At 56.0% G+C, this 140526-nt stretch overlaps 2 protein-coding genes, 2 long non-coding RNA genes and 1 other non-coding gene across 15 annotated transcripts; 1 reads left to right on the forward strand and 4 right to left on the reverse strand.

Annotated features, from left to right (window-relative positions):
* Positions 1-13764: 13764 nt before the first annotated feature.
* CYTH1 (cytohesin 1) lies at positions 13765-92277 on the reverse strand. Of its 3 annotated transcripts, none has more exons than XM_045490957.1 (13): positions 92154-92277; positions 34264-34346; positions 32913-32977; positions 31293-31359; positions 30903-31021; positions 30503-30583; positions 29983-30095; positions 28914-29062; positions 28426-28537; positions 23129-23205; positions 19719-19790; positions 18932-19086; positions 13765-15514 (listed from the first exon to the last, which is right to left on the reverse strand). In XM_045490957.1, exons 1-13 carry the CDS (start codon positions 92173-92175, stop codon positions 15436-15438), a joined length of 1194 nt encoding a protein of 397 aa, XP_045346913.1. In that variant the 5' UTR covers positions 92176-92277; the 3' UTR covers positions 13765-15435. The 3 variants fall into 3 exon arrangements, with proteins under 3 accessions (XP_045346913.1, XP_045346912.1, XP_045346914.1); XM_045490956.1 differs by lacking the exon at positions 92154-92277 and adding an exon at positions 53484-53588; XM_045490958.1 differs by lacking the exon at positions 92154-92277 and adding an exon at positions 43909-44255 and having other exon boundaries at positions 23129-23207; positions 28425-28537.
* LOC123604717 lies at positions 26912-27013 on the reverse strand. The gene has a single exon (XR_006715452.1). It is a non-coding gene; the product is annotated as a U6 spliceosomal RNA (small nuclear RNA).
* Positions 53883-55255, forward strand: LOC123604625. Its single transcript, XR_006715394.1, has 3 exons — positions 53883-53991; positions 54441-54498; positions 54870-55255. It is a non-coding gene; the product is annotated as an uncharacterized LOC123604625 (long non-coding RNA).
* LOC123604630 lies at positions 71132-78415 on the reverse strand. The gene is made up of 2 exons (XR_006715399.1): positions 72782-78415; positions 71132-71692 (listed from the first exon to the last, which is right to left on the reverse strand). It is a non-coding gene; the product is annotated as an uncharacterized LOC123604630 (long non-coding RNA).
* A 10894-nt stretch (positions 92278-103171) lies between the features above and the next one.
* USP36 (ubiquitin specific peptidase 36) lies at positions 103172-139978 on the reverse strand. Of its 9 annotated transcripts, none has more exons than XM_045490938.1 (21): positions 139779-139978; positions 136968-137118; positions 135206-135601; positions 134449-134670; positions 127766-127876; positions 127081-127183; positions 123020-123087; positions 122497-122567; positions 121752-121834; positions 120639-120750; positions 117327-117467; positions 116089-116189; positions 115346-115484; positions 112143-112802; positions 111390-111517; positions 108966-109517; positions 108300-108508; positions 106622-106723; positions 106058-106173; positions 105510-105661; positions 103172-105215 (listed from the first exon to the last, which is right to left on the reverse strand). In XM_045490938.1, the coding sequence occupies exons 3-20, from the start codon at positions 135456-135458 to the stop codon at positions 105530-105532; spliced, it is 3303 nt and encodes a 1100-aa protein (XP_045346894.1). In that variant the 5' UTR covers positions 135459-135601; positions 136968-137118; positions 139779-139978; the 3' UTR covers positions 103172-105215; positions 105510-105529. The 9 variants fall into 9 exon arrangements, with proteins under 9 accessions (XP_045346894.1, XP_045346891.1, XP_045346889.1 ...); XM_045490935.1 differs by having other exon boundaries at positions 108300-108511; XM_045490933.1 differs by having other exon boundaries at positions 108966-109538.
* Positions 139979-140526: the final 548 nt, after the last annotated feature.

The raw sequence follows: 140526 nt of genomic DNA on the forward strand, positions 1-140526 counted from the left end.
CCCCGGGGCCTCTTAGGAATGAAAACAAGACAAAAGTGGGCCTGGACAGCGGGGTTTACAGACAGTGCTGGAATCCGTCTTGGGATCTGGAGACTTTTCCTGATGTGTGTTCACGTGTGTGAGTTGTTTGGAGGGGCGGGAGAGCACGGGCGTTGGTGGAACAGCGTGGGAGAAAATCGTGCAAACGCAAGACAGGTTGGGCCTTCAGAATAAAAATAGGTTCTTTTTTACCCAGAACGTGGTCGCGCTTTGAGCTAAGGGATCGGGGGGGGGGGGACCTTGCGGGGACAGAAGTGTCATTTCTGCCATCGGGCTTTGTCTGGTCTTTCGTAAGGAGCCTGCGCCTTGAGGGTGGCTCCTGGGTGGCTCCCAAGCTCACCACTTGGTTGCGAAGGGACGTGATTATGGGAAAACTGAAGTAGGAGACACCTCCGTCCGTCCTTTCGCAACCAGGGCGGCAGGGGGCCTGGGGACTCCAGAGCGGTAAGTACCACACGGCCACAACAGCTTGCACGAGGGATCGGACCCCCGCGTGGAGCCGTGACGGGAACCACAGCATCCAAACCACAATGAGACACGACTTCACAGAAGGACCAGAGTCAAGACAGAGAATAACAGGCGTTCGCGAGGATGTGGAGAGACGAGCCCTCGCGCGCCCTGGCGGGCACGTAGAATGGCGCGGTCACCGTGGAAAGCAGCTTGGTGCTTCCTCAAAAAGCTAAACATAAAATTGCCCCGTGACCCGGAAATCCCACTCCTGAACACGTGCCCGGGAGAACTGAAGACAGATACGGAAACACATAAACGCACGAGCACGTTCGCACGAGCATTCGTCACGACGGCCGAGAGGTGAAAACGACCCAATGCCCGTCCGTGACGTGCAGTGAGTGGGTCAACAATCTGTGGTCTAGCCGCACCACGGAACGGTGTTCGGCCAGAGAAAGGCACGGAACTCTGACACCTGCCGTGACGCCAGCAGACCCTGCACACGTCGCTGAGACACCAAAGGCCTCAGATTTCTGGAATAGGTGAATCCATGGCGACAGAAAGCGGGTGGTTGCCAAAGGCTGGGGGAGGGCGCAACAGGAAGCCGCTGCTTAACGAGCCCGGGGTTGCCTTCCGGGTAACGAAAGCGTTCCGGAACCGGGGAGAGGCGCTGACTGCACGCCAGTGTGAATCACTAAGTGCCGCCGAATTCTCTAGAAACGAAACGGTTCGCTTCCGTACCGCGGTCTCGTGGTCTCCTTGAAAAGGGATCTGGGAAGCGGGTGAGGGGCCCCTTACTGATTTTCCACCGCGGACTGGGACCACAAAGCAGCAATCGAGGGAGAAAGTTCTGGAAGTCTCCCCTGAGGCAGGATGAGCGGGATTAGCAAGGCCCGTGAGACCACATTCTGGCCTCTGAAACACATGTTGCTGTGGCAGAGCTTCTGGCTCAGGTAGAGAGTACAGGTTAAGAAACGTGAGCGAGCCACAGATATTACACCTGCCCCCCGGACCCAGCCTGCTCGGCAGTAGAGGGCATACCGATCCTGAGATCGTGACGACGTCAGCATACGGGCCGTTCCCACCTGGTACCGGGTTGGAGAGCGTCCCCCAAAGACGTCCACCCCGGAGCCTGTGAGTGAGACCTTATCGGAAATAGGGTCTCTGCAGACGTGGTCAGTAAAGAGGAGATCCTCCTGGGTCAGGGTGGGCCCCAACCCCAACCCAGAGACGGTCCTTCTAAGAGGACAGAGCAGAGGCACAGGGAGGAAGGCCGTGTGACACGGGGGCAGAGACGGAGAGGCAGCTGTCGGCCTGGGGACACCAAGATTCACCGCCAGGAGCTGGGAGAGATGGGGAGGACCCCGCCCCAGGGTCGGCCCCGAGACACCCTGATTTCAGACGTGCAAGAATTTTGTTGTTTCAAGCCGTCCATCCAGCGTGTGGTCCTCTGCGGATGAAAGTGTGGAGCCAACAGTCTCAACAGCCGGGCTTTTTTGAGGGAACAGGAGTCTTGCCCCGACCGCCGTAACCCTGGACGGCCGCTCATCGAGCCCCGGTCCCGGGCAACCGGGTCGTAGGACGATTGCTCGGCGAGGACCAGAACAGGGGCAGGGGAAAGAAAAAGGCTCTGAGGTGGGAAGCCGCCCAAGGACGTCCCGACCTTTCCCCCGAAGCTTTCAGAGCTCTGCCCCGGAGGAGACGCAGAGGCCGGTGGGAGGACAGAAATCGTGGGAAAGAAAACACACTCACGTTCCACGAGGAAGGTGGTCCCGGCAGTGACTCCAGACAGTGTGCTGCCTGCTTTTCCTCCCAGGGACGGTCAAGTGTGACAAGGGACAGCAAGGGAGACGGTGTGTGCGTGTGTGTGTGTGTGTGTGTGTGTGTGAAGAAGCCCGCCCACCATTAGCTATGACGTCATCTTGCCCGAAGTCTGGAGAGGCCCTGGGCTTCCGCAGAGGCGTCTCCTCCTCGCGGTCAGTTGAGAAGCAGAAGCTGCGGGCGCATCCGTGCGGGGATTCCCGGGGACCCAGAGAGGCCACAGGCGTTACTGGAGGACCCGCTACGTCACCCTGCCCCCCCCCACCCCCGCCCAGTGGGCTGCCAGTGTCCCTCTTACAGGAACGGGAGGGTGCCGGGCAGCGCGCGTCCGTGGGGCCCCCAAACCCAAAGACCATCAGTTGTGCCACGGCCAGCGTCACCGTGCGAAGCCAAAACCGGATGAGAAGCCCCCCACGCCCCCTCCCCCCCAAACCTGCAGCCAGCCACGGACACGGACGTCTCGGAGCGCTACCCCAGCGGCCGGTTCCCAGGGCAGGTGCAGGGGCGCGTGCCGGGGCAGAGGGCTGCCACGGCCTGTCCCCTGCGGCTGGCTGCCGGCGTTTGGAGGGGAGCCGGGACCGGCCGGGGCCGGGTGTTTACCGGAGAAAGACAAAGCTTGAAACCAGGCGATGCTAGCAAAAAATGCCCGGCAGAGCTGTTTACCGGGTGAAGCTGAGTTAAATTTAGTTTTCTCGTTGCCAAGCGGGGACGGGCCTGTCAGAGGCGCGTCTGAGCAGGGACGGAAATAGAACCCCACGTCCGCACACAGCGGGTTGATAACAGTCGATTCGCACCTACCCCGAGACAGAGAGAGGCACTTTGGTGTACAATTGGGTACAACCGAGCTGAGCGCCGGACCCACGCTACGGGAAGAAGAAAGGACAAGGGGTTAAGAAAACGCACGAAGGTATCAGATCTTCCCGCCCCCGGGGGGAAAACCCGCTGCGGATCCGACGGGAGGAGAGCCGGTCTTTTGAAGAGACGCACGAGACCGGCCAACAGTCTGGCAAGACGAACCCACGCGAGGAATGAGAGCGTAGCTGTGATCGCAAATAGGAAGGTTAAAAGTTATAGACCTCCACGCACCATGTCAGGCCAGTAATTTGAAATTCTAGAACAACGGCCCTCAAGACACGGCCCCTGACCACACGGTGTTCACGTGCCGAAGGAGAGCACGCAGCGGGCAGGAAGCCCACGGTGGTCCACAAACACGCGGGTCCCACGCCCAGAGTTTCCACGCCCTCCAGAGGCACGGCGCTCCCTCGTTCCCGGTGACTTCCCGCCCTGGTCCTTCTCTGTAATTCCCCGTCCGACACCCCGATCGTTGCCCTTGCGCGAAGCTGTTCTCGTCCCGACACCTGACACCGGGAGGGCTCTGGCGGAGAGGAACGCGGGCGTGTCAGCCGTGCAGTGTGGCCCCCGCCCCGGCCCCCCGCACACGCCTGTCCCCACCCCAGGCATCAGATGTGCCTCTCAGCTCACTAACCTGACGTCGTACCGTTTCAGCTCACACGTCCTCGCACAAGAGACTCTCTTTTCTGACCAACACTGGCCAACGGACGATGATTTTATGATCTGTAATTCAGAAAAAAATTCATTCTCCCGTGGATTCTTAAAATTAGGTTCCTGGGGCGCCTGGGTGGCGCAGTCGGTTAAGCGTCCGACTTCAGCCAGGTCACGATCTCGCGGTCCGTGAGTTCGAGCCCCGCGTCAGGCTCTGGGCTGATGGCTCGGAGCCTGGAGCCTGTTTCCGATTCTGTGTCTCCCTCTCTCTCTGCCCCTCCCCCGTTCATGCTCTGTCTCTCTCTGTCCCAAAAATAAAAAATAAACGTTGAAAAAAAAAAAAAAAAAGAAAAAAAAAAAATTAGGTTCCTAATTAGAAAAAGGTCCATTCAAAACAGGTGCTGAGGGGAGCCTGGGTGGTTCAGTCACTCGATCATCCTGCTCTTGATCCGGGTCATGATCTCGCGGTTCATGGGTTTGAGCCTAGAGCTGGGCTCTGTGCTGCCAGCACAGAACCTGCTTGGGATTCTCTCTCTCTATTGTCTCTCTCTCTGCCCCTCCTCCACCCTCTCTCTCAAAAATAAAATAAACAAAAAACCCAGGAGCTGAACGTTGAGCGGGGAGGTGTGCGTGTGTGTGTTGGTGGATGGGGGGGGGGGGGGGGGCAGCTCATAGAATAAAAAGGAGAGAGAACAATCCATCCACAACTGATCTGACTCTGCTACGCGCCAGCTGGAGTCCTTGCTTTCCAAACGTACCCGGATCCTCCCTTCTTCTGAGCCGACCGTCCTGTGTGCGAGAACTTTGGAGCCCCTACGACCATACGGTGAACGCTGGTCTAAAGTGCAGGGGCCACTCGCGCAGGGCGCTCAGGCCGGAGAGGCCAGGAGCCCTGTGCGGGCAGCGGGCACCGGAACGCGCCCCGTGGATATGCAAACAGAGCTCTGCAGGCCCAGTGGGAACAGCACACTCACTGCGTCCTCCACCAAGGCCGTCTCCTGCCAGAACCAGCACAGACAAGACCAAAATCTGAATATCAAAACGTGGGGCTGAGCCCGGGCCCGACCCGGGCCCTGGCCCCCTCCCACACCTGTCACTGGTTCCAGGGGAGCCACCCTCAAGGGACGCCGGCAGCACGTCCGAGCCGGGAGAGCCTCGAACCGTCCAGCCCCTTGAGTGCGGCCGTATTCGGGCAGTTACAGGTGAGGGCGCTGTCCCCCAGGGCGGGAGGGCAGAGCTCTGTGTGTGGTAGTAAGGGTCAAGGGTCGAAGCTGGTGATGTCATGGTCCAGGGATGTGCGGGCCGAGGTTGGCCCTGACAAAAGGCAGGAAGGAGGCCAGGAGAAGCCCCCAGTGGGAGGGCGCACGGCCCAACTGCCAGCACGGCCCGAGGAAAAAGAGGTGAATTCACTCAGGTGAAGCCGCTGGCAGGCACGGATGATTCTTTCTGGAAAGTTTAGGAAGACATGAGCTTTCGGCTTCGTGGGCACATTCCAGGCCTAGCCGCCTAGCAGTCATCCCAGCTTCCAAGCACCAGTACCCTGCAGCTCCCAGGCCACCACCCTCGTTCCAGGAGGGGCAGCCTGGAGGGGAGTCCAGGCCCTGGTCGAGGCCCTGTGCACCTGGAGAGGGCATAGAAGCTCCCCACCCTTTCCCCACACCACACCTTCTTTCCTGTCTCTCCATCTGGCCGTTGACCTGCATCCCTTATCATACCCTTTAATAAACCGGTAAAGCTCAGCGTTTCCCTGAGTTCTGTGAGCTGCTCTAGCAAATTAATCGGACCTAAGGAGGGGGTCGTTGGAACCCCCAATCTGCAGCCCATCTGCAGGCTGTCAGCTGCCCTGGGGACTGGCATCTGAAGTGGGGGCTGGGGAATGGTCTTGTAGGACCAGACCCTTAGCCTTTGGAATCTGATGCTATCTTCGGGTAGACAGTGTCAGAATCGGGTTGAATTAAGTCGAATTCTTGCACCCCGGCAAGAACTAGATCCAGGAACATTCAAAGATCAGGGTGCTCTTAAACTAGGAACCCCTTCACCGAAAGATCTGAGAACAGAAAAACTCGAGAGAAACTCCATAGAAAGTTATTTAAGAAGAAAATAGAGGGGCGCCTGGGTGGCGCAGTCGGTTAAGCGTCCGACTTCAGCCAGGTCACGATCTCGCGGTCCGTGAGTTCGAGCCCCGCGTCGGGCTCTGGGCTGATGGCTCAGAGCCTGGAGCCTGTTTCCGATTCTGTGTCTCCCTCTTTCTCTGCCCCTCCCCCGTTCATGCTCTGTCTCTCTGTCCCAAAAATAAATAAACGTTGAAAAAAAAAAAAAAAAAAGAAGAAGAAAATAGAAAATCTGACACAAAGCATTTCTGCTGATGAAAATTCTCTCTCCCACATCACCCATGAGGCAGGAGAAAGCTGTAATTTAGCCCTCCAGACTGAATAACTATCCTCAAACACACACTCGGAGATATGCGAAAAAGAAAGACCTGCAATCAGAAAACCTAGGGCCGAAGAACGGAAAAAAACAAATGAAATGTAGAAAAATATCTAAAAATTGGAGGTGGGTAAGGTGTACGGGAATTCTCCGTTCTATGCTTGCAACTTTTCTACGAGTTTGAAAATACCTGAAAATAAAAAGTTGCAAGAGTGCTGAGGATATCCTCATGGATGTCTCCGTGCGCTGGCTGGGAAACCGCCCCGCCGACCCGTGATGGGGCGTCACAGCCCCCACGCTGCAGAGGGCAGTCAGGCGGCCCCACGGAAGACAGGTCATTGGAGGGCCCGGCGCAGGGCGACCACGGGAACGGGAGCCTTGAACGTGGTCTCTGGGGAGGTGGGGAAGGCCAAGGCTAGAATCACAGTCCACGGCCTCAGGGCTTGGCCACCCCGGAGAAGAGTCTGGTCCAGCAGCGACCAGAGAAATGGCTCCAGATCCCATCTATGCCGTGTGCTGGCCGGAGGCCTTCCATAGCAGAGTGACTTCCACGTGGTATTTACACAGTACACGGCCGGTGGTTATGATAACGGTGATGGTGTTAGCGTGGAAGGTGACGTTTACAGTTCCCCTGCACCCAGAGAGCAAGCTGCAGCCTTCAGTTTGTTCACAGCGTGTGCAGAGTTGATGCATTTGCACCCGGATCTGCCGGGTGTTTCAGGGAGAATTTGCAGCTGCCGAGAGGAAGAGTAGGGAGGAGAGTTCCGCGAGCAGGGAGCGTGCCCTCAGGTGGCAGCAGATGGGCCAGGATAAGGAGAGAGGGGTGGGGCCCCTCGCAACAGGCTCCTTTCCTCCTTCCTCTGCTGCTTCTCCCCCTACAACTTCGGAGCACCTCCAGCCTCACAAGTCTGGACCACCTTACGAGTCGGAGCACCTACCCCGAGACGTTCTTAACGCATCTGAATCACGTTCTGTTGGCTTGCGGAAAACGGGTTCTGACAAACTAGTCCCATGATCCTGCCGGGCATAAAGCAACCTGTGGCTTCTTGTCATGCATTTATTCATTCAACGGACCTGTCCCGAGGGCCCTCCCTGTGCCAGGTGCCGACTAGGAGCTGGGAACCCGGAGATGACCTGAACAGACAGAGTCCCCGTTGTCACAGAGCCGCCCATCTGGTGTGATGGCTCAAATGACCATATCACCATGTCCCTCAAGAGTGCAGACGCAAAAAGATCCTTAACAGAATATTAACAAACTGAATCCAGTAAAATATATATATTCTTACGTTTATTTATGATTTATTTTGAGAGAAGGAGAGTGAGTGAGCAGGGGAGGGGTAGAGAGAGAGAGGCAGAGAGAATCCCAAGCAGGCTCTGTACTGTCAGTGCAGAGCCTGATGCAGGGCTTGAACTCACGAACCATGAAATCATGACCTGAGCCAAAGTCGGACGCTTAACCGACTGAGCCTCAGACACCCCATCCTGTAACATATTTTTAAAAACTCATGAGGGGGGCGCCTGGGTGGCTCAGTCAGTTGAGTGTCTGTCTCTTGATCTTGGATCTCTCTCCTCCCCTCCCCGCTCACACACATGCTTTCTCTCTCTCCTCTCTCAAAATAAACTTAAAAAAAAAAGTAAATAAACAAAAACCCATGACCAAGAGGGTTTTACACCAAGAGATGCAAAGTTGATTTACCACTATTGCTTGGTGTAACCATCGTACTAATCTAACGAAAAGAGAAAAATCACATGAGCAACTGTATCTGTGCCCAAAAGCCATTTAATAAAATTCAGCCTTATTCATGATTAAAACTCTCAGCAAACGAGGAGAATATGGAAGCATCTCCAGCCCGATAAAGGGCATCTCTGAAAAACCCACGGCTGTCATCCCATCTAATGATGAAACCCAGAACGCTTTTCTCCTAAGATCAGGAACAGGACAAAGATGCTCACTTTAACCCTTACCTAATACGGCGCACAAAAATTAACTCAAAATGAGGGGCACATGGGTGGCTCAGTCGGTTAAGCATCCGACTTCGGCTCAGGTCATGATCTCACGGCTCGTGGGTTCGAGCCCTGCATCGGGCTCTGTGCTGATGGCTCAGAGCCTGGAGCCTGCTTGGGATTCTGTGTCTCCCTCTCTGTCTCTGCCCCTCTCCTGCTCATGCCCTGTCTCTCAAAAAATAAATAAATGTTAAATAAATTTTTTTTTAATTTAAAAATTAACTCAAAATGGGTCAGACCTAAATGTAAGAGGTGAACCTTCTCTGGCTTGGAGAGACCAAGCCATGACCAGAAGCTTAGAACTTTCGGCCCAGCCCCCATCCTCCAGGGAGAGTCGAGGGGGCTGGAAATGGATAAGTGATCGATCAAGCCCAAGTAAGGAAGCCTCCATAAAATCCCAAAGGATGGGGTTCAGGGAGCTTCCACATTAGTGACTGCATCCGTGTGTACGGAGAGGGTGACTCACCCCACCTTCCTGGGGACAGTGCTTGCATTCGAGATGTCCCCCTGGAACGCGCCCTGTGAATCTCTTCCCCTGGCTGTTCCTCTATGGCCTTTATCACATCTTTTAATAAATGAGTAAATATAATGGTTTCCCTGAGTTCTGTGAGCCCCTCTGGCAAATTAATCAAACCCGAGAAGGGGAATCATGGGAAACTGCAGCTTACCACCAAGTCTGACCGAGGCTGTGGGTTCCCTGGGGACCCCCTGCTTGGGGGAGGCACTCTCCAGGGACCGAGGCCTTCACCTGTGAGGCCGGCCGCTACCTCCAGTGGACGGTGCCCGAACGCAGCAAAACTGTGGGACACCCACCTGGTATCACTTCTGATTGTTTTTTTTTTTGGGGGGGGGGAGGATCCAGAAGCGTCAGAAGCAAAGTGTTCCATGTGAAGGTAAAGGAGAGACACACACAGGAGGTGGAAAACTGACTTTTCCTAACACACCTGTCCAAAGAACATTCTTCTGTCTGCGGACATTTCCAGACCCAGCCCTTGGATCCCAAGTTGAAGGTGAAGTCACAAGCGCTGGGAAGTTTAAACACATGTCCCAACAAACACCTACACCTGCACGTAGGCACGCCCTCGTCTGCACAGCACCTACACTTACCTCTGAACGTGCACAAGCTGCTCGTTTGCGGTCTGGGCCCTGCTCCCTGGAAACCTGACGGTCCGCCTCCGAGGAATGTCCAGTGACTTGTATTAACTCCTTGCTTGCTTCCGTTTCTTTTTAATTTTTTTTTTACATTTATTTATTTATTTTTTTTGAGAGACAGAGACAGAGCACAATTTGGGGAGGGCACAGAAAGGGAGACGCAGAATGCAAAGCAGGCTCCAGGCTCCGAGCTGTCAGCCCAGAGCCCGACGCGGGGCTCGAACTCACAAACTGTGAGATCATGACCCGAGCTGAAGCCGGACACCGAACCATCTGAGCCACCCAGGCGCCCCTGCTTGTCTCCATTTCAACCCGGGGTCAACGTAAAGTCACCTAGTCTCCTCGGCACACCCCCCTGTCCCCGACCTTGGGTTTCAATAGGCTCTCCAGACTCTGGGTCCACGGTGCACCTGACGTTGGGTGAGGTGCCCCCTCGAGTCTGCACTGATGCCCCGTGGGGCCAGCACGTGTTAAGGACTCCCCGATGCAGCCCACGCTTCCCTGCAGTCTCTAAGGGAGGGTGCCATCAGCACCCAGAAGGTGTCATGCCAAGCTCACAAACTTGGCGTCTGAGTCCCGGGGGTGTCGCGCTACTTTGCGGTGTTACCGGCCATCCGGGCGTTAGCAGAGTTGGCTGACGCGGTCAGTAGCGTCACACGACTGCCTGGGGAAGGTGAATGCCGTCTCGGGTGCCGAAAGAAGCTATGGTTCCAGCTCTCCGCCTACACGCTTGGCGAGAGTCATTTTGGCAGATGCCCCCCTCTCGGGGTGGCTTCTGACGTCTCCTCTGCCGACTGCACTGGTCTGGGTTCTCCAGACACACGGGAGAGCTTGCTCCCCCCCACCCCGACACCCTCCGTCCCCCTGGGCCATCCTGAGAGGACACAGCGAGAAGGCAGGAGGGCCTCCCCAGGAACTGCACTGGCCGGCACCTTGATCTTGGACTTCCCCGCCCTCAGAACCGCGAGGAGTACGTTTCCATGGGCTAGGCCGCCCCCGTCTGTGGTGTTCATGTTACCGTGGGGCGAGCGGACTGAGGTCCCTCAGGGAACAGACACGGAGCGAAAAGGCGAATCGTGTGTGGACTGAAATGCAGCTTCCCAGGTTCCCGTTACGTGAGGGCCCCCCCAAGCTATGGAAAGCGTGGGCAGGCTTAGACCAGGGCTACTCCGTCTGGAGCCCGCGGAGGGGCTCAGGAGGGGGGACTCTGCCGATCTGCACTTAGGGCTTTTTGGGCAGTGTCCCGTGGAGATGGTCCGTAGCTCACGTCGGCTTCACAGAGGGGCCTGGGGCCCACAAATAATTAGAACGGCTTCCATGGGGACTCCTGGGTGAGGCAGACACACAAGCTCTTGCCAGACGGTGCGTCCCCACCCGTCCCGAGAAGACAGTCTCATAACGGAGAGGTTACGACCGGGAGGGCTGGTTTGTCAAGATCAGAGCTCTGGTGAGGGAGTAGCGTCTCTGCGTCCCTCAGAAAACAAAAGGAGACCCCGCTGATTCCTAGGAGATATTAGCAAGTCTTCAAACAGGTGCCGTGGGAGCCCCGGGGACAGACTAGCTCAAGCACATTAGAGAAAGGATGATGTCAGGTGCCATGTGGCTCTGGGGGAGCCGGTGGCACCCCCCCCCACCCCGTGGCACCGCACACTCAAATGTGTCTCGTGATGCCGTTAGGTCCACGTGTCTGAAGAAAGAAGGGCTTCATCTCTACGGCCCCGTCTACGCGGGGCGGCCTCTGTCAGAGAGACACCTGCCTTGGTTGCGAACAGCCCGTTCCTGCTGACGGCTGGCGAGCCGGGCTGAGGCACGCGGGTTCTGGGGATGCGTCCCGCTTACCCTGCCGAGCGCACAGGCAGCCAGCCCCTTCGGCGAGGCGGAGACCCAGGCCGCATGGGGGCGCCCCGTGTTCGAAGCTGGGGTCCGCCCTGCCAGCGGCAGGCACCCAGGAGCAGCCCCAGGGCAGCTAGGACGTGCTACCCGGGAAGGCCAGGGGCCGCTCCAGCCCCAGCCACGTCGTCAGTTCTCGGAAAGCATTCTCTGCCTTAAGTTCTCAATCGCATCATCGTTTTTTGAAGTTTGTTTATTTTATGTGTGTGTGTGTGAGAGAGAGAGAGCACGAGCAGGGGAGGAGCAGAGAGAGAGAGAGAGAGAGAATCCTAAGCAGGCTCTGCACGGTTAGCACGGAGCCCGATGTGGGGCTCGATCTCAGGACAAGACCGTGACCTGAGATGCAATCAAGAGTCAACCAACTGAGCCACCCGGGCGCCCCCTTACATTTCTGCTTTAAAAAAAAAAAAAAAGATGGAGATTATAAATTCAGATTGGTGTTACGGTAAGAACAGAATAGGACAAAGGGTCAAAACGTGGCTGCTGGGGGCCAGCGGGGAGGGAGGGACGGGCGGGGGGAGCAGGAAACACGTCCAGGGCAGCGAATGTCTTCTGTACGATGCTGTAACGATGGCTACAGCTCATCATGTCTGTCCAAAGCCACAGAGGGAGCCCGAGTGCACACTGTGGGCTCTGCGGGATGCTGATGTGGCAGTGGAGGCCTGTCAGCTGTAACACCCGGACCCCCTGGCAGGATGCGGATGGGGGGGAGGGCAGCCGTGCCGATGCGGGGGCAGGAGGCCAACGGGAAATCTCTGTACCGCCCCCTCAGTATCACTGCAATCCTAAAACTGCTCTAAAAAATACCGTCTATTAATAAAAATAAAAGTTAAGAAGCAGGGTAAGTGAAAAAAGCAGGACCGGGTCGCATGACGGACTGCGCCCCTGACCCTGAGCTTCCTGGCAACCCAAGTAAAGAGCAAAACAGACCCCGCGTCCACTCTGCTCAGGCCCTCCTCCCCCGAACCCCACCGGGCAGAGGCAGGCACGGCAAAGCCCCCTGCGTTCATGGGGTCTGGGCGGCTTTTCAGAGAGGCTGGCCCAACACCCGGCCCCGCTGGGCTCAGCCAAGCGGTCGTGGGGGGCTGGGGGCTGGAATCGGGACGTTCTCGCTACCCCGGCAGAGTGTCGGGTCATGCCTCGCGCTCTCTGGCCCTCGGTCAGGCCAGGGCCCTTGGTGACGAAGGCCTAGAGAGCAGTGGCCCCCAAATCGGCCGGTGATGGAGCAGCCCCGTCCAGAAGGGCCTCTGGCGCGGACCCTGAAGCTCCTTGTGTGCAGGACCAAGTGGTTCCTGCTTCCCTGTGGTGTTTACAAGCACGGAGTGAGGAAGGCTCTGGGGGACCCTGCCTGGGCTGAGACAAACCACCGTACAATTTAAATGCAGCGTGGTTATGTAAAACTCAGCGAGCTGTGGGTGCCTGTGTGGCTCAGTCGGTTGAGCGTCCGACTCTTGATTTCGGCTCAGGTCACGATCCCACGGTTCGTGGGTTCGAGCCTGCGTTGGGCTGTGCGCGGACAGCACGGAGCCTGCTTGGGATTCTCTGTCTCCCCGCCCCCCTCTCAAAATAAATAAACTTAAAAAAAAACCAACCCAAGACTCAGCCAGCCGTACAACAAAGAGCGTTCCTTCCCCAACAGAAGAGAGTCAGTGTAGTGCAGGTGGTGATGGGGAGTCCGGGGACGTGGCAGGGACGTGGGGTGGGGTGGCTGGGCCGGGGTCACCGGGAGGAGGAGGACATCCCGGGAACAGACGGGGGAAGGGCTCCCGCGCGGAAGGGAGGGCGCCGGCAGGGGCGGCCAGGCGGGAGACAGCCGGTCCACGAGAAACACTGCAGGTGCCCAGCGAGGAAGGGGAGGCAGGGCTGGGCTGCGAGCAAGAGGTCTGGGATCGACGGAAAAGGGCAGTGCCGGCCCCAAGCGCGCAAAGGAACGCTGGTCTCTCCGAGACGCCCCTTGCAGAGGACCGCGGTGCACGGGTTTAGGAGACACTACCTGCTCCAGACGCGCGCAGAGATCGAGAAGGCCTGGAGGCGAAGCGCCCCAAACCCGCGAGAAGCAAGGACGGGGACGGGGACGGGAACGCGCTGCTGTTTCAGGGAAAGGACCGCCAGTGAGGGGCAGGCCCGGGCCCGTCCGTGTTCTGGGCGGTTCCGGCTCCCCGCGACTCTTCCCCGGTGCCGCGTGGGCACGTCTGCAAACTGAAACACGCGACGTATGTTCCACCAGCCGAAGGCGCATGTCTCGACCTTATTGGTCCCTTGTTTCTCTGAGACAAAAGGGGGCAAGCGGTGAGCGGTCTCCTGCAGAGCACAAGACAGCGCCTCGCCCGACTTCCCACGTGCGTTACTGCCGGACCGCGGACAGACGGACGGACGGCCGCGCGACCGAGGTCACTCGCCCCCCGCCTGGGTGCGCCCGCCGGCCACGGCCCTCCTGCTCACGGTCACCAGGGAACAAAGGAGGCCGCACACGACACAGCCGCTTTGGGCAGACGTGGAGTTTATTCGCTGCGGTTCCTTGGCGCTCGTTTCCAATGCCAAAACAGAACAGAACAAAGAAAACAAAAATACAAACGCAAGACAACTGGGATAATAATTATAAGTTTTTTGAAACCCTGTCGACAACTTTCAGTCATTTCTTTATATTTTATATTTTGACAAAACTTTTCTTTTTTTTTTTAAACAAATACAAAATAATCTAAAAGGAGAAAAACTATACACGGATTATGTACACCTCTGATAAATAGACGAATACTGACGCAGGGGCCTCTCTGCTATCTGCCAGAACCGGGACACGGGACCCGGCCGGCCGCGGGCATCCAGCCCAGACCCCCTTCCGCCGCCCTCACGAGCCCCGGTAGGACCTGTATGAAGTGGGGGGCCCCAGAGGGTACCCCGCCCAGCACCCCCTTCGTGCCCTTTTACGGAAGCGATTTCCAGCGAACGGTGCCGGCGGAGCTGGGGTGGCGCGGCCCGAGGAGACCGCCAGCTCCTCTTCCGTGAGGCAGCGCGTGCACCGCCTGGTCCCCGGCCGTTTGGGGGCGCCGGGATGGCCCGGGCCAGGCGCCATCCAGCCCGGACGAGCGGCAGGAGCGGCCCCGAGAGTCCCTGAGAGAACAGCAGGACGACTGCCTTTCGTGGCTCCCTTCACACCGTAAGTTAGGAGGGGCGAGGCCAGCTCCAGTTGAGGCCGGCCTCGTCACCCCTCGCCCCACCTGCCTCTCGGGCCCCCCTCCCCCCCCCAATATGCGCCCAGGGCGGGGCCGGCTTTGAGGCAGAGGAGCCGAAGACCTAAGGTGATCAGGGAAGACCCCCGTCCTCTAAAACGAGGAGGAAGGTCTGGGGGACGGGGAGCCACCAAGTCAGAAGCAGATCAGCCGGAACCTCGCTGGGGTCACCGTCCTCACAGTTTTGGTTACTGGGTATTTAGCTCAAGGAAGAGGCTGACCTTGCATCTTAAAGCCCAACAGGAAGGATTTGGAAAGAGAGAAGATGAGCGGCTGGGACCCTCTCCTCCCCTCGGCGCCCCCGGCACTTGGAAGGGAGACGCGGGCCGCCGCAGGCCGCGGGGCACGGAGTCCCGGCCGGGTCGGAGCCCCCGCGGCACCCGCCAGCTGCCCGGGGACCCTGCCGCCCCGGAGAGGCCACCACGCCGGGCAGAACGCCGTGCAAAGGCGCTACTCTAACTTTCTCTTTCTTTTAAAACACAAAAATATATCTTTATAGTACGTGGCTTGTCTTCCGTTCCACTTTTTTCTCAGCATATACTAATATATCGGCACGTGTATTTTCGGTGCAGGGTTGAAGGCTTCTTCACAGGGAGATAACCGAGAGGTAACCAGTTGGCTTTGAGCTCCGCTGTCAGACCTGCCGAGCGAGAGACCTGAAGGGGGCGGGTTTGCCGACGGGCTGGGCTCTCTTCTTTCCGGAGAGAAAGGCTCAAGACCCCCCCGCCCTCCCCGCCGGTGCCACCGCCTACCCTCTCCCACTTAAAAACAGACAGCGAGAGCTGAAGCCAGTGTCTAGGAATCCGGGGTGACTCCCAGCAGGTGACGCCCCTGCTCGGCAGCCCGGCCCCGCCCGTGGGGGGACGGGAGACAGAGCCCAGGGCCTCGCACGCCTCGCACGCCGGGGGCCGCTCGCTGCGCAGGCTCAGTGTCTTTTCGTGGAGGAGACCTTCTTCTTCCGCGCCGCCAGCATCTCATAGAAAGGGTCCCTGCTGATGGCTGCTCTGGACACAGAGAGGGGACAAAAGAGACAAGACTGAGAACAGGCCCGGAGACGAGCCCAGGCTGGGGCTCCTGCAGTAGCACGGGTGCCCCCTGCCCCGCTCGACGGCCACCGCAAAGGCCAAGGCAGTGGGGCCAACCTCCACGGGGTCCACACGACGACCGAAGGGACACGAGCTTCGAGAGAGACACACGGTGCGTGTGACGAGACGATTCCGGAGCGTTTCCTGCCTGTTTCTACCTAGACTTACGGGCAGCATGGAACCGCGTTCCAGCCCAGAAGGACGAGTGTGGCACCGGAGCTCCACGAAGACCGTGGGCGCCACACTACCCAACCCGTCCACGGCAGGCGGTCTGTCCCGGGCACACCGACTCGACAGCCGCGCAACTGGGCCGTCCACACCCTCGCTGGGCCCTCAGAGAGCGGCCGGCCAGGCCTGCTCCGCTCTGTGTGCACAGCCCGGTGAGGAGGGAGCCTGTGTCCCGGCCCTGCCCCGGAGACACCGCGCAGAATGGTGACGGCAGGGCCGGCCCTGCGTCACCGTCACTCCCGGCTCGCAAGCAGGTTGCGGCGCGGGCGTCCTGAGGCCTTCCGCGAGCAGACTTTCCACGCGAGCTCGCAAGCCCCGCCGACCAGGGTGGATGACCGCTCGGCCAACTGACTGCGACCTGTTCACCCGAGGTCACGTGTCCCTGAGGAGTGTCTCCACGGCTCCTTGGGGCAGCGAGAACCGACAGTCCCTGGCACGTGTCCCGAGGGCACTTGCCACGAAGGCATCAGTTAAAGTGTCGGGAGCCACGGCGCTGAGGCTGAGGGCCGCACGGCCGCCAGGAGCGCGGCTTCTGGAGTCACGGGCTCAGTCTGAGCACCAGCACCACCCCTGTGGCTCTGGACAGTGGGATGGGCCTTGCTGTGTGCCTCAGTGTCCTCATCTGGAAAACGGGATGCCTCTACTCCCCGGGCTGCGGTGAAGGGTAAGGAGACGGCGCCCAGAGAGCACGAACGGTGTGAACCCTACACCGGAGACGAGGCGGTGCTGGGCAGAGCGGCCCCGGGGAGGGCCTGTGTGCACGCTCCCTGAAGGACGGAACGGTGGACCTGACTTTGCACAACGCCCAGCTTCCCCGGCTGCAGTGCAGACCATCTGAAAGAGCGGCCACAGAACAAAACACGCTCTGATGCCCCCGTGATCACACAAGGGGTCCACAGCCCGTGGGCCACGCACACACGGGGACGTGGGAAAACTGCAGAGGGCGCCTCAGACTGGCCAATCAGCTATCAGGACGACCGTCCATTCGGCTGAGGGAGCGAGTTGTATCCCTCACCTCGAACCATATACTAAAAATAAGTTCCATAAGGATTGAAGAATTAAGTGCTTTTTATAAGATGTACGGTAAAAACAGAGCGTGGGATACGTGGACGGGGGCCACTCACTGCCCAGGACGCCCAGGGCACGGCGACTCCCCTGCCCAGACCTCAGCGGAGGGCTTTTAAGGGTTTCTTCAAATGCCGGCTAGCGAACACACCGTGTACGTCTCGTCTCAGGTGTACCATCTAGTGACCAGCCCTTCCCTGGGGCACCCCGTGCTCGCCACAAGCGGCGGGCTCTGTCTCGTTTCTGGTGGTGACGACCCAGCGTCCACAGGGACACTGGAGCCTCGTCTGCTGGGCGAGGGTCACACAGGGCCCCTGCAGATGCCACACATCGAGGGGCAGGGGGGAGAAGCTACCAGGGCCCGGGGCGCGCTGAGCATGCCCATCACGTGACCTGGTCTCACCCCCAGACGTCCCGGGAGCCTTCCCCATCACTCCGAAGGGGTGGGAGGCGTGCGTGCCCAGTAACCAGGGAGCCCGCCATTCACCGCCGTGCCGGGGGGAAGCCGAGGTCTGGCGGGAGGGCAGGCGGCGCGCCCAGGAAGGACTTCCGGGCTGACTCTGGGTGAGTCTGTCCTCTGCCCCGCCTTCACTCATCTGTTTGCTGTTTCACCCTGGCCCTGCCACCAAAGCAGACTCCAAGCTACAGTGCTCCCCCCTCAGGAGCAGGCTGTGGCCCGGGCGGGAGAGCGCCCGTCACAGGGGCCGTGCGGGGCTGTAGGGCCTCAGGTCACCCGGTCAGGGCCACCCCCCTGGACTCTGGGGGAGTCACAGAGCCCGGTAACGAGCAGACTAAGGAAGGGGCCGGTGACGCCTGGCGGACCAAGCACCCGACGGGGAGAGCAAGGACGCGCTCTCAGAGAGAGCAGCCACACCGCACACGCGGGCACGGTGGCCGTCTGGACAGGCCCCACAGAGGTCCCAAGGAGGGAGGAGGCGGCTCGCCACATGCGGACAGCCCTCGCCGCAGTCACCCCCGCACCGTGCCGCTCAGCCAGGCGGGCAGAGCCGAGCCCGGGGCCGCTGCTGTCTGTACATCCGTAACCCTGACAACCCTGTTCCCTCCCCACAGCGCAGCCGTGAGCGGTGCGAGTCTGTCTTGGGACCCTGGGTCACACCCATGTGACTCTGGGCAAATCACACGACCTCCACGGTCCTCAGTTTCCTCCCCTGTAAACGGGACAACGTACCACCAAGGGAGACTCACGAAACGTGATGATATTTTGTCTCCACTGAGCTGCCGTCCTGAAAACGAGACCTGCTTCCTACGACGTGGGAGACCAGCTGGACAAATGGCACCTGTGCCTGTCAGCCCGGTCACCCGCCCCCTCCTCGGGTCTACGAGGTGCGCTTTGGGAAGCCTCGGTTTGAGGTGCTCTCTTAAACACGCTGTCGTGGTCAAGCAGCTCAAGACCCACTGAGGGGCGCCTGGGTGGCTCAGTCGGTTAAGCGGCCGACTTCGGCTCAGGTCACGATCTCGAGGTTCGTGAGTTCGAGCCCCGCGTCAGGCTCTGTGCCGACAGCTCAGAGCCTGGAGCCTGTTTCGGATTCTGTGTCTCCCTCTCTCTCTGGCCCTCCCCCGTTCATGCTCTGTCTCTCTCTGTCTCAAAAATAAAATAAACGTTAAAAAAAAATAAAAAAATAAAAACAAAATAAAGACCCACTGAAAAGCAGCCTGGGAATTCCAGCTCTCACACAGGAGTCCAGGACAGAGGCGGGCGGCACTCAACAGCCGCAGCAACAAAGCATTTGAGAGGGGAACCTGGGTGACTCGGGAGCCCGAGCGTCCGACTCTTGACTTCGGCTCAGGTTATGATCCCAGGGTCATGGGATCGGGCCCCGTGTTGGTCTCCTCACTGAGCACGGGCCCTGCTTAGGATCCTCTCTCTCTGTGTCTCTCTCTCTTTCTCTCCCCACCCCCCCGCCCACCACTTGTACTCTTGTTCTAAAAAAAAAAAAAAATTAAAATTTGCAAAGTAAGTGCCTGAGACAGGTGAGAGCCCTTGTCAGGTGAAAGCAGGTCTGTTTTTCAGACGCCACCTACTTGATGCATTTAATCCACTCGTCCTTCTCCTCGGGCGTCGGGGCTGAGATGCGGTAGACGGTGTGGTTCCCTTCCACCACCCGCCCATCGGCCTCGGTCTTACAGGCCTTGATCACTTGGTCTTTGTTGTCGGGGATGTAGAGCTCGAAGCAGTTCTGAGAACCAGAAAAGAGAGGGACGGAGCGACAAAGATCTGAGAGAGCTGCCCACCGACACAGAAACAACGTTACTTTACTCCTCAAAAGGCTGTCCTGACCTCCGTCTTTCCCTGTCCTTCCCTACGGGGAAGAGGAGAATAGAGGTGGAAATCTGCAGAACGTAGGCTGCACGTCAACAAGGCTGATAGCGAAGGTACCAGCCAGATACACACACGTCTGTCCTGCTCCCAACAAACCGAAAGCAGGGAGAGCCGGACGTCACAGGGATGCGGTTTAGCCCCCGCCCCCGCCCCCAGACGCGTCGCCGGACTCCCAAGGAGAGGGATCTGTAAGGTACCCGAAGGGCCTCCCACGAGTGGCCCCATCGTGAGCGCCTGCCACTGCCTTTTAAGCAGGGACAATTCCATCCCTCGTGTGACACTCAACAGGTGACACTAAGCCACACGGACAGAACGAAGAGGTCACTTACTGCCTCATCTTTGGTTTGAACACGGAAGATAGTTTTAAAGGCAGGCCACGTTAGAGGAACGATGCTACTTTTCAGTTCTAAGTGGATCTTTGCAATTTCAGTCCTTGTCAAAGACCCGCTACACCCGTCCCTTTTGTCCCCCTGCCCCCCGAATACTCACTGGTTTTTTGGAGTCTTCCACCTCCCGGATACTCAGATTCTCTAACGGGATGATTCCCCGGGGCTCCTTATCCTGCAGGACAGAGACATGAAGGCCTTACTTCTGGCGTCACAAGCACGAGCACGCATCCTACCGCATTCCTCACCCACAACTCGCCCGGCTCCTCTGCTCCTCCCCCGTGGCCTCGAGCTCACAGATCTGATCTAGGGCCCACACCCTACGTTCTAGAATCAGAAAAGGGTCAGGAATGTACGGGTATGGGTTCCCCTGTAACCAGAGGCCTCTGCAAGGAGAACGCCCGGGGGAGGCTCCTGAAAGACTGAATGTGGCAAGAGCCCACGGGAGGCCCACGAGCGGGGAGCACGCTGGCCACTCCCACTCAGGAGACCACCCCGCTTCTCTGCCTGGCCCCCCGCCTCATCTCATCAGCCTGTGTTCCAGTGTCGGCAACCCCGGGAAGCCCTGGTCTCTCTCACTCCAGGTGCCCTGCTCGGTGCCCCAGATGCCAGGGGCCGAGCTGTGTGTATAGACTCACCCCCCGCCCCATCTTCCCCCTCGCCAGACTGCACCGTCTTCAAAGAGAAACCGCCTTCCTGGCAACCCCACGGACCTCTAAAAATGCACCTCAACTCCTGTCCGGAACAGAGCTACAACACCCCTGCCTGCCCTCGGCCCCAGTGGCCCCCCTCCAGCACTTCCCCTCTTGGCAAAGGCCCCTACACACACGCACACACACACACACACTCTCTCCGCCTGCCAGACATCTGATGTCCACCTTCACACCTCCCTCTCCTGGATATGCAGCCAACCGACAGCCAAAGACTTGGTTCCAAGTTCAACAGTGTAGCTGGGCACCAAGCTCCTGCGGCCAATGTCCCTGAGACTCTGTGCACTCTTGATTTGCAGATCGAGGTTCCTTTTCTTTTCCAGGGCGTGACCCCACATAACACAGGGTGTCCTTGCACATGCGGATGCCAGGATCTGGGTACTGGGATCACCTTTCTCTGTCCTCCAGAACTGGCTACCTTCTCTCGAACTGGTTTAACACTTGTTTTTTTCCAGATACTAGCTCCCTGACTGTCTCAACCGTTCCTCTACGACAGGGATTTTCTTCTCGGCTGATCTGTTCTCCTTCAAGTTTTAACTTGTTAATACGTAAGTTACAAGCCCATGATTACACAGCTATATTCTAAATACATCATTGCGATTCTCATTTGTTTTCCAGTCTGAACCTGGGGCGGGGGGGTGGGGGGGGGTCGGACAGTTAGTTTGTGTTCCGGCCCCTTCCACGGTCTCATGAGAGCACGGTGAGCCAAGGGCAGGGCCGCCTCAGACACCTGCCGAGCTGCAGCTCTCCTTGGGGACTGCGAACGTCCAACATCAGCTTGGGGTAGATATAATGCTTGTGGACGCACACCCCCAGTGGACAGTTTTCCCAACGGAGTTTACAGCCCAGAGCGTCTTCCCTGATGCTGCAGAGTGAGGCCCATCTTCTCACCCTTCCCACGTCACCACTCCTTCCCCAGCGTCAGACTTCACTGCTGGCCAATCACAAGAGGGACACAGTTCTACTGGGTTTGCTTCTCTCAGACTCAGGGCAATGGGGAGGCAGCGGGGGCTTCACAGAGATGCCCCCGCCCCTGCTGGTGAGCCGAACGGGTCGTCCCTCTTCCCTTCCCATCCCCGCCCACCCCCCCCCACCCCCCGCTGCTACTGGATCCCGTCACTGTTCTAGGTGATTCTGCGTGGAAGTTCTGCCCACCACGTTAACTGTGGGGCCCCCTCAGCGTCTGCAGAAACCTCCCTGCCTTCCGACGGCCTGACGCAGTGCTGGCACCGAGTGCAGGACTCCATGATGCCGCCGGTCAGCACCCCGAAGGACACAGGGTTCTAGAATCTCACTGCACCGCCACGGAGACTGAGCCAGTGCTCGGGCGTATCGTGTTCGCATGCCTGTATGTGTTTCGTTCTGACCCGGAGAACAATGAAAAAATCCAAACACGACTTTTAAGATGTCCTCGGTCTTGAGATCGCTGAGGAAAAAGGCAAAATCTGGGCTGGGCGGGGGATGGGAGGGGACAGAGAGGAAGGTACCACGCTGTTCTGAGTGGTACTTTGGGGGTGAAACAGGCAGAAAATGACTGTCGTAAGTGGTTCCCTCTCGGAACGAGTGCCTGAATCACAGGCTGATACACACTCGCCGCGTGAGAAGTTACACCCGTATGGCGTCCACGGTGAGGGAATGCCACCAAAGAAAGCCACCTGGCAGCGTGGCCAGGAACGTGCCGGGGCCGCGGCTCCTCCTAAGCTGTGCACCCGGGACTTCCGTTTTCCATTTAAGTAATGCTTGTTCCGCATCTGCTACAAAAGACACTTCCTCGTCCTCACTGCCGCGGGAGGGTCAGAACAGACACCGGCTGTCCCCAACTCAGCCGCCCTGATTCATCCAAGGCACAGGTCCCGCCAGAGACGTGAGAGGATGCAGGTGGGGAGCTGGGCTGGGCCCCAGCCGACCCGCCAGGCTTTCAGGGGGCTGCAGCAGAGGGAGCCTCAGAAAAGGTCTTATTTTATAATCTTCATTCTCACAGGCTCTTATCACAAGAGACCTGGGGTGCGTGGGTGGCTCAGTCAGCTGGGCGTCCGACTTCGGCTCAGGTCACGATCTCACAGTTTGGGAGTTCGAGCCCCGCGTCGGGCTCTGTGCTGACAGCCCAGGGAAGCTGCTTCGGATTCTGTGTCTCCCTCTCTCTCTGCCCCCTCCGCCCCGCCCCCCCCCACCACGCTCTGTGTCTCTGTCTCTCAAAAATAAATAAACGTTAAAAAAAATTTTTTTAAAAACTTACATGTAACACGTATTTACAGTTATTATTCCGTTCCCGCTGAAAACCAACAAAACTGGCACGCTTCAAGAAAACTTCAGTTTAAAATTGCAAGTGGTTTCCAGCCCCCCATCTCATTTCACTTTCTCCCCTCTTTGGCCTTTCACCCCTGGACCGCCTCTCCACAAACCAGAACATCTGAATTCTCCGCCACGCCATTTCCTTCACCTCCCTTTCCAGGAGGCCGCAAACTCTTCCTTGGCACCTGATCCAAGTTTACTCTTTCGGACCCGGCCCCGAACCCCGTTGCTAACGCCGTCTGTCCTGTCAGGCTGCCGCCTGCCCCTCCGGGCTTCTCCTGCCCCGGTCCCGGTGGGGGGGACGTGGGCTCCGAGCCACACCACCTTCGCCGAGACGCCCAAAGCATCTTCGGGGCCCCCGGCTCTGGGGTCCGTCCTGGCTCCCCCTCTTCGCCTCGGGTCCCCTCGCGCCCCCTCCCCACGGCCGCCTCCAACAGCATCGGACTAGGGCGGCAGCAGCCACGGAGGCCGGGCCCACCCCTGGTCCCACGGCCGACGGGCAGACGCTCACCGTTGTGTATTCAAAGTAGTAAAGGCAGTTGTCGGTCAGAATAAACCAGCGCCTTTTCCAAGTCTTGACCCTGCCACCTGCAGAGCAAAAAGAGACGCGTGTCCGACAGGAGGCCGGCAGGCCGGAGCGGGCTCCGAGACGCACACAGCTCTCCCCTCGAAGAGCGCGAGGGGGGAGGAAGCGGGGGCAGGCACCAGGAGAACACGGAGGCCATGGCAAAATTTACACCCGTGACAAGACACAGAGCCAGAACAGAAGCGCCTTCCACAGAGTGGAAGTCCGTGGGAGCAGGCAGAGCAAGCAGGTCGGGCGGCCCCCGGAGATGAGCTCGGGACGGTGGGATGAGAGCATGGCTTCGGGGAGGGATGCCCGGGCGAGGAGGACACGCAGGGCGAGCCTGACTGGGCCGGAGACGCGCCAGCAGAAGCCCACCGGCGTGGCGGGGACGGGCCCACAGAAGAGAAAGGGGGCAGAGGGGCAGCCCCGGCCCGAGCTACACTGCCGGGTCACCCGGCCCGGGGCACACGTGGAGGGGGCGGGAGGGAAGAAAGGGGGACTCGGACGTGTTAACCCCTCCAGGGGCAAATCTACAGGTTTCCTGGAATGTGGAACTCAGACTCCCGTGGTTTCGCCCTCTGCCCCGCCTTCCTGATTCGAGTGAGCTTCTACTCTGGCTTCCCAGCTTCTGAGGGCCGGTGTCCTACCAGTGGAACCTCCCCAGAGTCCTGGACCAGCCCAGGCGCAAAAAGCGCTCAAGGACCTCCCCAGCCCGGGCTCCCCACCTGGAGCTCCGGACACGACGGGCTGGAGGAGGGGCCGCGCGCCAGACGGGCGCTAAGAGCAGCGGCCGCGAGCGCCCAGGGGCCCCTTCACCCTCCGCGAGGTCTCAGTGGGACCGCAACGCGGGGGCCGCGATCCTACGCGGAGGGGGACACTCGGGAGCGAGGCTCAGCCGTGAGCGGTTTCAGTGAAGCCACGTGTGCGCCCCTCGCGGCCGTGAGCCGAGCCCGTCCCAGCCCCGCCCACGTCGGGCAAGGGGCGGCTTTCTGGATGCGAAGCCCACACGAGTTAGGCCAAGGCCTTCTCGTGCCGTGACATGCGTGCCGTTTTGGAAGCACTTCCTGCTACCCCCGCAGCACGTGCTCTTGTGGAGACTCTGCCTACAGAGAACATCGCTCCCCCGCGCCTTGCAAAGGCCTCTGGGGTGCAGAGCTCTCCTGCCCCTCGCCAGAGGCAGCTGAGAGCAGCGTGCCTGTAAGGCTGTGCCGCCAGGTGCGAGGATGCTTCCCGATGGGGCGTGAGCACTGCCCGTCGTGTGACGGGAATGACGCGCCCAGTGCTGGTCCCGGCATCAAGCGGGACTGTGGGGCTTCCCGGTCCCTCTTCCGGCTCTGTGTGGGGGCCCGAACCCCGGGGAGGTTAAGGGACCCATCGCAAGGCGCCACGGTTCTAAGCGGGCACAGACCCAGCTTATGAAGGGCTCTGCCGTCAGCACGCGCACGCTGCCCACCCGCCGGGGGCCCTGTGCCAGCGCCAAGCGAGGACGGACCCCCTGCGGCCCTTTGCCAGTTGAGGTGAGCCTGTGCCTCCGGTCCCTAAGGCCCTAGGGCATGAATCAGGAGAAAAACCACAGGTGGAAATAGGACATGCATGTGGAAAACGGGAAAGGCTGGGCAGCATCGAAACAAACGAGGATGGCAAAGAAAACAAGGAATATATTTAGAACTGGAGCCGATATGTTATAAAAAGGAAGCCCCCTCCCCCACTCGAGGGCCTGAGAAATCGGCTCTTCTGCCTCGTGGGCCGTCATGCCCACGCAGGGCTCTCTACACGGGACACCTCGACCATGCTGACTCCCATGCGCTCCCCCCACAGGACCACCCAGGGGCACTCGGGGCTTCGGAGGGCATGGAGGAGGGGTCAGATGCGGAAAGGAAGAAGGTGGAAGGAGATCTAGGAGGAAAAGCGAAGCCGGGAAGATTCCCTCCCTGATTATGAAAGCTTGATTTCCCCCCTGACAATCTGCTGCGTTACAGAGACCTCTGCCGTGAGGGATCACGGAGGTCGCGGGGGGACATTTCCATGTTGAAAGAAACAGACATGAAACAAGCAGACAGACCAATGCGCGCACCTAGGACAGTCCCTGTGGAACTCACAGGACCCCTCCCACCCCCGTAACGGCCAGGCGCCCTCTTCCCTAGAGCTGACAACCCCCCAGAAGGTTCTAGCGAATGTCACTGTCGGGGCTGTTCTTCCTACGTGCAGCTCTCCGCTCGAGTAACGCTGGAGCACACGCCTGAGGGGCTCCTCCTCTAGGAAAAACATACTCCCCAAATCAGCAAATGGAGAAGAGACACCAGCAACATGACTAAAGGGCCAATTTTGGGTTTTTAACAATAGTCATTGAAAAAGAGGAGGGAGAAAAACAGAACGTGAAATACGGAGCCGAGGGCGTAATGCGGTCCCCTCATCCCCAGGACTTCTGGGAGGGGCTTCTGGGTTTTGTCTTTTTTTTCCCCAAGTTGGCATCACTTTGAGTTTAGGAGATGCCATTTCCCTGTTTCACGCAAAGGCAAATGTCCCGAGCTGTGTCATTTACTTCCTGTCCCGGTGTGCCTTCTGCTCAGGACACACCAGAAGCACAAGGCACTGGGAGGGCAAACCTCCGTCCCCTTCCTCCTCTTCTCCGCCTGAGAAATTACCGTAATTCACAGGTGCCAGTTTGAATGCAACACACATAGGATTCGCCTGGCCAGTCATTCCAAGGCAAAATCCAGTGAATTCTGCCTCTGCTCTTATGAACCCACCCTTCGGAGGTTTTCCCGCATTACCGCCGTCAGTGAAGTTTCCGTTATTCCACGGCCTGGCACCTAGCTGTCTGATGCACCGTGTACTCGTCCCGAAAGGGAAACCGTGAACCCCTGATCCTGACCAGTTCCCTAGGGACTGTACAGTAAGTTAGAAGCAGCATTAACACTACCACCAGCGATTAAAAAACAAAATAACCAAAAGTGACAAAATAAGAAAACGCTGCAGCAAGTAGAATGGCCTTGGCAGAGCGAGCGAGCAGGTGGGGGGGGGGGGGGTTACATACCTCCTGGAGTTTGGGGCAAGGAAAAGGAGAGCCAAAATCATGGAAACATACAAATGAGGGAGAAAAGAAAATTAAAACAAAGAAATTAAACCCGACTCCTTAACCTTTAAGTGCAACGTATCAGTCATTCATGTCTGCCTGGGGGAGTCAAAATCGAAAATCCCTAGCGGGACACCCGCCACTGCCTGGTGCGTGAAGGGGGCAGCCGGTTCGAACCGCCACACGCCAGCCGGGGAAGGCAATGGCTGCGGCGCTACCGAAAACCGGGCCCCCAAAATGCTACAGGTCGGTCCTCACAAAGCTAACGTGTATCAGCACATCCAGAGTCTAGAGCTGAGAGAGTCTGACGACTACTCTGGGGAAAGTTTACTGTCTTTCTTCAGATGCCGACCACTTTGTGAAGCGTGGGCAAGAACGCGCACACACGTTCCCATGAATACATACGTACATGTGTGTGCACACGAGAACACGCGTTCTGACGGCTATCTGCAAACACAGACACACACACACACCGCTGCAGGCGGCCGGAGGCCCTGCCTTCCGCAGCCTGTGAGCACACGGGGGTGAGTCTAAGTGGCCACAATGAAAACACGATGCGAACGGTCGGTTCCTGGCTTGGAGGAGGTTTAGAAAAGGTAATTCGAGGACCTGAAAACAAGCCCCACATTTCGTTCATGTTTTTTCCTTTTAAAAATACAGGATGCCTCATGAATTTACATGCCATCCTGGTGCAAGAGGCAAGATCTTCTCTGCACTGTTCTAATTTTAGCACCTGGGCTGTCAAAGCTACCACTCAGCATCAGCCCCGAAACAAATTCCACTGGAGGGGAAGTAAATCCAAGCTTGGGTGTACCTTCCCATTTCCAGTGGGTGTCCTCTTAGCTCGACCCGCCGGGCAGTAAAGACACAGAGCGGGACGGCAGTGAGCTCTGGGGCGAGCGACTTTAGAGCCTTATCTTCAAGGGTTCTACTGGCTTTTGAACACAGGAGAAATGCTGACTCACTCGAGAGATGGTCAAGCCTCTGACCAGTGCTTTGAGGAGAATTTATAAATTAAGTCATTAGACCGAAACACAAGGACTTGGGACATGCTCTTTAAAGGAAATAGAAATCCTACCGCTGCCTGGACTAGTCAGAAATGAAAGATTCCGTTTCAGCGGCTCCCAGAGGTGTCAGAGCAAGAGAGAAACAGCTTCCGACTTCACCGGGACTAGCGGCTGAAATGGTAGAGGGGGATCATTCTAGCAAACGCCTCCTGACGACGAGGGAACCGTGCGTCGAAAGGCGGAGGCACAAGAAAACAGGAACGTACGTGTCCTCTCAGGGCCAAAACACCGCTGTGACTACGTCCAGGGGCTCTCCCCATGTTCTGGAACAATTAACGAAATAGTCACGTGTGGGCATGAATGTCACGAAAACCCTACTGCGTCTCCTTTTGGTTACTCTGTCACCTGCACACGAGGCAGGACCACAGGCCTCAGCAACATGGCCTCACTTCTGGCAGAGGGAAGATGAATACTTTTTTTTGTTCTTTTCGGGAATGGGAAAAAAAAAAACCATTAGGGGGGCTGATTTGGCTGGAGAGGAGGCGGGGGCGGGGGGACCACTGCCCGAGGAGGAGGAAGACCGCTGTGGGTGGCGCTGCAGCCAAGGGCTCAGTTTTGCCATGCACACTGCCTGTGGGAGCCGGATGCAGGGGGAGGTGATGATGCGCTGGGGGGGGGAGGGGGAGGCGGGAGCACCAGATACGCTTGGTGTGACGGCAAGTAAAGAGACGGACGCCGCTGGCCACCCTCCCGGGGACCGAGAGGGCAGAGAGGGGAAGAGGGCCAGGTCCTCTGGGAAGTGCCTCGCAACAAAACCTGGTCGATCACCTCCGGAGTGAAACCGTGGAGCGCGCGCCCACGGGAGCCGTGTTCACGCAGAGTGAGTCTGTCCCCGGCGGTATCTACATATCCCACGGGGGCACTGCGCTGACCGTGCGTTCGCTTCCCTTCTGGAGACAGAGCTTGCTGGGAGAGTACGAGTTCACAGCAACTCGTCTGCGCTCTCCATAGCGCCTCCTGTCACCAACCCCCACCACCCCACAGCGCACGTGTGTGTGTGTGTGTGTGTGTGTGTGTGTGTGTGTGTGTGTGAGCGCACGCGTGCGGCCATCCTAAGACTCCGCGTTGGGAGTCCTGACCCAGAGTGCGTTACTTACCGAGTTTCAACAGCCAGCCTTCTCGGTCTGGATTGAAGAAAGTGTGGGTGAGGTCATTCCCGTCGTCTTCTGGGATTTTAAAGGGTTCGTTTTTTATGCTCTCATACAGATTCTGGGATAAAAGAGGACACTGCATGTCTCTGGTTCTAGAAGGATCTTCCCCCTCCCCTTTCTCTTCATTCACACAATAAGCACGTGTTACGGGCCACACGCCTGTTAGGCACCAAGAACAGCAGAGTGTGACCAGTGCTGCCTTCAGGCGGCTCCCAGGGACAAAATAAATAAGGTGCCTAGTGGATAATTAAGAAAGAAAGGAAAGTGGCCGGACTTGCACTCGCGCTTTGAGATTCAGACTCCTAAACCACTGCCCTGTCCCCCAGCGAGCCCCCCGGCCGGCCACACTGCCCGCGCCTTCACGGAATTCACACACTTAAGCGACAGGCCTTTCTCCTGTCCCCGTCCCTGTCTCCCGGTCAGAGCGCGCTCACCCGGAGCAGCTCCTCGGGCAGATCTCCTCCGTCGTTGATGCCGCGATTCATGGCGATGAACCTCTCCACGGTGGGCTTGTCTTTGACGTTGGGGTTGTGCAGGCTGGTGTTCAACATGATGATGGCGAACGAGAGGACGTAACAAGTGTCTAAAGAGAAAAGCAAACAAACGATCAGAAACATCCCACCTGAGGGAACAAGAAATACCCAACGAGATCAAGAACACAAGACGTGCTCTCGAAAGAACGAGACCAATCCACACGCCCGGACGCCCTCTAACTGAAAGTTACATACCACCAACCAAAGAGGGCGGGACACAAAACGGCGCGGCGACTGTTCAGGCCTTACAGGGGATTATTTTTCAGATCGCTAAAGGAGAGCGGGTACTCCGCAGACAACCCGAAAAACAGCACAACGTAGAAGAAAGAAAACACAGAACACCTATGATGCCACCACCCGGTAACAACTTATTTCCTCCATCACACGAACGAACGGACGTGCCCACCGGCAGCACGTGACTAACGTACCTCAGGACGCACCCTCCTGACGGAACTGGAATCGGAACAGACACGCGGTTTTGAATCCTGCCATCTTGCTAACCTTTAGCATTCTCTCGGGGCAATAAAACCTCTTTTTGTACACATAATTTTTTTTAATTCTTTTTTTCACACCGAAGCAGGGCGGACACACAGCGTTCCAGTAGTTTCGGGCGCACGGCACACTGCATGTTACTCCCGCCTGTCACCACGGCGGGATCACGGTGGTATCGACTGGAGTTCCTATGCTGCGCTTTTCGAACTTCTAGTTACAAGATAAGCCAGCCACGGAGATGAAGAACGTGATTTTTAGTGGTTGCAGCACGTGGCCTCACTCACAGACACTACGACGTAGATTCCCACCCCCTCATCCCTCCTCCCTGGACTTCTGGATCCTTCCCAACTTCTCACTATCGTAGCCAACGTCTAAATCCATGTTCCGGGCGTGAACCTTTTGTTTTGGGACCTGTCCGGAGCCGAGGAAGGATCTCGTGCAAAATGGCGGTCAGCACCGGGGAGCGGGACTGCCCTACCTGTGGACTGGAACACGCCGTTATTGCACCGGCAGTATCGCTGGGCGAACGCCTCCATCATGCGGTCGATCTTCTGGGCCTCTCCTGGCAGCCGGAAGCTCCACAGGAACTGCCTGAGTGGTGAGGACGGGCTGTGTCACTGGGCTGGGGCCCGGGGAGGCCCCCGCCTTCCGCAGGTACGGCTGTTAACACTCCCCGTGGATTTGAATCCCAAGGGACGAAGGGAAACCTGCTGGCTGCTGGCTTCTGAAGTGCGCCAACTACTGACTTCCTACTCTAAGACGGGGAATCAAAGGGTTTTCCAAGCCGAAAATTAGAAAAAAATTCACGGGGCGCCTGGGTGGCTCAGTTGCGTAAGCGTCCGACTCCGGCTCTGGTCACGATCTCACGGTTCGTGGGTTCGAGCCCCGCGCTGGGCTCTGTGATGACAGCTCAGAGCCTGGAATCTGCTTCCGATTCTGTGTCTCCCTCTCTCTGTGCCCCTCCCACCTTCTGGGGCGCCCTCCTCAAACTCACTCACCGTAACGCTTGGACAAGGTTAAGGTCAGTGAACTCATGTAACTCCACAAACGCATGAAGAACCTGGATATTAAACTCGTCTCTATCAAGAGAAACAAAAGATGCGGGGTGGGGGTGGGGGGAGCGGAAGTCAGGCACCGACTCTGAGAATCAGGCCGTCCCCAGCCAGGCAGTTTTCCATGCTGAGTGCCACGGTCCCGTGGGCTCCGCACACACGGCAAGGAAGGAGCCACGTCCCTCTGTCCCCACGCCTCCGCGACGCCAGCCACTATTCCCCAGAAGAACCCTCTCAGTGCCAGTGTGGCTACCGCTGCCGTAGGACAAGACTCTCTTCAAGGGCTCAGAGCCTCCCGGAACTCCTGACCAACCCACTCTGCCACAGGTGTCTCTCCAGGCCTTACCTCTCCCCCAGGTAGTCACCGATGGCTGTTTTGTTGAGGCCTTCCCCTTTGTACAAGAACTGGGCGAGGTCCTCGCAAGCATTCTTCAGCAGGTCGTTCTCTATCAAGAACTGGATCCCCTAGAAAAGGCAGCACAGACGCCAACGACGCTCACCCAGGAAACATCCAGAAAGGAGGCGGAAGGGCAGACAAGAGCGGGTGTGGGCGCTCTGGACACACGGGAAGTGTCTGATAAGTACGCGGCGGCTGACACGCGGGGTCGGGGGAGCCCCCTGAGGAGCCACGGCTTAGCGCGGACCACGTGACGCGTGCTCTACAGAAGGGCAGGGAGCTGGGACGGGCGCCGCAGAGACCCCGTCGTAGAGCCCGAGGGCTCCAGCAGCACCTTACCTTTTTAGGGTCCATGTTAAACTTCTTCCTGCCCATGGCCACCTGCTTGTTCCTCTGCATGTTCTTCCTGAAAAACAACCAGCATGGCCGTGTTGGCACGCCAGGCGGTCGGGAAGTCCTGAGAGACCGCCATCGTCCCCAGCTGCATCCATCCGCCGGCTCACAGGGATTTCTGAAAACCCTACCCAGGGAAGCACGGGCCTACGTAGGTCTCAGCGTGGCAGGTCGGCTGGAATCCTGACCCTGACGCCACGTTCGTTTGCTCCTTCTACCCCACCCGTTTCCTTTTTCTTTAACGTGACTTTTAAAGAAACTTTATTAAGGTCGCATGTCCACATCATACGATAAACCCACCTTAACTGTACATTCGAACGACTTCTCGTAAGCTTACGAGGCCGTGCAACCATCACCATAACCAGCTGTAGAGCATTTTCACCACCAGCAAGGGTGTGCTGTGTGAGCTCATCGTGCGTTACCTCCCTCCGCCCGTCCCTTTGCCCACGGGACAAAGGTCCGTGGCCTGCAGCCGCCTCCCGTTGGCACCGTGTGACGTCAGAGCGCAGGAAGCACTCCCACACACGCCTTTTTCGCACACGCGTTCATCTCCCTCGAATGAACAGCGGGGTGCTGACCTGCCGGCCATGGCACGGGCGTCAGCCTCACGTTACAAGAAAGTGCCACGCCGTCTCCCCACGGCCACGCGACTCTATCCCCAGCACTCGCCGACACCAGGGACCCCCGGCCCACTCTCATCTGGGCCGTCTTCTCGTTACTGATTAGCACGTGTTCCACATACACATTCTAGAGGCAAATCCTATTTCAGACACGCGTATTGCAAATGTTTCTCCTGGTCTGTGGCTTACCTAGTCCTTTCTTTTCACAGCATCTTTAAGAGCACAAGCTTTAAATTTTGATGAACCCTAATTTATCCGCTGCTTTAAAGCTACAAATTTTTGTAATGGCAAGTAAGAAGGTTATAATCCCAAAGTGACAACATGGGGCCTGAAAGTGATGAGCTGGCCACTTTCTGCAGAACGTGGGTTACACTAATCTCTAATGGCACCTCCCACACCCGCTTAAAATAACAAAATCAGATGGTCTTAGGAAGCCAGACAGGGGACTTAGGCTTAGAAAAATACAGACGTGTAGTGAGTTAGAAACAGCCCCGTTATCGCATTAAGTACTTAGAAAACGGTCTGGGAACCCCATTCAAAATTAAACTCTGGAGTCACTGACGCTTCACGTGGTTAACCTGCAAACGCTCCTTGTGTGGCGCTATAATGTCCTGCCTACGCGCTCTCCTCCTTGGAAATGGTGCGGGCAGCGTTAAGCTTTTCCTTGGCACAAAGGGAAAACAGAAACTCTAAAATGCAAACACCACGGACAACGAGGGAAGAAACGGCAGTGACCACAGTCCTTTAAGGGCTATTTCAGGCTTTGGGGGCCTTCGGGGTTCCCTGGCTCCACCCCTGCACCCTGCAATGATGTGGAAAGCCCCCATGGTCAGAGCCCCCGCACTGAAGGACCCCAGGGGGTGCGTGTGCTTGCTGGGGACCGAGGACAGAAAGCGCACTTTCTCCGTCCGTGTGCCACACGCAAGCAGGGGCCGGACAGACTCACCTTTCTTCTGTGGACCCCAGGGTTTCGATTTCATTAGCCACGTCTGCTATCTCATCCTTCAGCCTCTACAAAACAGACAGCCCGGAATTACCAGGAGGGCCTGGCGTATGTCCTAGAACTCCCCCCAACCAAAACAAGAGCAAATAAGCCAAAACGAAATAAAGACAACCAGAACAACAAACAAACAAAAAAAAACCTTAACGTGGAAACAGACAGTGGGAAGTTCATCTATTCGACAAATATTTATGGCGCTCTCGCCAGGAAGGAAGCGTTCCAGGGAACCAAAGGTGAGCAAGACGGCCCCTGACCTCGAGGAGCTTACGGTCTAGGACAGAACCTCTAGTCGTGTGCACTGTGCAAAACACAGCCTTCCCACTGAGACACGGCAGCCCGGAGACAGCCTCTCGGAGCCCAGCAGGTGTCGGGAGACTCGGGAAGAGCTGCCCCAACGCCCAGGCTGCGGGGCCGGGGGTGCTTGGCCCGGGGCCGACACTGCCGCCAAGCGGCCGGCAGGGGGATCGTCCGTCCCACGCTCCGGCCTTTGCAAGGCAGGCAAGCAGACCCTCGGACTGGACGGGCTGGACGGGCGCAGCGAAGGAGGCTCTGAGTGAACGTCTGCTCAGGCTTCCCGGCATTTATCAGTGAAACAGGAATCTGAGAATTTGCACAGATGATCAAAGATACTGAAACTGACACCGTGAGCAAGTCTTTCCTCTCCATACTGGGCAGCTCTGGGGTCACAGGGTGTGTCCCCTCCCCGCCCTCCCCTCTCCCAAGCTCCCTGCCCCGAGGGCTAAAAGAGCCCAGCCAATGGCTTCTACGACTTACTTCTACAAAGCGTGGCGGTTACACCAAGGAGCTTGGAAAAACTCTGGTGAAGCAGCCATGGCTGCCTAGGTGTCTCCTAGGGACCCGCAGCCACGCTAAGTCCCGGGTGAGCAGGACCTCATTCAACCCTCACGGCAACCTATCAACCGTGTCTTCGTTGTCAAGTTCAAAGAGCCCAGATCCTTGTGTCTGAAATCACTCCTCCAGAAAGAGGCAGCGCCAGAACCAGACGCGGGTCCGGGCCTGACCTGAGGTCGGTGTTCCAAGCACCTGAGCCTCCCCCACACCCCACGCGGCAGCGCGGGCTCCACTTGGGGGTCACCTAGGACGGCGGACCGGCCGGGCGGGGCCTTCCCAACCCCTCGAAGAGTCCACTTTCTCACGGGCGGAGCCAAAGTGACCGTCAGTAACGAGGCTCGGCCCCGGGCCGTTGGGGGGGGGGGGGTCAACTCCTGACACCTGGTGAGGAGGCTCTGGGAAGGACACCTGTCACACCGCACGTGTCACTGCTGGCACCGCCTACCTGAATGTCGGCCAGCAGCTCCTGCTTTCTCCGCCGGATGTTCTCCAGCTCCTGACGCTCCTCTGCTGTCAGGTCACTGGGAACTACGAGAAAGGAGGGAAATGTTACTAAGAAAGCTTTGTCACCAAAAATAAACAGACTCCAGAGACCACAAAAGGACAAGGACACCACGGCAGCAGCGAGAAGCCCGTTTTGGAAACGGGGACAGCTCTGGCTCCCGTTCGTTCGTTCACCGGCTTCACCAAAGGAAGAGAGCACCCCGAGGAGAGAGCCGCTCTGCTCCACGAGCACTTGCCATGGAAACGAGAGGGAAAAGGCGGCCTGAGGTCAGATGAGGTTGGCCAGGGGTGAAAGGACTGTCAGCCGAGCCCTGGCCATCTTCAGCCCTTACAGCGGGGGCACGTCAGGCCCCGGTGAGCCAGCCTCTCGAGGCCTCGGCCCCTTCGCCGGGCCCACCCCGAACCCCGAACCACTTTTGTGACACCCTTAAGTGGGGGGGAGGGGGGCAGCGGCTGCGAAACCACGTGAACGCTTCGGTGCCATTGCTGGAGGGGGAGGGGACGGATTACACACATACAGAGGAAAAAAAATCTCGAAGGATGTACCCCCCACGGAGTGCTTAACTCTGAGGACTGGGTCACGGAGACTTTTCTCGCTGCTTTATGCCCTTCCGGTTGAGTATGGTGTTTTTAGACTTATTCGGAGAGAGAAAAGGAGAGAGAGAATCCCAAGCAGGCTCTGTGCTGTCAGCGCAGGGACCAATGTGGGGCTCGATCCCAAGAACCGTGAGATCATGACCTGGGATGAAACCAAGAGTCAGAGGCTCCACCGACGGAGCCACCCAGGCGCTCCTGTTTGAACATGTTTCGATAAGCTCTCATCCTGAGAACAAAGTACCGAATTCACAGGCACAGTTCTCCCCACGAAGCACCTCTTCCTCTGAGCCCGCCTCTCCTCGCCCGTAAGCACAGGGACGCGGGATGGAAGCCCGCAGGTGACCCTTCTGAACGTGCTGCGGAAAGCCACGCCGTCCGCGGGGAAAACGAGCACTGGCAGCGGGAAAACCTGGGCTCAGATCCCGGCGCCAGCCCACCACACGCCAATTAGGGTCGCTTTACACAAGTCACGTGGCCTGTTCGGGCCACACGCTGTCACCAGCAAAGCAGGCGCACACGGGCTGCCGCACGCACGGAGTCCAACAGAGAGAGTGCCTCGCACCCCGCCTGGCGTTTAGTGGGAGCTGGAAGGTGGTGGCTTCTGCTTCCTTTGGGACAAGAGCGAAAGGCACCCCTGTGGCCTGACGCAGGCGCCAGCGCTCGGATGCCTGCACGCTCACGCAGGCGCCGAAACGCGTCAGAGCCACACCACGTGGTACAGAAGCCACGGGCCACACGCGGCTACGAAGCACCTGAGATGTGACTGGACCAGTCTGAGATGGACGGTGGGCATAGACTTTACACGGAAAGGGAAATATCTCTCTGATAACGGCTGATGTCGATTACACCCTGAACTCGTAACCTGATAAATGAAAGACGATTCTCAGTGGCTCTCACGTGGGCTACTAGAAAGTAACGCTGCACACGCAGCTCACGTTACGTTTCTTTTTTTGTTTAATGTTCATTTATTTATTTTGACAGAGAGAAAGAGAGCAGGAGTGAGTCAAGCATAAGCCGGGAAGGGGCAGAAAGAGAGGGAGAGAGAGACTCCCCAGCAGGCTCCACACAGCGCGCCCGTGACCTGAGCCAAAACCGAGAGTCGGAGCTTAACCGACCGAGCCACCCAGGTGCCCCTACGGCGGATGTGTTTCTCCCGGACAGCACGCAGCTGGAACAGCAGCCCTGCTTGAAAGCGTAGGACCCACGACTCTCTTTCAAACTGTGACACCGAAACTTTACGGCACGCAGGGGCCAGTTCCCTTCCCCAAACGTTTCATGAAAATCACGGAAGACAACACAAGAGGGTAGAAGCAACACACACAACGACGATACCCACAGCACAGGTAACTCAGCTCCATTAGGTAAGCTGGCCTTTCGTTTTTCTACCCAGCTTTCCCCCTCCCTTGTCCAGAAGTGCCCAAATTTTAAACTTCCCCAAGACGCACTGAAAACTGCACTTGCCATCACGACCCGATCTTCTCCACACATGACGGTATCAAAACCATGCCTTCCCCATGCGAAGCCCACTGACGCCATCATTTTACCCTTCGTTTTCTTAACGGTGGCCTTGAGGTCACAGCAGAACTAATGCATGGGGTCCCACTAACGCTAGAGGCTGCAGGATTCCAGCGGACCCCCGCAATCCAGGCTGGGTCACCTTCCAGCAGTGGCCTCGCTGTGTCCCTGAGAGCCCCGAGGGAGTGCTCCCCTGTGAGTCACAGATCAGCTCTAGTCAGAGCCAACCCTACTTTGAGAGACCACACAAAAGGCGAAACACAGATCCTCCCTTCTAGAGAAAAGCAGGCTTTAAAGGAGTTCACATGCTAACGTTTCTGGATTTCACAGAGCAGATTTTCTAATCCACGAGGACCGGAAGGTCCCTTTAAGAAACAATTTCCGGAGGTCCTGGAACACAAACATTCGTTCTAACATAACAGGTTTTGAAAATTTGAGGCAACAGTTCGTTTTTAATAGCCGTTCCATGGGGGAGAATCATCAGGCTTTGATTTTGAAGCCAGAGACGGCTTAATCAGATCAGCGAGTCCCTGCCCAGGCAGAGGCAAGACTAAGGTCCTCAGAATGAGGCTGACGAAAACCAGAACCATCGTGTAGAAAATTTATATCTCAAGAGCGCTGTGCGCCCCGAGAAACCGATTTTTCTCGTTCCACATGGAAACTCTCTGTGGCTGCTCTGTTGTCAGAACCTCAGCACCCAGCTGTTCTGGGTGAGCGCTCACACACGACCGTTTCTCTAGAAGGCCACCGTCTAGTTTCTGTGCTCTAAATTCAGAATGTGCTGCCGGCCCTCCCCCTTCCGAGGTACTATTTTAGAAACAGTAAAGGCATTTTTACAAAGCTATAAACCTACAACATCAAAGACTACGGGGAGAGGGGCCACTGGCAGAAGAGATTTCAACAAACTTCTGGAACAGAGCAAGCAGAGTGCCGACCCCTTCTGGAAGGCCTACTCCACGTGCCCACCACTGCCACATCCACAGCACCCCGCACACCGGAGATCTTGCACACGTATCCGCCCGAGGCAAAACAGGAGAACTGGGCCAGCAGCTAGGCTGGGGGACCTGGGTGCTGTCCTACAGCAAAGTAGGGCCGCGCCCAGCCGGCCTGAAGCAGCACCCCCCCCCCCCCCCCCGCTGCACACGAGGCCCACCCCGCACGCGGAGCTCCCATCGAACCTGCCCCGTGTCTTTCCTGCACCCACGGAGGCAGCGGAGCCCACAGCCCGAACAAGAAACAGCAAAAGCCCACCCTGGAGCAGAACAAAAGAAAACTTGAAAGAACAGAAAACCCTGGAAGAGGGACAACGAAAGAACACACTCCTAGATACTAAACGTATTTTTGTCCCCCTGCCAGAAACGGATCTCAAGATAAAGGTGAGCTACTCCCGCAGAATAAAGAGTCAAAGCACTTGAAAAGAGCAGAAACGGACTCAGTGTCCTGAGGTCCTTGCAAATCCCACAGAGAAACATACGTTGTAAACGTTCGGAAGTTGGAAAACAAATTCAAGAATTGGAGGATTAAAGAGGGTCCTAGAACCTCCGTGAGCAGGAAGGGAAAGGAGGGTGTGGCTGGTTCGTGCTGGACCCTGGGGGCTTTCAAGGGTCCACATGGGAACCACTTTGACCCTGGAATTCTCAGTCAACTGGGAGGGCAAAATAGAATCATTTCAGACACAGGAGGACTCCACGTTTGTCCCCCCGTGCTCCCTCAGGAGGAGGAAGACGTGTTCACAAGGATGGGGCTCCCTCGGGAGCACACACCCCCACACGCATGGACAGAATGACCGGATCAGAACAGGAGACCGATGACGGGCTGCGAGAGCCGCACCCCAGAGAAGCAATGGGAAGGCAAGGGAGGGGTCCTGGGCCTTCCCTCCGCAGCACCAGGACGATCACTGGAAACAGAGAAAACGACACGGAAGGGGAATCACGAGGCAGCCACGGCTGGCGGCAGGCAGCGGAAGGTAAGGGGAGTCCACTGGACCTGGGCGCTGGGACCGGCTCCCGAGGGGGGAGCCCAGCAGAGCACACGCGGGCCCCGGGCCGAGCCGCAGGAACATCCTCGCGACGGCGCGGCGTATCCGCCGTCACCTTGCGGAGCCGGCCCGCACACACAGCACAAAGGCTAATGGAAATCACGCGGTACCTGCCGCGAAGGCCGGGGGAGGGGCGAACGGAAAGGCAAGGAGGGCGCCAGGCACCTGCTTACAAAAAGCAGCGACAGACCTACAAAGTCGGGAACAAGAAAATGACGTCGGAAACGTGTGAAGGGAAGTTCCAAAGGTGAAAATAAAGGAACCAACAAATGGGACAGGGGGACAGTGAAGAGGAAGAGGACACACGGTGAGAGAGGTCAAGAGACCATCTCTGACGCTGACAAAATAGTCAGCGGGATGAGAGTATTAATATGCATGTGGCAGCACCTACCGGTCGCTGAAAGCCAGAAAAAGTTAATTACTAGCGGCTGCTTCTGGGGAATGGGTCTGGGAAGAGAGGGGGGGGCCAAGGGCTCCCGAATACTCGCTTAAAAAAAAAAAAATACACGTAGGTGCTACTGCATTTTTAAGATGAAAAAACGTTAATCTACGTTACCAGGAACGACGGGCCTTCCATGTCCTGGTGGTCGCAAGGAAGCAGCTCCTGGCTAATTTGCAGTGAGAATGAACAAGACGTTTGTTCACATGTACTCCGATGCCGTCTCCTGACATTAACCACAGGCTCTCTGAGCCCCCCTGCATCCCACACTCAGCCACCTTAAATCACAGCACTGCTTCCCTTCTGGTTCAGCAAATCTTCCAAGAACTTTTCTTTCTAAAGGGGGGCAGCTTTAGATCTCATCGTTCTCGTGCAATTGTTCCCGAGGCAAGGAAAACCCCAGCACTTAAGAACACGGACCACCTGCACTTAGCCTCTCATCAAGGTAACATGCCCCGTTCAGTACCAGCCTTCACCCCCACATTGCCCACGAGGAAAACAGATGCCACGGGGAAAATGCTTCGTGTCACTTAATAGCAAGAAGAATAGAAACCGTGGCTGGGGAGCCCAAGGGGTGAGTGACCCAGCCCACCCCACCCCCGCCCCCGGGTCCGGCAGGGCAGGCCGCTTACAGCCACGTGCACCCCGAACCCAGCGTTGCCGGACAAGCAGCATGGGCCCCACGAAGGGCATGTATCCACGCCGTGGCTTTCCCTCGAAGCCATGAGGGTTAAACTGTAAAAGATGGGCTGATGGGCCAGATGGCAGAGCAACAAACAACTCCTCCCTCCCCCGACTGACACGTGCTGCAGCCACGCTTCTGTGCCAGGAAGGCGGCTGAGCCCCCTTCTCTTGAAAAGAAGGGCAACCGGGGAGGCAGCGGCCTGAGCACAAAAGGCGGGGAGCAGAGCGCCTGGGGGTCTGGGGGCCTCGGGAATGATTCCCGCAAAGGTTAATTTACAAGGTGTCCCCCTTACAGCAGGGGGACCGGTCCAGGATGGGCCCTCCCCAGTCCCTCGCAGGGTTCCAATTGAACCAAGGGGATTAAAGTGCCCACAACAACAAGGGGCCATTGTGCTCAGCTGTGAACAGAAAAGCCACACAAGGGAAGCTTCCATTTATTTCTTTATTTCAACGTTGCTCTGCAGATTTTACCAGCAGGCAGAGCCCCTGAGCTGAAATGTGCTCCAACCAGCATACACAAAGGAGGACTGTCTTAAAGGGACAGCTCCCATCGATACGCACATGGCGCAGCCACTGCTCCCCGCTCCGCAGCCGCGGCCGCGAGCAGGTGCCCGGCCATCCGCCATGAAGTTCAACAGAAAAGGCAGCTCTTCAGGCGGCAGTCCCTGCTCAGCAGGAGTGCCGGCAGCCGCCCACCCAAGTGGAGGACCCTGTCCTACATCCCCGGGGTGCTAAAGATGTGCGTCCACAGGCCCTCCGGCTACGCCCGCTCCCTCTGCCAGCCTGTAAAGCACAGCACTTGTCTTCTTTTTCCAATCCTAATCTTCACCCATCTTATATACAGCCCCTGCCTTTCGGTGGCTAAGAAGGGTCCAAATTTAAACCAGCACAGCAGGGAAATGTTTTCGGCAAAGCCAAGAGTCTAGAAAGGCGCTTCCCTTCCCCCCAAGTGTGGAGAAGGTAAACAGACAGGAGAAAACACCCTGGTCCAATCCGCCCCCACCCCGCCCCCCAGCCAGGGGAGCGCAACCCCGCCCTCCAGAGAGCACCAGCACCTGAGGAACCCCAGCTAACCGAAGCCAAACCCTTTACCGACCTGCACGTTTTATGAAACACAAAAAACACACAGCCTCAGAAACCTACGTAAGCCCCACCTAAAGCAGCAGCAGCAGCAGCAGCAGCAGCAGCAGCAGCAGCAAAGTGAAGCTTCACGCTTCCTTACACCCTCTGGAAGCTGCTGCCAGCTCCACAGAGAACACAGCTATCTACTAACAGCTTTGGGGTTCACGAGTGCCAATCCGGGGAACTGTCCGTGGGAGGGAGGCAGGTTCTCTCCCCGCCACAGACCCAAGGCCAGAGGGCCGGGGCTCACAGCCCCCACACCTGTGCAGACCGTCCCGGCCGGACGCCTCACGCGGCCCCACCCGACGGGGGTGAGTCACCCGGTCTCCCCGGAAATCCCCGAGACTCGCAGTGTGAAGAGTTCAAAAGACGAGAAGGAACTCAGGCATCGGAGACGGACGTGTAGCCAACTTTCTCAAAACTCTCCATTCCGAGCTGACACAAGAAACCCCTGGGATCAGATCTAAGACGGGGAGAACACAAGCCGAAACGGCAGCACGACCCAGGGACCGGGCACCACGCGGAGATACGGACCACAGACAGCTGGAATGATGAAGGGGTCTCACGGAGAGCCGCAACTTTACAGACAGGCCTCAGAGCGCAAGGGGCGGGGACGGACGGAGCACACGGGCGTGACTGAAGCCGGGAGCCCGTGGGCACCCGCGAGCCAACAGCACACGTGATCACGTCACACCTTCACAGGAAGTCTGCCAACTTGAGAAAACCGAGGGCTTTCCTCCCTGCAAGTCGAAACCACGGCAATCCTTTGTAAAAGCGAACACTGCATTGTTACCTCCAAAAGCAAGGGAATTCTGACACCTGCCCCAACGCGGATGGACCTTGAGGGCAGCACGCTCGGTGAGGTCAGCCAGTCGTGAAAGGCCGTGTGCTGGAGGACCCCACTTCTGTCAGGTCCCTAGAGCAGCCAAATCCACAGAGACAGACAGGAGAAGGCAGGGGGCAGGGGGCAGGGGGCAGGGGGACGTGGTGCTGCTGGGGACAGAGTTTCAGTTTTACGAGACGGAAAACTTCTGAACACTGCTCACACAACGATGCGAGCTGGACCATACACTTACAACGATAGATTTTATTTTGTGTGCATCGTACCGTGATTAAAAATAAACACACAAAAAGTTAGCAGCAATATCCCGACTCCCTCGTTTCTGCTTACTGTGCTCGTCTGCCACGACGGACTCATGACTTCACTTTTGTGTAGAGTGATTTAAAAGTGTCTCACTGCCAACTCACGGCCTAGGAGATTTTGAAGGAATGTGCACCCACAACGTGGACGGAAAAGAGTTAAACTAGCGTGTGGTTAACATAACTGATACTCAGCACAGAGAGGCCCGAGGCACCTGCTAACAGACTAGGAGAAGAGCAGATACGTTAATGATTTTATAACCATATTCTGCATCTTTATAACAGAGTTTGGGTTTTTTTTTTAATGTTTGTTTATTTTTGACAGAGAGAGGGACAGAGCATGAGCAGGGGAGGGGCAGAGAGAGAGGGAGACACAGAATCCGAAGCAGGCTCCAGGCTCCGAGCTGTCAGCACAGAGCCTGACGCGGGACTCGAACTCACAGACCGCGAAATCATGACCCGAGCCGAAGTCGGACGCTCAACCGACTGAGCCACCCAGGCGCCCCCATATTCGCATCTTTAAGAAAAACTCTGCTCCCGCCCCGGTCGGCTCATCTAACCACTGCCCTAATGACTCAAGCCTCCTTAGTTCCGAAGAGAAGCTATCTGGGCTTGGGGTGTGAGGGGACACTTGCTGGGAGTTTTCCTCACCTAATTAGTTCTGTGACCTTGGGCAAGCCACCACCTCACCCTGCCCCACGAATGGGCCTGTCATCATCACCGCCCTTCTCCAACGACAGAACATGTACTGAACAGCCCCACAGACACCTGGCTGGTTCAGTCGGAGGAGCGTGCCACTCCAGGTGCTGGCGTTGTGAGTTTGAGCCCCACACTGGGTGTGGAGATGACTTAAAAATAAAATCTTAAAAAACAAAACAAAACACATACAGCCCCATAAACTGTCCTGGGAAAAAACAAGCTATTCCACCATCGTACCTTACACACTGAAGGGAATGGACGCATGTTATCTAATAAATCCTAGAACTCCAAGACTAGCCAGCCAACCAAAGGGAAAGGAGGTCAAATTTCCAGGTAGTAAGAGGGACGAAGTCCTAAAATTGAACCCTAAAAGTTTGCTTGCGAAAAACAAAGTTAACATCTGCTTTCAATAAATGCTAAGAGCTAGAAAGCAACCGTTTTAAAACCCTCCCCCTTGTCTAAAGCCCGGCAGCTAACACGGGATCCAGCTGGAAGTCTGCAGCAAGGTTCTCGCCTGCATTCAGACGTCCAACCTCCGTGTGCAACCTCCGTGTGCAAGGCCGGGCGTGATCACAGAGCAGGGAGCAGAGCCGCACCAGCTCAGCGGGAGAACCATTTTCTCACACTGGCCTCCTTGACACAGAGGCAGAGCGCTCAGCTCTGGGGGAGCCCCCCAGACACCCCGAGTCACCCGGGCTTGCCCCCCCATCTCCTGAGGAAGGGGACCGGCCGCAGGCGACCTCCGGCTTGCCCAGCTGCGCTGCCACACCCCTTTAGTCCAAAACAGGGGCTCCGTGCAGGTTTTAGGAAGCCGGTTCTCTCTCACTTTACCTGTTCCTAAAACCTATTTGCATGCCGCCTCTTTGTAAAGCCCTTAATTTTTGCACACTCAAACATTCTCAGCCGGTCTAACAGCTGCAATGGACCCCGAGGACCAAAGTGAACGTGCAATTCCAACTCCTGGAAGGAGGGCTACCCGGACCCAGGAATGGCTCCACTGGACTCAAGGAATAAAACAGAAACTCACGGGGTGGGTCCAGAGGGGACAGAATCGCCCTGAATCCATCCCTCTGCTTCCCGCTGTCCTAGCATTTCTCACCTCACCCCGGAGGGCCACCGACATCGGTGATGAGCTTCTTCCTGAATCTCAGGCCGAGGGTTTGGACACCTGCCCCCACGGAGCTAGTGGAAAACCCTAGGTCGGGGGAGCAGAACGCGAGACCACAGGCAGACGTGCGGAGACAGCGGCACAAGCCAGCCCGGCTGCAAAGCGTGACCGAGCGGGGCCCGGGGTCCGCACACTGGGCGCGACCCCCGCGACGCGCTCACGCACCCCCCGCCCGGCCTCTTACCCGAGGCAAGCCCCTCTCCGGCAGCCCCAGCGTCCTGGCAGCGCCCCCGTCAGAGCCTGGGCAGCTCGCAGCTTTCCGCTTCAGAGGCCGCGGAGGGCCGGCACCGCGACCCCATCGTCCCGGGCCCCCGGGAGCTCCCGCAGCCCCGGGCGGACAGAGGGACGGAGCGAGCACGGCATGTGTGACAGCAGCGGAGAGGAGGCGGCGAGGAGACAAAAGCCAAGAAGCAAGCGGAGACCGAGGGCGGAGAGGGAGCGGGTCCCGGCGGGGAAGGCCGGCCTGGACAGAGATGGCCGCACGGAGCTGCCGCCTGGCTGCCACTCGGCGCGTGTGCCGGGGGCTCCTCGCGGGCGTATTTCCATGAATGTGATTACAGCCGGCCCCTCCTACTACCCCCCACGCGGCCTCCTGGGGGAGGGGTGCGCCGCCAGCTCGCAGGCAGGCTGCGCGTGCTCCCCCCCCCCCCCCCCACCCCCCAGGAGCAGAAGGCTGATGGCTGCTTCCCTGGGAGGACGCAGCGCTGCCGTCAGGTGCCCTCTCATCACCGAGCGGACAAACAGAGGGCACCCCCTGAGCAGGCAGTGACGCCGACCAGACCGGGTCCACACGGGCGCGCCGGCCTTCCTGGAGGAGGGGTCGCCTCCCACTCGGTCACCAGAGGCTGTAATCTCACATTCCAGCACGTTCTGGATAGGAGGCGTTCGGCAGGTTGAATTCGGGGACAGTGGCTGGGACAGGACACATCACTGCGGCCCGAGAGCTCTCAAACTTCGGACAGCCCGAGGACAGCCCAGGAGCACCATGAAACACACACACTCGGACCCCCGGACCCCAAGACGCGGGCTCCACGTTAGACCACAACACAGGATGACCCCGGGGCAGCTGTGCACAGGCCACCCGGGGAGAAAATGCTGCCTTTGACTCACAGGGGCAGACACAGAAGGTCTCAAAAGCAAGTGCCAAACAAGCAAGGAGAAAAGACGCCAGAGGAACCGTTAAGCACAGATCAGGGCTCTCTGACCCCGGCGGCACTGCTGACCTCCTGGCGGGTCACTCCCCGTCCTGGGGTGTCCAGGGCGACGCAGGGCTGTACCCCTGGCCTGCCCCCACTGGACGTCAGAGCACCCCCCCCCCCGCCCCCTCCAGATGTGACAACAAAACAGGTCTCCAGACGCTGCCCAATGTCCCCCTGAAGGCAAAACCACTGCTCCAGGTAAACAACAAGGGAGGGAAAAAAAAAACCCAAAAACATCCCCACACCCTCCCCTGACTTCTGCTAGGAGGTGCCCCCACCCCCACCCCAGCCCTCGCCACACTAACGTGGGTTCCCTTCTCTGTGGATTCCTCGTCACCATGACAGGGTCACCAGACCCGACCCAAATATCCCAACTCTGCAGCCCAGCAGAGTCTTTTAAGAAACAGCCATATGAACAGTTTTATTTTTGTGTCAAAATGGCAGTTCTCATCTACAAGAATCATACCAAGTCTATGAGAAATAAACACGAAAACTATTTATAAACTCTTCGTTTTAGACTGCAAAAGGAAACAAGCTTTCTGCAAAGGCGAAGACGGACCGCCACCCCTCCCCCACACACTCCGGCCACCCCTCCCCCCCACCCCCGCCCGCGGAGGGTCCGCCCAGGGGTTTCATCTGCGCAGATGGACCTCATACTGTAAATGTACAACCACAGCTACGTCCCCTTGTTTGCAGCATTACTGATGTTTACAAAAATACACACACACAGCAGGTGGCTCCTGACCTCTCCCCTCCCGTGCAAGGCTCACTGCCACCCACCGCCCACTCCTCCTGCTGTGCAGGCAGAGGTCCTACAGCCCGCTTCACCGGCAGCGCGTGAACCTGGACAAAGTTCGGCCTGAATGTGGGCCACGGGCGGCTGGGAGCAGAGGCCACCAGAGTCCATTCCGGCACAAACAAAATGACCCACAAAGTGAGCGGACCGGAAGTCAGACGAAAAAGCCGCCGAGAAAGGCTGCAGCATGGCCCTCCTCAGAAATGAAGAAGACAGATGCTAAAATAAATAGCCCCATGATCAAGGTCATGAAATCACAGTGATCAAAGAAAAAGACCGTTCAAAGGCCAGTAATCTCAGGAAATCTACAAGCAGAGAAAATTTAAAAAAAAAAAAAAAAGGTTTTCTCAGACTGTTAATTCAACAATCTTAAAAAAAAAAAAAAAAAGGCCCATACCACCCATAAACAAGGCGCCCTACTAGTTACTGTAGAAGATACAGAGACGCTCAGAGATGGTTTCAGCCCCCCAAGAGCCCCCTTCCTTCTGGAGGAAAAAGAAGCGAGTACGTGCAAACACACACTAGCAACAGGTGCCGTGGGGCCGGGCCCGTGAACGCAGCGGCCAGGCAGCCGGAAGGCTCCGCAAAGGGCCGAGGCCAGAGCCGGGCAGCAGAGGGCACTCCAGGCTGGGCAGCGTGACAGTCGCACGGGGAAAGGGGAGAAAGAACACTCTGGAAACGTGTGGAGAAGCTGGAGTCCCACCGTGTCCTCTGAATGTGACACCAGGACATCTGGACTCTGCTGTTGTTGAGCCGGAGAGAAGCACTTCAGGTGCGGTGAGAAGTGGCGGGGAGGGGCGTCAGAAAGAAAGAGCGGGCTTCTCAGCGGTCACGGTCGCGAAGGGACAGGGACAGGGACACAGGGCGTTTGTCCAGTGCAGTAAAAACCTGGGTTCCGAAGCGGGAGCAAAGAACTGAGTGTCCTCTGCCGCCCCCTAGCGGCTCAGGGCTGCAACTGCAGGCTGACACAGGGCTCCCCCGCGCAGCGCTCACGGCTTGGCTGGCCCTCCGTCCTGCCCTCCCTCCTGCTCTCCCTCGGCCAGCGCGGCCCGGGGCCCATGGAACCGGCCAGTGACCCTTTACCACGCGTGCGGGGGAAGGCGGCGGCACTCACTTTACTTGAGCCACAGCTTCTGAGGTGGAGATGAATCACCATCTTTCAATTCATCCAGGCCCCACACGGGTTCATCCCAGGTGTCGAGGCGTAAGGCACGGCAAGTCCCAGCTGACCTGGGCAGCGGCCCCGGGCCCAGCACGCGGAGCACCTGATTCTCCGTACCCCCCCCCCCCCCCCCCGTCCGTGTGACACGGCAGCTGAGGCGTGGAGCTCTTCAACACTTCCGCTCCATTCCTGACCCTTAAAAGTGCTTGACTTTCCTTTAGTAAAAGGGAGAAGCATACATACTTCCTGCCACACATCTGTTCGCACCGGGCAGGGCCTGAAGGTCTCTTAAGAGAGCAGCGCTTTCTACCGTAACCCCAAAGGAGAAAAAACCCAGCTCCCAGAACCACACCCTGACCCTGATCAGAGTCGCCGGGGATCCAGAGAGGGTTTTCTGATTTCTCAGAGAAGCTTCCGAGGGGCTGGAGGCCCGGGCCGGGCGGGCGCAGCTGGGACAGGCACGGAGGGCCCAGCCGCGGGGCCGGGCCGAGGGCGTATCCGTCCCGTCCTGAGAGGCTGCTCTCAGCGCCCTCCACCTCCGGCGGCTCTTTGCAGAGCGCACGGCCGAGCCACCGGGAGCCGCGCTGCGGGGAGGAGGGCCACGAGAGGGCCGCAGTGGGTGGGCAAAGCTTAGTTCCGTGTTCTTTGCGCTCCGGGACCCTCCAAAATGAACTGGAGAGGCGATGTGATCCATGAGAGGGTGGGGGGTCTGGCTGTGAATTCCCGACACCAGGGAGGTTTCTGGCGGCCTCCCCTCCAGGACAAACGGATCCTCCCTCTCCTCTTGGCCTTTAGCCTGGATGGTCTGCTGTGACGGGTTTCTCTGGACAGATTCCTTCCCATCCCCAAGGCCCACAAGGCCACCGCGGCAGGGCCGGCCTCTCACAGCGGCAGGAGAGTCGCCAGGAAAACCCCTACAGGAGAAGGTCTCCCCTCAGTATGCAGGTCACGGTTCCTAAAAGTACCTTTGCATCAGGGCACCTGGAGTGGGTTGGGCGTCCGACTCTTGATTTCACCTGAGGTCATGACCTCACAGTTCGTGAGTTCGAGCCCCACGTTGGGCTCTGTGCTTGGGATCCTCTCTCTCCCTCTCTGCCTCTCCCCTGCTCATGCTCTCTCAAAACAAAGAAAGGGGAAAAAAAGACTGTATCAGCAAGATTTTTACGGAAACGGTATAAATGAAATAATATCAAAGTCCTTACGAAAATATTTACATACGGACAGTCCAGAAAAGTACAAAGGAGAAAAAAGATGAAGTTAGAGAGCCGCTCCTGGTGACTGACGCTCACGAGGCTCGGTGACGGGAAGCGGCCCGGGGGACACTCGAGAGATGCCGACACACCTGGCCGCATTTCAAGTCACAGGGTCTCGGGGAGAAAAGACACACAAATATAAAGAAGAGTGGAATTATTCGGACAGCGGTGGTGTGGCAATGAGCCAGCCAGCCATTCGGGGGGAGGCTAAGCTGAATGCCTACCTCATTTATGTCAAAGTAAATTCTAGCCGAACCAAAGGTTTTAACGTAGAAAAAGAAACCATAAAAATTCTAGAATAAAGCACGGATTACTATGGCCATAGTCCCGGAGAGTGTGTTTCCTGCACTGAGACGAAAAGCCTGGGTGCAGACGTAAGCAGCCAGGACCGCAAACACGCAAGCACGTGCGAGGGTGAACTTCTGTCAGTCCCAAGGACAGGAGCACGAAGACCAGAAAGTCACCGACAAACACAGCTGGCCGAGGACACACAGGCAGACACGAGGAGAAACACACACGTGGCCAACGTGGAGAGATGCCCGAACGCTCTAAAAATTAAAAATTCAAAACACGACAATCCAAACACGAATACCATACTGCTCTCCGCCATTCCGGCAGAAATTAAAATGTCTGACGACACAGGAGACCCCAGCGAGGACGTGGGGGCACACAGGCCAGGGGCGTGTAACCTGGCCCAACCTTTCCACAGGACCGAATCTTAGAAGCCACGTGCTTTTCGATTCAGCGAATTCCATTTAGGAATTTACCCAACACGCATCCTCCCCAAGACTGCAAAAATGAAAGACTACTTAAACACGATGTGGTCACTCACCAAGAGGAATGAGATAATCCGGGAGTGCTAATCTAGAAAAATCTCTGAGACACACTCCGTGCAACAGGAAACCACAGAACACTAGGTGTGTGAGCGCACAGAAGACTCTGAGAAGGACGCGCCTGAAGGTGCCGACGGGGACCGTCTTCGGAGACCGCGTGGAAAGGCTGCGAGCAAGTGTGGGTGTGGACGCGTCACTTGCAACCTCACCGCGTGTTTGGGTCCACAGCTCAGGCAACACGGTATGCTGAAGTTTCTATTCAGAGAAAATCCGGAAATGCCACCAGCCACTTACCTACACCACAAAATACTTGCCCAGATTGACGCCTAAATATTTCTTTTGTGGAAAAAAGTACACCTGACTTCTGTTCTAATGTCTGTAAAACGCCTGCTGTAGCCACACCATTCTGCTGTGGTTTCGTACGTGGGGCTCTGCCTGAAGTCTCTGCACCAGAATCCTGAACTCTAACAGAAGACACCGAAGAAAGGAGACTCTAAACACCAGAAAGAAAGGAGACGCAGAAACAGCCACTGGCTCAGAAAAGAAATTCACCGGATCCTTCTTCGGTCAGAAGCTGAGCCTTCGGGAGCCCTCTGTGCAGTAAGGAAGTTCTTTCCTTAAGGAAGGAGGGCGTGCTGGGGTGAGTGCTGACCGCTGGCGGAGCGGAGCGGAGGGAAGTGGGGCCTGACCTGCCCCTCGGTTTCCTCCAGTGTGTCACCCACATCTACGTGGGCAGACACAGCATGTACTCGGGGGACACGCACAGGAAGTCACGAGATCGCCAGGCCGTAGCCACGGTGCTCGTGAATGTGGGTTCCTGGCGGAGCCGGCCGTCCCTCGGGGAGCCCTGGTGATCACAGCGGCCAGCCAGGCAGGACTGACCGGGCCACTGCTGAGGCTGCACGGCTCTGAGGCCACACTGGGGTCGGTGACTGTCCCCGCTGCAAGACGAAACCCCCGCCAGCCGCCGCTCTTCAGACAGGAGAGGCCTTTAGCAGCTACAAGTCTACTTGTCACAAGGAAATCTCAGCCCAGTGGACAAGCAGTTAGAGGAGCAGAGGCGACAACAACGTATAGCCAGTCAGGCTGCCTCTGGAGGGCTGTCAAAATGCAAGGGAAAAGGGAGAGCCCGGCACCGTCCAACACTCCCAGAAGGCCTAGCCCTTCAACCCGCAGCAAGCCGCATGCAGGTGCTACCGCCCCCACCACAAACACACCTCAGCGGCCCTTCCGGAAGCAGAGAGGGTTGAGGGCAACAACAGGAAGGTCTCCTGTTCCCGAGGCCCTGTCCGCTGCCCACTTTGTAGGCAGATACACGCTCTGAAGGCCCAGACCTGGGCCTGCCTAGACCCACGATACCTGCCCTTCCTTTCTACCTACGCTGGCTCCTGAGACAATTCCACCTGCTGCCTTCCACACCCCGCCTGTGTGAGTGTCGGACCCCGGGCCCTGACCGCCGGCGGCCGGGCCCGTGCTTTCATATTCCATAACCAAGGGAACCCGGGAGGCCGCAGAAAGCCTCAGACAACGGGTAAAGGTTCGCTCTTCTAGAGGGGCAGACCCAAGCCTCGTTTCCGCTCGCCTTCCTCACCAGAAAGAAAGGGCGGTTCTGTGCGCTGGGAGCGACGTCTCTGGTGCGCTCGCAGAAGGGCCTAGAAGATTCCGACCAGAGCCAGTCCCCTTCGAGACCTGCCACAGCAGACGGTGAAGCTGGTCTGCTGGGAGGTGCTCTTGCTTAAAAGTAAGGATGCAACCATTTTGATCTGCAAATCACCAACTCAACCCCCAAGGAAGGGAGCAAAACCTATCTTAATTTCTAGTTGCGGCGCTTGGGCCACCCCTCTCCCTGTGCACCGCGCCCTAAGCGGTTTGCCCAACGCAAGGCCGGCACAATCACGAGGATCGCGCGAAGACGAGGGGATCGGGTGGGACGCTATTCCAGGCGCCACCTGAGAAGACACTACCCTGGTGGGGAGGCACTCTACCTCATTCCATCCCACCCCTCCCTAGACTCACGTGGACTCTCACAGCTTAAGATTTTTCTCTGCCGTTTCCGCTTTTACTTGGACGAGATAAGGAAGTCCACCTGTGAACTCTGCGTATTTCCTGACAATGAAACGCGCACGGTCACGTCCAGTTTTACAGACGAGGGAAGACTCGCTCAGTACAAGTAACCTACTAAGAGAGGCCAATTCGAACTCACTGGCCGAGTCCTTAGCACTTTATTGTCTCTTACTGGAATAATCACATGCACTTCCACTTACTGAGCACCTGCACAGGCCCGGCCTGCGCTCGGAGCTCAGATTTAAACGGCTCCGGCCCCTGCCCCGCACAGAACAGCAAGGCCAGACGGGGAGGCCTGTGAACCTGTAGCCACGGCCCACGCTGCCACAGGGGCCACGCACACCCGGCACTCGGAGGACGCCTGGGGACACCAAGAGGCCTCAGGGAGGTCAAGCCTCTGAGCCAGGACTCGAAGGGCGAATGGACTCAAGTGGGGAAGCAGAGACTACTGTGGACGCACATACCACGCAAGGCGAGGAGGCCGGGAGGCGGCTGGTGGCCGGGGACAGCGAGCACCCCTGGGGTCAGGGCCCAGGGCGCGTCAGGACTGGGCTGGCACCCGGACGACAGCCTCGCCTCCGCCTGCCGGGGCCTCGTGTTCCACATACGGGGGAGCCTGGGTTCCGGCCCAAAGGCAAGGTTCGAGGGCAAATCAAGGGGGTAGACTACGCACCGAAAGGCCAGGCTTGTGAAGACACTGCCCCATTCGGTGCACCGCGTCCGCGCTGGCTCCCACGCCTACAGGACACGGGAACGGGTGCCGACGAGCCGACGAGTGCAGGCACCAGGGAAGGACAGCGGCCAAGAGCACGTTTAATTTACGGATTACGGGTCTGAGATTCGTGCGGCAGGAAAGGTCTCACTTCCCTCGAGACATTTTCAAACCCCGACTTGCCCTTCATCCGGGGCGTCCTCGGCGTCCTGGGCACTAGGAGAGGCAGCTGCTCTGTGAGGAGCGTAACGCGGACAGGACACTCCCCTCCCCCAGGGACCCCGGGGACCCGCCGGAGGGAGGCCCGTTTGCTCCCTTCCCGTTCACGTTTGCCCGAATGCCATTTCTGTGTCTCCTCATAATCCCTCGGGCGTTTATTTTAGCGGCAGTTAGAAGGGCAACGCCGTCCTCCCTCACGTCCCCAACACACAACAGGCCAAAGCGCTCCTGGGAGGCGATGAGGGACGTGGAGAGTGGCCGGCTCTTGACGGTGACCCGCTCAAAGCAAAGCTGCCCATTAACCCTGTCTCTCAAATCTGAGCCCGAGAGTCCTCAGTCCCCAGATGGTGCCCGCTGTCACCACTGGGCCAAGCGCACACAACACGCAACTCAGGCTGGATCAGCAGGCCCTCCGGGACAGCCAGAGGCCGATGACACGGGGCCCTCCGAGTCAGCCTCGAAGTGACTGTTCAGCAGGACCCCTCCTGGGTCTGAGGCCAAGCTCACCTGGAGGACCAGCGGCGTGTCACAGTGACCAGCGGTCACTGCCCAGGCCAGGCTCACACCTGCTGTCCCGAATCATCGGTAAAGTCCCCTTTCCAACGAGAGACCCTGGCTACGGCCAGATACAGCACCTCCCATGTGGGCTGTTCAACGCTAACCCGGAACTGCCTCTCTTTACGCCCCGTCTTCAAAAGTATCATCACGAACACCTGTATGTCCCTCCCTCCCAGAGTCTTTCCCACACGGTACAGCTTTCCCAGTCACCCGCGGATACGGGCCAAGATAATCTGCACTCAGAGGTGAAGCTTTCCAATGTATCTTATAGTGAACCAGACAAGGAAAAGCATAAAAATGACCCCCAAAACTCGTTACAACTTTCACAAAATCTACTGTGAAATCTTCAAACTCATCCACGTAATTCATTACTAACTACAAACCGGTACACGTTTGTGCTGTGTCTTCCAGCATTGAAACACTGCCATCTGGTGACGACATCACAAAACAGACACACGCCCACACGCGAGCTTCAGAACAACAGAAGGGGCTTTCGCGCACCTCCTCCCCAGGGTCCTCGGGGGCGTACGGGCCACGTGACTTGTTGCCCCTTTACTTAAAAGGTCACGGTTTACAGTGTGGGTGCGGAGAGGACCAAGGAAGTTTACAGACCCCTCAGGGCCTCTGGCGGCCAGTAGCAATACCGAAAGAGGAAGATCAACTTAACCCCGAACGGCCCCTCCGTCACACCTCATTTAGTGCCAACGGACGCCTCCGTGGGGCTCTCCCTGGTCGCTCCGATCCGCACTTCTCACCATCACTCTCAGTCTGGACACGGGCCAGCCCCGGCCTCCTCCCCGCCACCGCACTCTCCGGTCGTGCTCCCGAAAACAGCGAGAGCGGGCCCACAGCCTGGGCTGCGCTCCCCCCGAAAGGCAGCACAACTGTCATCCTGGCGTCACCCACACGGATCGAGAGAGACCTCACCCCCACTCCAGACGCCCGGGCGGGGCTGGGACTCACCATCCTCCTCTTGGGTTTTAAGGACCATCTTTCCCCACCAGAGCAGGGCCCCGAAGGTTGCTAGGCTGTGTTTCTCAGAGGCCAGCTGGCAGGGCCGAGCTCCCCTGGGCGGCGGGGCCGGGCGGGGCGGGAGCACCTGCGGGGCCGCCGGGTGCCGGGACAGCTCAGAGCGCCTTCCTGAACGCCGGGGACCAATGGGCCTCCCGCGGCAGAGGCGTCACGGCCACCACCCAGTTCCCGGAGCCGAGCTCAAGAAGCTTCGGAGGAAGTTCACCAGTTAACCGTCTCCTCCTCCCCGGGAGCAGCCCGAGGCCGGAGCCCAGGAGCCCGGCAGCCGCCCTCCCGGACTCTCCTCCGACTCAACCACAGCGACGGACGGGGCGAGCCCCCGTGTCCCTGCACCTGGCGAGCACTTTCTCAGAAGAGAGTCCCATAAAGCCCCGGTGCTCTCACACCGAGAGGGCGGCACACTTCCGAAGAGAATGACTAAGACACCGTCATCGTTACGGTATGCTCTGAGGTCACAGGCTAAAAGGAGAAGGCAGATTTTAAGAGAGAGAGAGAGAGAGAGAGAGAGAGGGCAAGCTAGGGGAGGGGCAGAGGGAGGGGAGGAAGAAGAGAGAGAGAGCTAGGGAGAGGGGCAGAGGGAGGGGGGAAGAGAGAGAGAGAGAGAGAGAGAGAGAGAACGAACCTTAAGCAGGCTCCACACTCAGCACAGAGCCCGACACAGGGCTCGATCCCATGACCCCCAGGATCATAACCTAAGCTGAATCAAGAGTTGGGACACTCAACCGACTGAGCCACCCAGGCAAGAAAGCAGATTTTGAGAGGGAAAAAAAAAAATTCCAAGGACATTTCCAACACAAGTTCAGTTTTATCCCCTTTCTATTTTCTCCTGTGGGTCCGTTTCCACATACTGTTATTATAGTCACGATACGTGTTTACTGTTGAAATCAGACGAACGGTAATGAGGAAAAAAGCCTATCACTCAGGAATAACCACTGGTGACACTTTGGTATGTATTATTTTTTATTCTTCCAGGTTTTTGTTCTGTGTATTATATTCTCACTGTGTCTCTTTGTACACACACATGTACAACTATATCTTTCACCTCTATAGATACCTTGGATCCTATATATGACATGTATAATAACCATATGTTACACAAACACGTATCTCTTGAAATGTGTGTATATCATCTCTAGAGATGACACATCTAGAGTATATACATCCAGAGAGAAATACAGATCTATAAAGAAATAAACACATATACAGAAAGACAAAAATTCGATGTTTTACATGCTCTTTTATAATCGGCCATTTTTTACTTAGGACATTTTCCCATGGTAACGGACGCAAACTGATCACATCTTTTGTCATTCACAGCACAGACCGCATTTAACCAATCCCCTACTGTGAGACTTCTACGTGGCTTCCACTCTTCCTGCCCATCTCAACACCCACGGGCACACATGCTGGCAGGCCCTTTATCATCCCCTGAGCAAACGTTCTCAGGCGCAACTGCTCGATCTAGGTACCGGGTCCCCTCCTCAGTTACTTCACTGACGAGGGACCAACGAAACCACGTGTGCCTCGGGCGTCATCACTGAAGGTCCCGTGGCCCGGCCTGGCACGGCGAACTCATCGCCCTGTGAGGGGCTCGCCTGACACCGAGGCCCAGGGGCGTCACCCGACTCGCCCGAAGCCTGAAACCCGGCACCGAGCTCCGCCGCTGGACCCCGACCCCCTCCTCCCGGTAGCCTTGGGAGGGACGCGGGGCCAGCCGTCCTGAGGCCGGGCCCTGACCGCGGGCAGAAAGGCACACGTCAACGGCCAGACACCAGAGCATCGCTTCCAGGCACGCTCGGAACGTGGCCCCAGTTGTCTCAGGGCAGCGGCCCCGGCCCACCGTTTCCCTTCTTTGTCTGATAATAAATAAACACACAAACATATACTTTTGGAAACCACTCGGTTTTGTAGAGGCAACTAACATAAACCAACTTCTTACCTTCGGTTCAGTACGTCAAAGTTATGCTTTCTCCGGCGCGTCCCTTTCTGGAACGAGTCACAGGCCAAGTCCCCTCCAGCCCCATTTCAAAACCTAAGTTACTCATTCCCAAATCAGTATTTGTACCCTCTGGGGCCAGGGCCGGTCTCTGATGTGGATCCCAACTTTTCAGAGGACGGGTCATTTCTACTTCATGCCTGTCAAGCGGTAGAGCGTTTCTCTGGAAAAGAGGCCCAAAGGCGGGCCTGCACCCCCCCCCCCCACGCCCACCCCCTTCCCGGCGTGAGCACCTGCCACCTTCGCAGACCCTGCCCGAGCCTGCCTCCTCCCTGGCAGGACAAACTTCACGTCTGCTAGTCTGAGAAGTGAAAAACGGCTTCTCGGCGGTTACTGTCTACACTGACCTGATGACCGGTGGTGCTGATGACCTTTTCAACAGTCTGAGGTATTTCCTCTTTTCTGAACGGCTTATTCATACTGTTTGCCCATTTTCTTATTGATTTGTAGATTATGAATTCTTTGTATTAAACGTTGCAAACTTTGGGGCGCCTGGGTGGCTCAGTCGGTTAAGCGTCCGACTTCAGCCCGAGTCATGGTCTCTCGTTTCGTGGGTTCGAGCCCCGCGTCGGGCTCTGTGTTGACAACTCAGAGCCTGGAGCCCGCTTCCGATTCTGCGTCTCCCTCCCTCTCTGCCCTCTCCTGGCTCATGTGCGCACTCTCTCTCTCTCTCTCTCTCTCTCAAAAAATAAATAAACGTCAAAAAAAAACACATTTATTTTAACGTCGCAAATCTTTTCTCACAACCGGTCGCTTGTTTTTAATAGCAGTTGTGGTATCTTTTCCCTTCATAGAAGTTTCTGTGTGTTACAATCAAATATGTCATCTCTTCCTCCACTGGCTTCGTTCCGGGCACGTGGAGTGCTGGGTACCCCACGGCGTGCCGGGCACCGGCCTCCGTGGCACGTAGGGCTGCAGGGGGCTGGGGAGGGAGGGCAGCGGGGAGGACAATGCACGTACGTGGGCAGGTAAGCGCCCAGCGGGTCAGGGCTGGCTGCCCCTGGCCCGGGCCTGGAGCGGGGCAGACAGCGGCGGAAGGGGAAGGCTAGGCCGGAGGGCGGGGAAGGCAGGGGAGAGCTGCGGAGGGCCTTGGGGGCTGTTTTCGGGACTTGTTTCCGCGGAGGGTGAGACGGGGAGGCGCTGCCAGGGGTGGGCACGAAGTGAAGGAGCGGACTTCCGCTGTCATGACTCCGGCCGCGGGGCAGCAGGGGCACAAGCAGGGAGACGGGCAGGGAGGCCGCCGCCGCCACCCAGGCGAGGGGCGACGGGACCGTGATCAAAGTCCTGCTCTATTCACTTGGAAGGCAGCGCCAGGGACTTGCTGACGGACTCCCTGTGGGTGTGAGAGGTCGAGGGTGGCCCAAGCCCGCTGGCCTGGGCGGGCGGGAGAAGACACATGCCGTCTCTGGGCGGCAGCTGTCACCAGGGTCCCCGCCCCAGGGCGCAGGGCGCGCCTCAGCCTCTGCCCGGACCTCCCGGACTTCCAGCCCCGCCCTGCGCGGCACCGCTGGCCAGTTCACTTCCCAGGAGGGATTCGAAGGCTCATCCCCATGTGGGGACGGCGGCCCCTTCACGACCGGCTCCTGTCCCGGTTGTGTAAGTTGTTGGCAGGAGAACTGCCGCTCAGGCCTTAAACCGGGAGCACGGCAGGCGCGCCTGGCGGGCCACCACGCTGCCTGCCGCGCGGTCACCGCTGTTCCAAAGCTAGTGCAACAGATGACATTATTTAAAAAGCGAAGTTGTGAATGAAGGGCAACTTCGGTTCCTAAAAATAGAAGTTTAACTACCAAAGCACCAAACTCTACGTCTGACTCACTCCTAAGTGACTGCATTACTTACCCCAGATCTTGGGACATTTTTCAGATTGCAGGTGGGTGCTGTTTATAAGCACGTCAGCCAACAGGCAGACACCTGGCCTTCCCGGGCAAACGGAAACAAAGTGCCACCCTTCTCGCCAGGCACAGCTCCAGCATCAGTCCCAAATACGGCACCCAAGATTATACGCGGCTCCTTCAACGGAGCTGTGCACAAGTTCAAAGCACACTCTGAAACCACTGGGAAAACGAGGAAAATACAAAAGCGCAACAGTTACCCAGGCCTCAGAGCCGTGTGCGGAATGAGATGGGCGGCCCAGCCCCTGGCCCAGCCCCACAGCAAGTACGAAACCAACAAAGGGAAAGGCAGCGCTTTGTAGCTACTCGTATCCACCTCACACAGGAGGGCGCTTGGATTACAGGTGTTTTGACTCGAGACGTGTTATGTTTTCAATTAATAAAACACCTTCAATAGCCTGAGTCCTTTACCCCCGTCTCGTCTTCTCTGGGGACAGGCAGGCGGGAACGTGCAACCTCGTAACGGTTTGAAATGACGCTGGGAGGAAACGTACATGAATATTCATGTCACGTCCCGGGGAAACTTTTCTCTCTGCGTGATACCTACGTCAGTCATGATTCCAAGGAGCGGGAGTCTGGAGGGTGAACGGAGACACTGTCTACAGAAGTAAGGGTGGGGGGTCTGGGGAGACTCACAAGTGGCGGGGAAGCACCCTAGGGTCAGCAGGAAGGAGCACCCTATCAGGGCCAGGCCCGCAGGTGGCGGTGGCTGGCTGCCTTGGGGACAGGACTCGGCTAACCCTCAGCCGCCTGGCAGGGAGAAGATACCCGGACCTCGTTCTCCTCTGACCAACCGCCTGGACGAGTCCGGCGGGGGCCAAGGGCAGGGGAGCCCGTGGGCACAGTGCACCCAGGCAGCCTCCAGCAGAGCAGGACGGAGAAGGGCGGACCCCAACCGCAGGCTGCCGGGCACCTCTCCTTAGGTCTGCCTCGGCCCCATCAGCTGCCCAGAAGTCGCAGCTCTCCTCCTCATGGTTTTAAGACCCTTCTTGACGCGACCCTGCTAGCAGCCCCTCCGGATCTTTCTCTGACCCTTCATGCCTGGTTCATCTTCTTCAACCAAAGGAACATGCACACATCGTGCAAAAAACAAACAGTACCTACGGCTTAAAACAGAAACCCACAGTTTCCTGCCCAACCGTCTCCCCCACCCTTGCATCCTGCTCCACAGAGGTAGCCCTTTTAGCTAGGCCTTCTGCTAATCACCTCCCTGTTTCCAAGTAACACACCTACACTCTCTGCTCCCGAGTTTTCAATTCTGGACACCAACTGCCTGCCACGATGGACGAAGGCTTGGCTTCTACCTCTCCCCTCCCCCCCAACACACACACACACACACACACACACTGGCACGCACGCGGTAGAGTCACACGTAAATTCTGGGTTCAACCAACACTTACTATTTCCATAAATACTGCTCACGACTTAGCTATAGAACCTACTGTGCTTAAAATTAGCATAGACGGGCGCTAAGTGTCTCTTTTCTTCCGTTTGCTGAGTTCTCTGAGTTACGGTCCGAATGCCAAACTCTCTACACTCAGGCAGGAAACTGTCCACAGGGTCAAACATTCGGAGCAGCCTGTGTTTGGCGACGGCCCTCCAAAAGCCTCCACGCGCCTCCGCGGCCTGGCCTTGCGGCTTCCCCCCGTCCCCCTGGCGCTTGCCGGCTCCGGTTCCTCCGACTCCGTGCGTTTTCTCTCCTGAATTACCCTCTGATAACAGAACAAGGACGCGCAGGGGCGGGTCTTCATCGCTGCGTGGATTCCGCGTGTCCACAAATACCCCTCTTCTTCTCTGACACTCGACCGGCATGTTGTCTGGGTACAGAACCGTAAGTTAAAATCATTTCCTCGCAACGGTGAAGGCACTCCCTCGTCGTCCCCTGTCCCCACGGTGCTGTTGGCTACAGTGCCCTTCTGACTCCCAGAATTTTCCGTGGGACCTTCTTCCCCTCTCCAAAAGCTTTCGGGGCCCTTGCCCTCAGTGCTGTGCAGCTTCGTCACAAGGTGCCCGGGTGCGAGTTCGTTTCCACGCACCATGCTGGCCCCTAGGTAGACCCCAATTCTGAAGTCTTAGGATCTCTAACGATGTCCTACCCTTTTCCTCAGCTGCTCTCAGTGTTTCTGTTAGACGCTGGCCCTCTGCCGTGGATCCTCTGGTTTTTATCTTTCACCCTGCTTTTCATCTCCTTGTCGAGCCACTTTCCAGGAAGGGTTCTGGCAACGGAGCGAAGGCCTGTGTCCACCCAAATCTGTGTGTTGAAACCCTACCGCGATGGAGTCTGGAGGTGAGGCCTCTGGGAGGCAATCGGCTTGTGAGTCCCTGCTCACGTGGGACCGGCGGCCACACGGGGAGAGGCCAGAGGGCAGCTGGCTGTCCCCGTAGCTGGTGGGCACACGGGACAGCCCTCTGGGAGCCAGGAGGAGAGAGTTCAGCAAGAGGCGCTGACGCGGGCCGGCTCTCTGACCCCAGCCTCACACCGAGAGAGAGAGACATGTGTGCTGCAGAGGCCACCCAGTCAGGGGTACCGTGTCACGGCCACCTGCACCGGCCGGCTCTCTGCTTCGTCCTCCACGCTTGGCCCTCGGTGTTTCCTTTCTGCTATTTTCAGGGTGCACGCACTCACTCTTAATTCCGAATATTCCTTCTGGATAGCATCCTGTTCTTGTTTCATTAATACCACCCCTAAGACTCTGAAGTCCGTGGCTTTTAAGACGTTCTGCTATGGTGTGGTTCCTCAAGTATCTTTTCTTCCACTTGCGTTGTTCTCCTGTTTAACGCGGAGGCTTTTCCCTAAACGTCTAGTAAACACAGGCTGTTTCTCCTTGTCTAAGAGCCCGGCACCAACAACCTGCTCGGAAGCGGTGTGTGGTGGGCTGGGTCTCCCTGTAAAATAAAAAAGGGGTGCCGCGCGGAGCCCGGGAGCGACTCTGTGGGTTCTCTGTCCTACTAACCCCAAGAGCCACCCTCCGACCTCCCACCTGGGCTGTGCGGGCTGTAACCCTGGCCAGCAGTACCGGGGCCGGGGGGCAGGTGGAGGAGAGACTGGGCGCGCACGCTCGAGGCCACGCACCTCCACATCCTCCTTCGGGAGTCAAACCTTCGTGTTTTACCGAAAGTGGAAGAGACATCGCCTTGCGGCAAGACACAGGAGAGGAGACTAGAGCCTACCTGCCCGCCATGAACACCTTCCAACCAGCCTCCCGTTTCCAGCCTCCCTCAGCTCCGTTCTCAGAGGCCCATGGAGCCCTGCAGCCTTTCTGGGCTGTGAGGGTAAATCATTCCCCTTCCTGATGGCCTCCTCCCCTGCAGCTTAGATCCTTCCTGGCCAGCTGCCAGCAGGAGGGCGGCACGGGGCACACCGTCACCAGAAGAGCTGCTGTACATGGGGGGTGGGGACACAAACACAGCAGTTCTCTGCAGCAAAACACACACACACACACACACACACACCCTACACATATTGCAAACTCTTTGGAAGGTTACCACTGCTTGGGCACCTAAAAAACACGGATTTAGGGACATCTGGGTGGCTCAGTGAGCTGAGTGTCTGACTTCAGCTCAGGTCATGATCTCACAGTTTGTGGGTTCAAGCCCCGCGTCGGGCGCCATGCCGATAGCTCGGAGCCTGGAGCCTGCTTCGGATTCTGTGTCTCCCTCTGTCTGTCTGCCCATTCCCTGCTCGTGCTCTGTCTCTCTCTCTCTCAAAAATAAACACACAAAAATAATAATAATGAAATAAAATAAACAAACGACACACATTTGTACTGTTTTCCTCACAGATATGAATAGATCTTGCCCAAAATGGGGGGGGAGGGGTGGTGCTGAGGACAAAGGAAATATGTGTGTGTTGCAAAGAAGTCAAACGAAGAATTCAAAGAGCATGGCCATTCCATGACAACCGCGAACCTTGCACCTGGAAGAGAGTGTACTGGGGTTCCTGACTATCTGCCAATATGGACTGCCGTGAGGCAGTTTCTAGCACTTTTTTTTTTTTTTTTAAAGCACTCTTATCATCAAAAGAAAAAGTCAAGGGGCGCCTGGGTGGCTCAGTCAGTTGAGCCTCTGACTCCTGATCTCAGCTCTGGTCATGATGCTGGTCATGAGATCGAGCCCCACGTCGGGCTCTGTGCTGAGTGTGGAGCCTGCCTAAGATTCTCTCTCACTCTGGTCCCCTCCCCACCGGGGGGGGGGGGGGGGTCTTGCATTCTCTAAAATAAAATAAAATAAATTTTTTTAAATAAAAATTTTTTAAATAAAATGGTTACAAAGGTAAACTTTAAAAAAGTCAGAATCAATTAGGTATATATTAAAAAACAACAATCTAAACCATGCCCTTCTGCCCTTTCCTTTTCACACACAATCTGAATTTCAATTTTTTTCCAAGAAGAGTCATTAACTCTCGTAAGGAAAGAATAGAAAGGTACAATTCTTCACAAACTCTGGTCTTATTTTCTGTGTGAAGAAAATCCATTATCAATGGCATAAAATGCCATAAAACTGAGAAGCCATATGTTTCTGAGTTTACACGCATTTTTTCCTGAGAAGGGGGTGGATCCATTTATCAGATGCTCACGCAGAGCCCTGGTGCTCGAGAACCCGCGTCTGGGGTCACACTCCTCCCGGGGGGGTCCAGGTGGCACCAGTCCCGGGACCCTGGCTAAACGACTCCCCACTTTCTGGTGACGGTGGACCAATGTCCCTACGTACTGCACTCGGCAGCCACCATCACCAGCCTCACCAGTCCGGGGAGACTTTCGCAAACAGGTCACAAATACTTTAGAAAATAAGAATGTAACAGTATTTGTGAGGCTAAACATAAACATCAAAACGTCGTCCTCCACAAAGACGGGGAAGCAACAATACTAATTCTCAGATGAGAAAGAAGAAAAAATTCAAACTGTGCTAGAAATTAGTTGGAACAGCAGTTTTAAATGCCTTTTAAAGTAAAAAAAAAAACAAAAAAAAATACTGGATGTGGTAAAGTCAATCTGTGCTGCCCTCTGCTGGCTAAATAAAGACACAGTTAAAAGGTTGACAACTAGCCAAGTTGGCCGATAAATTAAATGACCTTTAGAACATGTACGGGGAGAAAAAGAGGATCTTCATGTTTTACCTAGGACGGGCCATGCCCTGCTGATATTCACCAGTACTTCTGTCTTATTTTCTGAAATGGTTTTCTTAATAATTAAAATTGGTTTGCCCTTTGTCCGCACACTGGCTCAGCTGCGGGAACAGGTTACCAGCTGGTAGGAACTTGTATCGTACACGTGATAAATAATATATTAACTAGAGTGGGTTACAGAAGGAAACCAGGAGTGCGTGTGTGGGGAGCAGGCTTACGAAAGCACCGAATACGGTGGGGAGCACAGGATCGCCGAGGTGAAACCCGGGCCACAGTCACAACGCCCCCAAGACAGAAACACCACGCAGGCCCTCCCTCTTCTACGATTCTGTGACATACGAGACGCATTTATGTTCTTCTCTCAATGTCCTGCTTCCCATTCCTCTCCGTGAAGACCAGTAAAACTACACAGCCCCGGCAGGATTTGATGACCACGGCCACCTCTCTGTTTAGAGGCCCGAGCTTGGGGACCCAGGCTGAGGGCCCCCTCTCCCCCCATTGCCTGTGTCTCCTTAGGAGAAGGTCTCACCAACCTGGGAACCTTAGGTTAGAGAGCCTAACACACTTGGAAAACCTGTTCTCCCATTTTCTAGCTACTGGTCACACACACATGGCTCATTATTTTAAGAAGGTTATTTGCTGGGGCCCCCGGGTGGCTCAGTCAGTTAAACGTCCAACTCCAGATTTCGGCTCAGGTCATGATCTCGCGGTTCATGGGTCTGAGCCCCACATCAGACTCCACGCTGGCCGTGTGGAGCCTGCCTGGGATTCTCTCTCTCTCTCTCTCTCTCTCTCTGCCCCTCCCCAGCTTGTTCTCTTTTTCGAAGTAAAGAAATAATAACAACAAAAAAATAAAACAAGGTATTTGCTGAGGACTCTGCATTCATTCAAAAAGGGCTTGAGTTTTCACTGTGTGTTCAGCCTAAACAATGCCTGTTGAACGGTGCTGCCGACCCTCCAGCTGTGCACTGGGGCCACAGAGATGGGGACACTGTCCTCCCCGGCACATGACAGGGATGGGAGGACCCAGGGGTGGCAGCAGTCACAGATGCCAGCACGCGGTGTGCTAAGGACTAATCCGGGAGGCCAGGCGCTTCTAGCTCTCAGTGGAAGGATGCCCCCAATCAGTCCCTGGGAGAGCAGGGGGGCAGTCCACAAAAGCGGAGTGACTTCTGGGAAAAATCCTAGTGGCGTTCCCTGGTGTTAAGGAGGAGATCTGGGCAAGGTCCGATACCACCCTGGGCTACAATCCTGAAGGATGCAGACACTGGCCATCAGGGTGAGGAGGTGCTGTCCGGGAGAGGAAGGGCACCTTCAGACGGCAGACCGGGCGAGAGGCCCTTGGAGGCCTGGCTCTTCCTGCCACGTGCACGGGGCACAGGGGCATCTCTGTGCCCACACAGCACTGTCTCATCCTTCCCGGGATGTGGCCCCCAGCCGAACTCCCCTCCCCCAAACAAATCCTCAGTCCAGACACTCTACTCTTTTTCCAAGCTAATTTTATATCCAAAGTCACCCCGGTTGCTGGAGTGTATATACTTTTCCCAGCCAGGAAACCTACCTGAAAAGAAGTCTGCATGGAAGAGGGACCCATTAAATGCAAGTTCAGAGATAAAAAGACGGGAAGGTTGGGGCGCTTGGGTGGCTCAGTTGGTTGATTTTGGCTCAGGTCATGACCTCACGGTTTGTGGGATCGAGCCCCACGTCAGGCTTCGTGTTGACAGCATGGAGCCTGCTTGGGATTCTCTCTCTCCCCCTCTCTGCCCCTCCCCTGCTCATGTTCTCTCTCTCAAAATAAACAAACAAACAAATAAACAAACAAACAAAGACAGGAAGGTCCAAGCAGGTAACAGGCTCACGGAGCCGTCAGAGTCTCGTGAGGTCTGCCACGTTAACTAAAGGCGTACACACTAACGCACGACAGTCAATCGGGTAATTTTTAAAAGCACCTTATCAGTTTGCAAAGACACACAGATACTGTCCCAGAAATACAGAATCGCTCTTGGCACACAAACAGCCACGGAGCAGAGCAGGGGACCCTCCTACCATCACCACCCATCATCGTCATTTCGCGACGAGGCAGGCTCAGGACACAGGAAGGGTGTCAGGAGCCACGCCCACCCTGGCCTGCCGAGAGCGGGCCCAGCGGGGTTCTTCCCGCGGCTGATCTGCTCTCCATGCTCCCTCCTCCTGCGGGACGCACGCTCTGCCCACGGCAACCAGACGGCAACACGCGGCGTGGGGTCCGGCATGACTCCCCAGAACTCTGGCGTGGCCTAAATGAGAGCACCTCTACTGAAACAAGTCTAAGAGCCACAAAAGGTGGGCCAGTAAGAGAGTCTCCCTGAAGGTTAAATTCCAGTCTTCATGTTTGTTTTTATCAAAGTAAACTGCTTATGAAATAAAGCATGGAAACTAAATGATCACCCAGAGTACTTTTAACCAAAGAAAGGATCACCTCATTGAAGGCAAAACACACCAAACTTACTTTCTTCTTGTTTTCAATTTTTTAAATATTTTACTTTAATTTCCTTTTCTTTCTTTTCTCTTTTCTTTTCTTTTTTTTTTAAAGTACGCCCATGCCTGGTATGGAGCCCAGTGTGGGACTTGAGCTCACGACCCTGAGATCAAGACCTGAGCTAAAATCAAGTCAGACACTTACCCGAATGAGCCATCCCGGCACCCCTGAAGATTTTATTTTTAAATAATCTCTACACCCAACATGGGGTTTGAACTCACAACCCTGAGATCTAGAGTCACATGCTCCATCGACTGAGCCAGCCAGAGGCCCCTCTTCTTGTTTCTAAATTAGAGAAGAAATACAGGATTACTGTGTTCCCGGGAGAGGCCCAGGGGACAGGATATAAAACACAAAACATACAAGTCCCTTCTTACGGCCTGCATAACACAGGTTAAATGGTATGTGCTTTTCTACAGGTTACTTTTCTCATTTAATAGGCCTTGGACATTTCCCTGTGTTGGAGCGTATGGATCTCAACTTTTGGAAACCGGTACACCGCACGGCAAAGTGTGTGCCGCACTCCCGTTTCCGACTGATGACCTTGAAGTTGCTGCCACAGGCTGAGCTAGATCAGCGTCTCCACCAGGCTTTGCGTGCTTGCGCAAGGGTGTCTGGGGAAGACAGTGGGGAGGGCTGAACTACAGAGCGCTGGTGTGGGCACTGAACTCTGTGTCTTGAATCCCTGTAGACTTGCAGAGAAGTGGCAACAACATGGAGTGCCTGAGTCCCCATCTCCCCGTCCCCACCCCCCCCACCCCCCACCCCCCGCTTCCCCCGCTTCCCCCAGCACCACCTTCTTTCTCCGCCTTACGTAACCCCAGCAGTTACTGCAACCAGGAAGTTAACGCTGGCTGGGCGCGGACAGGCAGCCACACTCCCAGGGACGCCTCCAGCTCTCTCACTACCGTCCTTTCTCCTGGATCTAATCCAGGAGTCCCCCTGCCTGTGGTCGTCCTGTGTCCTCAGTCCCCGGTCTGTGACAGCTCCCTGGTCCTTGTGTCTCGTGGACTTGAGCCCTGGCAGAGGACCGGCCCCTTAATTTGTAGAAGGTTCCCCAGTTTGGATTTGTTGGAGGTTTTCTGATTTCCCTGAGGTCGGGCACTTTGGCCAAAACGACACAAGAGGCAAGGTCGTGTTCTCAGCGCGTCATGTCGGAGGCCCGTGACCTGGCTGAGTCCATTTACTAGTGACGCCAACCTTGAACGTGTGGTAAAGGTGAGCAGTGGGTTTCTGTAAAGTGATGTCCCTGTGTAACTGGTGAGTGCGCGTGGGAGACGCTCTAGAGGGGGCGGCCACCCAGCAGTCCGTCGTCCTTCCCTGCCCGTTCACCTTGGCGCCAACGGCCCGCTGCTTCACGTTGGCTCCTGTGGCTTGCAACCCGTTCCCAGCACTTTCTGAGCACTTCTAGACTTTCTGCCATCAGAAGAGTTTCGAGGCGGGTTCACTGTGTACTTTTCCCTGCCCCAGCCCCGCGATCGACCATTTCGCCAACGATCCCCGGCTTTTAGTGGACCGTGGTGCTGATGGGAAACCAAGGTCTGGGCAGTACAACCACGGGCCGTGGTACTAAACTGCCCCCTCAAATTCCACACCACACACTACGAGGATGTCCGCGTCCCCCAACTCCACCAACGCTCCTTTGCACTTTGGTAATCTGACGGCTATTATAATTTGTATTCCCCCGTTTACTAGGAATAGCCAACACTTATTGTTATTGGCTATCTATGCTTCTCCCGTGAACTGTTCCTATCTTTGGTCCTCTTTTCTGTTCGTCTTTTTATTAATTTGCAGGTACTCTTAGTATGTTTTGGATAGTAATCCTTTGCTTGTAAGCGTTGCAAATATTTTTTCCAACTGCACTGTCTTAACTTCTATGAGACATCTTAACTTTTTGACTTGTCACACAAAACATAAACAATAGAAATTTATATGTTAAGTTCATTCATATGAAGTCTGTAAATTATTTTTTCTTTTATGATCTGGGTTTTTGTGATCTTATTAGGAAATGGTGTTCCTTCCCAATGAAGTTGTAAAAATATTCACTTTAAAATTTACATATACACATGTATATATGTGTATATATGATATGTACTATATATGTTTACATATCTTTGTCATTCTATACTTAAAACAAAAACCTTCAAGTCAATTACCAAAGTATATACGATACATATGTACACATACACAAACATGTATATAAAGTATATATACTTTTTTTAATGTTTGTTTATTTATTTGGGGGGGAGAGGGGAGAGGGAGAGGGGCAGAGAGAGAGGGAGACAGAGGATCCGCACTGACAGCAGAGAGCCTGATGTGGGGCTCGAACTCACGAACCGTGAGAGCATGACCTGAGCTGAAGTTGGACGCTTAACTGACTGAGCCACCCAGGTGCCCCTGAAGTATACATGCTTTGATCTATACTCCATCTGGAGTTTTTTGGTTCCTTTAAGTACAGAATGACAAAGGAAATCTGAATTTTTAAGCTTTTTTCTGACTGGATAGTCAAGTGCCATCGCCATTTGTCAAGAAGCACATCCTTTTCCCGCTGATGGGAGACGTCACCACGGTCAGGACAGGCAGTGACTAAAAGCACAGGCCCAGGAGACAAGTGCCCACAGGGCGGTCCTGGACGTCCCACCTTCTAGGCTCTGTGTGTGGAAGCTGCTTCCTCTTTCCATGCCTCTTAGTTTGCTCCTCTAGGAGATGGAGAAAACCCTCCCACTCCACAAGGTTATCGTGAAAGTCCTTGGAACAGTGCAGCCGTCCAGGAAGCCCTGAATACATGACAGCGATTATCGTCACAAACCAAATTTGTACGACAAGCACTGGTCTGTCTAGCCAGTGTTATCCACAGCAATACTAAAACGTGAGGCATATACGTCATTTTAAATCTAGCAGCTATGTCAAAAAACTAAAAGAACGGGTAAAATGATCTTTAATAATAAATTTTTAACCCAACATAATCTGTGACACTTCAGCATACAACCAATTTAATGAATAATTAATAGGACATTCTGCATGATTTTCTTTGTACTAAGGTGTCAAAGTGCAGTGCACGTTTTATACCAGGGCACACTTCACGTTTCCAACCACGGCTGGTCAGCGCTGGGGCCGGGGCAGGGGTGGCCCGGACCTCTGATGCGGTAGGATCACATGCGTGTGCCTGTGCACACGTGTGTGTGGAGGAAAAGTGCCCAAATGACGGAACATCCATTCACGACTGCAAAAAAATCTCTTGGAAAACTAGAGGCAGAGGAATGTTCTTGTCACAGGATGAAGGGTACGTACAATTTGTACTGCACGTTATATACTCTGTAGGGAAAAGGTGAAAGCTTCTCCATTAAGACGAAGAAGAAATCTGCCTTTGAACTCAGCTAGAGGATTTTCCAGCCCAATCTTTCTCAACCAGGGAGCCCGGGAGAATCGTAATGCCCTAGCTAGTTACACAGGGCAAGAGAAGACATAAGGAATGGAAAGAGGTTAGGAAAAGAAAGAAAGAAAGAAAGAAAGAAAGAAAGAGAGAGAGAGAGAGAGAGAGAGAGAGAGAGAGAAAGAAAGAAAGAAAGAAAGAAAGAAAGAAAGAAAGAAAGAAAGAAAGAAAGAAAGAAAGAAAGAGAAACCATCATTATATCACAGTTGGTTTGACCACACAGAAAAGGTAAAAAACCTTAAAGATAAACTCCTACAATCACTGACGGGGTTGAACAAGGCTGCTGGTCACAACAAAATCGCTACACAAAGCACAAATGCATTTCAGTAGATTAGCGCCCCACAGGAAGCAGACACTACGGAACAGCAGACAGAACTGATCTGTCAACAGTGTGCAAGAGTTTTACCAAAAGAAATCCTAACACGTACTTGGAAGACTTTAAAGAGGCCATAATAAACGAAGGGAGAAGCTGTATTCGTGACTCCTACACGAGAGACGTCAGTTTCTTTCCAGAAGCTCTCGGATTTGCCGCTGCTGCAAACTACAACGCCTGCAGGTTTCACCGGTTTGTTTCAGGGATTAGAAGGCAGTGCGGTCCCGCGTGGGAAGAACGAGAAGAGCCAAGGCAGAGCCCCACACAGACGTAAGTGCACGACCGAGGGGCCACACAGATCATGGGGGCGCGCTGGGGGGACCCGCAAACTGAGTTTTCTACAAGAGCTGCCTGCTGGGGATGTGCCCTTCCCACAAATACCAGGAAATGTGAATATGAAAGGTCAGAGCCGCGTCTGTAGCAATAACCCAACACTGGAAACCACCTAAATACCCATCAAGAGTGGAGATTTGTAAACACTGATACATTCAAACAATGAAACATCACACACACGCAAAAATGAACAAACCAGCTCCCTGAAACACAGTGGGGCAACCTCATGAACATAATGCAAGTGAAACAGCCTTCAAAGTCACAAGAAAACTTTACTGAACGAATTTTACATCAAACCCAAAGATAAGAAGGGTTAAGGACACGTCAAGGCACTCTCTAATGGGCAAACTCAGAACACAAACTTCCCACATAGCCTTTCTTAGGAAACTTCTAGAAAATATGCTTCCGCAGACTTAAGGTAAACCCAAAACAGAAAAGGCAAGGACCTACTAAGAAAAGGTGCTCCAACCAAGAGGGAAGCCCAGAACGACGGGTAGCGAAGTCAAAACAGAGGCCACGCCGTAGACAAAGAGAAACCTCTCTGGATTTGAGCAGGACGGGGGGCACTGTCCAGGCACAGACAAGGGACTGATGTGTCCAGGCAGGCAGAAAACATGCGAGAGGAGCTGAGGGCAGAGGGGGAGTATGTTAGAAAGCAACTGGTGATTTCAAAGAAACCCAGGCAAAGGACAAACTGGGGCAAAGAACAGCTCCGGGAAAAGCAGACTTGTACAAGAAAGGCAGTGTGGTCGGGGAGACCCGTGGCCCAGCAGAGAATACCGTGGTCAACGCCAAGTCAACAGATCGTGTCTGAAACAGGCAGTCGCAAAGCTGTCGGAGAATTGTGTCTTAAATTGGAAATACCTGGTGTGACAAATAAACAGCTGATCAAATTTCAGAACGGCTGCACCAGGGCAGGTCTGGGGTGGGGTGGGGGTGGGGGGGACAGGGGGCTGTTCCTTTTCATCAGTTAGTGCGACCATTTTTTTTTTTCCTTTCCTCCAAGATGGCAAATGTTTGTTTGCATTCGTTAAACAAGGGGGCTGAAAGATGCGGTGCATCTGAATTTAAAAGATCAAACGCAATCAGTGCTGGTTACCTCGTGGGTTCCACTATTTAGATGAAAACGACAATACTTGAAAATTGCTTTAATCTGAAAATGGTATCAACGCTCAGTTTCCTCAAGGGAGAGTGGTTTTTTTTTTTTTTAATTAAGATATAATTTGCAAACCGTAAAATTTACTTTTTCTAAGTGTGCCACTCAGTGGTTTTAGTGCATCCACAAAGGCACGTGACGGTCACCACTATCTAATTCTAGGACGTTTTTATCGCCCCAAAAAGAAAACTCCATTCCCATTAGCCGTTACTCACTGCCCGCTGCCCGCACCCCCAGTCCCCGACAACCACCAACCTGTTTGTGCTTATGGGTTCGCCTGCGCACGGCAGATGGCCTTTTGTGTCGGGCGTCTACCCCTTAACGTGTTTTCGAGACTCAGCCCTGCTGCGGCACGGATCAGCGCTTCATTCCTTTACGTGGCTCAATACTATTCCACCGCAGGGCTGCGCCTTACTCTGTCCATTCTACGGGGGAGGAACAGCCAGCTGCCAGAAATAATGCTATTGTGAGCACTCACGCCAATTTCCACATGGGGAGTGACCTTCTAAACTACGCAGGTGCATCGCCGTCATAGGAACAAATCTTGCAACGTTTTCTAGTTTTCCATCTGAATCCCACCCGCTCTTCCAAGTGCGCTGCCTCTCCCACGGCGCTCTCCCATCGCCCACCATGCCCCGTACGTAGGAAACAAACTCAGAGTGTTGACTCGCATTTACGAGTTTCACTTCTGACCATTTGATGGTTCTGTGATCTAAGATTCCCATTCCCAAAGATGAAAAGCGTCTGCCGAGCCAGCTTCACACGCTTTTAATAATCGCGTTAGGTATTCCATCAGCTCAGTATAAACACTCCTCATCCCACTGTAGAATGGACGGTTCACACCGTCCTGGGTCAAAAGGAAAATATTTAAAGATCAAACAAGTTTAACAGCTTTGTAGGAGGGCATGGAGAAAAAGCTACCTGGAAAGTTCATCCTTTAACTCGATTAAAGTAATGCATTACAAGCGCCAATCGTTTATGATAAACTCAACGGATCTTTCCAGCATGGATCCTTCTGGTACTTCTACTACTTGGAGGAATACAAAATTAGTATGAGAAGCAGGGAAGATCCAATTCATTCACTGGGTGTTCTGGGCTTCGAGAAAATGCCCAGCCTTCACCGGGTACGAAAACGATGAACATCGTGGCGTGCCATTCAAGCGGTTCTCTGAAAACTCAAAGCCTCAGCGCAGGTGGGGGCGGGGAACGCGCGTTTCTGCCCCGGACATCCACTCCGCTGCACAAGCGCTGCGTACCTCCTGCCTGTCTCCTCTGCTCCCTTTCGGCCTTTCTAATTATACATCACCCCTTTCTCTGTAAAACCACAAGACGAATGTTACAAAATCTGTGCACTCCACCCATCCTTTTACTCAGCTGACAGAGAACAAACCGAACCAGTGGGGACGAAGCCATCACACCACAGAGGAGCTGGGGAGGAAGGCGGGCCGTGCCCGCTTTTTGTCGTGAGGCAGGGCGACGAGGGCACGGGTGGCACCACAGAAGTCGGCCGGACTAAGCTTTTTTCTTGGCATCTGTTACTGGTTTTTAAACAAACCGAGCAGAAACCACTGTGGTAACATCTCATCCCCTTGTTCCAGAAGGCAGTGGTTTCAGTAAGATCCGAACAAGAAAACTCTACTTTTGAAAGGGCGTTCCTTCAAGATTTTCTTCAAGCTCTTACTGAAACTACTGTTTAGACGTTTATTCCCTTAAAAAAAAAAAAAAAAAAAAAATCCCTTCCAGCCTCAAAAATATTCCTACCAGGTTTAGAGGCCGGTCTCGGTTTGCAGAAGCAGCCCTGACCCGGGGAAACCCTTACCAATGCTGCCCGAAGCATTTCTCGGCCTGCTTCCTCTGGGTCTGAAAAGGGACAGCCAATCAAGTGCCGGCACAGCTCACATGCCCGGAAAAGGGAGAGCATGACAGGGGCACACAGTGGCATCTATCACAGGAAGCCGGGGCGGCACTGTGGGCAGCAGGGCCGGGGGGTCCCTCTAACGCGGTAGGCGGTAGAGACAGAGGCAGGCAGGCTGCTCGGGGACATGTTTTGGAGGCAGGATGAACTGGAAAATGAAAGGAGGGAGTCAGGGTTGATTTCCCGACATCTGACCTGCACATCTCTGTGGACAGACCTGCTATTTCCCAGGACGGGGAGAGCTGTGTCACCCTGAGTTCACGGGAGACCCCCTTCAGACACCCCAGAGGGATGGTAAATGAGGCAGCAAGCTGGCCGAGCCCGAAGCCTGGAGGGAGGGACAGGGCCAGAGACAGCCCACTGTAGTGACTGGGGTAGTCGTGTCCCAGCAACGGCCAGGCACTAAACCGGCATTCCCGGGAAAGAGCAGGGCTGGGTTCCTGCGAGCCCCCTGATCCATTTTCTCAGCCGTCAATATCCAGGCTCACCTGAGGTGTGTTTCCGTTTAAGGGCATCTTGTTTAGTCTACGTTGTTGATTCGCCGACACTGAACTCAGGTGTGGAGGAAGCTCATCTGCCACATCTCGGTGGGGCACACCAGAGCCTCCCTGCACTCGGGGACACGGACAGCACCTCAGCACTGGGCTCGGGGCTGCCTGAAACGGCGAAATCACCAACACAAGGGGGAAGACACAGCACTAAACGGGCCACAAAAAGGACCCTGTTTATGGCAGGGGGAGTGGCGACTGGGGGGCAGGGTGGTGCCGTGTCCCCCGCCGCCACCGAACCCTCAGGGGCGCCAGGCAGTTTCCACTTGCCCGCACGTGTTCCCAAGCACGAAAGCACTGCTCTGGGGACTGATCTGGGGTTACAAATAAACGTTAGAAGGCAGATTCACGAATATGGAACCCACGAGTAACGAGGAAGGGCTGTATGGACGTAGGAGACTTCGAAGGAAGGCAGCACGTGACGCTGCGGGTTAGGTCAGACCGGAATTCCCAAGTTCAGAAGATCCGATCAGCAGGGAAGAAACCGTGAGAAACGTGACCTGCTTTACACGTTCGCCACCTTTTCCCAGACGCTCCACGTCAGGCGACTCCTCCGCCCCTTCCCCCCGCGACAAAGCTGGTGGTGTGGTCTCCACTCGCTGACTCCTTTCTCTACTCCCCGTAGTTCAGAGCGTGCAAGGCAAAGAAAGAAATTTTATCTAGTGCTCCCTCTGGCTGTAAAGGAAAGAGCTTTACCAGATGCGTTTCGCAGTGAGTTTCACAGAAGTCACCTTTTAAGAGGATCTAATTGAAGTAAAGTCTCTATCATCAATCACCGGGTTTCAGAGCCACGGGGATCAGAGCTGCTGCCCCCGGGAACTTTGCAGGCACGTAAGTTAATTTGTAACTTTGACCACGGAAATGCGAATAGTGCCACAAACCTCCCCTCACCAAGTGCTCGTACAGATGAACTTTTACCCTCAAAGTGTAAAATGCCCCATTAAATGCAAAGCGACAGGTAGCACACTGTAAAACAGCTTGTTTGCTTAGTACCAGACAGTCCTGCCCAGGGGCACCTGGGGGGCTCAGTCGGTTGGGCGTCCGACTTCGGCTCAAGTCACGATCTCACGGTGTGTGAGGTCGAGCCCCGCGTCGGGCTCTGGGCCGACGGCTCGGAGCCTGGAGCCTGCTTCGGATTCTGTGTCTCCCTCGCTCTCTGCACCTTCCCCACTCATGCTCTGCCTCTGTTGCAAAAACAAATAAAAAATTTAAAAAAAAGAAAAGAAAAAGGAAAAAGACAGTCCCGCCCCAAAGTCATCTATAATGTTGGCTGGGAAACAGTGACATCAAGAAAAAAAAAAAAAAAAAAAAGGGTGCACTTACCCCTCCCACCCCTCCCCCCCCCACCAAAGACTGACCCCTCCATCCCCAAAGGCCTTAGGCGCGTGCTGGAGTGAGCGAGGGGAGTACAGGGCGAGCACCCAGGAGCGTGAGGACACGGAGGCCAGGCTTCTCATGCCCCCCGCCCCCCCGCAAGGCTGACAGACAGTAAACCCAGGATCACACAGCTGCTGGCACCCGTCGTCAGCCACACGGGGCTTCCGCGAGGTCCCGGGGAGTCTTGCAGGAGACCCCAAGCATTTAATTAAGTAGTACTAACAATGAGGATGGAAAACAGCACGTAACAAGGCACTAAGCAGACTCAATCGGCGACTTCCCACACTGCAACTATGCAAAGACCAACGTCCCCAACTTTCAGTTACTGTTGACCCCTGCCACCTAACTCGCGTGCGGACGTGAACTATGGATTCTTCAGAGTAACCTTCAATCAATACCTTGATTCCAAAGTAGATCATCTACCTGGGAGTTCAAGCACCCAGAACCCCCAAACAACAGAACTGTTCTCAAAAGATTTTATAGAAAAATCCCTTAAAAACAAACAAAATGCTAACAGGGTCACCTGGCTGGGCGCGTCGAGCATGCGACTCTTGATCCCAGGGTCGTGAGTTCAAGCCCCACCCTGGAGGTGGGAGCTACTTAAAAATGAATGAAAAAACTGGGGCACCTGGGCGGCTCAGCCAGTGAAGTCTGACTCTCGGTCTCGGCTCAGGTCATGCTCTCCCGGTTGGGCTCTGTGCGGACGGCGTGGAGCCTGCTTGGGATTCTCTCTCCCTCTCTCTCCCCCTCTCAAAACAATAAGCATTCAAAAAATAAATAAGTAAATAAACAAACACCCCCCCCCCCCATCGTTAAAGAAGATTTACCCTGGGGTGGTGGTGTAGCCCAGTAGGGGGCAAACACCTTAGTAACAGGAGAGGGCGCCTCTCCCGCTAGGCCCACGGAGCGCGGCAGACTCTCCCGCGCGGGCTGAGTCATAAACGTCATGCACGAGAGCATGAACCGCAGAGAAGCTCCCCCAGACACACAGAGGAGCTCTGGAAAGGGGAGAGCGCAGGAGAAGCAGACAATGCTGACGGAACCTTCCAAAGGGCCCCTTCTCCCCCCAACCCTGCACGGGGCCCAGCCACAACGATTTATACTTGTAATTTTGTGCGAGGCTTTCTCCCCAATTTTAAGGAAGTTCAAAGCTGTGATTTTTTTTACTGCAAGAACAAGAAAAAAAAAATGTTTTCATTTACTCTGTGACTTTTTTTTTTTGGAGGGGGTAAATGCTGATTTTCTTATTTGATGCAAAATATGTTAAAACGTTCTGTAACAGACTGGCACGTTACGCTTACATTAAGTAAAAGCTTTTCTAACACTTATTTCGGGACTGTTGCATACCATTTGCACACACCAGTCCTTGTTACCTCTATTACATTCTACATAAAACATCTTCGAGGGAAAAGAAAAACCCTGCCGTACGACCCAGCCGTTCCACTGGTACTAACCCAAGACGCCCACACAATGACTTGCACACACACACTCACAGCAGCGTAATTCACGGTGGCCCCAAACTGGAAATAATCCACATCTTCGTGACAGGTGAATGGATGAATAAAATGTGGTCTAGGCAGATAGTAGAAATAAAATAACTCGGCAATAAAAAGGGAAGACTGACGGTCCCAACAATGATCTCACGCACTTCACGCTGAGTGAGAGCCAGGCGCAAGAGAATACATTGTGTGATCCCATTAATATAAAATTCTGGGGAACGCAGACTAATCTGTAGTGACAAAAGGCAGATCCGTGGGAGGGAGGGCTGGGCTGCAAACAGACAAGGGAGAATCTTCTCAGGGCAATGAAGTGTTCCCGGATCTTCACCTCTTCACCGTAACTGCGCCTCCACCGGGGCAAAAATCTGTCAGATAAATCTCATCAAACCGCACACTTCAAATGGATACAGTTTAAATAAAATAAAATCGTGAATGGATACAGTTTACCATAGGTAAGTATGCGTTAAATTAAAAAAAAAAAAAAAAAAAAACTACAAGAAAAGGGAACCCGAAGAGTTTCTTACAACAGTCAAGTGGGAATTAATGTATTCGTTATGACTAAAGACGTTTAAATGTCACCTCTGGTGTGTCAGACTGCTGTGGAGCCCATGAAGCCCTGGGCGGCGCCTGCTGGTGACGGCCACCGGTGCTGACAGTCCCCAGGCACCTGTGCGTGTCAACTCCCCAACTGACGTACACGGAGCACCTCACTGGACCCTTCATCTGACCCTGAGAGGCAGGTAGGACTGCGTCATTACCCCAGTCCAGTGGCCCTTAGAGAAGACAGAGAATCTGCCCAAGGCACAAGATGGCCAGTTGTAAATAAAATTTAGGCTGACCGATGAAGGATCTGTAACAATGCCTTTTGGCAAAATAGTGGGGGGGGGGGGGGGGAAGTTATGAAGCAAAAAAGTCAAGCTCCTTTCAACCACGGTGTCCCTGTCTGAACAGAGACGGTCTTCTCTCCTACCATAAACGATTTTAAAAACCTATCTGTTCACAACGACATCATGATTTGTGTGAACTCCCTCTCCCTCTCTCTCCGCCCCTCCTCCTTCAAAAATAAACAAACATTTTTTTTTTAAGCATGAGAAAAATGATGCCGACGACAATTCACGAAATTGAAGGCAGATGGGTTCCCACCTTAACTTTATTAAGAAGCCCTCATCTGAACTCAAGGGAGAAATGAAATTAGACGAAACACACTATCCACAGAAAACCAGCTTCTTCTATCTACAGCCTAAGGTCCCTGAGGGCTCTGCTCATGCCCAACCCCAGGGCCTGCACAGCGCCCAGCTCCCAACAGATGCTCAATAAATAGCTGTGAATACATGCAAACGGACCCGGGTTAAACGGCTACAATCTCCCCGCTGACTCACGCAGACACTAGACAAGATCTTAAACCGGTCAATGTTTAAAACGGTCAATGTTCACTCCAACACTGAGAGGAGAAAGAAAAGAAGATTTAAACATTGTATCAAAAAGCCAATGACTAAAAATCAATTCAATAAGGGGAGCCCAGCTGGCTCAGTCAGTGGAGCGCTGGACTCTTGATCTCGGGGTTGTGCGTTCAAGCCCCATATCTTGGGGGTGTGAGTTCAAGCCCCATGTTGGGAGTAGAGCCTACTTTAAAAAAAAAACAAGGAATAAAAATAAATTAAAAATAAAACACTTCAGTGTCGGGAGGGCAAACGAATACAATCAAACACTCGTGTGAGATGCAATTGTGAAAGTGACATCATACTTGCTGGAATCTAGCCTAAGAAAATACTCAGAAATGTGGGTGAAGTTTTACCACCAACGTTACAGGGATGACCCTGTCGTGGGACCAAAGTGGAAACTTCTAAATAACCAACAAGAGGGGTAACTAATTAAATGGTGGTGCACCCACACGTGCCGCGTTTGGCAGAGGCGGGCCGCCAGGGGACCCAGGCGTCCCTGCACGTCTCTTCGGCCACATCTGGTTGGTCAAGGAGACCACAGCGCAACTCGCTGGCTCCCAGGGGAGGGGGCCTGGCTTGTCCGCTGCTCGCTACCAAAGGTGCTTGGTCCTCGGCCCCTCAACTGCAGACGGATCCAATTCAAGCGCGGCCCTCGTCTGGGCCCGTCGCGTCACCCCGTGGGACTCGGGCCGGGGAGGCTGAGGTCCCGCTGAACGCAGCGCCGCTCGTGACCCACTGTCTCCCTACCTGCTTCCAGCCCCCGCAAGGCTGCGGCCGGCCAGCTGGCCTGCTGTCCTCTATGAGGATGGGGCCCTGCCCTGACAGATGCCGCTAAAACACTGTCCACATACACATTTTAATGGCCGAGAAAAGCACACCTGGAAAGCTACAACGGAGCCTGCAGAATGACTGGAGCCCATTTTTAGGTTTACTTTTTAATTGTACATTTTTCCAAAGGGACTTAGGCGGGCTGACAGCACAGAAAAAAAAAAAAACAAAAAAAAAAACTCTGCAGGAAATTACACCAAAATGTACACAAGTAACGAGCTAATTACACTCTTCCCTCTACTTGGCATTTTTGAAATCCTCCATTAGTAAGAATTTTCCAAAGTCCGCCCAAGTGGTAACAAAGTAAGAAGGACACACACGATGCCAGACAACCCTCGCAAGCCGCCTAACGCGGCCGAGGGTCAGGCTACCTTCCGGGAGCCCGGAGGGGAGGGCAGGCGGCCGGAAGACACTGGCAAGGTGACTGGGCTCAGTTCTCCCGCGGGCTCCCGCGCCTGGCAAGCCAGGTCCCAAGGGGCAGAGGGGAAGGATCTTTTCAGGCCGCTTCCCTTGCTGGACGGATCAGAGCGGTAAGAGCTTAGGCCTGAGCCCAGGGGCTGCCTGGCAACAGAACGACAGAGGGACGGCGTCTCTAAAAGGAACCAAACTAAAACCACAGACACCTGGGGAACCTGAGGTGGGGAGGCAGCTACGCCTGGTAGCTTTGATAAAGGAGGAAAAAAAAACAAACAAACCCCAACCTGGCTCTGTGGGGGTTTTTGGATTTTTTTCTTCTCCTTCGATCTGCTGAGCCTCTACTTAAAGACCTCTGCCAGAGGGCGCCTGGGGGGGTCAGCTGGTTGAGCAGACCATTCTTGATTTCGGGTTTCACAGGATCGTGAGTTCCACCCGGCTTGGGCTCTGTGCTGAGGGTGCGGAGCCTGCTTGGCATCCTCTGTCTCCCTCTCTCTGTCCCTTCCCTGCTCTGGTGCACACACGCCCTCTCCCTCTTTCTGAAAAATAAATCAATGTTAAAAGAAAAAAAAAAAAAACTAAAAAAACAAAACAAAACAGAAAACCCCAAAAAACCAACCTCTGCTTGAAAGCTCAAAACGCTCTAAGGGGAAGTCTGAACCGCCTGAAGCAAAACCTCATCAATCAGCCGGTTACAGTTGGAGGGCACTTCCTACAATCTGGGACACACAACCCCTCACACCCTCACTGCTCACAATGGACGTGGGAAATGATGAGATCAGATCAATCTCTGGAGCACCAGCCCAAGCCAGGGTTACCACCACCCACCCCGGGGGGGGGGAGGTGTGAGGTTCCTCTGCATCTGAGCTCCTGGAGTTTAGGAGCTCTGACAACGTGTGTGTGTTCATTCATTCATTCCTGGATCCTACCCTGGAGGGCCCTGGTTTAGTAGGTATGGCTCAGGTGGGGCCCCGGAAAACACTGATTTCTTAAAAAAAAAAAAAAAAAAAAAAACCACCCAGGCGATTCTGCAGATGAGCCAGGGATGGGAACCACACCATGCTTGTCCCAATTTACAAGACGACGAGCTTCAGACAGGTAGATGAACACTCGTATGCTCATCTTCCTAAGACACCTGCCTACTCCAACTAGAACAGGTCTCCAGGTGGAACTGGAAACTACGTGGTGATTTTACAAATGTGGATATCTAAAACCAAAAATTCAGGAAACAGTAAATTCCTTTTATGTATTTTTTTGACCACTGATACCTTGACCCTGGCCTCTTATCCAAATAGTCAGGATTTTACGGATTAACAAAGAACGCGATGACATTTTACGAGTTTGAATGCCTTCTCTTAAGGCCAACAAAAAAATCCCACTATCCCACAGACTGTGAGACTTCTAAATAGAACTAAAAGGGAATTTTACACACAGTGTACCACATCCCTATCTTTCTAAAAGCTATACAGAACCCAAGGAAGTCTGATGGCATCACTTCTCAAAACCAAAATCCACCCCAAAATAAGCATTATTCAGCCACCATCATTTTCCCCGACTGTCCAGAAGACCGGACTTTTCTCCACTCCTTCCACCCTCACCGGCCCTGCACCTCCTCCCTTCCCCGCCCCCCACCCTGTCCCCCGTCTGCAGTTTTGTTTTGGTTTCTGGGTCTGACTTGGATCCTCATAAAGGCGACAGAGGTCTTCTTGGCACACACACACGTGAACTGCTAAAATACGTACTTTTTCAAATAAACACGATACCTCACGAGCCACCTGTTTTCTCACTCTGCATCAATCGGCCATCCTCCGCACCGGTACACACAGAGGGGAGCTTAGTATTCTGCAACACAAACACACCACGATGTACTGAACGGTCTCTTTACTGATGAACAGTCAGCGGTTTCCAAGTTCCGGCTCTCGCAGCGACGCTCTGGCGCACGTCCGTGTTCACCAGGACGCGGTCAAACCATCCTGAGATTCTGATTTTCTCCAAGTGCCACCCAGTCTCATAGGGACTGTCTCCTTCAGTCCCGCGGCTCCAGGCTGAAATCAGGTGAGGTGTAACCTACTTTTGTGTGGAAAGCAACCGACCTTGGGGATACAGCAGAGAACTAAAATTGTGCAAACGTCCTAGAGCCTATAAAAACCCCTTTAAAAATCAAACTTGACTTCTAACTATGTGCTTTTCTTTAGCAATTGACTTTTTACCATAAAGATGTATTATCTTTATAAATTTTTTTAAAGCAGAAATTTAAATTCCTCTTAGTAGAATGCTATAAATACGCACACATCTATGTGTCTAAGAAAACGGGACCTTCAGAAAGAACAGTAGTATAGTATTTGGCCAAAAATTTGGTTTCGTATCCTTGAATTCTATTTGGGGTAGAAATTAAACCGAATGAGCCTCTGGCACGAATCTGTGCAAGAGTAAATGCCCCTAGCCCGCCTCCCCCACGCAATGAGATGTCCACTGAGATGCGGAAAAGGGCAGATGCCTGGGAAAATGATCGTCAAATCACGTCATGCCAATATCTCCGTCCAGAATAATGAACAACTTTTTCCTATCAAGCACCATTGTGCAGGGATGTTTCCATTACCTGGAACCTGGAAAAATTCTCCTTACTCTTGAAGAAAGTACAAAAACATTCCTAAGAATCGGCAGCAACAACACAGCCTTCTGACCAAACATGGTCTTTGTTCTCTGGTCGTCTGATGACAAACAGGGTTGCTGAGAAGCAGAAACAGGATGGACGGGTTAAAGTTCATGGCTGCTCTGCATGTGCTCTCCTCCACCTTGGAATCAGGAATGCTCTTCCAGAACCAGAAATGCTTACCAAGGGCAGACCAAGTCTCCATCAATACTGTAATCCTTACTGTCCACGTGGGACACTTCCCTCCCTAGAAACACCCAGGGACAAAAGTCCTAGGGCGGATGTGGTCGGCAGAACCACCAAAGACGTCCACAGCCTAGTCCCGGGAACGTGTGGATCTGTTAAATCACACAGCGAAGGGGAACTGACGCAGAGAGAGTGAAGGTAGCGCACCAGCTGTCCCGACGATGGGGAGATGATCCCAGATCGTCTGGCGGGCCCAACGGAACCACCAGGGTCTTGTATATAGGAGGAGGAGGCAGGGGACTCAGGATCAGGATGATGAGATTAAGAGTTTAGCAATAACTGCGGGCTCTGAGATGGAGGGAGGGGTCAGGGGCCGAGGGACGCAGGCAGCCTCTGAAAGGTGAAAAGGGCAAGGAAAGAATCTCTCCAGGAGCCTCCAGAAGGATCTGGCCCTGCTGACACCTTGGTTTTAGCCCAGTGAGACCCAGTCTTGTGACCCTCGGGACAATAAGACAATAAATTTGTGTTGTTTGGAGCCAGTAAGCGTGCGATCTTTTGAGCGGCAGCCACAGGAAGAGAATACAAATACAGCAAAGTCATTGTCCCCACCTCGCTGACACACGAGGGCACATCCAGAAGCGATCCTGAGTCAGAGCAGCCTTCCGCCACCATGTCCGGCTGCTTTCCTGACTTTTGAATCCTGAAGAAAAATTGGTAACCTAGGTCTACTCCTTATCAGGCATTTGTCAAACACGTCAACGCTTCCTAGAATAAAGTAAGCCCACGCCACAAATCACCTCCTGTAGAATGCAGGAGCCCCTCTTTTTTTTTTTATTTTTAAAAAATGTTTATTTGTTATTTTTGAGAGAGAGCGTGAGCAGGGGAGGGGCAGAGAGAGAAGGAGACACAGAATCCAAAGCAGGCTCCAGGCTCCGAGCTGTCGGCACAGAGCCCGACACGGGGCCTGAACTCAAGGACCGGACGGATCACGATCATGAGCCGAAGTTGGACGCTTAATCGACTGAGCCACCCAGGCACCCCTGCGGGAGCCCCTCTTAAAGAACCTCCTTGCCGCACTCGTCTTTCAAGAGCAGAATAATCCTATTTTTCGTCTCAATGTTCCTTTTTTAAGACTCGCACTGAAATCTCGGAACGCACGGAAAGCGCTTCCATAACCCTCCCCGCAGCTCAGCGGCAATTCAGCGGCGAAGGGCCTCCCCCTGGGTCACGGCCACAGCCAGCTGCCGCAGGAACCGAGCCCCCGAACAAAGCACGGGACAACAGAGGAACGAAGCGGGACATTTTACAAGTGAGGTGAAGGGCTACGTTCTCATCTCAACTGCACCTCGCGGGCAGCCACGGGCCCCTTCAGTGGCCGTCGTCTCCCTGTCGGCCACAGACGGAGAGACGGCCGGAGCGACTCCTCCAACGCACTCCGAGAGCCCACAAGGTCCGGGCCGGCGCCGGGCACCTGGGGCCTGGCCGGTGGCCAGAGACGCCGCGGCGGTGGAGACCGAGCGGACGCAGTCACGTGACTGCCGGCAGGTGCTCTAGGGACGAGCCGAGGCTGGCGGGCAAGGGCACGAACCGGGAGGACGTAGGGAGGAAGGCATCCGAGCCGGGGGAAGAGCCAGCGAGAGGCCCCCTGCGGGCGGGCTGAGCCGAGGCGCAGAGACCTGCGAGCGGCGGGCCCGGGGGGCCTCGCTGAGGTCAGCAGCCGCCGAGGCCAGCAGCGGTGGAGGAGCCTCCCCGCGCCCCGCGGCCACAGCCAGAGTCAGACCACCAAGTCCCGGGGGGCGTCCCTAGTTCTGTGGGGTTATGGGAAAGCCAGGAAATCATCCTCCAATTACAATCCTAAGACTCTTCAGAACTTCTTTTCCTCCACGCTTCGTCTGGGCACAGAGCAAATCCCTGAAGGTCTCTGTCAAAGTTACCGAACGGGCTGAAGAAAAAGCGGTTCCGCATCAGGACAAGTCATGGGGACAAGGGAGGAGAAGCGCCCTGGGGGGAGCATCCCAGACCAGGAGCCCCGGAGGCTCCTCGGCTCCAAGGAGACGGCCCAGGTCACCCAGAAGCTGTGTGCCGCCTCCCTCCCCGTCCAGCGTGGCCCTGACAGGAGGATGAGGGCCCCCGGCTGGGAACCGGGAAGCAACCCAGGCCCCCCACTGTCCTGAACCACAGGCCCCCTGCGGGAGCTCCCGGGGATGGCCTGCGAGAGCCAAATGTGCAAAAGCCGGCTTTTAAAACTCCTTCAAACACGGCACTAAATGGGCAATCTCGCGTCACGGTTAGGAATCCAGGCCCCCAAAGTCTGTCTCTGAGCCCGCAGAGCTGAAGCCTTGTGTCAGCATCCTCGGTGACCCCTCCAGGGTACCGCTGTCCTGAGGGGGCCCTGCTCAAACGCCGGCCTCTCCCCGGACAGGAGACAAAGCTGCCAAGTCCGAGCCTCAGGTGGGAAGACGCTCTGTCATTCGCCCGAAGAAATACTATTCTCCAGACGCGTTCTCCTACTTCACTGTTGACATTTCTTTTCTCAACAGCCTTTTCTATTTCATCACAAGGGCGAAAAGGCAAGGAGTGGCATGAAAGGTCCCTGTAAGTGGCTGAGAGGCCAACTTCAGTACGATCTGTAAGGGGCGGGGTGGGGGGGGGAATCACTTACGTTAACTGTCACCTGGTGACCCGACTGCTCACTGACATTCTGGCTGCCCAACCACAACACAAGCTCTGGCTCTCGGGGCTCATCAAAGGCCAGCCCTGCCACCACACCAAGCCCGGGTCACCAGAGGCCCTGGGAGGGAACGCTGACCTCGAAACCGACACCATCCAACAGATGAAGGGCAAGAATGGCCTCCTGTGGAACCCATTTCCAATTTCCCTCCAACTGGAATTGGAACCCTCCAATTTCCACCCTAAAATTAACAGCGGGCTCTTTCAATCTAAATCTGTTTAATGACCCCCGACGTAGGCTGTAACTACAAAACTACCCAAACTATATCAAGACACGGAACTCCGCACCCCAACTCCAGGAGAGACACAGAGAGCTTAGAGAGCTGATACAAAGCACAGAGGGTCCAGAGGAAGTGGGAAAGGGGGTCCGAAATAATGGGAAATAGGAACGAGCGCACGGCACAGCAGAAGCGACTTCGGGTCTGCGAATCTGGCTGCCGCCTATCGGTGAGGCCACCTCACATACACAGCGACCTCTTCACCTGGGGACGGGCAGGCTCTGTGCTCCTCCCCTGCAGGATCACCCTGAGGACCGAAGAACTCGGGCAAAGTGCTCGGCAGGAACTCAGCGCAGAGCAGGCTGTGAACTCCTGCTGTGCTCTGGTGTGCCCCCATCTCATCTCATCCGGCCCCAGAGCCAGGTGCTCCCCCCCCCCACCCCCCGCCGCCCCCGAACTCTCTCTCACCCAGCACAGTGAAAACCGAACCCTCCAGACTCCCACAGCATTTGCTCACATGTCCATCAGAGCTCCTGCTGTACAGTCTTGAAATTTTTCAACATGTCAACTCCACTAGGAGCTTCCTGAAAGCAGGCCTGTATTTTAAAATTCAAGCAAACACCCTGACACCAAGAAGGTAATGAAAAAAATGCTCAACAGGCAGAAAGACGGATGGGTAGCTGGAAAACAATTCAGATGGCAAGAAAGAGAATGAATCAAATGTCTTTCCAAGCATGAATAATCGGGGTGATAGGTAATGGTGGTAAAAGTGAAAAAAAAAAACAAAAAAACAAAAAAAAAAACCACAAAGGAAAAGTCTGGAGGGAGGACTAGACTGGAGAGGCAGGACACCTTCAGACATGCGGAATCTGAGACGGGGATGTTCGGCCAAGGGGACCGTCCAGCGGGCAGCCAGAAACACGAGAATACAGCTAGAAATCAAAATATCCTCTTAATTTCAGTCACTAGGGCTGCTGGAAGCCGTGTTTCAGGGAAACACAGAACTTAAAGTAACTTAAGCTAATAGGTGCAAACACACACGTGGCCCTGGCAGCTGCTGGCTACAAAAGCCCCACAGACAGAAGAACATGAGCCCGGTCCTGCTCGAGGAGCCGTGAGTGAATCCTGTAATTCAAGACTGGCTCAGAATCATTTTCAAAACGTGTATTAATTTTTTTTTAATGTTTTATTTTAGTTTTGAGACACAGAGAGACAGAGCACGAGCAGGGGAGGGGCAGAGAGAAAGGGAGACACAGAATCAGAAGCGGGCTCCAGGCTCTGAGCTGTCAGCACAGAGCCTGACCCGGGGCTCGAACCCACGGACTGTGAGATCATGACCTGAGCTGAAGTCGGACGCTCAACCGACTGAGCCCCCCAGGCACCCCTATAGTCTTTTTTTAATACACATTTTGGTGTTTGGGGCGCCTGGGGGGGCTCAGTCGGTTGGGCGTCCTTGCCCAGGACCACAGCCTTCGCCCTCTTCTCGACACGCGACCTCCCCATTTCCCCGGGCTCCACTCACTATGTCCAAACCTGAGCACCTGCCTTCATCTGAAGACTCTCTCCAAGCAGTCATCTGAGACAGCAGCCCGGCGCTCACCTGGAACCCTGTTTGGCTCCCACAACGCTAGGTCTCTCCCGAGCCGTGGCAACCAGACCCCATGACTGTCGGTCCTTGTGGTTAATGCCCCCTCTTGCCCACTCCTACTGCCTTTGCCCAGGTCCTCCTCCTCCACCAGGATGGCGGCAACGGCTTCCTAAGGATCTCCCCGCTGCCCCCCTGGAACCACGGCAGGCAGTGGGATCTTTCTAAAATGCAAAATCATCACCACGAAACACCCCAGTTCAGCCCCCCAGGCTCCTTGTGGCTCAGAGAACAGTCTCTGGAACACGCAGAAGCCTTCCATGACTCTGTCCTCCCCCCCAACCCCCCAACCCCCCCCAGGGCCTGTGTCTGTGGCCTCCTGTTCTCTAGGTGCAGAGGGGCCAGTGCCCCTCACCTGCTGGCCCTGGCTCACTCTCTCTGCTTGACATGTTATTTCCCCCCATCTTCACCTAGTTGGCACCGACCGGGCTTCTGGAGCCCAGTTCTGAGAAGTGTCGTCCGTCCAGTCCGGTTCGACCCCAGCTCCAGGCAGGACTCCTCCAGCTGCTTACCCAGGGTTTTCACACCTGCCACGCGCGCTCTGACCCTCGCCCTCAAGGCCTCCACGTCTGTCTTCTAGGCTCCAAGCACGCCTGCCAACGGGGGCTGCACGCTGGGGCGGGGGCGGTGCTGGCTGACCGAATACGTGCTTCCGAACTGCTTGCCCAGACGGGCCTACGACGGTACTACCGAAGAGGAAAGGTTTTTTAATAGCAGGACACCGATTGCATCCTTCACACCAGCATTAATAGTTACAATATGCACTGTAACGATGCCAGAGAAAGGTACTCTTCTGAAATAGGAAACCTTGAAGACTCAAAAAAAAAAAAAAAAAAAAAAAAAAAAGGTAAAAAAACAGGAAAAGACTCAGATAAGGAAGGTCATGTCCTGACCCTTGTTAAAGGAGCCAGGCAGCTCAGAAAGCAGCTCACGGCCACCTCAGCATCACAGAGACAGACACTGCCACACCATCCTGGATAAGGACGGGTAACAAAAATCCCCTACACAGCCTTCAGCCTATCTTACGTGTTTTTAGCGCAGAGAGACCCGCAAAACAACTTTACCAGCAGTTTCAGAGGATGTGGGACTCACTTCTTGAACATTTCTAAATCATTTTCCACCTCCTCCGTGCCTCTATTATTGCAACTGAAACTAAGCAACAATAATTAGACAATCAAGAGGCAGTGTGGCAACAAAGCCAATGGACAGGTTCGGGCAAAGTACTGTCGCCAGGAGCCCGCTGTCCGAGCCTTTCGTGCTGGAGGGCGAACAGGTCTTCGGGGGCGGACTCCGGCGGCCACCCGGCCCCACGCTGAACCTCTGCCCCACAATCCAGGGCAACACGCCCGCACGTCGGCCTCACCCTCGCCAACTGACCCGTGGGTTCGCTCTCACCCTTGAACTGGAAGGCACTCTCCCAGTTCTTTCCGTAGAACTACCTGATCTTGAATGTTTGAAACACATTAAGGAAAACCCATTTGGCAAGACTGCTTGTGATTAACACACGGGACATTTAGAAACAAACGGGTATGAGCCTTAAGATCCCACGGACCGACCCAAGTATCATCATAACCCAGACCTGTAAGAGCTACCTAACTCATGAGTTCTCCTCTAAAGGAAACGTTTGTATTTGGCCAGAAGACAATATATGGGTTGAGAGATCTTCGATCTTTAGGAGAAAAATTAGGTGCGCCTGGGTAGCTCAGTCGGTTGAGCGTCTAACTCTTGATTTGGGCTCAGGTCATGATCTCACGGGTTCGTGGGTTCAAGCCCCGTGTCGGGCTCTGATGCTGACAGCCCAGAGCCTGCTTGGGATTCTCTCTCTCCCTCTCTCTCTGCCCCTCCGCTGCTCACACTCTCTCTCAAAATAAACGAACCCTTTCAAATAAAAAAGAGAAACAATTAAAAAAAGATAAACAGGTGAACAGCACCATTGGGCAAAATCTCACCCCAACCCCAAAATCTTTCCCCATGCTGAAAACATCAGAGTGAGAAAAACAGTCAGTTCATTTGTTCGCAGCCACACAAAAAAAGTTAATCTCAGGTAAGTAAATAAAGCCCTCATCCCACACAAACACGCAGGTCATAATACGCAAAAACGCAAAAGAATCTTTCAACCCAGCTAGTGATTTAATGAGGTGCCATTTTGTAACCAATAGATTTCTTTCCTTTAAAAAAAAAAAAGCTTTCAAATGCAAATCCTCACCAGTGGCGTACTTGCCGTGATGCTCAAACACGTTCCCCCATACATCGCTAGGAACAGGGTATATCTGTACAGCCCTTTTGGAAAGCAGGTCGACACCATGTACCAGGAATTCTAAAAATGTTTTTCGCCTCTGACAGGTTAATATCACCCCTGGAAATCTACCTTAAAGACCACAAAATGTATAATTATGGTAACCTTATGTTCCAGATTTTTCTAAGGAAACCCTGACTTCATAGAACTGTATTGTTTTCCATAAAGGCAAATCACTAAGCGTGTAACTGAAGTTGAGAACAACGAAGGACACCATGATCACCGGGGGAAAAAAAAAGGAAAACCGGTTTGGCACAGGGTCAAACGCGTACAGAGGGGTGTTCCTGTTTCTGTTTGGGATGGAGGGCGGCAGGCAAAAACTTAACCACTGAACATGAACTTCTGCAGCACGGAACCCGGTTCAGTCTACTACTGTTCCCTCAATGGCTGACGAGGGGTCTGGGCTGGGTCCCAACCCCACTCTGGCCTGCCCCCAAGGCACAGAGATGAGACAGCAAATCTCCCCTGAAGGCACGGGGCTCCCACCCCTGCCACAGCAGCGCCCACGCACCCCACTGCCCACACCTCGTTTCGTCTTCTGATGGCGGAAGTCGGGCCCTGGCTGAGGTCAGCGTGTCCTACACACAGAAGCTTACTCCTTACAGGCCAGTTCTCCCTCATGGCGAAACTTGGGACAAGTCTGAAGCTAATGGAAAGCAAGGAGAGTAGGAGTTGTGTTCGAGAAGTAAAGGCCATACGTGGCACCACGGGTTCAAAGATCTTCAGCGGCTCTGCTCAGATATTTGATGGTCTGATGTCAGAACTGTGACACAGAATCCTGACGGCTAACGCTTCCAAAGTCACTACGGGATGGCCCTGCCCACCTCTCCCTCACAATCTGTCTCGAGAGAGAGGTGGACAACACACGGGGACTGTGGAGCCGCGATTCCTGGGTCAGAACCTCCCGAGAACCAAGCTAAGGACCCTCCAAATATGCACATGCACAAAAACTTTCACGTACGCTTTCGGGAGGGCCCCAGAGGCCCGCTAAGAGGTGGCCTGCAGGTTTACAGTGTCCGCTCAAGTTCAGGAGGCACCAAGGGGAATGGTCACGGAGTCTTTTCTCGGGCAGGGTATCTACGAAGGCAAAAATCCCTCTTCCTCTTGCAAAGAGAACTGTGAAATCCGCAAAGAATGGTGACCTAAGAAGAGAGCGTGACCCTTTAAAAAAAAAAGTCCCAATTATTTCACAGTGTTTAGAAAGAAACTGGGGGACAAAGATCGACCAGCCACAAGCAATAGGCACACCTCTCTTCCCACGTCAATTAAGCTTTTAGAAAATCACCAATTCCACAGTTTTCAAAGAAAACAAAGCCCGAAGGGGACTTCTGTTGAACTCTCCTCCTACCCCCCGGCCCGGGTCCTCACAGTCCATTGTGCCCCACCACGTGCGCTGTGCGAAGCACCCGATAACTGTCCAGTGAGTTAAGAACCTCTGAATTAAAAAGACGGCATTATAGGGCGTGTCTACGAGAGGAAGGGCATCCGAACTCGAAGGTGTGGTCACTGGGTCTACAGAACACCGGAGTCCACAGTCGGGAAAGGCCGTTCTGGGGGTGCCTGGGTGGCTCAGTAGGTGGAGCGTCCGACTTTGGCTCAGGTCACGATCTCGCGGTTCGTGGGTTCGAGCCCCGCGTCGGGCTCTGGGCTGACAGCTCGGAACCCGGAGCCTGTCTCGGATTCTGTGTGTGTGTGTGTGTCTCTCTCTCTCTGCCCCTCCCTTGCTTGCTCTCTCTCTCAAAAAGAAACATTAAAAAAAAAAAAAAAAAGGCCGTTCTATTAGTGTTTTAAGTTCTCTGTAATTGAACAGGGAAAGTCTAAAACTCATCCTCTGTCTTCAGCGTGTTATGAACAAATTCTGTTCCAGAAGTGTTTCATGCCCACGTGGCAGCCAGGAAACCACAATCCTTCCCCTGAGACACAACGTTAAAAACAGGGCCCGTGCGCTAGGCTAACTCACGGCACGACGGAGGTTGGAGGTGCCGAGAGACCGTCTGGGCGCGCATTTTGTGTGCTCTATGAGTCTGCACCCCACGTGTCCTACCCCCGCAAGGTGGGTTCCCTGTAAAACCCGGGAGGGGAACCGCCGCTCCGGGGACAGAGACAACCCTCAAAGAACTGACATTCTTATTCTTCGTAGCTATTAGGTACTTCTTGTGTGGTGAGCCCTACGGGTGGGGAATCTTCTTTAATTCCAACGTTTTTGGTTCCACCAAAATACAAAGAAGATGACATTTTTAACTGCATAAAGGGGAAGAATAAACTTTCTCATCTTTACGTGTGGTCAGCAGAATATCGGCCCCCAAAGATGTCGGTGACCTAATCGCCAAAACTGATGACTGTGTTACCCTAGGTGGCAAACGTGGGATTACCCCTGCGGAGTACCCCTGCTAAGCTGGACCGTCCCGGTGGGTCCAATGTAATCACAAGGGTCCTAATAAGAAGGGGCAGAGGTCAGAGAGGAACGAGAAGAGGCTACCTGCTGGCTCTGAAGATGAAAGGTGCCCCCCCCCACCCCGCAAGGCATGAAGGTGGCCTCTAGAAGCTGAAGAAGGAAACGGATACTCCCCTAGAGCCCCCCAGAATGGAACACAGTCCTGCAAACACCTTGACGGCAGCCCGGGGAGACCCAAATGTGGGCTTGTGACCTCCAAAACGACACGAGCATAAATTTATGTTGTTCCGAGCCATCGAGTTTGTGCTAATCCGGTACAGCTGCCCCAGGACACCAATCCGCCCGCTTCCATTTACCCCTTCCAAGCACAAATTCACCGCATGCCCGTTGGCAAAGCAGTCGCTGCATTAAAAGCAACCAGACCGACTGCTTCCTGCCCCGCTTGGCGGGTCACAACACTAGCAGAGGGCAAGAAGAAAGCCTGGCAGAACCCCGGGGTCCCACACAGATTCAATGGCAAGAGAAGGAAGAGAAAATAGCAGGCGAAGCTTCTCATGTGCAGAAAAGAGGAGGCAGGAGGGGCGGAAAGATCCTCTGAGGCCAGCCAGTGGGTGATCCCCCCCCCCCCCCCATCACAAAAAGGAGCGCACAGAAGGCTTCTCTTTGGAAGGTAACTCGGGGACGTCTGACGGTCGCCATCCCCAACGCGCTCCGGACTTGAGCTGCCAGTGGGTCTAGAGAGCAGCTGCACATTCCCCGGCGCGCGGCTCGGGGTCAAGTTGCGGGTCACAGGCCCCCCCTCTTCCGCAGCCAACAGCTCCACAACGCCTTACTTGTAAATAAACACAAGACACCAGACCTGCCTCCGCGACTGCCCCCGGACCGGCTCCAGCGAGCCGCACAAGCGCTGTAAATGGGGCTGCCTCCTGCGCGGCTACCAAAACCACCCAAGTTCGCCCCTCGTCCTAGTTGCCGTTCTTTCCGAAATTCCTCCCGAATACAATGTTACTCAATTCCCAAGGAACCTGCGGCGAGCCCCGCAGTTTCAGGCTGTTTTGAGGGGGGAATGCGCCGGCTCCCGGCCACCAGCGGTTCGGGGGGCCGGGGGGTGGTAAGGGTCGCAGGAGGGCAATGTGGGAACTGTCAAGTGGGACGCCGTGCAGGGCGATCTGTCCCCGCGCACCCGCGGGAGCGCAAACTTGGGTGTTCCCGAAGCGCGGCCGGGCTTCGCGGGGGGCTGGCACAGCTCGCGGGGGGCCGGGGGCCGGCGGAGGGGCCGGAGCCCGCCCGACGGCGCCCGCTCCCCGCAGCCCGCCCGCAGCAGCGCCCCGGGGAAGCCTGTGTGCTCCGTGGCCGCCCATGTGTGCTCCTCGCCCGCGAACAAAGACGCGGACCCGGCACACAACTTGCGGACCCCACAGAGGCCCGAAACTAGGGGGACGCGGCCCCCGCAGGAGACACCGCGCGACCCCGGCCTCCGGTCCCCGAACACCGCCGACCCCTGGGCTCCAGTCCCGCACCGCCGTCGCCGCGAAGCGCCAGCCGCCCGAGCAGCCGGAGGCGCCGGGCGGACACGGCAGGAAGCGCGGGAGGGGGCGCTTGCCCGGCCGCGCCGCGGGCCGTACTGACCGTAGCTGTCGTCCTCCTCCATGGTGCCGGCGCCGGGCTGCGCGCCGGGCCCCGCCGCTCGCCCCTCACGTCCCGCCGCGCCTGGCCCCGTGCGCCTCGGCCCGGCTCAGAGCCCCGCCCCCGGCCCGCGCCGCCGCCGCCGCCGCCGCCGCCGGCCCCTCGACTCCCGCGGGGGGCCCCGCCCGCCACCCGCGCGCGCCCCGGCACGCGGCCGCCGCCCGCACGCGCCTGCGCACGCGCGCCCGCCCGGGGCCCGCCCCCCGAGCCCGAGACCCCGCCCGCCGCCCACGCGCGCGCGCATCCCGCCCCCCCCCTCCCCCCGCTCCGCACAGGGCCAACTCCAGGCCCGCACCTGCGCACGCGCGGCCCCCGGACCCCGCCCCCCTCGAGACCCCGCCCTCCGCCCACACACCCACACGCGCGCGCGCACCCCCGGGCTCGCCGCCAACTCCAGAAACGCGCCTGCGCACGCGCGCACGCCCGGGCCCCGCCCCCTGGTCCCGAAGCCCCGCCCGGCCGCCTCCGCGGGCCCCGCCTGTTTCGGGTTTCGCAAGGGCGGCGCAGCGTGCCCAGCCCACAGCCGGCGGGCGGCCGCCCACACGCCCAAGGTCGCGTCCGGCCACCAAAGGGAAGGGTGGTCCTCGTTGACGTCAGCCCCGAAGGTCATGCCCGCCTCAGCTTGCCAGGGAGGGCCGTGTCCTTGGCCAGAGGCTGCAGAGCGTTTGAATGCATTGATTTCTGTGGTCCAAACCTTAGCCCCATGCGTGCCATGACTTCACTGCTTTCATACATGCTTTTATTAGTCCTTTGAATTTTCCTGGATCAGGTTTCAAAGGGAGGCACCTCACCCCCCAGCATTTCAGGATTTTCGTGCTCCTGATTCTTGCATCTGTAAATCCACACGTTTCGAGACTGTTCCCTACGTGTTTTATTTGCCCGCACCAGGCTTAACCAGTCCCCTTCCCTTTGCTGTGCTGGGGCAGGGAAGCTCTGCACCTGAAAGTTGGGGACCTCTGCTATCAGGGTGCTGGGCTCCTTAACAGGTATCTGCTTGCATTAACCAGTGAGGGGATGGAAGAATGAACTGGAAAGACCCTTGGAGAACAGTTTGTCCTGAGATCTCGCAGACAAAGAAACTGAAGCCCTAGGAGGTCCAGGGCACACACAGGGCTGAGGCAAGGACCAGGCAGTGGCCCCTCTCCCGGACATCTCCCAACATTACCATACTAACCCCCCCCCCCCCCACCTTACTGCGTTCCTACCTGACCCTTTATGATAATTGCTCATAAGACAGCAAAAGAATACAAGAAGGGATCAAGTGAGACACGAAGGCTGTTTCTCTGTGACAAAGAGGAAAATCTCAGGGCTGTGGAATGACAGCCCCAGAACTCAGGACTCCTCACCCAAACACCGTGCACTACCTCAGGACCTCCGTGGACATCCAAGGACCTCTGGGGGTTTAGACAAGTCACAAGAGAGAGGTGAAGATAACTCTTCCTGTGGGCCGTCCTGTCCCCAGTGCAACCCCGTCCTGGCTGACTTTCCTGCTGGAACCGTTCCTTCCTGAGAGTGCCAGCTTGTCTACACTGATAGCTCACAACTTCTATGGACAGTTTCAGTGTTTTTTAATCCCCGGTGCCCTCCCTTGTCCACTTTGAAACACTCACCGGTAGATACAAATGCTGCGTGTAAATATGTGTGTTGTTCTGTGCAAAACGATTTTTCTGGAAGGCTCCACAAAAGAAGTTAAAAGGAATAAACTGGGAGAAAGGGAGGTTGAGACTTTTTCATCCTTCTTTCATTTTTAAGTTTACTTACTTATTTTGAGAGAGAGCGAGAGAGAGCTCGCAAGCAGGGGAGGGGCAGAGAGAGGGAGAGACAGAATCCCAAGCAGGCTCTGCACTGTCAGCACAGAGCTCCACGCGGGGCTAGAACTCACGAACCGTGAGATCATGACCGGTGCCGAAGCCAAGAGTTGGAGGCTAAACTGCCTGAGCCACCCAGGGGCCCCGTGACCTACGTTTCATTCTATACTTTGTCATGGTCTTTCTGTGCTGTCTGGTCTTTTTACACCGTGTGAATGTATCTTCATCGTTGTTAATTTAGAAAAATAAAGAAAAAAAATCCTACTTTTCTAGCCACTCCCAGACACACGGGATCTTTCTTGGTTTAGTGCTAGCCATAAAAATTACAGGAGACTTCGGGATCACTCCGTCACTCTGGCTGGTCCAAGTCCCTCCTGGTATACAGATCATTGGACACCCAATACAGTGTGCTACACCTGGGGCTGCTGGAGGAGAGCTCGGCCTTGGCCAAGTTCCTGAATGCTCATGAACCTCTCTTGGAATATCTCCATGGTGGGGGCGGCGGTGGGGGAAGTGTGACCCCTCCCGGCAGCCTATTTCATTACTGGCCAACCCTCAAGTATGCCTCCCAGGACTTCTCAATTGTTCTAGGCAACAAAGAAAAGTAATTTCCCCTTGAGGGAAAAGAAAGAAAGAATGAATGAGGAAACTCTGGTGCTTTTATTTCAGATCTGCTTCTGATTAGCCCTCTGACCTGGGCAAGCCCCTCAACCCTCCAGACCCTTTCCTGCCCACAAAATGCAGCCTCTGCCTGTAAACATGCATTCTGCCCAGAACTGATCTCTGAAGGGACAGGTCTGTCCCTGTCTTCCGCTCAACTTCTACACGGCTGGCTCACGTCACTTCTGTTAGAGGAGACGGATTTCAAGATAACAGCCTAAAGAGCCCTAAACTTTACATCCTATCTGGGGGGCGGGGCTATAGCTCTGGCCCACTCTCCTAAGAGAATGGCTCCTTCCCGAACATCCCTGTTAATTTCACGAGCGGACCAACCCAGCCTTTGGTGGGGAACCTTAGTGTCTCCGTTTCTTTAGGCACACCCCGCCCCCCAAGTGTTTCTTTCAAATGATTCCAGAAATTAGACACTTCTCTTGAATAGATTATGTTATCTTTCTCCTAAAAGGTTGATTCTGGTGGATTCATGAGTTTCATCTTCATTGATTTCGCCAGATGGTCTAGTTTATAGAGGGGACTTTACAGCAGGGAGTCCTATTTGGGCCCCGGCGTGACCATGTCCTTTGGGTGTGTGTGCTCAGTGATTTGGCTGCGTGTTGTTTGTGTTGGCCTGGGCTTCGATGCTCCATCGACTGGCTTTGACCTGGTGATCTCCTTTCACCCTAGCGGAGCACCGAGACTCTCGCTGACATCCGTCCCCTCTGTGTCTTCTCCCTACCACTCTCTAGGCCAGAGTCACCAGGAGATTCAAGGCATTCCCGAGCTGGCTTTCTTCCCTTAACGGTACGATACAGGGGTCCCTTGCCACCTGAGCTCTTGCTCGGTGACCAAACCTCGGGAAGAAAAGCCATTCAGATGACAGGTTAATTCTCACTATCCACACGGAAATCGATCGTGGTCCCAACTCCCAAATGTTAGCCCGTTAGGATAATGAGGGGTACTGGTGTGAATGCTAATCATTGCAATTAGCATGGCACTTGACTGTGTACAAGTTCGTTTACCTGACAAGGTTTTATTCCAGCAGGGGCTTTCAAATAGCAGGTCCCAACTCTCGGCAGTGGAGGAACCAATCATCGTTAGATGAAAATGGACTAAAATCCAAAATCCGCATCTGTCACACGTAATAAAGACAGTTAGTGCTTGTTTCGGTCGGGTGTGAAGGCATGCAAGGATGCGACATGTATTTCTGACTCAAAGTCACTGGCAAAGACGTTCCATTAGATCACGTTTGTGACTCACAGGGATTGCTTCGATGTTTTCCCCGAACCACAGATTTGGAAACTGAGGCTCACAGAGGCCGCGGTGCAGGGTGGGAGACACCAGGCCGGCTTCGCTAGCTGCTTGTGTCCTCAGCCCCTGGAGGGGAGAGAGCTGGAGGCAGGGAGAGCTGGGAGACACGGGACTCCACGGAGGACCTGGGACTCCCCCCAGTCTGCCCATTGTAACCCAGCCCTCCTCCCTGCATTGCTGTTTCTTCAGACAACCTTGAATATATGCCTTTTCCCTGTGGTTGGTCCATAAAAGGTTTTTTATGTTAATGTTATTTTTTAAAGTGTATTTTTTTAACGTTTAATTTATTTTTGAGACAGGGAGAGACAGGGCATGAACAGGGGAGGGTCAGAGACAGGGAGACCCAGAATCTGAAACAGGCTCCAGGCTCTGAGCCGTCAGCACAGAGCCCAACGTGGGGCTCGAACTCACGGACCGCGAGATCATGACCTGAGCCGAAGTCGGCTGCCTAACCGACAGAGCCACCCAGGCACCCCAAGCGTATTTATTTAGAGAGAGACAGAGACAGCACAAGTCGGGAAGGGGCAGAGAGAGAGGGAGAGACAGAATCCTAAGGAGGCTCCGTGTTGTCAGTGCAGAGCCCGGCGTGGGGCTCGAACCCACAGACAGTGAGATTAGAACCTGAGCTGAAACCAAGAGTCAGACGCCACGAACAACTTTTTAAATCGGGGGAATCTGGGTGGTTCAGTTGGTTAGATGTCCCACTCTTGGTTTCAGCTCAGGTCGTAATCCCAAGGCTTGTGGGTTCGAGCCCCATCTCGGGCTCTGTGCTGACAGCTCAGAGCCTGGATGGAGCTTGATCCGGATTCTGTGTCTCCCTCTCTCTCTGCCCCTCCCCTGCTCATGCTGTCTCTTTCTCCCTCAAAAATAAACATTCAAAACATTTTTTTAAAAATCAGAATTATGAGGGAAGGTTTTAAGCAAAAAATAATACTAATAATTTTTCTTGTGCTTACACTATGGGGATTCAAACTTCTTCAGAAACAATCTGTGTTCGACAGGGGCAGGTTAATGTGTTATGGTGCTTTCGTTACAAAGGACCGTTCACAGGCTTTAAAGAGATTGAGGCCGGTTTCCATATTCACCAGCGTGAGACGATTCCCAAGCTGTAGGCAGTGAAAAAAGCAGGGACAGAACCAGAGCATATAATATATTTCCATTTGTAATAAAAATATTTACACACGTAGTAGACGTTTATACTTGTATGTTCGGCCACCCGACAAATGTGTGTTGGGGGCCGGCACGGTACCAGGCACTGTTCAAGGTGCTGGGGACACAGCCACGGAGTGTCCGGGCCATGCCTGCCTCTCGGAGAGCTCCTGCCAGAGACAGACAGGAGGAGTAGGAGAGACTCTTCATTACCCATCCTCCCATATTGTTAGGGGTTGGACTGGGGCCCCCAGAAAGGAACCTTGAAACCCTAGCCCCCAACACCGGTGAATTGTGATCTTATTTGCAAATAGGTTCTTTGCAGATGGAATCAAGTTAAAACGGAGTCATTAGAGTGGCCCTAATCCAATGACTGGTGACTTTCTAAGAAAAGGAGATTAGGGCACAGACACACCCAGAGGAGGCAGATTGGAGGGTTGTGACCACAAACCAAGAGCCACTGGGGGCGTCAGAAGGAGTGCGGCTCAGCCCACACTTTCTGGAGGTTTCAGGCGTCCAGAAGCATATGGTGAGAGGGCATAAATTTCTGTTGTTTCAAGCCCTCCAATTGGTGGGGCTTTGTTATGGTAGGCCTGGGACATATAGAGCTTTTAAATTATACATCATATATACCAAAGGCCAAATATATACCTATTTTATGTTTTATTGAAAACAACTTTTTTAATGTTTCTTTTTGAGAGAGAGAGAGAGAGAGAGCGAGCAGGGGAGGGGCATAGAGAGAGGGAGACGTAGAATCCGAAGCAGGCTCCAGGCTCTGAGCTGTCAGCACAGAGCCCCACATGGGGCTCGAACTCATGAACGGCGAGATCATGACCTGAGCTGAAGTCAGTCGCCCAACCAACTGAGCCACCCAGGTGCCCCTATTTATTTATAGTAATTTATTTAATTAATTAACTTAGAGAGGGAGAGGGAGAGAGAGAGAGAGAGGGAGAGAATCCCAAGTAGACTCCACACTGTCAATGCAGAACCTGATGTGGGGCTCGAACTTATGAACCATGAGATCATGACCTGAGCTAAAGTCAGACATTCAACTGAGCCCCCCAGGCGCCCCTATACCTCTGTTAAAGTTTTAAGATAGAACTTTTAGGGGCCCATGGGTGGCTCGGTCAGTTGAGCATCTGACTTCGGTTTCAGGTCATGATCTCGTGTCCACCTGAGGCCAGAGTGGAAGGCAGGCAGGGGCTCTTCTAGAAAAGCCGATACACGCGAGCGGGAACGGTGTTGAGAAAGGCATTCGACCCGGCGTCCTCCATAAACAGGGGACCGGGCAGGGGCCTGAGATGGGTTCTTCCCTGGCTCTCTGGTTCCGCTCTCCCGGCAGGTGGGGCGCTGGGGAGGAAAGGGTGCTTCGCACACGTAAGAGACCATAGACCAGATCGCTCGTGCGGGCCGAGATTGGGGCATTGTCTTGCTTTGAAAACCCCCAGATTTTATTTTGCTAAAGCTCGCAATTTCTTCTGTGTGAATGGCACTTAAAATCTGTTTGTAATGGAACTTGATTGTATCCAGCTGTCACCAAGTGTTCCCGTGCCGCCCAGAAGACAGCTGGCCACGTGCCACGCGATTCAGGCTCTCACTTCCAACTTGGGGGGGGGGGGGCTCCAGTTCCCGCCAGACTTTGCCCCGATGATTTCGCTTGTGAAACAGAACAAAGCAAAGGGGGCCGCACAGGGGCTTGGGCTCAGGAAGCTGCCACGTCAAAAAGGAGCGGCATTTGAAGCCAGTGATGTGGGTGGAGGGTGGGCGGCCCGTTTTCCGAGCACGGGCCACATGCACAGTCACGAGTGACACTTCCTCAAGCGGCTTTTCCAGTGCACTCCCCTGACAAAGATTTCCGGGGCCCTGCTCTGGCCAGGGACTGCTGGTCACCGGAAGCACGTGACTGTGGCCTCGTAAGACAGGAAACGGAATGATCGGCGTGAAAGAGGAGGAAGAGGTGAGTTAAAAAAAAAAAAATAAACACAGATCACTTCTTTTTGATGATTTAATTTTAGTTTTTAGACAGAGAGCGAGCGAGCGAGCACCGGCACCAGCAGGGGAGGGGCAGAGAGAGAGAGAGAGAGAGAGAGAGAGAGAGAATCCCAAGGAGGCTCCACGCTCAGTGCAGAGCCCGACGCGGGGCTTGATCCCATGACCCTGGGACCCGACCTGACCTGACTCTTTTCCCAGCAGCAGCTGCTCCTGGAGGAGAGCCAGGCGGAGACTGTGTTCGGAGGAAGCACGCCCGCCCAGCCCTGGGCCCCCGCGTGTTTTCCGAGGCCTTGACAGACGGCTGCCCAGGTGCAGTCAGCGTTTGGGATTAGCCCAGAGGTGTGGGAAACCTCTGCAGGGGGCGACTGCCTAGGGTTTCCTGTCCTGAAAGATCGTCCTGGGGGCCAGGAGACCAGAGCAGGAAGCAGGCCCACGGGAGGTCGAGCTGGTTTGATTCTTGGGGGGGTCAGGACAAAAATGGGGATTCGAGCCTAGAGACGGGTGGTGGTGACGGGACGTTGGGGAGATGAGACTTCCGTTGCTGGAGTGTGTGGGGGTGACGGGAGGGAGGTGTGCAGGGGGGTGGCCTCGTTTCCGGATTTGGCAACGGGGTAGGGGGTGGGCCCGGGAGGAGCAGGACCTGCTAAGAGGAGGCAAACAAAAGATGGGCCAAGAACTCGCCAGAAGGGCATCCAGAAAAAGACGTTCAGCAGAGTTACATTGATCGGGCAGTGAGATGTATTGATCGGAGCTGACGGATTCTGGCTCCATTTAACGCAACAACTGTAACATTTAAAGGACAGAAAAAGGGGCGCCTGGGTGGTTCAGTCGGTTGAGCGTCCGGCTTTGGCTCAGACCGTGATCTCACGGTTCGTGGGTTCGAGCCCCGCGTCAGGCTCACTGCTGTCCACACAGAGCCTGCTTCAGATCCTATCTCCCCCTTGCTACCCCTCCCCTGCTCGCACTAAAATAAAACAATGATAAAAAATAAAAGAAAAAGAACTCTTGGCGGGGGGGCAGTGAACAGTGTCAAATACAGAAGAGGGCTTGTGGCAAATGCCCATCACATTGGGGATGGGGCCGCTGAGCGGAGTAATGACAGCAGCACGCTGAGGACCTCGAGGAAGGAGCAGAGAGCAAGCTGAGGCTTGGCTGGGGGAGACGGTGGCTGGGGCGGACACAGAGACAAGAGTTTTAGGATGGCAGACAAGTGAACAGGTCATGAGAGAAGGAGGCAGACGGACCCCCAGAGGGTGGAAGAGGCTGGCCTCCAGCGCAAAGGCAGGGTACCAGCCCTACCGAGGGAAGCGGGTGCATCTTCTGGTGTCGGGTCTGTGGCGGTCCCCACGGGTCAAGCGTAAGTCTTCCTGTCTTCCGTCTCCGCACCTGACTTCCTTCCCAAACTCCCCCTCGTGCCGGCCACTCCACAGGAGAACCACTGGATCGTATCCAGCACCCCCTGGGAGCGTTCGAGATGCACGCTCTCAGCCCCCTCCCTGCCCCCGCCTGCTGAATCAGACTGTCGGGGGATGGGGCCCAGCAACGTGGGTGTCTGAACGACCCCCTGGTGATTCTGACGCGCGCTCCCATTTGAGGCTCGCTTGGGACCGGGACCAGAATGAGTGCTTCTCGGCACTGGCCGCCCAGTAGCCTGCAGGCGGAGGGGTCTTAAGTGCCGATGCCCAAGCCTCGCCCCCAGGTTCCAGTTTCATTCACACTGGCCTGGAATAACCCGCCCAGCTGACTCTGCTGCCCCACGAGTGTTGGAACCACCAGGAGCAGAGGAAGATGGGGGGCAGGTGGTTCCTCGTGGTTTGTTCTTCTGCTTCGGAGCGGGAGGGGGTTCCTGTAGCGGGATTGGAAACCATTCGCCAGGAGTGAGTGGCACAGAGGCGGGAAGGGAGCAATGGCGTTTGGGAAAACCACTGAGGGGCTGGCAGAGCCTCATAAAGACGGGCAGCCAGCTGTCCAGACGCGCAGAGGTGGGGGAGGAAGGAGCGGGGCACGCGTGTGGCCAAAGGGAGGGGCCGGGGGAGAACCACGCTGCTGAGCACCTACCGAGAACCAGGCGTCTTACGGCCCCCCGAGGGGCTCCTTCTCCCCTGCTGTGTCCCGTCTACACGGAGGCCGTCCACGCTCCCGAGACTCAGGGCAGGGATTGGCACTCAGGCCCCTCTCTGGACCGGAGGGCACGCTCACGGCTACGGTGACCCCAGCGGGTTCCCCGCGTGGGGGCGTGGGGGTGGGGGTGGGGGCAGTGGCCAAACGCCTGGACTTTTCTGAACCCCAAGACTCGGAGCCCACAGCTCACCTACACCTCACCCCTGTGACCCTCCCAAGGTTCCTGTTCCCAGAACGTGCGCATTCCTCAGGCGTGACTGCATCGCTGCAGGGAATCTGTCACCCACTGGCCTCCCTGGAACACTGGTTCTGTCGCTCAACTGCCCCCCCAGGCCAGGAGCTGTCCTACTCCCACCCGGAACCTTCCGCTCCTGGCTGCCAGCTCCCCACCTCTCCACTGCCGCCTCCCATGCCGTCCTGGTGCCACCGTTGGCCGGCGAGTGGACGGGTCATCCTCACCTGTCTTCCCTCCACCCCCACCAGACTCCAGAGTCCACGGCGCCAACCAGACCTTGCAAACTCTCGTCTCAAGTAGAGCGGGAGCTCACGGGAACTCCCCACACGCAGACGCCCGCACGACGTGGCTCAGGCCGACATCATCCACCAAAACATACCCCACGCTTTGTGGACAGACATCCTCGTGGTTCCCACCCAGAGCCGCCGGTCCCTGCCCTAGAGACCACGGGCCACCTGGGAGATTTAGCTCTCTGTTCCCCTTTACACGTACGGCCGGCACCCCCACAGTTTGGAAAAGTGACAGCGAAGAGGAGGTGGTCCTGCCCCTATGCCCGCCGTGCCCCGGAGCTGAAGTGGACCCCCAGCCTACCTCCGCCCAGCCCGATGCATGAACTACGGACAGGAGCTGGGCTTTGCCAGCCGGGATTCTGGGCTGCCATCAGCCGCCCCAAACTCTCCCACCCCACCGGGCACCCCGTTTGGTGTGCATCCGGCTGTGGTCTCACTTCATCTGGTCTTAGTGACGGGGCGGAGGCCCCGGGTATGACGGGCATGTTTGGGTGGGAACTCGGAGGAGACACTGAGGGGGAGGAAGAGGGAAGCAGCCGCGGGGCTCGGGAACAGGCCTGCCCGGTGGTGTTTGCGGCGTACCCGGAACCGAACCCACCTGCCGGAAGCCTGCCTCCAGCCCAGGGCCGCCTTCACTTCCGTCTCCCACTCACAGGTGGGGCTCTGGCCAAATGTAACCTCCCGATCACGGTCACGGTCACCCGTGCGGGGACCTGCCGCCCCCGGTGGCCTTCCCCAGCTTCCAGACCCGGCTCCTCCCGCTCAGCAGATGAGCCCAAATTAAGCTCCTGTGTGGACCCTGGCATCCAGTCTTCCTCGCCACGCCCCCCAGCGTGTGGCCGGAGCAGCTGGGCCCGTCTGCCCGCGTCAGGAGGGGCTCAAGGGGCGCGACCCGCGTGGCTGCACCTGCTCTCCGCCGGGCACCAGCCAAGCCGGGAGGATCCCAAACCGGAGGCCTGTGCTGCTCTTGCTGACTGAAGAAAACTCACAGTTCGGTAAAACCTATCATTTCTCTCTCCTCTTTCCCCGCAGAGACCCAGACGTTATTCGGTTACAAAAAAAAAAAAAAAAAAAAAAATTCAAACAGCAGCAAACCTCAGTGGAATGCTACGGTTTCCAAGTTTCCTCAATGCAGTCCTCCCTGCAAATCACCCACGAGGCTTGGCGGGCCACTTCAAAGGGCTCCTCTGTCTTAAATTCCAATAAACGTATTTATTAATACACTTGAATAAACCCCTTGGTTCCTCTTCTTCCTTAACGAAGATCCGCTCTACGCTTTCCCACGTACCGGAGGGTTACAGCACCACACCACGGGGAAGCCTTCACCTGTGCCGGGCGCTGGAATGCAACTCGGACAAAACCAAAGGGAGAAAAACAGAAAAACAAGGACACGGGCAGGGCTCACAAAAACTCGTTTTATTGCACCCGGATCTTGGCAACGTCTGGGGCGCCTCAGCCCCGGGAGCGGAGGCGTGGCGCACGGGACGCAGTGGGCTGAGCCCACCGGGAAAAGGCAGGCGAGTGAGGCCGCACGGGACCAATGGGAGAGGGGGACCCTTCCCCCCAAACACAAAGTTAAATTAAACCCATGTTCTAAGTCAACCAAGTGACCGCTATCATATAAAAGCTTTCGTTACTTATATATATTTATATATTTACACATCCCCTAGAGTTTGGACTGACTTTCCGGGCTCACCCTTTCCCCTTCCCAGTGTGGCTGACGACCTTCTGCGGGAGGAAAGGGCTTGCCCCTACGAACAGTGATGAGTGCTGTAGACAGGCCAGTGCTCAGCACCGCCCAAGACACAACGGGCATGTTTTCCTAGAAAAAGGTTTCATAATTACACAGATGAGGGAAGAGCCTGGTCTGAAGAGGGAGCAAGAAAAGAGACAAATTCTGTGTTGCAGACAATGAACTTCCCTTTTCAACTATAGAACGTTCCAGAAAAATAGGGCCATACAAGAATGAAGGTCAACACTGCATGGCGGGGGGGGGAAGCCCTGCCCATAAAGGCCCTTGTCTTCCCCCCCAAAACGGGCAGATGACAAGGCCATAGAACACTGGGGACTGGGGTGGGGTGGGGTGGGGAGCAACCCTCATCTACGAACAAGGTTCCGTCCTCTGAAAAAGCAACAGGCCCCCGCACAGGTGACACAGCACCCAAGCTTCCTGCTGGGACCAGAAGCAGCCCCAGAGCGGGCCAGGGTATTAGTACTCTCCCACCTTTTCCAAAGAGAAATAGAAGGACAGAAAGGAAAACCAAACACAACTACCTCCGTGAAAAAATTAACGTACCTCCCTCTGTGAAACACGTAACGCTTTTTCTGATCCGCGCCCCCCCCCCCCCCGGCCCCAGGGCAAGCGGCAAGGCTCGGGAAGAGTGTGGCACAGGGGTGCCGGACAAGGGCATCGGCGGGCCTCAGGCCGCGAAGGACGCACAGGTCCACACCAGACGTCAGTCCACCTCCACGCGGACGTTCCAAAGAGGAAAGGACGTGCAGACGTATTCTGTGGAGTCGCTCTAAGATTGACCTCTACGCCCTCTACTACTGGGTCACGTGTCTGTTCTCCGGAAAACGCCACCTCGACTGAGGGTTTCCCACATTTATTAAATTACAAGTCGCAGGCACAGCTTGAGCAAGATAAAAAAGTGATCTCGAATCATACAATCATCTAAATTCAAAAGCACTCACAAAATTGAGCAAATAAAGCTGGTATCGCGTATTGGGGGAAGGAAATATATTGCTGATGGAAGCCACAGACCTGGTCAAAACGAAAGTCTTCTATTAAGTAGCAAAAGAAAAGGGTTCTACCCCAAGACCACCACCTCGATAAAGACCCGCGGGTCGCTGCAGCTGCAGGGGAGGGAATGGCAAAGCCACCTCGGAATAAACAGCCGGAAAGGCAGGCGTGTCGGCACATCGTCTCGAGGCCCCTGCTCCCCGGAGCCGGCCTAGAGTCTCTTCGCAGGGGACGATACACCGGAAGGGCCGCCCCCGATTCCAGAAAAGGGAGGAGTGCGGTGGGCGGCGGCCCCGGGCTTACCCTCTGAGGGGACACGTAAGGCATAGACAGAGACCCCCCCCGCAGAGACGGAGAGGCCGGGACCAGACGGCAGCGCCGGCCGCCAGCAGCAAGGGACGGACGTCTCGCCCTCTCGCCCCAGGATGCGCCGGGAGGGGTGCGGCCGCCGTCCTCTCCCGCGCCCCCCGCGGACCACACGCACCGCCGGCCCGGCGTGCTGCCACCCGCTCTACGCGTCACCGTGCAGCTCACGCCGTGACACCAGAGGTCCCGATCCAAAGAAGCCCAGGGCCTCCGTGGGCCGTCCTCCTGCGGCGGGCTCGTGGTGCCGGCCTGGCGGCCACGGGGCACAAAGTCCTCGGCGGGGCTGCTCTCAGCTCAGACGGACAGGACCCAGGAAGGACACCTCGTCTCCGGAGGCTGTGGGGCAAAGGACATTGCTCCAGACGAGAAAGGAGAGCCTGGGACTCCCGCCAGCGTCCCGGAGGGCGTGTCCACACCAGTCAGCACGTGACGTCAGACGGAGCCAGCTGTCCCGCGCACACGCACCACACCCCCCACCCTTACACCTCATCACACAACCCCCACACTTAACACACACCTCACCACACACACGCATATGCACCAGACACAGCCCAGAACCCCACACTGACATCCGCTACTCACACACTCACACACACACACACACACACACACACACACACACACACTGACCCATCTCGACAGCAGCAAACTCAGCGGCGGTAACTGAGGCTCGTAGCCTTAGCTGGGTGAGTCACAGACCAAAAGTTCCGTCTACTCTGAAGTTTCTGGAAGGCGTTAAAGGTTCTTTTCTTCTCTTTCTTGAACTTTTTCACTTTCTTTTCCTGCGTCAAGAAACCGCAGGCGTCACAATTCCCAAAAAGGGCTCGTCCCCGTTCCCGCAGCCCCTTGTGAAGGCTTACTGCAGGGGGGGGGGGGACACGGATCTCAACATGCCACCAAATCGACAGGCTTTCTCCTCGTGCGGCCCGCGGGAGGCGTCCCCACCTTGCTGGGGAAGGAACAAAGCAGCGGGGGACAGACGCCTCGTCCGTGGCCACGCCACGTTCAGAGCGGCCAGGCCAGCATCGAGCCCAGCAGCCCACCTCCCGCCGTCCCGGACGACTTCACGAGGCCACTGCCACTTCCAACCGCCCCAAAGGGCCTAGTCCTCCCTGAGCCAGGCCTCAGCGGGGCCACCACGAGCACCCCGCCACGCCGGCCACGAGCACACCCCGTACCTTCCCTCGATCGAACTCTTCGTCCCAGTCGTCGATCACCGTGGCCGCGCGGGCCCATCTGCTGTCCTGAATGGCGTCCTGACTGACGGCCGACACCTCGCCGTCCCACGTCAACACTGCAAAACAGACACCTCTGTGCACCGGCTTCCAGAACGCAGTGTAGACAGGGACGGGCCTACTCCTGATACACTCAAATGTTCGAGTGCCACCCTCTGGTGAAACGGACATGCAGAGAAGGACGGGGGAGGGCAGAGGGGCCTGCAGCGAGCAAGACAGTCAGGGGTTCCGTGACTTCCATGCAGACGTCCTTGGCTCTGCATCGTCAGCCCGCAGTTAGTCCCTTTCAGACCCACGCCCTCATTTACCAGAGGTCTCAGGCACAGGATGTTTCCCTCCAACCCATGCCCGCCCGGCCCGCGCCGCCCAGAGGCACAGGGTCTGCTTTCCCAGCCTCCAGGGACCGGTTCTGAACAGACACTCCTCGGCTCATCTTTGGAGCCCAGCAATTCCCGCGCCCCAGGGCCCATCTGAGACCTCTGCGCTGCCCGGGCTCAAAACCGGTACCTTTCCTCCCGTAGGCTTTATCTGAGGAATACTCAAGCAGCTCCTGGAGCACGTCGGCCTCCCCGTCTCGGACCCAGGACACGCGAGGAGCCCGTGCCTGCCCTACAATCAGACAAACACCATGTCTGCCTCTCACGAAGAACCCGACTGCTTCTCCACAGACGGGCCACCGACCACCCCGACTCTCGGAAAAGACCAAAACCCCAGCGCCCCACCGTGGGAACCGGCGCCTCCTCCAGGGAAGGGGCCAGAAATGAGGGGCCGGAACCGGAGGGAACCACAAAGCACCAGCATCACCTCACCTTCCGGGGAGGCGGTCTCTCAGCCCCGTCCCGGCACGGCCAGGCCACCACGGACACCTGGGTACTGACGGCTCTGACCACCCTCCTCAGGCTTCTAGAAACGACGTCTGCCTGGTCCCAACCTCTGCCCGAGCTCCTCTGCCTACAGCTGCCAGAACGGATTCCTCTCCCTCAGCACAAAGCGGACCTTGCTCTCCTGGCCTCCACTTTGTCAGTGACCCCATGAACTGTGGGCTCGTGTCCCGAGCGCGGTGCCCCTCGGCCGGTGCCCGCTGCCTTCTCCAGCCTCCTGCCCTGCTCCACAGCACGGCCCGGGCCAGTGGTCCCACTGAGCTACCGCAACGCTCTCCTGGCCGTGAAGGCCCTTGCCCACGAAGCCCAGCCTTGTGATATTCGGGATGGGAAGCAAACAGACGAGGGGCCGCGGGGGCACCTTCGCCGGGCGGTGGGCCCTGAGGCCCGAGCACCGTCTCCACGTGCGCAGCGTGCTGACAGAGCAAGCCAGGGTCTGACGACCGCGGCCAGGCTGCTCCGTGGCCACCTCCGTGCGGACGTTTTCTCGACACGCTGGCCGCCTTATTCGTCACGGCCTCGTGGTAGCGCTTCCCACGGTAATCAACGCCCAGCCAGATTCGCTTTTCAGGGGCTGGACAAATACACAGCGCTCCCCAGCAGCCCGCTCGCCCCCAAAAGCACGAACGTAACTGGATCCCCAGGCGGCAGAGCAGATCTCACGGAGTCTGCCGCCTGCCGGGTCCCTTCCCGAGCAGGGGTGACCTTCTCTACCCTTCGCTTAGCGGACACGCTGTGTCAGGAGCACCCAGCTGAGGCTGGCCAGCCCTGAGGGAACAAGGAAACAAAAGCCAGAGGAGGTGCTGAGCCACGGGCGTTTAAGGCCTGGGGACAGCCGAAACACTGGGCACCCGGGCAGCAAGAGGCCACGTGATCTTCAGAAAAGGCCAAATATAAACACAGGCCAACACTCCAAGTTCAAGAGTCACGGAGGAACTCTAGGCTGGATGGCCCAGGACTCATCCTGACGAGAAAGTTCAGGCAGGAAGAGCCCCGAATCGGGAAAAACACAGTATTCCCAGAACGTGGAGAAGCGCACGCATACCCTCTCTGCTTCTCCGGAGTAGTTACAGCCGAATGCTTGTCCGGATGGGGAGGCAGTGACCCCCAGGGCAGGCGGCTTGCCCACGGGGACAGAGCAGAGATAAGAGGTCTTCATCCTGGCCCCTCCCCCTGCACCGCACCTGCCTCTGGAACACAGCAGGCCTGCGCCCAGCCCCCTTCCCCTGCAGTCCCCTTCCCGGATGTACGGCCACGCGGCCCCGGGCCCAGCCCCCGGCTCCCCCTCCTCGGCGGGTGCACACCTGCTCGGTCCCCGGGCCGCCTGCCATTCACGGCCGGTGAGGGCTGGCTCCCAGGGACGGCAGGGCCCCTCTGCGTCTCGCCCCTGCAGGCTTCGGGGAGCTCGTTCTCTTGTACTTCCTGCCGTGACTCCTGCCGCCTTCTTCTCTTTTTCTTTTTCCTTGGAGATGCTGCACTGGCCTCTGACTCGGTGACAGCCAAGAGAGAACAGCTGCTGGGAAGTCAGTCAACAGTCAGCTCTGAGCAAACGGGGAGTGAGAGTGGGGGTTCACTCGCCCCGGAACTCCCAGATGGCAGATGCCTAACTGTGCGGAAGAGCCCTCCCTGAGAAACTGCCCCCCCCACCCCCCCGACGTGAGCAGGACAGAGCGTGCTAGCTGTCCGAGGCCACGGTCGGGGAGAAAAGCCCATAACTGCAACCGACCCGGGCAAGTCGTACAGGCTGGATGACGCAGCCGCGGAGCCTGCCGCCTGGGGGCACGCACCCGGGCAGGCACCGCGCCAGCCGGCTCTGGAACAATGCCGCCCGCTCACCACCCTGGCGAGACACCGGACGACGCGGCCACGTCCTAGAAGCCTGGTCGGCACGCTGCATTTCCAGACGACACCCACCTGGGTCGGACCGTGTCGCTGGCGGGGTGGGGGGCCGCCTGGCTCCCCGCGCTCACCTGTGCCACGGCGGGTCCCGCGGGAGGCCGTCTTCGGCGCCGTGGCCCTCGGCTCCCTCCCGCCTCCTCTTCCTGCCGCTCACGTGGTGGCCTTCGGCCACGCACCCCGCTTGCTGGCCGTTCTCTTGCTGCCGTCCGCCCTCCTCCTCCAGGCGGTCCACGGGCGCCTCCGTCCGGCCCTCCTTCCTGCGCTCGAGGCCCCGGTGCTGCCTCTGCACCTGCCCCTCCTGCAGGGGGGAGGCGTCCACGGCCTCCGCGCGTTTCCCCTTCTTCTTTCTCCTCTTCCCGGGAGGGGCTGCGGCCGCGGCGCACGTCTCTGAGCCCTGCCCCTGCGTCTCTGCCCTCCGGTTCCTCTTCCTCTTCTTACAGAGGCTCCGGGGGGGCTTGCTGGCCTCCGGCAGCTGGTGTGGAGGGGCCCGGAAGCCCCCGTTGACCTGAGGCAGGGGAGCAGAGGCGGAGGAGCAGCTCTGTGGGTCTGACGTCCCGAGGGGTCGGGGGCTACTGGACAGTGACGAGCAGGGGCCGACGGGGAGCTTCGGACGGCTGGATGGTCTGGGAGCAGGTGAGAGCGCCCTGTGAGGAGACGCTGCCCTGATGCACAGCCGGGCCCTTCCCACCCACCCTCGGCCCCCTTCCCTTTCAGGTGGTTTTCCCCGCTGTCAACCTTAGACGTACGTTGGTCATACGTAGCGAGTGAGAAAAGAGACTCACAAGAAGACGCAAGTACACCGAAGGTCAAAGTTAATAAAAATCGTAACATATCTCTTCGTCCCTATCACCAGACGGTTTGAAGTATTTTTGCAAATTCTTGATATTAATTAAAAAAAAATTTTTTTTTAACGTCTACTTATTATTGGGAGAGAGAGAGACAGCGTGTGAGCGGGGGAGGGCCAGAGAGAGAGGGAGACACAGAATCCAAAGCAGGCTCCAGGCCCCGAGCTGTCAGCACAGAGCCCGACGCGGGGCTCGAACCCACGAACCGTTGAGATCGTGACCTGAGCCAAAGCTGGACGCTTAACCGACTGAGCCCCCCAGGCGCCCCTCCTGTTGCTAATTTTCAACACGAGTGTGCTGAGAGAAGCAGCTTCGCTAAGCTCCCCACGAGCCTCGCGATGTTCATGCCCAGGACGCCAGCCTCGCAAGGAGGGCCGGTGCAGGCCTAGGGGTCGTGTACCAGGACTCCCCAATTTGGGGGGCTCTGGGAAATCAGGGGAACAGACTCTACAGCGGACCCCGCGGCTAGACGGGGACGGGGCAGGAACGGGGGCTCCCTCACGCCAGACTCTCTGGCCCACCTCCTGCCGGCGACAGGGTCCCAAAACAGCTAACCGCTGTGGGCCTCACTGTTCTCATTCGGGACTGAGTGATGACAAAGCCTGCCGGGAAGGGTCACGGCAGCAAACAGGACGCTGTTCCCTAAACCGGAACAGACTGACACCTGGACAAAGGGAACTACCACGCCATTTACCGCACTCCCTGGCAAACGTCATGAAAAAGCTGCGTGTCAGAGAAAGAGTAAGAAACACACAGCAAATACCTTAAGAGTCTAAGGACCTACCCGCTGCAAAAACACTGGGCCGGGTCCAGCCCGAGCACGAGGGCGGGCGAGGCTGGGTGGCGGGAACACGCGGCTGACCACACCATCCCCGGGGCGGCCGGGGGGTGGGGAGGACACATCAGCGCCCACGGCGAACACCAAACTACCAGCACCATGTCCCGGCCTCACCCAGCTGCCTCCTTCCCTCCCTCCCCAGGCGCCAAAGACCCACCGGCCACCGGGCGACCGGGCACATCGGCAACTCCGCTTCCTACCACTCGACACCCTGAGGGACACCCGCACCCCGTGCGTTAACAGGCTGGGAGACGCGTCGGCGCGGAGCCTGAACAGACCCCCCAGAGAGCCACACCTCCCACTCTGGACACCTGCCCGGAGCTCCGGAGGCCAGCGAGCCCAGACGGCCCGGGAAGCCCGCTCGGGGGGCACCTGGGGGACGCAAAAAACGACACCGGCGGCAAAAAGACACCCCTCGGTGGGCTCACAGAAATGAGTCCACGCAGGGTCCTCCTGGGACTCCCGCCTTCCTCTTCTCCTGTGCGGTCCCGGCATGAGGCTGGGGAGGGACCACAGGCACGTCACCGTCACCACATGGACACGGCAGACAGACGGAAAACGAAGACCAGTAAAAAAAAAAACAAAAACATCAGTGTGGCAGAGACAGGCCGCCTCCGACCGGCCAGGGCTCCTTTCCAGATGGAAACCGAGGAAACAGGGAGACGTCGGTGCGCGATACGCCCTGTACCTGTCCACCTGCACAACACCGTCCATCCCGCGAGGCTGGAGACCTGGTGAGTCTTCACCAGCCAAGCACGCGCTAAGCCCAGGGGAGGAGCAGCCGGCCTGCAGGGCCCGCGCCCACGGCTCACCTGATGGCACCGACAGGCCAGGCGGAGGCGGCGACCGGGCGAGTGGTTTTCCTGGGGTAGGTGAGGTCGGACAATGGTGAGAGGGGTGGACGGAGGTCATTGCCGGCTGCCCTCCGCAGGGTGCTGGCCTGCAGTTATTGACATAAATAAAAACTTGGTGGTCTAAAAGAGGTTGCCGTGAGTGAAGAGGGAAAACAAGAATGAAAATAAACACAAACGAAAAGTAAAAATGGAAGAGCCCAGAAAGAAGGATGAGGGGACAGAAGGGGACAAAACAGAGGGAGGTGGGGGTGGGGAATGGTAGAAGAAGAAGAACCAGAAGTGTTTTTGGTTAGAAACAAAAAGGAGAAAAGGAAGGAAATTGAAGCAAAAGTCTCAGCACAACAGTCGCATCCTCGAGCTTCGTGCTACACGCAGAGGTGCAGCCCGCCCGCGTCCTGTCCGCCCCCCGCACCTGCCCCGTCCTCCCCGAGGCTTCCGCGGGAGATCCTGCCTACGGGCGGATCCGGGGGACCGCCACCTCGCCCCGACCCCCGACAGCCACACGCAGTATTATCACACCAGCGTCCCCCGGGCCCCCACCCGCGCCCGGGACGGCCCTGTGCACCCTGCGAGGGCCCACAACCACTCTGTTCCTCTGGTCGAGGGGGGGGCCAAAGGCCCCACCACAACCCCCACCCCCGAGACTAGCACCAAACCTGCTCTTTGAACTCTACAGACACACTTCCTGCGGCGAGACCCTCACACACCCACCTTCTTGGCAGAAAGGGCCAGTTTTTTGGCTGGTGGAGGAGACATGATGCTTGCGGGCTCAGTGGCGGTGGTGCTCAGGACGGGGGGCTTGGGCTTCGCCGCCTTGGAGTCCTCTCCGCCCGGCAGCGCTCTGGGGTTTGTTCCCTGAGAATCACCCGAGGGGGCGGCTTCACTCTCGGGCGTTGGGGGGGCCTTGGTGGGGTCGCTGCTGGCGGAGTGCTCCGGGCTGGGACCACCGGAACCCCTCCTGTCGGGCTCGGGACGCTCGCTGCCCGCCGCGGGCCCGCTGGCAGTCACTCCGGCCGGGAGCCTGGGTGAGGTAGAGGGGGCAGCAGCCCTGCCGTCCCAGGAGCCGGGCCTGTGGCCCTCGCCGCTGCCGCCGCTCCCGGTGCTGGTACCGTGGAGCCCCTGAGAAGCTCTGCGTGACGGGGACACGAAGTGCAGGGGAGTCGGCTTCTTGACTTTCTTTCCGGGCTCATCCAGAATGGTCGGGGTGTTGGGGGGCGTTTTGGAGAGTCGGGGGGAAGGGGACCCCAAGGGTGGCTTTGGAGGAACGTATCCATTCTGAGACTTCAGGCCCAACACGGAGCCGTTTCTGGAAACAAGCACGCCGAGCTCCTCAGTGGCCTGCAGCTTCTTCAGCGTCGCGGGGTCCAGTTGCTGGAGGAAAGCAAGCAGGGGACACGGTCACACCCGGGAGGGAGCGCGGGCCGGCGGCTCCCCCCGCGAGGTCAAGGCACCGTCAGAGGCAGGCAGGGTCCCTGCCAAGCAATTCAAGACAGATTATCCGGGGGGACACACGGTAAGGACGCTGTTGTTTCTCTCAACGGTGGTGGGATTTTGTGAGTCGTGCACACGTGGGGATCTTTATGGTCACCTTTACTGAAAACAGGACGTTTTCATCAGGAGTCAAGAAATACAAAAAAGCGTAAAGTAAAAAAAACATGTACCCGAGCCGCACCCCTCGGCTAAACGTCAGCACAGATCGACACGCTGGCATCCCCTCTGGCCGCCCTGCCTCCCGAGGGCTTCTGGCCCGCACGGGGGCGTCCGGGCCCACCTGCGCGCTTCCCGAAGCATCGTCACTCCTCTCAGTAAAGGTCTTCCCGTGTGCCCAGCAAGCACCTCGGTGAACAGTTTACACAAGCTGCCCTGCCTCCCGCTGCCGCGGAAACGAACCGCGCCACGGGGTTCCGGGTACCCTTCCGGGCACCCCAACTCCTCCTCCAGACTCCTCGCAGCGGCGTCCGTGCCGTCCCTGGTTTAAATGCTCCGCGAGGCCGGTGTCTGCAGCCTGCCGGCCTCACTGCCCGCCTGGTTCGGGTCTAGGAGTCCGAGCTTACAACTGCTGGCCGAATGAACCACCAAAAGACCAGACCTTTTCCCTCCTTACTGCTCGGTGCTCGTGTTTTCGGGACGGAATTCCGAGGCCGGGAGCACTTCCGTGAATTCTGAGGCACGCTGCCGACGCGTTTACCAAACTCTCACCAACAAGAGCTACTGGTTCCTTCTCAGAACGTTCGCTAATTTCAAACCGCTGCTGGCTCTTACTACCGTTAACACTCGGACGCTCTGACACGTCACCTGCACGGGTCCTCCGTGCGTGAGAAACGTTCACCTTTTGCTGGATTTGCTGCACAAATTTTTAGACACTTTGTCGTTTCCTTTTTTTCTAATATCTCACGCTCAAAACTTCAAATGTTAGTTTACCCAATTTATGATTTGTTTTCCGAGGCTTTCTCTCTTACAAAGTCTTCCCTCTTCTGGAAGTTTACCGAACATGCACTTCTCTTTTCTTCCGAGTTTTCCTCTCTTTTGTCTCTACGCTCGACAACGATTTATCCTTTATTTACATTCTTTGCAAAGAGTATACGTCTTCCCACTGCACTGCAAGACCTTCTCGTTGATGGAGCACTGACGTTTACGTAACCTACAGAATGTTATTTAAAATAAAATGGCTTTGGGGGCACCTGGGTGGCTCATTCAGTTGAGCATCTGACTCTTGATTTTGGATCAGGTCATGATCCCAGGGTTGTGGGGTCGCACTCCACGCCGAGCGCGAAGCCTGCTTAAGATGCTCTCTCCCTCCCCCCGCCCCTCTCCCCTAGTTGTGCTCTAAAATAAAAAATAAAATAAAGTGAAAAGGACTTTGTCAATTGCAGTACGTGTGGAACGTTATCTTCATGATGCTGAGGCGCGTGGCCCCGCGGGCGGACCGCAACGACACCCCGCCCCTCTCTCCGGTGTTTCTGAGCACAGCTGAGGCTTACGACTCCTGGTCTGGGCCATAGGTCGTGGCCTTTCTTTGCTAGGTCAACCCAACGCTTCTAATTCTCACGTGTCGGCAGGAAAACACAGATCTGCAAAAATGACCAGACCCCCGCAGACCGCAAAGGGCCCCCACCTCCCGGCAGCCTGTGTTTGGATTTGATCTTCAGACCGAAGGGGAAGGTTCACAGAAGCGGCCGACAGAAAGGACCGATCTGTTTCTCAACGACAGACGGTGTTACGGTAAGGAAATCCCTTGCTACTTTGGTCAGTACGACTGGTTTTCAGTAGAAAAATTCAAATATTCCACAAAAATAACTTGAAAAGGAGGGTATTTCCTAATTGCTAACGTTTTTCCACATTAGATCTCTCGCTCGCTCTCTCCCTCCGCGTATCCGTACGTGCGCACACGTACACATATGACGTTTCCTTTCCTAACCACCTCAATACGTTTTAGACATGATGTCCCCTCGCTCCTAAAAACGGCCGTGTTTATTCCTCAGAACACGGATGTTTTCTTAACCTGATCACAGCGGGATTATCAAAAGCAGGAAATTAACATTGCTAGAAACCGCTCGCATTTCCAACATTAAGTCGTGGAGACAAAAACGACGCCTTCCCGGACGCGTCGGGGCGAGGACACGCTTGGCGAGCCCGTCACCGCACTTGTGCGTGGCAGCTGGTCTGAGGGGCACGCGGAGCTACGGCCTGACTCGCTCGCTGGCTCAGGGTTTCTCCTCGCTGTCCCTTCCATCCCTCACCCAGTGTCAGCCCGTGACCAGTTTGAGAGAGAACACGGAATAAAACAGGACAAACCGAGCTCTCCTGCCATCGGGCCGGATTCTGAGCGTGAAGAGCGCTGGGGGCCCCAGGACCCCCTAGGGGCGCAGGCAGGAGGATCTGCTGCGTAAACTCACATCCTCTTAAACAAGTACCTTTCCGGTCAGCGGGGAGCAAAGAGTCCCGTTGCCAACATTCTTCCTGAAGCGGTCGGCGACCACACCTGCCCGGCCGGGAGCGGAGGATGCCGTCCTGGGGAGGGAGCCGTCAGGACTCTTCTTAGAGCCCGGGATTCTGTCAGAGGAAGAACACGGTGTGGTTCTCTGAGCTCTCACTCCCCCTTACACCACGGCGGCCGTCACACAGCCTCGGACGTCCGCTCGGCACAGGCAGGGAGCGCGTCAGGGTCAGAGCCCTTCCGAGACTGAACTCTCGCTTCACCAGAAAGCCAGAGGACCCCCCCCCACCCCACCCCGCCCCACTCAATCACTGCGTTCAAATTCAGCAGGACGCGGACGAGGCAGCAAAAATGCCTACAGTCTCCACGTCCTCCGACCTCTAGGTCGGGGACAACCGGCCCCAAGAGAAGGGGCCCCGCTGCGGCCTCCGCCCTCTGCCAACACGCTCCAGTGCCCACTGCGGCCGCCGTCCAGACACGACACATGGCATCTGGGGCAGCAACAGAAAATAACAGGCAACTCCCCCACTCGCATTCAACGTGGAGGAGGCGGAGTCCTGCTCTGGCCCCCCCAGAGGGAGCCGCTGTCATGACGGCCAGGCAGGCGGGTCTGAAGGAGCAGTTCCTGGCGGACGCTCCCCCCCCGCCGCACACTGCCCGCCCGCGCAGCCCGCAGCAGAGGGGACGGGCTCGCAGACGGCGGGGGGCAAAAGGACTCACTGCATATAGAAGAGCACGTAGGCCTGCTGGTTCAGAACCACCTTGATGTTGCTGGAACGGACCGAGGAATCGTTCATCTGGTACCACTGTCCGTTGCTTGCCTGGAGCGGCATGGGGGGTGGGAGAAAACGACACAAAACGAAACAATCAACACGTGTTCTGTAAGCCGTATCTTTGAAAGAAGGAAATAAAAAAATCTGCTGTTAGGGGCGCCTGGGGGGCTCAGTCGGTTGAGCGTCCGACTTCAGCTCAGGTCGTGATCTCACAGTTCGTGGGTTCGAGCCCAGTGTTGGGCTCTGGGCTGACAGCTCGGAGCCTGGAGCCTGCTTTGGATTCTGTGTCTCCCTCTCTCCCTGCTCCTCCCCCATTCACACTCTGTCTCTCCCTTTCAAAAATAAATACACGGGTGGCTCAATCGGTTGAGCGTCCGACTTCAGCTCAGGTCACGATCTCACGGTTCACAAATTCGAGCCCCGCGTCAGGCTCTGTGCTGACAGCTCAGAGCCTGGAGCCTGCTTCAAATTCTCTGTTTCCCTTGCTCTCTGCCCCTCCCCTGCTCACGCTCTGTCCTTCTCGCTCTCAAAAATAAACATAAAAAACAATCTGCTGTCAACTGCCATGTATACCCGTGTGCTGTCAATGACCTCGTGTTAAAATGTCCAGTGTTGGGGCGCCTGGGTGGCGCAGTCGGTTAAGCGTCCGACTTCAGCCAGGTCACGATCTCGCGGTCCGGGAGTTCGAGCCCCGCGTCGGGCTCTGGGCTGATGGCTCAGAGCCTGGAGCCTGTTTCCGATTCTGTGTCTCCCTCTCTCTCTGCCCCTCCCCCGTTCATGCTCTGTCTCTCTCTGTCCTAAAATGTCCAGCGTTGCTCTCGCCCCGAATCCCCACTCCCTCCTGGTGCAAGGCCGTCTAGGGTCTGATCTGCACAGCATCTCCCACCAACACCCGGCCGTCCTGAGCCGCCTCCAGACTGCTGGAGGCAGCCTCCCCCGGAGTCTCAGCCCAAGTCCAAGGACGCCACAGATCCTGGCGCGACGGGTTCTAAAGACATCTTTGCCCTCCGTTCGCTGAAGCACCGAAGGGACCGGAACGCAGCCACAAACGTGGCCACCTTCCACGAGCACACGTTCTGCAGAGGCCCCACGTGGACGTGCACGCACGGGCATGGCACACCTGCCCCCAGGAGCAGAGCACGCGCCGCCACCGGCCGCCGACACACCCGGACACGGAGCACTGACCTTCACGTAGCAGTAGTAGTGGCCCGCGTGGCAGCTGTAGCCAGAGTGCACGAGGACCGCGTACAGCCCGTACATGACGGGCTCGCCGCTGCTCTGGGACATGTACGGACGGAGGTTCAGGAATTCCGGGTAGCCTACATCCTGAAGGAAAAGCCCAGACAAGGCGACGGAAATTCATCAGCGAGAGAAGGTCAGTTCGCCCCCTCCACCCACAACTACGTAAAAGGCACGATCGGCTGGTCTCTGACAACCGGGGGGCAACCAGGCCACGTGGCAACGCTGTGGCAAGAGACCCTTAGCCAAGGGTGAAAATACAGGACGCAGAGAAGAGCGTCTTCCATCCGACCGATGTGAAACTATTTTATCGTCCCGTCGAGTGACGCCTGGACTGCCATCTCTCCCTGCGTGGGCCCCCAGCGTAAGGCGAGAGAAATAGCTCGTGCCCTCCACGCCACCGTAAGGAGCACTGGGGGGGATCAGGGAGGCGAAGGCCCGGTCTGGGTCTTCAGAGAAAACAGGGCTCACTCCACGGAGCCCACTGTCACAGTAGGTCAAAACCAGAACCAAGTGCATCGGGACAGAGGTCTCGTGCCAGAATTTATTTCAAATTGGACAATTTTCCACTGGGAAGTATTTTCACAAATTATCTCTGAGGGGCACCTGGGTGGCTCAGTTGGTTAAGCATCTGACTCTTGACTTTGGCTCAGGTCATTCTTTTTTTTTTTTTTTTTTTTTAACATTTGTTCATTTTTGAAAGACAGAGCGCAAACGGGGGAGGGCTAGAGACAGAGGGAGACACAGAATCCGAAGCAGGCCCCAGGCCCCGGAGCTGTCAGCACAGAGCCTGATGCAGGGCTCAAACCCACGGACCGTGAGATCATGACCTGAGCCAAGGTCAGACGCTTCACCGACTGAGCCACCCAGGCGCCCCCCCCCCCCCATCTTTTTTTTAAAACAAGGCTCAGGTCATTCTTACAGTTTGTGGGATCGAGCCCCGTGCTTGATGTTGGGCATGGAGACTGCTTAAGTCTCTCTCTCCCTGCACCCCTGCCCCACTCATGCCTCACTCTCTCTGCACCCCTGCCCTGCTCATGCCTCACTCTCTCTCTCTGCACCCCTGCCCCACTCATGCCTCCCTCTCTCTCTCTGCACCCCTGCCCCGCTCATGCCTCCCTCTCTCTCTCTGCACCCCTGCCCCGCTCATGCCTCCCTCCCTCTCTCTGTCTCTCTCAAAAACAAAATTACCTCTGAATGATAGATTTACCTGCATCTCTGCCTATACACAACAGACGCTTTAAAAATGAAGTATGAGTTACGTAGTGTGAACCACGGAGCGGAGTCTGACAAACGTGTACTGACCCATATTCCTATCGGGACACAGACATCAAGCCGGAAGTCTCGTACCCCGGGAGATACTGCATCTCAAATACCCACTGTTGTGATTTCTGTCGCCACCTATCAGCTCTGACTGTTTCGGAGCTTTATACCATTAGAGACCTGGAATATGTACTTTTCTTTTTTAAAGAGAAAAAAAAAAAAAAAAAGTTTACTTATTTATTTTGAGGGAGAGAGAGGGAGGGGCAGAGACAGAGAAGGGACAGAATCCCAAGCAGGTTCTGAGCCATCAGCCACCGGTGCAGAGCCTGACAAGGGGCTTGAACCATGAGACGGTGACCTGAGCCGAAAACGACAAACTCGGAATCTCAACAAACTCAACACACACTAAGCTCACGGGCCCCCATCCAATCCTGCCAGATATGGGCCCCCAGATCAAACAGTTTTCTGATGGAAAACTAGTTCTGGGACATACTAAGGTGAAATATGAGCTCTTCAGGGCAAAACCACGACGATCTCATTTACCGCTAAGTCCCGCCGACTTCCCAGAGCACTGATGGCACAGTACGACGTAAGCACATTAAGTGTGAGTAAAATGAATGAATGAATGACCGGATCCCCAGACAATTAACTTCAGAAAACCCTTCATAACCTAAGTCCCCTCTTGGAAATTCAAAATGCAACACAGCTTATTAATAAAGGCTCTGAGAAGGCCTGTAATTCCAAAGAATTGCTGAACTGCAGCTTGGCAGTTCCCAAACTCAGCTGGGCAGATGCTTTCAAAGTACAACACAGTTGTATGTACAAAATACGGTCTTTTGTAAACACGCAGCACAGACATTGTGCAGAACACAAGTTTGGGAAATGGTGCTCTAAGTCAGCCCCCATCACCGCATCACTGCCAGCAAGGAAACTGAGGCTCAGATAAGTGCCCTCCCCAAACCACATCATCAGCTCTAACCGCTTTTATGACATGACATCTTCTGCTAAAAACGCCATTGTGCAGGGGCACCGGCCTGGCTCAGCTTGGAGAGCACCTGACTCTCAATCTCGGGGTTGTGGGTTCAAGCCCCATGTTGAGCATAGAGATTACTTTAAAAAGTTAATGAAGTAAAACAGAGGCTCCCGGAAGGCTCAGTCAGTTAAGCGTCCAGCTCTTGATTTTGGCTCAGGTCATGATTTCAGTTTGTGAGTTTGGGCCCCACCGACAGTGCAGAGCCTGCTTGGGGTTCCCGCTTTTTCCCCCTCTGGCTGGCACTCCCCCACTTGTGAGTGCACATGCTTTCTCACAAAATAAATAAACTTAAAATAAGTAAAGTAAAATTAAATTAAGTTAAAAAATAAAAGGCTTATGGGGCGCCCGGGTGGCTCGGTCGGTTAAGCACCTGACTCTTGATTTCGGCTCCGATCGCAATCTCACGGTTCGTGGGTTCGAGCCCCACATCGGACTCTTCACAGGTGGTGCAAAGCCTGCTTGGGATTCTCTCTCTCTCTGCCCCTCCCCTGCGTTTTCTCTTTCTAAAAATAAACTATAAGAAAAATTTTTTAAAATAAATGACTCACTTTGATATAATAAGATAAAAAGATAAAAAAGTAACAATCACTCGAAGATTCTACAAAAATGCAGGCTCTTAAGCCCTGTCTTCCTGAGACTGTAAGTCACTGGCTCAGGGGCAGAGCCTGGAACCTGCATTCTTTTTTTTTTTTAAAACGTTTATTTATTATTGAGAGACAGAGAGACACAGAGCGTGAGCAGGGGAGGGGCAGAGAGAGAGGGAGACACAGAATCCGAAGCAGGCTCTAGACTCCAAGCTGTCTGCACAGAACCTGACGCGGGGCTTGAACCCAGGAACGGCGAGATCACGACCCGAGCCGAAGTCGGTCACCCAACCGACTGAGCCCCCCAGGCGCCCCATGGAACCTGTATTCTTTAAAGGCGGCCGACCGAGCAGACTGGACACTGTGGTGAACACTCACCTTCGTGATCTTTCCCCCACTGAAGTTGGCAAAGCGTTTGAGGGAGAGGGTTAAGACGTTGGACGTTCTGTGGATGGTGAAGCGCTTGCTGGCCGGAACCTTCTTCTTGCATCTGTGAGGGGCGGCAAGTGGAAAAGGTGATCAGTTCGTGCTCTGCGTCCCTAGATCCGAATCCCCGTGACTTAAATGAAGGAACGCTGCCACAGGGACCTGGGGCCGCCGAAGAGCTGGAGAGTATGAAGTCTCGAGGAAGCACCTGCCCACACAGGGAAGCAACCCCACACACACAGGAAGGAGCCAGCTGGAGCGGGTGTGGCCCAGTAATGCAGGGCGGGCGGGAAATCACTGAACGTGAAGCCGGAAGTCCAGGGGATGAGGGGCGAGAAGACGAAGGAAAGCAAACGGCTTTCAGGGCACAGGGAGGCCGATTTGGAGAGGGGAAGGAAGGGCAGGAATAATGAATCTGAAAAGCATCAAGAAAAATATTCTTGGCCGGGGGGTGGGGATGCCTGAGTCGGTTAAACATCCAACTAGGTCACGATCCCGTGGTTTGTGAGTTCGAGCCCGACGTCGGGCTCTGCAATGACAGTGTGGAGCCTGCTTGGGATATATTCTCTCTCTCTCTTTCTCTCTCAAAGTAAATAAAAAAGAAAAAGAATCTTCAGCGACTATAGCTTCTGAAGGAGCTAATACAAAGCACAACGCCCACGCAGTAAAATCCACGTGACCCTTAGCAGAACGAGGTCACAGTTACGTCTGCCGTGGCTGATGGAGGCCCCAGAAGGCAGCTCGTCCAAGAGGCGGGACGGCAGAGGGCCACGTGGGGTCGCCTTGCCGCTCTGTGTCGCCAAGGGACCTGCTTCCCGGGTGAGGAGCGCTCAGAACAGGGGCTGGCGCACCCTAAGTGCGTCGCAAACCAACACCAGCTGCAAAACCGTGGCCGCTCCATCTGCATCGTGAAGAGGTTTTAGTCTTAAGATCTATATACCCTCCTCAAGAAATGTGAGCGGCGGTCACCTCTGGGGAGGGGCGGGGATGGCCGCAGGGCCGGGTCGGGCGGCCGGAGGTCCTCCCCGATGGCTCGCCCTCTGCCGTGAGCAAAATGGAACTTACTTTGCACACATATAGGCGTTCTCTCCACTCAGGACATCTGGCTTCACAAAAAGCTCCAGAGCGCGCACGATATTAGCGGCTTGCTGAGAAGGACAAAAACGGGGAAATGAATCAGCAGCAGAAGAAAAAGGCTGACTCGAGAAATGCCAAATGTAAGGTCTTTTTTCAGGCTGAGGCAGCAAATCGCAACAATCTACTTGCGTCCAAACTGGCCTGCCGGCTGCCACCTTCTGACACCCAGGATGTGCTGCAGAGGAGTGGGGCCGGGGCTGGGAGGGGAGGTCGGGGTGGGGGTGGGGGGGCGGAGGCAGACTGTGACCCCGGCCACACAGGTCAGGGCAGCTACCACGGGACTCCCAGGCGCGCTGGCCCCACACCCTGGGCGCAGGCGACCCGGCCCCGGCTGCAGCACCAGAAGGCCGGAGCGAGACGAGGCTGCTCTCCCGAAGGCCCGCCTGCCAGCGGCTCCCTGCTCAAGTCCTGCACGTACCGTGGCTCACCCCTCATGCCTCGGGGACACAAAGCCACGGTTTCTCTTGTTTTAAACGAAAGCAACGCACACAGGAAAAAGGCCAGCAACCATCGTGCAAAAACGGCAGCCCCTACTTCAAGGCGGTGACGCTCTTGGCATTTCTTTCCCTACCTGCCTGGGTAATTCGCCATCCCTGCTTCCCAGCCCGCCGGCCTCCCCCGCCTCCCCGGCCTCCGGCAAACGTGACCCAGCACAGCCGGCCGTGGTCCTTACCCGGATCTCCAGCGCTACGTCCAAGTAGGGGTCGTACGTGTCTGAGACGCTTTTGCACACCGAGCATTTCACTGCAACGGAACAAGCGGCAGTGGGTGGGGGCGGGCGCCCCCAGTGCGCCACCCCCACGTCTCCAACACCCAGCGCCGGGAGAAGCCCTCGGCCGCCGGCCCCTCGAGAACCCGCCCGCGTGCGCCGCCAGCCCAGCGACGGCCTCCGTCCCAGACCGTGGCCTCGGCGGGCCCCAGGCCCCAGCGGCAGGGCGGAGGCCGCGTGCGAGGAGCTCAGGGGCTCAGAAAGAATAACGCCACCCTCGTCTACACGCGCCGGAGGCTCTGCTCCAGACCTCCTCCCGGGAACAGTGGGCCCGTCGGCCAAGGGTGCATCTCAGAGGAGACCGGGGCCTCCGAGGCTCGCCCAGGTCCGCCGCCAGGAAAGGGCCCCACCTGGGCGCGGGCTCTCAGCCTTCCCTGATTGACATCCTCCTCCCTGACAAGGGCGTAGAGAAAGCGTCTTCACCTACCACGCGATCTGAGATAGCCTCCAAAAATCTGATGGACCAGAGTGGTTGCCTGCGTCTGACGATCCAACCTGGAAAGGAGGCCACAGCCTTCAAGGGAATGACAGTTAGCAGCCCCCGCCTGGGTCACCCCGGCCCAGCATGCCGGGGGGAAACCCCACCACACGGCCCGTGACCCCACCACGCAGGCACGCTCACCCTGCCCCTCAGCGGGTCCCCGGCCGCTCCCCACAGCAGCTGCCTCAAGAACCCCCTCCCGACCCCCCACCCTTGACGGGAAATAAGAGGCCGGGGAAACGCGCCTGTGTGCCCACCCAGTCTACGACGGAAGTGCCCCATCCCCCTGGAACCCACCCCCACCCCCGTCCGACCCCTGGCTGTCCTATGTCCGAGCCTCTTACCTGCTAAGAGGGGGAGTCAGCAGGGACACCCTCCCCCCGCGCCCTCTCAGCAGGACAACGGCGGTCATGGGTCACGGTCAAATCCCCGGCCCCATTAACCAACCAGGATCCAAGACAACCCTCAGCCTCCCACCGAGCTGCCAAGTCGAGCCACGGGGGCCCTCGCGAGCGCGCTCCCCTCCCCTGCACCCCCAGCCCTGCGGATGCCTCCCCCGCGCCACCTCTACACACGCCCCACGGCGCCCTGCCCTGGGCCCTTCTCTGCCTCAGCGTGCGGGCGGCCCCGACCCGGGGACCTCGCTGAGGCGCGCAAGTCTACACCACGGGGACCGACACAAGGGCACGTTTTCACCTGGTAGAGTTAGGAAATGAAAACCAAACACCGCCATGTATCACCACCACCATTCGCCGAAAGGAGGGATGTTTTAACTCCCTGGACCGTGGAGGACATAATCCCAGCACATGCCGAAAGCGTGTGGGAAGCCACATGTGACGGCAGCTGTGGAGACCCAGGTGGCCCCAAGCCAGCCAGGAGCCTGTCCCAACAGGGGCAAACCACCGCATGGAACCCGCCGTCCGTCCGGCCCGAGGCAGAGCCAACTCAAGCTTCACACTAGCCCCAGGCAGGAGAAAACCCAATCCCAGAGAGCCAACTCCAACACGTCTGAAGGGTGGTCTGGAGAAGCCCGAGTCCTAGAGGCAGCCGGGAATCGCCCGGAGTCCCCGCAGGAAGGGGAGTCCGCGGGAGAGCGAGGCTTGGGGCGCCTGCCACCAGAGTGGCTGGGAAGGTGACGGTGGGGAAGGGCGAGCGGAGCACAGGAGAGGACACAGGGTCCTGAGACACACACACGCCACAGGCCGTCCAGCCTGTGGCGCCCAGGACAGAAGGTGCACTCACGGGACCCTGGATTGAGAACCACAGGAGCCACCAGGCGTAGGAGCTGCGCCCAAGCGGCCCCAGTCCTGCGCGGCACCGTCGGGACAGAGCAGTGAACGAGAACCACCTCGTCCGGTGGAGACGAGCCCCCAGAAAGCACACACAAGGCAGAAGACAAAATCCCAAGCGGAAGTAAAGATCCGCACACAAGCATTTGGGGAGAGGAAAACCATCGTAAGAAGTTTCAGAACCAAGAACAGAAAAGAGCAAACGGAGAAAGTTAACCGATACGGGGGAAAAAAACAGGAAACCAGGTCGGAAACGAAGCTGGAATCACGCGGGGCCCGAAGGAGACGAGATTCAAGTGAACTCGGGGGAGGGGCGCAACAAGGCGGGAACGTGTCCGGAGGAGCGGTCGAGGCGAAGAAAGGGCCGCCAGACAGAGGGGGTCCTGCGGGGGAGACCCCGACCAAGGAAGACGTGACAGTGAGGCCTTTAACACGCACCTGCCCTGAGATGGGGGTGGGGCGCCGCCCCGGACCGGGCAGAGATGCCCCGGCGCCCCCACCGGGAGACCCCGTGTCTGGGGGCACGGCGCCCGCCTAAGTGATTGCTACACGTTTTCAAGCCCAGACGCTCAGAACTGAGCCGATTCAAAAGTGTGGTTCGGACACCACGGGCCCGCTGCGTAAGGCGTAAGAAGAAGTCTCCAGAGTCTACCGGTAAGAAGACGTTTCCAGAGTCGATGTCTGCCCACCACGAACGTCACCTCTGGTCACCGCTCGGGTGTCTAGGAAAGCTGACCGACAACGGTCAGCTCTACAAACGTTCCTGTGAAGCTGTCACACTTTAAAGACCGTGCACCCTTTAAGGCAAGGTCCTTGCAAAGACGAGAGAGAAAGGGACTCGCCTCAGACAGCCCTGGGCCTATGTAACAGGGGGTAAGACGGAGGCAAAGGCAGGGATGAACGTGGGGGGAAGAACACATGAAACTTGAAGTCCCGACAATGTAAGAGATAACTCAACCAAGAGTCAGGCGTGAGAGGAGAGGGAAGGACAGAGGGACGGAGCACAAGAAGCAGTGACAAACCAAAGGGCCCAGAAAAGAGGAGGAAGGCCACCTCCAAGGGTGCACGCAGAGTCATCACTGGAACAGACGCGGGTTGTCCTAAGCACCAGCCGAAAGTTCACAAGTTACCGAGCAAAGGAAAACCGGAGAGACAGAAACACAGCAGATGTGCTGGGGTAATCGTGGAGCAGTATCACAGCCGGACTAAGTCACAGTACCCAAGAAGGGGGCTGAACCTGCCCGTGGGAGAAACGGACTGCCAACAAAGGTACGGTGGTTGTATCTGACCACAGCCGTGCTTCCAAAGCAAAAGCCCCAGGAGATACAAGGAGGCTGGCGCCCGCCCACAATCAGCACCGAGGAGGGAGAAGCGAGTGCAGACAGGGGACAGCCAGCAGGACTGACGGCACAGGCCTCAAGACAGACGCGCAACGAGCGACCCCAGCTACAGACTACACTGTGTCAGGTGCACGGGACACTCACGAACCCCCACCGTCATGCATCGGGTCAGAACCGGTGCCAGGAAGTTCCATGAAGTAGAAACGTTATACATACTCTCCCTTCACAAGTTCAACTGAAAATCTTTAATAAAATCAAGAAGAAAAAAAAAGTCACTTCCACCTGCAAATCAAACTAATTCAGCTTACGCCACTCTTCTCTCACTTCGCGAAGGCCAGCGACACCTTTTTCACGGACGGGTGCGTGGAAAGCACCCAACTCCCCGCCGTGCAGGTGCCCGGCCACACGTACCTCACCTGGCGTCAGACCCGCTCATCTTCCACTTCTGTGCCCCAACCTGGAAGGCTCACCGCCACCTACCTGGCTCTCCAGACCACAACCCTGGACTCCTCCCGCCCACGGGCCCAAACCCCAACCTTACCCATCCCTCCCGCATTCTCCCACCCCTGGAGGGCCTGGGTAACTGGGCTGGCTGGCAGCGTGCGTGCGCGCGTGTGTGTGTGTGTTGGGGCGGGGGGGTCAGCTGCTGTCCTAAAACCTCTCAGGTGATTCCGTGCTGTGACCAGGCCTGGCAACCGCTGCTGGGGACGTGCTGTACCCGCGTGCATGGCAGTGAGGCCACATTGCTTGCCTCCCCTTTGCCCCCATCGGAGCCTTGGGGTGACCCATCCTAGGAGGCCTCCTGCAGGTAAGAGCACAGTGGAATTCTCCTGGGAAGGCTCCCGAGGCGTCCCTGCACTACAGCATGTACTACGTGACCTCGTAGACACCGGCCATCCCCGATGGCAACCGTGTCACAAAAGGCAAGACGCAGCATAAAGTCGGCGACCCATCGCATGCTCTCAAATTTAGAATGAAGGAACAGTAACCGTGCAGAAAGTAAGCTCAAAAATCCTAAACCTCCTACCCTCGAATGTTCAAGTTCTTTCATAAAGACGTAATTCCTACCCCGCCATCCTCCGTATCAAAATAGTAAGGTGATGTCTAAAGACGGGAAGAGTCCGGGACGACAGCGGACGACCCTCACAGAGACCTGCCAGAGCATCCTCCCTGCAGCGAGCTGCGGGCACAGAGCTCCGCCCCCACCGCCCCCTTCGGAGGTGCCCCAGCGGGGGGCCCTGCAGTCCCTCATGTGAGCATCAGCAGGTCAAGGACCCGGAAGGCAGGGTCTACAGCAGTAAGCCTGGGGAGAGAGGCACGTCTCCGCGGGAACAGGGGTGAAGCCTCTGAGGAGAGGCGGGTGGAGGGAAGCACCTACTTGGCACAGCCATTCAAACAGGCCTTCTGCATGGCGTCGATGGTGTACCGCAGAAATTCGTGTGCATCCTCCTGGTTCCCAAAGCGGAAATGCCGGGCAATCTCTGCAGACAGACAGAAGCATCAGACTGGCAGGGGAGAGAGAGCTCACACCTTCTCCCCCGGTTCCCCGCTGTCCCAAGGGTAAACGGGAAGCACCTGCAAAGCGGCCAGTGAGGAAATCGAGAGCTCTGCGTAAAGTGCGTGTCCCGTCCTCATGGCAGAGGTTTCCCCACCGAGACCTAAGAGCTTAAACTCTCCATGCTTAACAGAAGAGCCAGAGGCCACGAGACACCAGTCACCAAGGATGTGGAATCCACTGGTCAACTACTTTTCCGGGAGCCCACGCACAGCACAGACGATCACAATGACGCCACACACAGCTTTCAGACCCAGGGAAGTCAGTCTGTGTCAAGTGGCTCCTGTGATGTTCACGAGAGCCCCTCCCCCAGCCCGGCCCGAACCTCCACATGCTTCAGGGTGGAGGGCAGCGCGCACCCCCATGCGAAGCCCTCCCCGCTGACCCCAGCACCACCACCTGCGCCCGAGTGCTCTTCTGGGAAGTCTCAGATTGTCGCCTCGTTCCTGATCCCTCCCCGCACCCCCTCCTCCGACCTCCCCGGCGCCCACCGCAGACGAAGTCTTACTTTTCAGATCTCGGATGAAGGAGACGGGCTTGATGGCGTTGCCGCTGTTGGCGAAGGCCTGCACGATGTGGTTCTGCATGACGCACAGCATGCAGAAGCTGCCTTGGTGACCTGCAGGGCGAGGCGGTCACCGTGAGGGGGGAGCTCCCGAGACGTCTCGCCACACGGCCCGGGGAACGGCTGGGCCACAGGGGTCCCAGATGCCCTGAAGCCAGCCCGCTGTCCACGAAGGGAGCGTTTCCTCTGCTGGAGAGCGTGGGGGGTCGTGACCCACCCAAAGCTGTACTTCCGGCACGTACCCCACCGCCCTGAGCTGGCAGTGTTGACCTGTGTGAGGCCCTTTTCATGTTTCCTGGGTGCTACTTACTAAAAGCGGGAAGTCTGACTTTCAAAATGAAGTTTAGAACACGTTTTTCCTAACTTCTAAGCTGGATCACGTGGTCCATAAACGTGACCGCTTTAGGCTCCCCCGAGAACTCTTAGTTTGCTCCTCAGATATGGGAACCTCTGCTCTCTTGGTTCTGGAAACTGCCCGCTGCTGTCTCAAGGCTTAGCGAGCTTCTTCCATATAGACCCGGGAGCTTAAGTACAGCCAGGCCAGGGAGCCGTCCGCTCTGACACAGTGGGGAGCACAGGCAGCACACCATGCAGCCACAGACCATACATCGACGGGCGGGATGTGCGCCTCGGAACTTGACCTACAGACCAGGCAGCGGGCCAGACTGAGGCCACAGGCCACGCTCCGCCAGCCCCTGCTGTGTGTGCAACTATTTGTTGCTGCTCGGGCAGCAGGCCGGACGGTGGTACGTCTTAACCTTTATTTCAAATAATGACATCTTTTAAATGCAGAGAAGTACAAAGCCTATACCATTGAGCGCCAACCCGTTTTAGGGGCTCCAGAAGGAAAACACTGCCGTGACAGCGACGTCTCCTCCCCTGCACTGCCCACACGCCCTCATCGGAGGTCACCGCGATCCCGAACTAGGTCACAACTGCTCCCGCTTACGTAGTTATCGCGCTAATGCACGCGTGTGTGTACCCACAAACAATAAGCGTGTTTACGCTTAGCCTACATAACCTACGCCATGCAGTGTGAACTGCTCGGCAGTTTTGACGTGGTTCTGGTTCCTTCACGTGGGCTGGAGTCTCTGACCACAGGAACAGACCACGGTTCACTTACATGCTTCCTGCTGACTCTGTGTCTCTGCTCCCACAAACAGTCCCGCACCTGCTTCCTCGTGTGCAACTTTCTCTAACGCGTACGCCCACGACGGACTTCTGGGTCCCGGGGCAGGCGCGTCTTCAATTGTGCAGGATACCTGCTGTCCCCCATACCCTATGTTACTTCTCAAACAGACCCAGCTTGTACCACAAACCAATCATTCTCGCCTGCAACACTCCTCCTTACCCAGTTACTTAGGCCCGTCTCAGAATCGATACTGAAACGGCATGCGGCCTGCTCACCACACACACATAAGAACTCTAATATCGAAAAACAGAAAAGAACTTGCGTTAGCAAAGACGTGCAGAGACTGGAAACCCTGTGCACTGTTGCTGAGGACGTGGAACGGCGCAGGGGCTGTGAAAACAAACAGTATGGCGCCTCCTGGGGGAATTAAAAATGGAACTCCCGTGGGAATCAGCCATTCCACTCCAGGGTGCACACCCAAGAGGACGGGGAACGGGGTCTCGAGCGGGTATTCGCACACCACCGTTCTCAGCGGTATCCACAAGCGCTAAAGCACAGAAGCCGGGTGTCCATCAACAAGGGGATGGGTAATGAGATGTGGTGCAGACGGATACCGGAACGGTGTTCGGCTTGGAACAGAAAAGCAGACCCTGACACCTGCTACGGCGGGGACGGACCTTGGGGACGAGACGCTGGTGTAGTCGGCCAGACACGAGAGGCCCAACACCATCGGACTCTACTTGTGCGAGGGAGCCGGAGCAGGCCAGTTCACAGAGACAGAGGCAGGATGGGGGGCGCCGGGGGGAGGGGAGGGGGACGTGGACTCTGTCGTCATGGGCAGAGTTTCAACTTGGGACGATGGGGTTCTGGAGCCGGATGGGTGGCCGCATGGTAACGTGAACGCACCTCGTGCCGCTCAGCTGTGCGCTCAGAGCGGTAAGTCTGGGGGCGCCTGGCGCTCAGTCGGTGGAGGGTGCGACTCTTGATCTCGGGGTCATGAGTCTGAGCTCCATGTGGGGGGTGGAAAAAAAATACTAAAATCGGTGTTCTGGCTAGATCCCGGTGCCGAAGCGGTCCAGCCAGCATGGAGCAGTTCCGACGATACTTTTCAGGATCCTTGAGGATCTCCAAACAGCACACACTCACGGAGGAAGAGACGACAGCCCAAGCCCACTCGGGGTCACTCAGACAGCCAGTGGGGTACAGGGGAAAAATACTAAAACTTCCCTTAATACTTTTACTCCACAAAACCTTAGACACTGAGGCTCACCGACACTCGGCAGAGCGACCCAGAGCAACACGGGCACCCTCCCAGGAGAGGTAACCTGAGGGGAGGGGGGGCGTCCCACCACCGACAGGGCCGATCCCGGCGGCTCCCATCTCACACCCTCGCTCCCACGCGCCAGGTGTGATGGATGGGCTGCAGGGACTTATGGGTGTTTCCTACGTCCCTCCATCAGTCCTAATAAGGTGGACGACAGGTGCCGCAGAGAAAGCAGAAACGAAGGGCAGCGGTGCAGGGAAGGACAGAACAGAACTAGGGCAGAGTAGGGTCATCACCACCACCACCACGAGATAAAAGCAAAGAAAGCCTCGTCTGGTCTTACTGGAAGTCCACCCGAAACAACCCTAATGACACCGAGGTCGCTACCGGAAATCGGGACTTAAAACCAGCTACGCCTCCAGGGTGCACAGTGCCTCAGTATTTTAACTGCAGCAGCCACAGAGCCATTCTGATCTCAAGACGTTACAAAATGCTAGTTTCCACCGCGTGGCCATCTTTCACGAAATAACAAAAAAGAACACAGCTGATATCCCCGAACACGTCACACAACCCAAACCTCTTACCCTACCGCTGCCCCTCTCTCGCTCCCATCTCCCTGCCCCAGGTCTAGCCTGATTTCCTATTTTCCTTGCGTACCAACTAAAAAAAAAAAAAAATCATGGTTCTTTTTTAGCCTTCTCCCATGCGCGTGTACCTAAATACCGTGTCGTCTTGCTTTTTCAGCTTTATAAACAGCAATTCATGCCGTACGTGGTCTTCTGGGACTTTTTCTTCACTCTGCCTTGTGGCCTTCGGGTTCACCCGCGGAGCGGGTCACTCGCGCTCCTGCACCACCGGGGGCCGCTCCGCCCCAGGCCCACCCGTGACTCCGGGACCCGTTCTGTTCATGGGCACCTGAGCTGCTGGCAGCCGTGTTTACACAGGTGTCGTGACACGCGTGTCCTGGAGCTTTCCTGCAGAACTGCTGGCCGGGAGAGGATCTGGAAGAGGCCGGAGCAGACGAGCGTCAGAGGCTCTCGCTCACCTTCGTCGCTTCGAACCGATGTTCAGTGTCGTCAGGCTTCTGAATCTTCACCCATCACAGAGCTGGGCCGTGGTACCGGTCCCGGTTGTGCTGGCGTTTCCCTGGTTCCGAGCGAGGCTGACCATCTCTCCCTGTCCTTCTGACCGCGAGCTTCCTCTTCTGTAAAATGCTGGTTCATAATCTTCATTTAGTTTTGTGTAGGTTGCCCATCCCTTATTGGTCTGTATTCTTTCCACATTCTCAGCAGTGATCCTCTGTTGGTGACGCGTCCCAGGTTCTGCCTCTGGTTCGCAGCTGCCCGTTTGCCTTTTGATTTCCTTCAAGTGCTTTTTGTGAACCAAAGTTGCTACTTTTAATGCATTTGAATTTGTCATTTGTGGTAGTTAGTGCTGAGTCCTGTTTAAGAAATCTCCTATCCCAGGGGTGCCTGGGTGGCTCCGTCGGTTAAGCGTCCGACTTCAGCTCAGGTCACGATCTCGTGGTCCGTGAGTTCGAGCCCCGCGTCGGGCTCTGGGCTGATGGCTCAGAGCCTGGAGCCTGTTTCCGATTCTGTGTCTCCCTCTCTCTCTGCCCCTACCCCTGTTCATGCTCTGTCTCTCTCTGTCTCAAAAATAAATAAACGTTAAAAAAAAAAAAAAAAAAAAAAAAAAAAAAAAATCTCCTATCCTGGGGCCCCCCGGGGGTGCTCAGGCAGTTAAGCGTCTTTGACTCAGGTCATGATCTCGCAGTCTGTTGAGTTCCAGCCCCGCGTTGGGCTCTGTGCTGGCAGCTCAGAGCGTGGAGACTGCTTCAGATTCTGTGTCTCCCTCTCTCTCTGCCCCTCCCCTGCTCATGCTCTGTCTCTCAACAATAATAAACATTTAAAAAAAAAAAAAAAAAGAAAGAAAGAAAGAAAAAAAGAAAAAGAAATCTCCCCTCCTAAGGTCAGAAAGATAGTTGCCAACATTTGCTATCAGAGTGTGATGTTTGCTTCTGATACTAAATTTTGAATGCATCTTTTGTGCACGGCTACGCTGTGAAATGGGGGTCCTATGTCACTCTTCCCAGATGTAAGCCTGAGTTCTTTCAAAGTTCCATTTGTTTAAAATGCGAGACACGTGAAAAGAGCGGTATGCAGGTAACACACTGCCAGATACGTGCAGGTCTGTTTCTGGGCTCTGCTCCACCGCACTGGTCAGTCTGTCCCTCCCTGACCCAATACGCTCGACACGTTAGTTTCTCTACGTGACAAGACTTCCTAGCTGGTAGGGCATCTCTCTCCCTATAGCCTCCTTCAGAAGCGTCTTGGCGATATTGAGTCCTTTGCTTTGCTTTTTCGTATACATTCTAGAATCAGCCGGAGTTGCATTAACGAATCTACGTTAATCTGGGGAGAACCAACATTTTTATAACAGCGAGGCTTCCTTCTGAAGGCAGCTATCTTCATGTATGTAGGTTCTTGTGTAACGTCCTTCAGCGAGAGATCTCCTGGTAAATTTAAGTCTAGACACTTTATCATTTTTGTTGCCATTACAAACTTTTTTCATAGTAGCAACTTTTTTTTAAAACTCGTTTGGTGCGGAGAAATTCAACTAACTTTTCGTACACTGACCTATTTAGTTACATTGCCAAATTTCTAATTTACAGTTTCTTTCGCTTTTCAATGCAGGAAATGTTTCTTTCTTCTCTTCCTTCCTTTCTTTTTTTTTAAGGAACGTTATTTTCAAGTTAACAATGGTGCGTTCTCTCCTTTTTCCCCCCACGTCACCACTCTGGCTGAGACGGACAATTCTTCAACACAAGGGGTGACAGGGACCCTTATTTCATGCTGTGTTTTGAAGAGTATATGCTTCCAATATTTTCCTACTGAGAACTTTGGGGGGTTTTTTGTTTGTTTTTGTTTTTTCGTGTTTGGTAGATAACATTTATCAAGATAAGGAAACTCCTTCCTATTGCTGCTTTGCTAAAAGCTCATCATCAATTTCTTTTTTGGGCATCTCTTTGCAGGTGACCGTTCCCTTTTCATCTGCTGATACAATAATTAAGGAAGCAAAATTAGCAGTCACTTACACGGCACTAAACTGTGGCCCAAGTACCATTCTGAGCATTTCCCGTGATTCATTCAAACTTCCCAACAACACTATCAGGATCATGGCATTTAAGTCACACTTGGGAGATTTTCACATTTTAGAACATCCTTGCAGGGCTACGATGAACACAAACTGCTCACAGTGTTCAAAAGACTATGGAGTTTGGGGGTGCATGGGTGGCCCAGTCGGTTAAGCGTCTGACTTCGGCTCAGGTCATGATCTCGCAGTCCATGAGTTCGAGCCCCGCATTGGGCTCTGTGCTGACAGCTCGGGGCCTGGAGCCTGTTTCGGATTCTGTGTCTCCCTCTCTCTGACCCTCCCCTGCTCATGCTCTGTCTCTCTCTGTCTCAGAAATAAACAAACATTTAAAAAAAAAAAAAAAAAAAAAAAGACTGGAGTTTGGTGGTAGTTTGTCTAGAAGTTTCTTAACTACATTCGTGAATAAGATGGGGCTGTAATTTTTCTTATGTCGTACTCGTTTAATTTCATTCCCCAAATTATTAGAACCTCATAGAACGAGCTGGGGGGGGGGGGTTTCCTCTCCTTCTCTATTCTCTGGAAGAGTTTGTGAAGCATTGCAACAAACTGTTTCTCAAAATTTTCATGAAGCTCACCCATAAGTCGTCTCAGCCTGGTATTTTCTTCATGGGAAGATCTAATCCACCCATATAATTTCTTTATTAGTTACAAGGCTTTTAAAACTTTCTACTTGCTTCAGTTTTGGTAAGTTACATTTTATTTCACCCCTCTTTTACCCATTTTAAATTTCTACTCGGGGGCATGTTTTATAATGCGCATAAAATGCTGACCGGTACGATAACGGATGTATAAAGTCATTGAATATACATAGTTTGATGTATTTTTTGAAAACCCCTCTCTCCGTTTAGGTACTCCTTTTTACAAGAGTTCGGGACGAACGCTCTACCTGAGACTGGCTTCCACGGCCCGTCCTGCTGCGGGCACATGACAAATTTAGGTTTTGTCAGTTACTACGTCACGAACGTCACTCTGAAATCTGACCCGGGCTGAGGGCTGGCAGGCCGTGAGCACGGGGGCTTGTCTCCGCGGGACACCGTCCGGTCCCCCACGACCCCCAGGCCGCCCCCTCCCACTCACAGTTGCGAGCATGCTCCTTGGAGAGCAGGTAGTTGGCCAGAGGCGGGGTGTAGGTCAAGCACTGTACGGTCGAGTTCAAGAAGCAGGTGTTGCCGAGGTTGTGGAGCCCCGCTCCCACGCGGTAAACCCGCTCCCACTTTAGAGACAGCCGCTCGGTGGGGAAGAGCACTTTCTGTGGGGCGGGGACACCGTCCCCACAGCTCTCGTACGCATGCTCACTGCCTGTGAGAGAAGGGAGGAGGGAAGAAAAAAGGGCCTGAGTCTACACACAGGTGGACCACAAGAGGCACACTCGGCCTGCACATGGCCAAAACACGGCGTCAAAGGCCAACTGGTGTTCCCGCCCACCGGGAGTTACTAGAAAGCCCAGGAGAAAACCCAGTCATCCCACGGTCCTCGCAGACTGCATAGGTCTGGAATTCGAGGAGCCCCCCATGGATGGGAAGGCAAGACTCAGAGAACGAACGGCTAGAGGGGCCCGGCCCCCGCATGCTGAGGCCCAGCCCGCTTCTCTCGTTTCCAAGCCCCGCTTCTGATGAAATGCACACGAGTTCCAAGGCCTCTCTAAGGTCACGGATCTCTTTCTGACCAACCCCGTGTCGTTATTTCTACGACTGAAAGCCACCGACCCCACTGAAACCTCCCAACTCTCTGACCACGTCTCTATTTTTGTTCCTCCCACTCGGCCAACGCTCCGTCCATCCGCGTGGTCAACACACATCGAGACCCCTCCTGTCGGCCAACCGTGCATCTGTACCCTGTCTCCTGGCCTGAGGCTCATCTCCACTCCTGTGGCGACCGGCTCCCTCCGTTTTAGGGTTCAGCAAGACATATTTGCTCTTTAAGGACTCCAGCTGATAGGAGAAACTCTTGCTGGCTGGCTCGAACTCAATCTTCTGTAGAAGGACTTTCTTGGCAGAGGAGGCCAGGAGCTTCCCCAGCTCTCCATCGTCAGCCGAGTCCTTGCGGCCGGGTTTCAGGGCTTCCTTCAACTTATCGACTATTGGCATGGTGCATCACCGTGGGGACAAGAAGGGACACAGAGCGACGAGTACCCAGGTCCCAGGAACAAAGCATCACTTCTCTGCAATCCCCTCTTTGGTCTTTACGGATGCTAGCCACCACACAAGCTTCTCTGGATCGGCTGCCAACCCTACAAAGGAAGCGTGAAACATGGAAACGTGTCACCAACCGCCTGGACGGAGCAGAGGCCGTGCTTCTCCCAGAAAGACCAGGTACTTCCACGAACAGCACCGAACACACAGTGACGGCACCGGCGCCAGGCGAGCCGCGCAACGTGCATCTGCTCCACACGGGACCGCGCGCCTCCGGCCGGCCACACCTGCCTTCAAAAGGTGACCCCGTGGTCCTAATGTGTGCTCACAAACAGGGAAACGCTAGCTCTCACAGGACACCCTGGTTGCACACACAAATCCACGTAATAAAAGAAGTAAATGGGGCAACTGGGGGGCTCAGTCGGTTGAGCGTCCGACATCGGCTCAGGTCATGATCTTGCAGTTCGTGGGTTCAAGCCCCGCGTCGGGCTCCGTGCTGACAGCTCGGAGCCCGGAGCCTGCTTCCGATTCTGTGTCTCCCTGTCTCTCTGTCCCTCTCTTATTCATGCTCTGCCTCTGTCTCTCAGAGATAGAGAAATAAACGTTAAAAAAACTAAAAAAAAAAAAAAAAAGAAAACATGACTTCAGAGGCACCTGGGGGGCTCAGTCAGTTAAGCATCTGACTTGGGCTCAGGTCATGATCTCGCGGTTCGTATGTCCGAGCCCTACATTGGACTCTGTGCTGGCAGCTCAGAGCCTGCTTGGGATTCTCTCTCTGCTCCTCCCCCTCTCATGCTGTCTCTGTCTCCCTCAAAATAAATAAATACACTTTTCAAAAGATGAAATAAATAAAATCTTTGAAAAAACAAAATTTCTGCAAACAAACCCAGAAACTTAAGGGGCGCCTGGGTGGCTCAGTCGATTGAGCGTCCGACTTCGGCTCAGATCATGATCTCACGGTTCAAGGGTTCGAGCCCCGCGTGGGGCTCTGTGCTGACAGCTCAGAGCCTGGAGCCCGCTTGGGATTCTGTGTCTCTCTCTCTGTCCCTCCCCCATTTGTGCTCCGTATCTCTATCTCGCAAAAATAAATAAACGTAAAAAAAAAACTTTTTTTTTTTTTTTGCGAGAGTGCATACAGGCACACGTGCGCGTGAGCAGGGGAGGGCCAGAGAAAAGGAAAGGAAGAATCCCTAGCAAGTTCCAGACTCAGCGCAGAGCCTGACACAGGTCTCGAATCCACAACCGTCAGACCATGACCTTGGGCTGAAATCAAGAGTGGGATGCTTAACCAACTGAGCCACCCAGGCACCCTGGAACTTATCTTTAAAAGAGCAAGCACAAATTCTTTGATTTGAGGAAACAAAAGAACCTTTCCTGAGAGTTGTTATCTAAGTGTTCCTACCACCTGAACAAGCTGACAACTCGGAGAAGTGAGAAGATGCACAGAAACCTCTGCTGCCTTACCTGGGACGTCTGAACTTGGGCGTGCTGCTGTTGCAGCATGGGGTCAGGTTCTGGGCCAGAGTGGGCAGGTGCGGTGCGCGACCCTCAGAAGCCCGAGCTCCTCGCCTTTGGCTTGGTAAATCACCAAAGCTGCGGGTCTGTCGTTCAGAATCTGTGGGGTGAACAGAGCACCACGTGAGGCACAGTCCCCTCGGCCCCACTGCGTGGACACAGAGCAGGGAGGCCGACGATCTCCCTGGGAGGCCGACGATCTCCCTGGGAGGCCGACGATCTCCCTGGGAGGCCGACGATCTCTCTGGAAGAGTCGGTGTTAAGGCTGAAGGAGTGTCGACTGCTGCATTTAGGAAGATTCTGGAGAAGAACTGAACGGACCAGCTACAAACTCTGCAACGTGCACACTAGGGAAGCACTGCCCTCTGCCCTGCGTCCTAACCTTCAAACCAGGGACAAGCCCAGGGGCCAAAAATCCCCAGGGGACTCTGGTCCAAAATGCTTTCCAGAAAGTGAGAGGTAATAATCACCTCCAACTTCCATGTTTCATAGACCAGTAGAACAAAGAAAAAAAAAATTGAAGGAGCAGAGAGAATCGCCACATTTTCACTTTGCTAAGTGCAGATTTCTTGTCCTTGCCATCCACGATCACTAGGATTACATAAAATTAAGGTACTGAAAATTTTTTTGCGGTGAAAACGTTCGAATGTATACAACGTGAGGGCGCCTGGGTGGCTCAGGTGGTTAAGCGTCTGACTTTGGCTCAGGTCATGATCTCACAGCTCGGGAGTTCGAGCCCCCGCATCAGGTTCTCTGTCAGCGGACTTCGCTTTGGATCCTCTGTCCTCCTCTCTCTCTGCCCCTCCACTGCTCTGTCTCTCAAAAATAAACATACTTTTTTTTTCCTTCTAAATATATGCCATATGGAGAAATCAACATAGGGACCACCACGTTCCCTTTATTCATATCAGCAGTTACTATGTGGGCCCAATCCATATTCCTCTCCCGTCCCCACGTTACTGACAGCAAATTTCAGATACACTGTATTTCATATCCATAAATAAAAGCATACCCACACCAAAATAAAGAGGGAGTGTAATAAACATGATCTCAGGAGCATAATAAACATGATCTCAGAAGGAAAGCCAATGTGGAAACTGAAGATCCCGGTCTTACAAAAATCGCCCCATAATATCCCTGTTTTAATCAAGACTCATACCTCACTGTGCACAGGTGAGGGCATAGACAGACATGGGCCCAAGGGCAAATGTTGGGGGACCAAACAGCGAGGGGACGAACAGAACTCGGGAGATATAACCCGATTTATTTCAAGAGAAGTAATTTCAAGAACCCCTATCCCACCGCCCACTCCTCACTGTGGAAGTCAGAGATTTTTGAACAAACGTCATTTTTCAAATTCTGACAAAGATCGACCTCGGTGTCACCGATGCCGTCCAAAACATCAATAAGCAAAATGTTATTTCCCTCTGAGGTGCAGGAACCCAGAGAAAAACGTCCTTGCAATCACCAGCAAGCCCTCTGATGTGCGCATCTGACAACCTGCTCTTCCAAAGTCGGGAAGGATGCTCCCTCCATTCCACGTCGCTTATGGTCCAGAACAGCTCGGGCTCCTGGGTGCCTAGTCCCACCTCGGAGAGCAGCCGGACACAGCTGCCTCATATTCCCTCTCCCTCCGCCCTGTAAATTCACTTTTCCAGGATGAAATGCACTCAAGACTCACAGGGTCAACCACGTGCTGGTGGGGGAGGGGCCCCAGATGGACAGAGCCCCGGCCTCCCTGGGGCACCTTCACAGGGGGCCTCCGGGCTCTTCTGCAGAGGCGAGCAGAGCCTCCCTCTCCTTGGAGGCCGGATTCTCAGCAACCGCTTACAGAGAGCAGGCTGGACGCTTTCCTCTCTCATCGGTCTCGGTTTTAGAATGCTACTCGGTCTAGCTCCTATAACCCCAGGGGAGACTCGACACTACCCACTAAAACGGGTATTTTAACCACCCTCCTCCCACCTTGTCCTCACCCACTCGCATCCACCTTGACCATGACCCTGAGGAAGGTTACCTTCTCCGGGGGTAAGTCTTTCCCACGGTTTTTACTAAAAGGAAAAAAATGAGATTGCAGCACTGTTGCCAAACGGAACAGGCTCCCCCAGATTTTGACTTAAGCCATTTCAGAGAGTCTGGTTTCTGCATAAATGATGCTTCCGTGGGTAAGGACCCTGTCCACGACCGACACAGGCAGTTGCCTCCTCCGACCCCCCGGAGCTCCTGGCCGGGGCAGGCTCTCCCCTCCATCACCGGTCAGGGTTCCCCGGGAACAGCAAAGAGGAAGCCTCCCGGACCCTTCCTGTGGAGCCCCCCGAACCGCGCGCGGACGACGCGCCCCTGACCCTCCCCGGGGTCCCCGAAGCCCCTCGCCCCTGACCCTCCCCGTGGACTGCAGAACCCTCTCGGACCGCGCGCCCCTGACCCTCCCCATGGACCCCGGAGCCCCTCGCGGGCCGCGCACCCATGACCCTCCCCGTGGACCCCCGAGCCCCTCGCGGAACGCGCGCTCCTGGCCCTTTCCGTGAACCCCCGAGCCCCTCACGGACAGAGCAGCCCCGAACTGGCCAACCGAATAGCCCTGGGCCCTACCTACGGGTCCCTGAGCCCCTCGAGGACGAGTACCCACATGTCCCCTGTGCGCCCCACCCCCCCCGCCAGGGCGCACCTTCCCGCACCCCAGGCCCCGCGGAAGCCCTCCACCCGGCCGGACGCGCAGCCTTCTCTCGACCCGCGCGCGGCCGCCACCCGGCCCCAGCCTACCCGGCCCTCGGTGGGCCCGGCTTCAGGCCCGCGGCGCTGGCGTCTGCTCCGCCCGGGCCCTGCACACGCACCATCCGGGCCTCGGGCGCCTCACACACGTGTCACCGCGACGCTTAAAGGCGCCGCGACTCGAGGCCAGCGCTGCCGGACTCGAAACGTCGTGGCTGCTTTAAGAGCAGCAGGCCCGCTCCCTGGGCCCGCCCACAGTCGCTCTACGCAGCCGATACATCATCCCCTCATCCCGCGGCCCCGCCCCCTGCGCGATGACGCAAGCACGCAGAGTAGGAGACGCCCCGCCCCCTGGGTCGGAGCCGGGCGAGTTCCCGGAGAGCACGTGAGGCGTCCGCTTCCGGGTCCTTAACGCGCAACGCACCTGGCGCGGTCTCAGACCCGGGGCGGCCTCAGTCCCGCGCCCGGTGCCAGGCGCGGGTGGTGCTGATGTCGCGGGGTGTCGGCCTCGCTGTCCAGGGCCTTTAGTGACCGAGACCCGGACCGGGCGCGATGAGGGCAGCAGGCCCGGAAAAGCCAGGGAGGGCCGAGCAAAGAGCTGCTGGGATGACTGTGGGGAGAGGTGGCGGTTGACCTCTGAAATGCCCGGGGGGGACCGTATGCAATTCCCTGGCCCCACTCCTGACCTCCAAACGCATCATCCTGTGACGACTGCGTTCAGCTCTTGGTTGAATGCTTGCAAATACGCATTGCTTCTGCGGTATTTTAAAACATCCTTTTCACGAGACCCACTCCTCGC

This window comes from Leopardus geoffroyi, chromosome E1 (assembly GCF_018350155.1).
Source record: "Leopardus geoffroyi isolate Oge1 chromosome E1, O.geoffroyi_Oge1_pat1.0, whole genome shotgun sequence".
In the NCBI taxonomy this organism is placed as follows: Eukaryota; Metazoa; Chordata; class Mammalia; order Carnivora; family Felidae; genus Leopardus; species Leopardus geoffroyi.

Excerpts from the sequence above, each read along its gene's own strand:
- USP36 (XM_045490930.1), bottom strand. The coding sequence starts at position 135,458 with ATGCCAATAGTCGATAAGTTGAAGGAAGCCCTGAAACCCGGCCGCAAG. Across the intron at positions 121,835-122,496 it reads ACGTAGCGCTGGAGATCCGG|CAAGCCGCTAATATCGTGCG; the intron begins GTAAGGACCACG and ends TGTCCTTCTCAG. Across the intron at positions 108,512-108,965 it reads CGGGACCCGCCGTGGCACAG|CAGCTGTTCTCTCTTGGCTG; the intron begins GTGAGCGCGGGG and ends CTGACTTCCCAG.
- CYTH1 (XM_045490956.1), bottom strand. The coding sequence starts at position 53,511 with ATGGTCCTTAAAACCCAAGAGGAGGATG. Across the intron at positions 30,096-30,502 it reads AACCTTGTCCAAGCGTTACG|GCAGTTCCTGTGGAGCTTCC; the intron begins GTGAGTGAGTTT and ends CTCACCACTCAG. Across the intron at positions 19,087-19,718 it reads TGGAAGACTCCAAAAAACCA|AACTGCTTCGAGCTCTACAT; the intron begins GTGAGTATTCGG and ends TCTGGTTCTCAG.